The sequence below is a fragment of the Corythoichthys intestinalis genome, chromosome 14, assembly GCF_030265065.1.
Source record: "Corythoichthys intestinalis isolate RoL2023-P3 chromosome 14, ASM3026506v1, whole genome shotgun sequence".
Classification (NCBI taxonomy): Eukaryota; Metazoa; Chordata; class Actinopteri; order Syngnathiformes; family Syngnathidae; genus Corythoichthys; species Corythoichthys intestinalis.
In genome coordinates this window covers 47,531,806-47,675,984 of record NC_080408.1, presented here as the reverse complement: position 1 = coordinate 47,675,984, position 144,179 = coordinate 47,531,806, and the positions used below count along the sequence as shown (strand labels likewise).

Genomic DNA, 144,179 nt, shown 5'->3' with positions numbered 1-144,179 from the left:
TCTGTTTTTCATTTGATTCTGATTTCATTTTTCCTAGACAGTCATTCAATCACTGCCAGACCCCCACTACAAATGGATTGGGCGCCTATCGCCCTTAATCGCATTCAATGAGTTAAAATATTATTGAACTAAAACTGAGTTTTTGTTCCTTGAAATGGCAAAACATACAAATTAACAGTTTATTTGAACGTTTGCAATACATTTCCAAGCTTGATGTAGAATTAGTTCAATTGAACTATGAGTGTCATGATGAAATCAAGAGAAAGAATTATTCGTCACCTAACTGCATCCCATCCCAACACGCTCACGCTGCAGATACAATATGCCTGCGGTCAGTTTGCTTCCTCTTTTGCGTCTATAAAATCCAAAAATCTGACCAGAAGAGATCAGATCAAAAAGTCCGCTTGCTCCAAGATTATCTGAACCATCTCAAGAAACAATTATGCAATTGTGCGCAACAAAACTGGCATGCTTGGCTCTTCTCGTGGGCTACCTGGCATTGGCTGCTGCAGGCCCTGGTAAGCTGGATTCTGCTGATGACGCTTTGTTTCATATAATGCTGGAAGTGAAGTACTCTTTTTTTTTTTTTTTTTAAACATGTGAACAGGATTTAAGATCACCAGTTGCTGCACCAAGAGCACCTTGGGGCCTATACGGGCTCCTATCATTGGCTACAGGATTCAGAGGAAGAACCTTCCTTGTATCCACGCAGTTGTGTAAGAACATGAGAGTCATCAAATGTGTGTTGAAATGTGAACTGAATTAGATTTTGAGTGATTTGTTTGACTCGCCACTCAGATTTGAGACCACTGAAGGCGAAGTGTGTAGCCACTGGAAACAGGACTGGATCATTCGAAAGATCAAGGAGCTTGAGTGAGTCGGACTTTATCAACTAATCCATGTTATCATACATGTGTGAAAGTAGTGTAAGACCGAGTCGTTGTTGCTGGTCAGAAGGACTGATGGCATCAATTGGCTGCCTCGCTACTGTCAGTCTGCCCCAGGGCAGTTGTTGCTAAGGTAGTACCTTATCACAACTTAGTGTGGAATGAATAATGCAATGTAGAATGTCTTTGAGTGTCCTGTAAATCTTACTATTATACTGTATATATATACAGTATATCTACAGTATACAGTATATACAGCATATATATATATATATACAGTATATATACAGCATACAGTATATACAGTATATATATAATATACATATCATTTACTCAACATAACTCTTACGTATCTTTTACAGGCGAGCGCGGACAGCCAGAGTGAACACCAACTCCTACCCTCATGGAGAGACAAACACAACCGCTTTATATTAATTTTAAATATTTAATATGGCTTTTCTATTTATTGGCATCATGTTTATTTATATTTCTCCTATTGCATTCTCAATATTTACCTGTTCAAAATAGATATATTCTAATCAAAGATGAGATCATGAGATGTTCGTAATAAAAATATTAAACTTGAACAATAGTTTGCTATGATTTGCTCATATTCACAGCTGACATTAGAAGTGTTTCCGTTAGTTTTTCACAAAATAAAAGCAATATTTCAAAAATTGCCACTTAAGCGTCTTTCAATTGAAGGTTTATCAAAAACGCCTCAAAACTCTCGTGAAGTCGCATCCTGCGAGATTTCACTGAAAGAAGATAGTTATTTAATGTTTCCCTTTGTTATACAGTATGTATTAAAAATGTAAATACATGAAACGTAAAATAAATAAGAATATTTGCATTTGAGTTTTCAGTTCATTTTACAGTTTCGGATTATTCACACATCATTCATAGTATACAATATATGTCATATACAACCAGATACAGCATGTGTTTATACAATTAGATGTGCGAAAAGGACAGTCCAAGGAAGCAATTAACAGCTTTTAGTAGGGGCCCGGATTTCCACAAATATGACATATTTGATATGAAATTCCATAATAGTGTTATTCAAAGAATCAGCATATTAGACATACACTGCTAGGAGTTTTGAGGGTTTTGTTTTTTTCTTAAAAATGGAGATTGAGTGTGACATTTTAAGCATTTCATCAAGTTCATTTCAAATCTCTGGTCCTCTGCACACAAAGCTAAAGCTTGTACACTTTAGCTTTTTTTCCCAGTGATTTGATTTTTTTTTTCTTGGTTGTATAGTTGTGCCAAGGAGTACATATTGGGATGAGGACACCCAATTTATGGTTTAATTTATGAATGATCTGATATATTACACAAGCATTTTGGAAGTAGTTGTGCTCTTTAAGCCTCAAAAGGTGGTAGCTGTGAAAAATAATTTTAGTTGGAGCTTTGAACTCAGACCATGTTAGGGCGCGTATAATTTTTTTCTGTTGTATTTCAAGCTTTTTTAGATAAGTAGGAAATGTGTTGCACCATTTGATATTATATTATTGGAAATGTGATTCAAATAAAGATTTGTACAGAATGAGAAGTGCAGAGAGTGGGAGATAATGTTTTAATTTAAGAACAGAGCAGCATATTTTGATAGTTTAGTTGTGAGATCATCAAAATGTTTTATAAAATTAAAGTGCCTGCAACGTGATAAAAAAAATCTTAAACAGCATTATTAGGTGAATTAGAATCATATTTTGAGACGATTCGACTATATACAATTTGGCCAAGCGCAAATGATGAGAAATTAGTCTTTTAATCTGCCGTTTAGTTACGCCTGTCATTATAGCGCTCTAGCGTCCCCAGCTGGGGGATGACGTCGGCAGGGTCACGATTTCACCAGATTTAGAAATAAGCCAATTGAGAAGGAAGATTCAGAATGAGGAAAATACAACACAGAGCAGCAAAATGTCATCAATGTTTCAATCTCTCTTCTCCAATATTTTTACAGGATACTCTTTTCATCTAAGTATTTGGCATGGTCATGACAAATAACAATCTTGCGCTAAATGGAATATGAAATATTCAAAATGTGATCAGTAAAATTACTCCCTAATGGTCAAAACTATCAACTTCTTGCACCTCCCAAACGATATCTTATGCCACCGGAGTTAATCCGGCTTTTGTCATTTACCTGCCCCGGCTTTGGAGAGCATAAACAAACAAGGAGGCGGGACAGCTAGCCGACATGCAAACCGAACCGAGCCGTGTTTAAAAGTCTTATTCTCGCCTTTCGAATTGAGTAATCACGCAAAAAATACCCAGGATCATGTCACATGGTGGCGGGGTTGTCGATTGTCTTCACTAATCGGCAACTCCCCTGTCGTTCCCCTGCTACGGGCAGGAGAGCTCGTTTCTCGGGGAATCAGCTGGAGAATGACCACCGGACAAAACGGCCGACGACGCGGAGGAGCGCGTAGCTGCCCGAGCCAAACCCGAGGATAGTGGTCTATTGCTGGGCACACAAAGAGGACAGAGGGGGCTGGAAGTCTGGACGATATGGAGGACCGCGTGAGCACAAGCCGAGTATAGTGCTCGCCCGGTGGGCACGCGAAGAGGACCGAGTGGGGTGTGCGACAAGCCGCCGGTCGTCAGTTGAGTGGCATTCTCGGTGGACCAGGAGCATTATCAGCAAGAAAATGGGGGTTTTGAAACCCAAAAATCCCACACGCCTCTCCCTGGTGCAGCAACAAAACCCTGCAGCTCATTTGGCCGACGTGATGCAAAAAATAAACAAATTAATCCCAAAATCAGCTGAATCCGCAGTCCATCTGCATGCTAGTATAAAGCAATGCTGTATTATGAGATACTGACCCGGGTGACGTCACATTCGCATTCCTCCTCAAAACATTAAGTTAATCCTTTTCATGGAGCGGTATTCAAAAAATGATTGCTTCCACACACATCCAAGTGGTCCATTTCATTCAGGAGCATAAAATACAGCATGAAATATGAAATAAAAATGATTTTTGCTGTCATAGGCACTTTAAGGTACTCATCAATGTAGGTACTCATCAATTTCAATATGTTCCCCGTTTATTTTTAGGCAGGTTTGTTTAATGTCTTCGTTTCATGAGAGCGAAACACAATGTAATTTGTTTTATTGATATTTGAGAGTTTATTACATTTAAATCATGTGTATTTTCATCAACTCACTGTATATGACTTGCTCAAGTGCATTTTGATTTTCACTTTAAGGACTTGTAAAGAGGATTTGGACAACTTTTGTATCAACAATGTCTCTATACAATTAGTTGACTATCGAATTATTCTAGTCATTTGATAATAATCTATTAGTTGTGAATTATTGCCAGACATAATGAAGAAAAGCATAATTTTCATGTGGCCCGTGACAAAAAAAAAATGGGTTTGACACCCATGTGCTACTTGTATGTATCACTATGTAGTCTTTGTTACGTTTAATGCTATTGGATACAGAATGGATCTCTTTTGCCACTTAGTGTCGATTCTAAGTTACTGCAGTGGGTGACTGTTGGAAAGAGTCACCTTGCGTGACTGGAGCATCATCAAGCCCTGTGGCTTCCAGAGCAAAAAATAGCAAAGCAGACAGCCTCCTCAACACTCCCGTCATGCATTTGCATGAGCAAGGAGGCAGGACGACTCATTTAACATTAAAAGGCAGCCTCCAGCTGATGTGGCAGGTTTTCTTTTTTTCTTTTCAAATACACAAGAGGGTCCCACTCAGTCCACACACTTTGTACTGCACAAAGGTGATGTTATAAAATGCAATCTCCATTAATCGCAAAGATGCTCTGCTTAAAAGTCCTAATTATTCAACATTAAGGCTGACAGATTGACCACACAATTGACTATCATAATAATTGCATTGCAGCAAATTCTTGACCTCCAAAAGGCAATTTCGTTAATTGCACTACAAATGTTGCTAATAGGAACTTAGAGTGTTGTTTTGAAAGGTTTATGGGATACTTAGGAGAGAGCCTCTTATTGTTGTTCGGTTAAACAATTGGATGCCAAAAAGATAAAGTATATCCAGAAATGTTAAAAAGCTGTATGCCTCACTCTGAACTTTAACTCTTTGTCTTCCGTAGACGTTTGAATTTAGCGTTAGAATTTATGGAATCAGCTTCCAGCTAATATTAAAGAAGCCGAGACAGTCTGCACATTTAAGATTAGATTAAAAACGTTCCTATTCAACAAAGCTTATGATCAGGCTAGTTGAAGTCGGAGTAGACTCAAAATTTAGTCAAAGCTGCACTAGAAGCTATAAAGCTGGGGGAAGTACAGCCACTGAGTTCTATCTCCTTTTTCTCACTCTACCTACCACTTATCTTACTTTATTTCTATTTTCCAATGTTAATATCTAGTTGTCTAGTCTCTTCATCACTAGTCACCCAGTGTCCCCTTTCCCCCCTCCCCTCTGGGGAGGGGCTATTTTTCAGCTGCAGCTATCCGGATCCCCTGCTGGATGGACGTCCTTGTTGCTACCCCCGTCTCATCTGGCTAGATGGACCTCTTCTTGTTCCTTTACTCCACTGCATCTTTACGGATTGTAACTTCGCCTGCTAATTCCCATTAGCAGTGCTGGGGCTTCCTGTCTATCCGTCCTGGGAGTGGATCTCTCCTGACTGTGGTACTCCCCAAGGTTTCTCATTTTCTCCCAAAGACTCTGGAGTTTTTGGAGTTTTTCCTTGCCGACATGGAGAGTCTAAGGAGGGGGGGATACCCAGGACTTGAACTTTATTTATTCATCTTTGTTGCTTCATTTGCTGTTTCTGATTGTGTATCATATTGCCTCAGCAAAGCCCTTTGAGACAATGTTGTTGTGATCCAGAGCTATACAAATAAAATTTAATTGAATTGAGAAGATGTCCAATACATTTGAAGTGGGAGGGTGGCAGCTATTCGTTAATCCGCTGCCACCCTCCGACTTCAAATGGATTGAACGTCTTCTACTAATAAACTGTTAATTTAATTTTAATTGTTAATTTAGTTTTTAAGAGTCACATGATTGGACGTCTGTCAATCACCATCAAGATCAAATATCAGAGTATGTAAACTACAGTATACTACTTAATAACATACATTATTATATACAATGTTTATTTTTTAATTTACTGTAATTTTTGGACTGTAAGGAACACCTGACTATAAACTGCCACCCATCAAATTTGAGACGAAAACGGCAGTTGTCAAGGATAACCCACACCAGACTACAAACTACAGCTGTCCTAACTGAATTATGGGCTATTTACACCAAAAGATATTGACCAATAACACTTTATTTGACAGCGGTGTCATCAGACTGTCATTAGACTGTCATAATTATGACATGACGTTGTCATGAGCATAAATGAATGCTTATGACGGATCTCATCTAGTGTCATCCTGCACATTATCTCACTGTTGAATAGATGTAAAAGATCCGAACTGGATTTAAATGGAGTTAGTGACAAAATTTGTCTGATGACACTTAATGACATCTGTCATAACTAACTTTTAACTTCATAATTTATTTTACTGTGTTGTTTTATTGGAACCTGTTTTTAATTGGATTGTAACCTTTCTCATGTCTTGTTGTGTCTTTCTGTTACGTTACCTGCCTAGGGATTGCTGGTGTAAATTAGCATTTTCGCTATAATCTGGCATATTTACATCTTTTAGATGTGTCTAAATAGATGTTCATTAATGTGCACTGTCCGTATCAAATAAATAGATAAATAAAATAAGCATTCATTAATGCCCATAACAGTGTCATGTCATATTTATGACAGTCTTATGACAGTCTTACGCCGCTGTCAAAAAAAGTGTTACCTACAGGACGGGGCAGAGCAACTTGCTTATTTAAATTTGTCTCCCTGAAGTGATGGTTGCTCTGAGGATGGTAGGGATGGACTTATTTGAGAGGGTGGGGCTTAAAGTTTGGTTCTTAACGTACATAATTTATTTTGTGTTTATTTATCAGGAACCCAGTGAATATCATGGAGTGGATGAAGTTGGAATGCGCTATCGCTGTTGAGGAATTATTTTCAAGCGGTCGCTCAATCGTTGCAACGCAACTTGCATTCCGTAGACATTTCAATTTTTCCCCCCGTGGTGGTGTTCTTGGCCGGCAGTCGATTGTTTCAAAGGGTAAACAACTTCAGGCAAACAGGTGATATAAAGAAAAAGAAACCTGGCCTCCCACAAACAGCAAGGTCACCCCATAACATTGACGCGGTGAGACAATCTGTTTTGAGATCTCCCCGACAGTCTGCCTGCAAACACGCATCTCCTCTTGGTTTGTCTGCTCGTTCTGTGAGATGACTCCTCCATGAAGAATTGAAATTTCATCCCTACAAATTAGCTATGGTGCAGGAACTTCATCCATGTGATTTTATTGCTCACTTGAAAAAAATGCCTCAACAGCGAAAGAGCATTCCAACACGGTCCACTTGATGATGCTCCTGAAAAACAAGCACAAATAACAAATAATGCACATTAAGAACCAAAATTTAAGCCCCACCCTCTCCAATAAGTCCATCCCTATCATCCTCAGAGTAACCATTGCTTCAGGGCGCCAAATTTAAATAAGCAAGTTGCTCTGCCCCACCCTGTATTAACCCAAATTAATCAGTAAATAAGCCTCACTGGACTATAAACCGCAGGATTCAAAATTAGGGGGAAAAATAGTGGATTATAGTCCGAAAATTACGGTATATAGTGGTTTCAAACTGCACAAATTGAGTCACAAATTGTGTTGTTGCCAATCTTGGCCACCTGAAGGCAGTGTAGGACAGACAGACACAGTTACTAATATGCATAAGAACATATCTGAAATCTGTGACAGCGACGTCATGCCTCTTTATTGTGCAAGTACATGCCCACTTGGTGCTTCCTACACGCTCACCGGAAGTGACCCAAAATAAACAGGAAGTGACCCAGAAATGCCCACAAATCAACAAGATTGGACGAAAAATCAACAGGATCCGGTATTGACCCAAAATCAAGAAAGACTGACCACAATACACCCCAAAATCAACAGGATCTGACTCAACATGAACAGTAAGTCACGTAGAAATGGTTGAAAATCTACAGAATGTAACTTATTATCAGAGGTGGGTAGCGTAGCCACAAATTTTACTCAAGTAAGGGTAGTATTACTTCTAAATAATATCTCTCAAGTCAAAGCAGAAGTAGCCATCCAAAATTTTACTCAAGTACCAGTAAAAATGTATCGGTGAAAAGAATACTCAAGTCACGAGTAACATTGTGAGTACCTGCTTACAATGTCTGAGTTTTTTAAATAATGTTTTTGGTTTTTTTTACTCAGCACAACTTCATCAATATGAACTCTTATTATTATACTGTATTATAAACCTATTACATGACCAAATTAGGCCAAAAAGATGACACAAAAAGCATTGAATTCAGACCAGAACAATACTTGAAACATCACCTGTCCAAAGACCATGGGCGCCCTCTAGTGGAGAAAAAAATTGTTACCTCTGATTGCTATTATGGAGTCATGTGGTTATTGTTCCGACATCTCATTGGTGAAAGTGAGACAGCCTCTGTTGACATTTCTGGCAGAAATAAAGCCAATACGTAGAATAAATAGGTCAAATGTAACGACTGTAGTGTAGCCCAAAGCAGTGGAGTGTATGTAGTATTTCTTCTTCACAAATCAACTCCAGTAAAGGTAAAAAGTATTGTGTGGTAAAACTACTCTAAGAAGTTCATTATTCTTAAAAAAAAAAAAAAAAAAAAATAGAGTAAATGTAACGTGATACCAGATGAGTAGCCAAAAATTTTACTCAACATTGTGAGTAACTGCTCACACTTTTCTTTAAATAATGGTATTTTCTGAGCACAAAGTTGTCTATATGAACTGTTGTTATAATAATACTGTACAATAACCCATTACATAACCATATTAAGTCAGGAGGGGGGGGGGGGGGGCGGTCATTGAATTCCAACGAAAGAAAAAAAAAATACATAAATGAAGAGAATGAGTGCCCTCTGGTGTACAAAATAGTTTGAATAGTGAATACTGATACTGTATATCCCTCATAATCACTATTATGAAATTAAAAGGATCATATCTCCTTTTTTCCATGGTCAAACGGTGCAAAATACGAGGGGTATTCAAAAAGTAATGCACCCAACTTTATTATGTACAAACAAATTCTAATAGCAACATGTATTATACATCAAAAGAAAGGTACATGTGTGAGGATTACATTTTTACTCCTCCACATAGTCTCCACCGCTCTCAAGAGCTACAGTCCACCTATAAACGAGGGCATGTATACCAGTGTTGTAGAACTCAGCCGGTTGATCTCTAATCCAATTCTTGACAGCAGTTTTCACGTCATCGTCATTGCCATATCGGTTGCCCCAGAGTCCTTCTTTCATTGGACCAAAGAGGAGGTAGTCTGACGGTGCCAAATCAAGAGAGTATGGCGAATGTGGTATGACAGTCCATCCAAATGAAGTCATGACCTTCATGGTCCTGATGCTTGTGTGAGGACGTGCATTGTCATGCTGGAGGAGCACATTTGCCATGTCCAAGTTGGGCCGAACACATCGAATTCTTGCTTTGAGCTACCTTAGAGTCTAAATGTATACTGTACCTCAGAGTTAATGGTTTCCCCCTTCGGCAAAAAATCCGCAAGGATTACACCTTGAGAATCCCAAAAAACGGTGGCCATAATTTTGCTATCTTTTGGGCCTTGAACTTTTTGGTCCTTGGTGAATTTGGGTGACGCCACTCCACTGATCTCCTTTTAGATTCAGGTTCAAAATGGTATACCCATGTTTCATCTCCAGTAATGAGGGATCAGGGGTCAGAGGGGTTTCTCCCTCTCAAACAAGGAATTCGATTACAGCTCTTTGTTTCTGACGAGCTTCAAGACGGGCAGCCATTTTGGAAGCTAGTTTAAGCTTTAAAAATCTGAAAATATGAAAAACACATAACAATCGCAAAAAGGTGTGTCCAATCATGTTTGTGCCAAATATAAACAAGATTGGTAAAATTCTGTACGAGCAATGCACTTGAGTGCATTACTTTTGGAATGCCCCTCGTAAAAACTGGGAAAGAGGCTAAAATCTGAGCTTTTGAGTCATGTTGAGGGCAGCACTCTATGTCAAATATTTCATTTTTTACGGTGCTATAAAGACACCACATAATTGAACAGGCTGGCGTGAACATAGAACGGCAAGCTTGCGTCTGATTGGTATAATAGAGTCCTGTGATTATTCTTGCGACGTCTCATTAGTGAAATTGGTAGAGCTACTCTTGGCATCGCTGGCAAAAAAAAATAATAAATGTAATATGTAAAATAAAGTGAAAAAATATAACGACTCTTGTTAGGCCCAAAGTAGCGTAGTAGAGTAGTGTTTCTTCCACACAAATCTACTCAAGTAAAAGTAAAATGCATGGTTTGGTAAAACTACTCTCAAAAGTACATTTTTCTCAAAAAGCAACTCAAGTAAACGTAACAGAGCACCTGTAAAGCGTTACGACCCACCTCTGCGTGTTACTACCCACCTCTGCCAATTATTTTTTTGTATACATCTTTTTATTTGAATTTTTTAATGCAGTACATCTCAGCCAGAACAAAAATAACAGATCTATTAATCTTAGCATGGTCATCTGGTATACGAACAAAGACTGAACGTTTAGACTGACACAATTCCAGAGTTGTGATTGGCTGTTTTGTGAGCAGGTTCTTCATCTATTTTACACAGACCATGCATACATCACTAACAAAACAAAATACAGCAAGACCCACATACACACGACAACAACAACAACAAAAAAGCCCAAAACAACAAACAAAAAACAAAAAAAACAAAAAAAACAAAAAAAAACCTTAATAGTTCAACGTTACCATAGATAACATTGATATTATAATGAGCAAGAAGTAAGATGACGTATTAACTAACTAAACTACATAATTTAAACAAAATAAAAGAGGAAGGTGGGGGTGGGGGGGCAAGGCTTTTAGTTGCTTTCTTGAGAAATCGTGAGTCCATCTAAGTAGTCTTTAAAGGGCTGCCAGGTTTTTTGGAAGGTACTTCCCCTTCCAGATAGTGAGAATCTTATCTTCTCTAGCTTCAGATGAGTCAAAACCTCTTTGAGCCAACTATTGTATGATGGGGGATGTGCATGTTTCCACTTGAGTAAAATAAGCCGTCTTGCTAGTAAAGTCGTGAAGGCAATTACATGGCGTATTGGTGCTGATAAAACGGGTAATGGAGGAGGGCAACCAAAAAGTGCTATGCATGGGTCCTCCCCCAGATCTGTGCCAGATACGGTTTCCAGTGTGTTGAAGATCTGCCGCCAAAAATTAGTGAGGTTAGGACAAGACCAAAACATATGTGTGTGATCAGCGGGTGATTGTTTACATCTATTGCAGCTATCAATGATAGTGGGGTAAATTTTTGCAAGTCGAGCATTGGTGTAATGTACTCTAAAAACGATTTTGCATTGCAATAGACCATGTCTGGCACAAATGGTGGAGGAGTGGACCAGTTTACAAATCTGCTTCCAGCGACTGTCCGATATTTCAGTCCCAATCTCGTTCTCCCACTTGTGTTTTAAGGAGTGAGAATATAAGGGGCTCTGACAAACTGAGAAATTATAGATGGATGAAATGGTTTGTTTATGGGCATGGTCTAGGTTGAGCACGGAATCAATCAAGGAGGTTGGTGGCCGATTGGGAAAATTTGGATAAGTAGATTGAATGAAGTGCCTAATTTGTAAAAACCGGTAGAAATGGGATTGAGGTAGACTGAATTTCTTCGATAGCTCTTCGAAATTCATTAGGCGCCCATCAAGGTATAGGTCCTGAATATTTTTCAGGCCTCTATTGTGCCAGGTTACGAAGGTGGAGTCGAAGTTAGATGGAGGAAATAAATGATTTTTTGCTATTGGTGCAAGAATTGAAGGACCCGCTAAGCCATAGTTTTTACGAAACTGAATCCAAATTTTTAATGAATTTATGGCAACAAGGTTTTGGGAGAGATGGGCAGTCTTTAGAGGAAGCTTTGCAGTAAGAAGAGACTTCAGTGACAACCTGGAGGATCTTAACTCAAGCCTAGCCCATGAAGGGCAGAGGTCTATGTCTCCCAGTAGCCAATTATTTATTTTGACAATATTACATGCCCAGTAATAAAGAATGAAATTCGGAAGAGCGAGGCCTCCCTGGTTCTTGGGCAACCGCATAATTGTTTTATTGATCCGGGGGCGCGTATCTGGCCATAAGAAAGCAGAGATTAATTTGTCTAGATTGTGAAAAAAGGATTTCCTTAAAAAAATCGGGATGTGTTGAAACAGGTAGAGAAATTTAGGGAGTAAAACCATTTTAACCAAATTAACTCTGCCAGTCAGCGACAGTGGAAGCAGTGACCAGCGTGTCATGTCGAGCTTGCATTTATCAATTAATGGATGAAAATTACTCTTGAAAAGGTCAGCAAAGGAAGCAGGGATGAAAACACCCAGGTATCGAAACCCCTCAGCTGTAACTTTGAATGGAAAAGAGGATGCTGGTATCATTCTTGATAGGGTGTTAATTGGCAGAAGTTCACTTTTTCCAAAGTTTAATTTGTATCCGGAATATTTGCCAAACTGTGTTAAAATGTCAATGACGATCGGGATGGAAGAAACTGGGTTTGACAAATATAGTAACAAATCATCCGCATAAAGAGATAATTTATGGGTGACATCATTCCTCGTGATGCCCATTACTCGTGCTTCTTCACGAAACCACATAGCCAGTGGTTCCACTGCCAGAGTAAAAAGGAGGGGAGAAAGGGGGCAACCCTGCCTGGTGCCCCAATGAAGAGGGAATGAAGCTGACCGTACCCCGTTTGTAAGGACCTGAGCAGTTGGACACTGATAAAGCATTTTGATCCATTTAATAAAATCATCACTAAAACCAAACTTTGCTAAAATATAAAACAAATACTTCCATTCAACCCTGTCAAATGCTTTTTCAGCATCCAATGAGATCACAACTTCAGGTACCTCAGAATCAGGAGAGCCAATAATGTTAATAAGTCTCCTTGTATTAAACGACGAGTCTCGGCCGGCCATGAACCCTGTCTGGTCAGCAGCGATGAGAGTAGGGAGGGCTTGCTGTAGACGCGTTGCTAGGACCTTAGCGAGTATCTTCTGATCCACGTTTAAAAGGCTTATGGGCCTATAGCTACCACACTCAACTGGGTCTTTTCCCTTTTTTAATAGAAGAGATATGTTTGCCTCATAGAAAGTCGACGGTAGTTTACCAGTAAAAAAGGCATCGTTGTAGACCTTGACCAGTTGTGGACAAATTACATCTGAGTAGGTTTTGTAGAATTCCACCCCAAATCCATCTGGGCCAGGGGATTTCCCCTTCTGTAGTTGGCTAAGTGCATCTTGTACTTCCAGTAGTAAAATCGGCCCGCCCATTCCGCCAACCAACTCAGCATTCATTCTAGGGTAAGTAAGCCTCTCCAGCGGGTTATCCCCATCCCAGACCTCCGGTGAGTGGTCAGACGTATACAGATCTATATAAAATTTTTCAAAAGTTTTGTTCACGAGATTGGGATCTGACACTATTGACCCAGAGATTGATTTTATTCTTGGTATCAGTTTTGAAAGGGCAACTGATCTAGCTTGATGAGCAAGGAGTTTACCTGCCTTATCGCCCTGTTCGAAATAACGCTGTCTAGAGTGTAACAATTTAATTTCAACCTTTGCTGTTGACAGTAAATCATACTCAGCTTGCAATTTAAGACGTTCATCATAAAGAACATTAGTGGGGGCAACAGAATATTGTGCGTCAATTTTTAGTATCTGATTAGCAAGCCAAGTCATCCTAGCTGTGTCGGTCTTCTTCTGATAGGATGCAAATGAAATCGCTTGTCCCCTCAAATACGCCTTGCAGGCTTCCCATAGATTGCCTCTGGAGACCTCAGGAGTATCATTAATGTCAAAAAAAGTTGTAATTTCTTGCTGAAAAAATTGTTTGAATTGTGAGTTATTTAATAGAAAATAGGAAAGTTTCCATTGCGTACATGGAGGTGTGTAATTTGGCAATTATTGATGCAAAATCAACAGGAAGGGTCCGAAAATCAATAGGAACAGGACCAAAATCAGCTAGATGTGACCCGAAATATGAAGAAAGTCACCCAAAAATCACCCAAAATCAAGAGGATGCTATTCGATATTGACCCAAAATCAACAGAATGCGACCCGTGAATGCCCCAAAATCCACAGGGAGTGGATTCTCACGCAATTTCTGGTTTAATTTTTGCTAACATTGTATGAATTTATCAATCTACAGTGGTATGAAAAAGTATGTGAACCTTTTAGAACTTCCCACATTTCTAAATAAAATCGCCATCAAATGTAATCTTATCTTTGTCAAAATCACACAGATGAAAAAACAGTGTCTGCTTTAACTAAAACCACCCAAACATTTATAACTTTTAATATTTTAATGAGGATAGCGAGCAAACAATGACAGAAGTGTGAAAAATAAGTACACGAACTATCACATTTAATATTTTGTGACCCACCCCACCCCCCCTTTGGCAGCAATAACTTCAACCAGACGCTTCTTGGCCCATTCTCCTCTACAAAACTGCTGTATTTCAGTCAGATTCCTGGGATGTCTGGCATGAATCGCTGTCTTTAGGTCATGCCACAGCATCCAATGGGGTTCAAGTCTGTACTTTGACTTGGCCACTCCAGAACGTGTCTTTTGTCTATCTGAAAACATTCTGAAGTTGATTTACTTCTGTGTTTTGGATCATTATCTTGTTGCAGCATCCATCCTCTTTTTAGCTTCAACTGTCTGACGGACGGCTTCAGGTTTTCCTGCAAAACATCCTGTTAAACTTCTTAAACTTGAATTCATTCTTGAACTCATTGCAAATTTTCCAGGCCCTGAGGAAGCAAAACAGCCCCAAATCATGATGTTCCCTCCACCATAATTCACGGTGGGGATGAGGTGTTGATGTTGGTGAGCTGTTCCATTTTCCATCCACACATGACGTTGTGTGTTACTCCCACTCAATTCAACTTTGGTTTCATCGGTCCACAAAATATTTTGCCAAAACTTCTGTGGAGTGTCCACGTGCTTTTTGCGAACATTAAACAAGCAACAATGTTTTTTTGAGACAGCAGTGGCTTCTTCCGGGGAGTCCTCCCATGAACATCATTCTTGGCCATAGTTTTACATTGAGTTGATGTGTGCACAAAGACATTGGACTGTGCCAGTGATTTCTGTAAGTCTTTAGCAGGCACACTAGGGTTCTTTTTTTTTGCCTCTCTGAGCATTCTGCGCTGAACTCTTGGCGTCATCTTTGGTGGACGGCCATTCCTTGGGAGAAAAGCGACAATGTCAAACTCTTTCCATTAGTAGACAACTTCCCTGACTGTCGATTGATGAAATCCAGACTTTTAGAGATGGTTTTGTATCCTTTCCCAGTTTTATACAAATCAACAATCCTTGATCGCCGGTCTTCAGACAGCTCTTTTCACCGAGCCATGATGCACTTCAAACAATCATTGTCTTCAAGACATTTGAACCTCTCATCAGAGATTGGGCACACACCTGACTTAAAATGTTTGGTAAAAATTGGTTTCAATTGCTCTTTAAGTCTCCTAAGGCAGAAAGTTTGCTTACTTATTTTCCCCCTTCTGTGTTTGCATGCTATCCTCATTAAAATATGAAAACTTACAAATGTTTGGGTGGCTTTAGTTGAAGCGGACGCTGCATTTTCATCTGTGTGATTCTGACAAAGATCAGATCACATTCGATGGTGATTTTATGCAGAAATGTGAGAAATTCCAAAAGGTTCAGATACTTTTTCAAACCACTGTATGCATTCATAATTCATAAAAATGATAATTGATACAACTCTTTCAGTGCTGTGATTTACATCCAATCAAGTGACGTCCAATCATTCTTTTGAGAACATTCATTCCCTGCCAACCCAGCCAGTTCAAATGGATTGGAGGTTTCATGCCGTCAGCTGCAGACAATCGAGTTAACTATCACACAATGACAGCAAAAAGCTTGCTAGTTTCCACCTCTGCTGTGCCATGATGCAACCGTGCGGTGTATTTATGCCGGCTGTTCAAAGTATCACTGCATTAGTCGTCACTGATGAATTGCTTTAAGGCCACTCATTTCATTTTCCAGTGCTGCTCTCATCAATATGCACGCTTACCCGCTTCATAATCACGCGGTGAACATTTCCTCTCTTCGTTTTCTATATGTCCTGACCCCCCCACGTCTTCTGAAGTTTATGGAATATTTAGCTCACATGCATGCATAATTGCACCAATGTAATTTGTTACACATAATATTGCCTTTGTCTTGCTGTACTTTCCCCAGGGGAGGCAAGACTAATATCCACTGTCATAATTTCATGCTGTGTCTTGAAGTGCAGGTTTGGGGGCTTTACTTTACTTCATCAGCGATCATGTTTTTATTTTTTTGGGGTGATGGATTTTTTTTTTTTTTTTCATCCAAAGCTTGCCACAGCTACCCCACCCCCATCCTCTCCAACATGACCTATTTCATTCTGCTGAAATGTGATGACTTTTAAATGTAGAACATGCGTGGCATCCTTAACGACAGTGGTGCGTGTGTTTTCGAGACATGCAGTAAAATGTCATAAATATAGTTGTAGCGATGCTAATGAATACAGACATGTTTTGCAATTGCGATGCTAAGTTTGGTCAGCTGACATGCTGTTTGTAGTATGTATAGTCACACATATCTGTCCTTACTTGTTACTATCAATTTCAGGATGGAGACTCAACGGACTTTCATGTTGCACATCAATTACCACTTTTGTCATCATAACTCATTGGGATAGATTGGATGTTTTAGGTACAAGTAGTCGTCGAAGTAAGTAGTGTATATTTTGAAGAAACATAAACCTTCTATAGCGTCACAAACTATATATATATGTATTGTATGTATACAGTACATTTACATTTACAGTATATATATATATATATATATATATATATATATATATATATATATATATATATATATATATATATATATATATATATAATATATAATATATATATTAATTATATATTTATTTATATACTGTATTTATATACAGTATATATAAGAAACTCTTCCTTCACCCACCCCCTATCACCCCCTGGTAGGGTCGGTGACTGTTCATCTCAAGCTCAGTTACTCTACTAGAAGCCTGGGAGTTTGAGGGTCCCGCAGAGTATCTTAGCTGTTCCTAGGACTGCCCTTTTCTGGACAAAGATGCCTGATGTTTCTCCAATGTTTAGTTTAAAAAAAAAAAAAAAAGACTATAAAAAATTATTCACTCGCATATTTTAAACAAATTACATCAAAATGAAAAAAGTTGTGTCTGTAAATAGGTCATGGATATCTAACTCAAAACTATCACTTAATTGTATTTTTTTTTTGTTACTGTTGCGTTTTCACCGATATTTTTGATGATAAATAATCAATCCAAACATAGAAAAAAATGGGGAAAAAAACGTTTAAAAGGGTAAATATTTGAAAAAGAGAATCTCAACAACTCCTTGTTGTCTGTGACTTCTGCATCGCGACCCTTGTTATATTACTGTATTTCACCCATAAAATCCCCACAAAGTCCGGCTGTGGCCATTCCCAGCTGTGTCTTGACACTTGGTGAGACATGTTACACGGAGTTTTTGGATCGAAACAAGGAAAGTACTCGATAATATCTCGTTAAAATCTCAGTGTCTTTAATTATGCTCTCTCATGCTCTCACCTCGAGCCACAAAAAGACATATATTGCATTGGAATGTTATCATTAACTATACAGCTGACTCCCCACTTAGCCATGTTTATTTACAAAATAAAACACAGGGCTAAATTAAATCTAGATTTATTCACACAACAATTTCCTTCATGATTGTACATCCACCCACATGTCTTAGTGCATGCATATTGGTTATCAAAGACTTGAGTAGACAAAGCGGGACCATCTTGAACTGTTTGTTTTTTATTATGTACCAGGATGGATGCCCAAAACCTTTTTTTTTGAATGAGAAACTTAAAGAAAATGTCAAAGGTCTCAAAAGTGTCTATTTTTCATTCACCTGGTTTGATCTACTTTTAAGGTGTCAAAAATGCACTCCTGTTCAAAAATTTTCTTCCCCCAGAAAGTGAAGGTTTTAAGCTTTCCAATGATGTATCACACATGCATATATGACAATTTTGAAATTTGGCCAAATTGGGGATCTCAAGTCACCTGAGCATGGGTGTAGGTTTGCATAGGGACGGTAGGGACATAACACTGCAAACTTTTCAGGATGCTCAAATTGTCCCCACCAACTTTTAAGCAACCTTATTTGAATTATATAATGACTTCAGTTATATAGGTAATTTAGATTGTCTTCCTATATGCTGCAATGATAGAACTGACCCTACTATTATTACGTGAATTGTTTTCATTTCCTCAAACGCATGTTTGATGGGCTGGTGGCTTGACCCCACCCCTCCCACACACACGCACACACGCATTCACAGCTCCGACAGAAATACTGTACAACATGGCACCCTTCGAAGACGATGGATATTAGTTTTTTCCACCAGAAGCAGCAGGCACTGTAAGTAATGTAAAAAGACGTCAGTGTTGTCCATGTGGGGAACACACCACTAATTTTGCTACTGAAAGTCCGACCTGCATCAGAGTTAGCATAACATCAATCTATATACACACACACACACACACACATACCTATATACACATATATACACCCACTGTATATATATATATATATATATATATATATATATATATATATATATATATATATATATATATATATATATATATATATATATATATATATATATATATATATATATATATATATATATATATATATATATATATGTATGTATGTATGTGTGTGTGTATTTATATTAAAAAAATTGTCGTCTCGCCCACCCGGGCAGTATGGTCTCTCCTCTCAAGCTCGGGTCCTCTACCAGAGGCCTGGGAGCTTGAGGGTTCTGCGCAGGATCTTCGCTGTCCCTAGGATTGCGCTCATCGGAACGGAGATATCAGTCGTTGTTCCTGGTATTTGTTGGAGCCATGCACCAGCTTGGGGGTTACTGCCCCTAGTGTCCCAATCACTACTGGCACCACTGTTGCCCTCACTCCCCACATTTTCTCCATATCTTCCTTCAACCCTTGATATTTCTCCAGCTTTTCGTGTTTTTATATGTATGTACACATATGTACATATTATGCCGGTGGCTGACTGGTTAGCACGTTCGCCTCACAGTTCTGAGATCAAGGTTTCAGTCCCGGGCTCCGGCCTTCCTGTGTGGACTTTGCATGTTCTCCCCGTGCCTGCGTGGAATTCCGGTTTCCTCCCACATCCCAAAAACATGCGTGGTAGGTTGATTGAACACTCTAAATTGTCCATAGGTATGAGTTTGTGCGTGAATGGTTGTATGTCTCCTTGTGCCCTGTGATTGGCTGGCAACCAGTTCAGGGTCCTGCCTCCTGCCCGTAGTTAGCTCGGATAGGCTCCAGCACCTCCGCGACCCTCGTGAGGAAAAAGCGGCATGAAAAATGAATATATATATATATATATATATATATACTTTTACTATTAAATTACTAAGAAATGATAGAGGTTGGTTGTTAGCACGTTCACCTCAGTGTTCTGAGATCAAGGGTTCAATCCGGCCTTCCTCTGTGGAGTTTGTATGTTCTCTCTGTGCCTATGTGGGTTTTGTCGGGGTTCTCTGGTTTCCTCCCATATACCAAAACATGCACGGTAGGCTGACTGATCAATCCGGATTGTCCCTCATTATGAGTGTGTGCATGAATGGTTATTCGTCCTCTTGTGCCCTGTGATTGGCTGGCAACCGATTCATGGTGTAACCCACCTACTGCGCACAGTTAGCTGGGATAGGCTCTGGCACCCCCGTGACCTTTGTGAGGATAAGCGGTTCAGAAGATGAGTGAATGAAAGACTATAATATGATTCAGAGCATTCTTTTTGTGTTTAAATTAGTTAACATCAATCCCCTATTTTGTCAAAACTCAAATTATTTGTTTTCGCCACTAATGTACAATAGTTAACTTTGGACTTTATGAGTGTATGACAGGTCGGTGACTCATGCTGTTCTGTTCTAATCCGACTTAGTGCCCTGCTCTGCCCTTCCACACAGTGCCACTTGTCAACATTATAACACCCTCCTCCGTCTCCTGCCACAGTGCGGATGACGTCAGCGATGCTCGCCTCCTCTGGCCATTAGGAGGCGCCTCTTGTTTGGCCAATCCACAGCAGGGTGGTTTGAAATGTCACCTGTCATAACACTGAGGTGGGTCCATGAGATAAACTGGCATGCATACTTGCAAATGTGGGCAGCTTGTGGCTTTGCTTACCTTACACTATTTCTCTGAATGCATGGAGGATCGTTTTATGATAAAAGCATATGTTACTTGATAAGTTGTGGCAAAAACAACATTTCCAAGTTTACGCGCAGCCAATGACCCCTTCAAAATGAAGATTTTGGCAGTAATGCAAGGCCATGAAAAGACATTTACAATTACAACTCCGAGCAAAAAGTATGGAATCACCAGTCTCGGACGAGCAGTCACTCAGACATTTTATCATGTAGAAGAAATTCAGATAAAAAGCTTGAAAAAAATAATGAATTAGTTCAAAAGTGCAACTCTTTAGCATTCAGAAACACTAAAAGAAATGAATAAAAAAATGTGGTGGTCAGTAAATGTTAATTTTATAGAGCAAGTGCAGGGAAATACAGTATATATGGAACTACTCCATTCTGAGGAAAAAAATATGGAATCATGAGAAACAAACAAAGAAATGACAATCAAAACACATCCCTAGTATTTGGTAGCACCTGCTTTTATGACAGCTTGCAGTCTCTGAGGCATGGACTTGATGAGTATTATTCATCAATTTGGAGCAAACTCTCTTTGATTGCAGTTGCCAGATCATCGTTACAGGTCGGAGCCTTGCTGTGGACCTTTTTTTTTAATTAAATTTCCCTGTCCAATGCAGTTCTTGACTCTTGACAAGGTGATGATGCTGGAACTTTTGCTTGGTGCTGTTCCAGTGAGATTTACAAAGATGACTGCCTGAAGAAAACATCAAAATTCCCTCAGTCCTTGATGATATGGGGCTGCATGTCAGGCAAAGGCACTAGGGAGATGGCTGTGGTAAAATCTTCAATAAATGGACAGGTTTGAATTGAAATTTTAGACAGCTTTCTTACCCCTTCAATTGAAAATATGTTTATCGTTTTCCAAGATGACAATGCATCATGCCACAGAGCTAAAACTGTTAAAGCACTCCTTGGAGAAAGACTCATTCAGTCAATGTCATGGCCTGCAAATAGCCCAGATCTCAACCCTATTGAAAACCTGTGGTGGAAATTGAAAAAATATGGTCCACAGCAAGGCTCCTACCAGCAAGGATGATCTGGCAACTGCAATCAAAGAGAGTTGGCACCAAATTTATGAAGAGTACTCATCAAGTCCATACCTTAGAGACTGCAAGCTGTCATAAAAGCCAGAGGTGGTGCTACTAAATACTAGCGATATGTTTAGATTGTTATTTCTTTGTTTGTTTCTAATGACTCCATCTTTTTTTTCCTCAGAAGAGGAGTGAACTAATTCATAATTTTTTCAAGCTCTTTATCTAAGTATGTTCTACATGTTAAAATGTCTGAGTGAGTGCTCGTCCGAGACTGGTGATTCCATACTTTTTGCTAGGGGTTGTAAAAAATGTCAATTCCTGGAGAAATTGCAGGAGGACGCTTGCTCTTCTGGTCCGTGAACGCCCTTCTGTCACTTCCTCATAATGTCAGGGAATTTATGGGTCAATTCCTGTTGATTTTGGGGCATTTATAGGTCACGGCCATGTTTAGCCTGTTAATATTAGCACTACTGAGTATAATCTATTGCTGTATAGATTCAAAATCTCATATGTTTTGAGTCATCAAAACATTTTTTGTCCAAATGTAAGAACATAACATAAGATTGTCCTTATAGTCACTACCTGCTACTTACATCAAATAAAATGTGGTACGTATAATACTTAAGAAATGTTGGCAAAAATCAAAGTAGTCCTTTTTTCTTTTTACTCAGTGGGTGTGAAAAGCCGAGTGGGGGTTGAGTTTTTTTTAGGGGGGGTGAGGCTGAGCATAATAAGAAAGGATCACCATTGAGTTGTCCACCCACATGAAGCCCCCTCTGGTCACCTGCGTGGGCTTGTGCCAAAAGAAAGGCGAGGGTGCATGAGAACTCCCACAAAAGAAGAAACAACACCTTCTAAAATTGAATTGTGGTTTTAGAATCAGAGTTTAACTCTTTTAGTGCCGATGACGATGATAGATGTCCAATTATGTTGTGCTGTGAATTTAAATGAGTTTGTCATTAATAAATGTCCCATCCATTTGAAGTGGGAGTTAAAATACAGTTGTACAACTGGAAAATGCCCTTTCTTTTTTTTTCTCGATTTTTTTCAAAACTGTCTTGTTCAGATGCTTAGACACGGAGAATAGGAATCTGAGAAAAACGCCATCCCTGGTCAATAGTGATTTTGGGGCATTTATTGGTCACTTCTGGTCGGTGTTGTTTTTGGCAGCACTTTTAACTTTTTTTTTTTTTTTGGTCTTTGTCTTTTGGACAAAAATACTTATAGTCTCATATTTTAGTCATTTCAAAACATGTTTGTCTACGTCTCTTGTCTCTAGTTTTTCGATGAAATTTCATATAAAGTTTTAGTCCAAAAATAAATAAAGGTTTCCAATAATTTCGAATGAACATAGACGAGCACATATTGTAGGGTTTACAAGGAAAACGCCAACTTATATCAGTAAGAAAAAAACAGTACATCATTTTCAATTAAATTTAAATAATGACAATTATAAATATAAATATATAATAATAAATATGGCGGAAAAAACAGAAAAGGCTGAAAAAGCAGTTCCTGCTCTTGAACCCCTCTTTAAAATAAACTGATGTATTTTAAGCCAAAAGAACTGCTGTTTTTGATAGAACAATATGTATACAGTGTATTACAAAAGTGAGAACACCCCTCGCATTTCTGCAGATATTTAAGTGTATCTTTTCATGGGACAACACTGACAAAATGACACTTTGACACAATGAAATGTCTGTGTGCAGCTTATATGATAGAGTTCATTTATTTTCCCCTCAAAATAACTCAAAATATAGCCATTAATATCTAAAGCCCTGGCAACAAAAGTGAGTACACCCCTTTGAAAAAATATACATCCCTAAATGTCCAAATTGAGTACTGCTTGTCATTTTCCCTCCAAAATGTCATGTGACTCGTTACAGGAGTGCTGTTAGCATTGCTGCAGAGATTGAAGAGGTGGGGGTCAGCTGGTTAGTGCTCAGACCATATGCCGCACTCTACATCAAATTGATGTGCATTGCTGTCACCCCAGGAGGAAGCTCCTTCTAAAGATGGTACACAACAAAGCACGCCCGTCTCATTAGACCATAGAACATGGTTCCAGTAATCCATGTGCTTTGTTGACATGTCTTCAGCAAACTGTTTGCGGGCTTTCTTGTGTACTGTATTCAGAAGAGGTTTCCTCCTGGGGTGACACCCTTGTTATACTGTATTAACGGGTTTCACCCATAAAATCCCCAAAAAGTCCAGCTGTGGCCATTCACAGCTGTATCTTGACACTCGGTGAGACATGCTAAACAGAGTTTTTGGATGGACACAAGGTTAATATGCGATAATATCTTGTTAAAATCATGGTGTCTTTAATTATGTTCTCTCACGCTCTCACCTCGAGTTACGGTTTAGTGGTTTAAAAAAAAAAAAAACATTTAAATGCCCTTGTGTTCAAAATTTTTCTTCCTCCAGAAAATTGAGATCTTAAGCTTTCGAATGATTTATCACAAATGTATATAGGCCAATTTTAAAATTTCGCCAAATTGGATCTGTCAGAGCGCAACTTCAACTCACCTGAGTGTTTTCTACCATATACCGTATTGGCCCGAATACAAGACGAGTTTTTTTGCATTGAAATAAGACTGAAAAAGGGGGAGTGTCTTATATTCAGGGTCTACGACGCTAGATGGCGCCAGAAATCATTGAAGCGAATGCTGAACTTGAGGAGTAATGTTGTCATGACAGATCTCAGCTACTCTCAAGTTTACCCAGTTTGAATTATTTTATTGCAATATTTTTCCTTATTCAGATTTGTTTCAAGACTACAGTTACAGTTAGACCTCACTTTGATGGTTAATGCAGTTATTGCAATGTTTGTTTGTTTTATTTACATTTCAAAAACCAGAAGCCATTCATTTACGAATGTGATTGCACTTTAGTTTACATATTTAAATGTTCAGATATTAAGATTTGAAAGAGGCAAAATAACATGATTTTTCTCTCAAATATATTGTTATAATCATTTTTTCAGATGTACTATAATCTGTATAAAAATTAATTTGGTGTTCAAAAAGTATTTTTTCAAACTTGAGTCTTGAAAAAGAGGGGTCATCTTATATTCAGCGCCCTCTTATATTCGGGCCAATACGGTATATGATAATACTTTAAATTAATTGTTTTTTGTTTGTTTCTTTTTTGCTATTTGTAGTCTAAGTTGCAAGCAATCAGTATTTCGTAATAAATGCTCTTTTACCAAACAAAACAGCTGAAGTGGGCTACTAGCTAAATGCCATTTCACCAACAGGCTCTCCTTTAGACTTACTGACCAGAAAAGCCAAGAGGCTCTGCTTTAGTCTGGCCAGTGTTTTAAGAGGACGCTGGCCATTCTGAAGCTATTGCTAATGCGAATGCTATGCTAATGCACCGAGTTACATTTAGCATCTGATTATCACTCAGCGCAGAACTTTAAAGGCTAAAGCAGCATTGCATATTCTCTCTTGCCAAGATAAGAAAGCAAATCTTCTCATGTCATCAAACAAGCAAGATGGAGCGCAACCTGGCTTGAAACACATCGTAAATTTTGGTGAGGAAAGTGAGGGAGAGGCGCAGCACATCTCACATGAATGACACGACTCAAACACTGCTACGATGTGGTCTATCACTCGCCATCAGGAACATCTCATTCCAAACCTTCAAAACTCCCCTAAAGCAGTGTTTGAAAGTAAACCAGTCCTCTAACCAATAAATTTTAACTTCTTAGTAATTTATTGTACTGTGCTGTGTTTTATTGTAACCTCGTGTTCTCTTTGCAAATTAGCAATTTTGCTATAATCCTGCATATTTACATCTTTTGGATGTGTCTAAATAGACTGTAATTTGTGTGCACTGTACCTATCAAATAAACAAATAATTTTTTGACATTCACTTATTGTTTGCCTGTTGATTTTGGGACATTTCTGTCCTTTGTAAACCATCCCTACAGGACACTTGAGAAAAAGAGTAGATGAAAATCTCTCAATATGCTTTTGGCGTCTTCTCAAATGTTTTTGCGCAAATTTCTCCTGACAGTCAATCCTGCCCGACAAGCCAAACAATGTCCTCCTCAATGATTTTGATGATGTGAGGTGTAATACAGAATGACTTGATGTGGAATTGTTAGCGAGCCCAGAAGCTTGTGTCCTCTCCATCTCCTCCTACATTCCATCTGCACTGCGTGTCCATAGTGTGGGTGAGTGCAGGAGCTGCGGGGGTGATGAGGAATTGTTGTAGAAAGACGCTAAGAAAACTTGTGATGTAACAGTCTGAGTTGCACTTCTGCCGTCCGGGCCGAGACATCCAGCCAGAAGATAAGAAGGGTAGGGGGGGCATACTGTACAGTGTATTCTGTGACATCAGAAGATGCCCTTAGGTGTTTTACTCTGCTGAGGAGAGGTGAGGGGAATAGTAGAGAAGAGCACTCACGAGTATTTTTAGGGTGGCCTGTTATCTAAGGAGCCGGGTCACAACGCTGAGGGGAGAACACGGTCCAGGCTCGCCGCCAAGAAAAGAGATAAGGAATGGAACAATGAAAGCCCCCCCACATGGTTTCAACACAAAGACACACCTCACCTTCGCAGAGAATACCAAAGGCCTGTTTGCACTAAGCGCCACACTTACAGCAATGCATGTGCATCCCATACAATTTTGATGAGGGGCTGGATACTGAAATCAATTTTCACTTATCACTGTTTTGAGTCAAAATTGGTTTTACCTCCTTCCGCCGAATGCCAATGAAGCCACTCTATTTGGATCATCTAATCTCATTCTCCGTTAACCCTTGCATACTATTTGTTCTCCGTTTTGCCAGAATGCAAAATTTGGTATACGAGTGTGGCCTACATGACCCAAAATGTGATATCCTCATATGTGAATGCCAGGTCTCAACACTACTAACACAAAAGTTGATTATATTTGATTTTATGTAGTCATAGTATTTAAATCATTGCTTGCCATTAAAGGAATAGTATGTAAGATTTGCATTTCAATTATTCATGAACTGGCCCTAATAATTAAATAGACATTAAAGAAACATGTTTTTTGGAAATACTCTAACATGTTTTTTCCTCCCATTTTAAAATTTGATCAGCCCGTTTTAGTTGTTATTGTTTTGCTTCTGTTTCCCACCCTCCACCAATCAGCCAATTTTGAGATAAATTCTTTGTCTTCGTCCACATTGCCAGAGCTCAGGAGGTTTCGTAAACTAAGGACACAGAAATAAGACAAGGATAAGTTGTGCACTTGTGATTGGACTTATCTATTGTTACTGGTACTACAAGGCTTACGTGTTACAGTAAATAGTAGTATGAAAAGGTATCGGAACCTTTTGGAATTTCTCACATTTCTGCAAAAAATCACCATCAAATGTGATCGGTTCATTGTCAAAATCACACAGATGTAAAAACAGTGTCTGGTTTAACTAAAATCACCCGAATATTTATAGGTTTTCATATTTTAATGAGGATTGCATGCAAACAATGACAGAAGGGGGGAAATAAGTAAGTGAACCTTCTGCCTAAGAAGACAATTGAAGCAATTGAAACCAATTTTTACCGAACAATTTTTCAGGTGTGTGCCCAATCACTGTTGAGTGGTTTAAAGCTGCCCTGCCCACACACCTGGTAAGAATTGTCTTGATGAAAAGCATTGTCTGTCTGCATCGTAGCACGGTCAAAAGAGCTGTCTGAAGACCTGCGATCAAGGATAGTTGATTTGTATAAAGCTGGGAAAAAATACAAAACCATCTCTAAAAGTCTGGATGTTCATCAATCGACAGTCAGAGAAGTTGTCTACAAATGGAGAGATTTTGGCCTCTTTGCTTCTTTCCCAAGGAGTGGCCGTCCACCAAAGATGATGCCAAGAGTTCAGCACAAAATACTGAGAGAGGTAAAAAAAAAGAACCCTAGAGTGTCTGCTAAAGACTTACAGAAATCACTAGCACAGTCCAATATCTCTGTGCACAAACCAACTACATGTAAAACAATGGCCAAGAATGGTGTTCATGAGAGGACTCCACGGAGGAAGCCACTGCTGTCTAAAAAAACATTGTTGCTTGTTTAATTTTCACAAGAAGGCAGTTGGACACTCCACAGAAATTTGTCATGTATGGAGGAAAAATGGAACAGCTCACCAACATAAACACCTCATCCCCACCGTGAAGCATGGTGGAGGGAACATCATGATTTGGGACTTTTTTGCTGCCTGAAGATTTTTTTTCCAATTTATTAACTCCTTCGGTACACATTGCCGATGATAGACATCCAATTATTTTCTGCTGTGAATTCAAATGAGTACGTATTCGCTGCCACCCCTCCCACTTCAAATGGATAGGACGTCTATAGCCGTCAATGGCTACCAGAACTTTTCCTCACGTTAAGTGCCCCTGAATTTCCTCAAATGAATTCTAGCTGTAGGCTTCTCTTGACTTACTTTTTTTCTGAAAGAAGCCTGAAGGTTTTGTGCTAGCAGCGTGTCTCGCTACACTCTCGCTGTAAACATGTTTAGCTCCCACAGTGATGGAAGTCGAAGCGAAAAACTGAAATCACTCCAGGAATATCTTAGCAAGCCTTTGAGGGAAGCTCCTTTTCAACCGCCCAACAATCCCCGACTCCCACCAGCAGCAGCATCCGTCCTCCAGCACCACCCAATCAGCTCCACCGTGTCCCCCGTCTCTTTTTCCAGCCTCCTTTGTTGGTCTCTCGCCGCCCACACCTAGCGTCCCTCGGGCTTTTTTCACACACGTATTCACACATTTACATTTGGAAACTATTTTTTTTCCTCCTGTCCCCCATTCTTGTTGTGATCAGTATCGAAATAGACACCGGGCAATGCCGCGTGTGTCCATGTTAACATGTAAAATACACAAACACGCCATCTGTGTGAGAGCCACAATACAGATGTGTGGGCAGCAGCCATCTGGGGACCCGAATTCAACAAAAGATGCGGGTAGACCGTTTGTACGCTAACGTGCCAAGGGCCCACTGCGGAGCGCCCTTTCCTCCAGAGAGCTGAAGAATGGGGAAAAACATCCCAACAGTCATCAATCAAAACTTTGGTGACACAAATGACCAGAAACAAGGGCTCACCCGAGTACCGCCCACCCACACCACGGGACTTTCGACTTTCGCCATTGGTCCCAACCTTCCTGAGCGAAATCACGTTCCCCGCTTTACTCTAATCGGACCTTTGTCATTACGCAGTCAATCGTGGCGTCGGGGGAGAAAGAAACGTGAAAACGGTTTTATGGGCAATGGGGGAAGTTCTTTTTATCTCGCCGTCTTAAAGCGCCAGATGCTCTTCCTCGGCCTATTAAGAAGCCTAGCACGGAATCCACACAGTTTCGCCAAAATGTGAGACAAAAAGAGAGATGGAAAGCGACACTTGCATGCAAATCACAAGCAAGATTCTTAAAGAAAAAATTTGGCGTCCAGTCACCCTTCTGCTCTGAATTTAAATGAGTTTATCACGACTAGATATCCAATGATCATGTATCGCTGTCTGTGGCAGTAAATAAGTTAACTTACCAGTAATGCTGCACCGACACCAAAACTAGTAAAGGCATATATTCTTTATCCTCTGCAAAAGTTGTCTTACTGATCAGCAGTCTTGGGAATACCTCCGTTATAAATAACGCCGTTACATAACAGCGTTCTTTTTTCAGTAACGGGGTAATCTAACTAATTATTTTTTCCGCCGTTACAATGCCGTTACCGTTACTGACGGTCAAAAGCAGTGCGTTACTTACTCTGAATAAACTGAAAAAACTACCAGCCGTAGCGAGTCTACTCTGCTCTGTTTATTTGTCATCCAAGACTTGGGGCGCGTTCAGGTTCGAGAATAGCGCACGTGTTTTGTTTTGTGCTTTTTCTTAGCTATTTCTTTAATAGCACATATAACTTCAACATTAACACAAACGTACGGCTCTCGGCAGGCCGTGTCTCTAACTCACTCCCGCATCATCTGAGCAAAACAATATTGGCGCCGTGTGCACTTTAGGGTGCCTCATAAAATTCTGTATCAGAATATTACATCACGACTCCAGGCTGTTTGTCCCTGCTCATTCAAATTAGACAATGCTTTCCAAAGCTTGCTAACGTTTCTGTGTTTGCTACACATGAATGCTAGCCTCGTTCCCATCCCCCACTGTCAGCCAGCAAGAATGCTGCTTCCATCTTGAGGACGGCAGACGCTTTGAGGGTGACGGAAGGAGTAGGGGGACGAGGCTACCTGAATGCACCATCTGGATAGATGCGATGGAAGTGATTGTTATTGGTTGAGGGTTAGAGTCATGGGTCATGGTAAGCCAATCAGAGTCGGTGTTTTCACACACAAACCGGAACAGCACGAGCGGCAAACACACACACGCAAAACAAATGCAGAGGGATATGATGGCAAAGCATTATGAGGTGGAGATATAAACACTATTACAAGTCAAAATACTTGAAGTACAGTGGGCTATGTCTACTTGACCAGTTGTCTCAGCTTGTGAGAGTTAGATTTAATTGATTAAACTCACTTTATATTGTTTACTGCTGATTGTTTTTTTTTTCATATTGTTTACTGTTTATTTTTGTTGCACTTCAAGTGAAGGATAAATCTGTTGCTGGTGAGGTGCAATAAATATTACAAGGTTCTATAACACAACTACCTGTCTGTTCTTCTCTATTCAACTGACTCGAATACCGCTCAGAAAATTTCAAATTCTTTGACATACAAAAACTTATTTTTAAAGTAACGGAAATAATTAATTTCCCTGGTAACTAGTTACTTTTACTATAGAGTAATTCAGTTACTAACTCTTTTACTTTTTGGAAGAAGTAGTGAGTAACTATAACTAATTACTTTTTTAAAGTAACGTGCTCAACACTGCTGATCAGGTACTAAAATTACGTCATATCGACAAGTACTAAGAAATAATGTGCCGATGCTGTGCCATGTGTACTTTTTGAAATGTAGTTTCCAACTGCTGGTCGCCCTATCCAAGATGGCCACCAGTTACGCACGCTGCCGTAAAAAAATGGAACGCTTCTTGCCCTTCCCAAGATGACGTACAATTAGTGTTGTTTTTGTCAACGATGACGATAACGAAAATATTTCGTCAAAACTTTTTTCATGACGATGACGAGACAATAACAAACTAAAAACGTGTTTTGGGACACTAAAACATAACAAGATGAATGTCAGTTTTCGTCTGACGAGACGAGAATGACACAAAAATGCGCAATATTTTCTGTCACATGTTCAAAATGTGGGACATTTTATGCGCAGTTAGCCTGCATCATGGCAGTGTCTGGTTGTGTCACTCGTGATGTGCTGCACCCCGCCCCCTCTTCCCAACTCACCACTGTGTCGTCTCCAGTCTCCACGCAGGCTTTCACACAAGGTAGGAATCGTTTTCTTGGCCAGAGAGAATGTGCAATGTTGCTTTAGCCTTTAAAGCGCAGTGCTGAATGATCATAAGCCACTAAATGTGACTTGTAGCATTAGCCATAGACTTCAACATCAGTTGACAGCTCCCACAAACATTGCGCCATGCCTTCCCGTTGGGAGCCGACACAGGCACAGGTTTGGCTTTCACTGTGATTAACTCAAACACACGCTGCGTTCAAACTCCGGATTGAAGGATAGGTGGAAATGACGAAAATTTTACTGCATACAAGCAGGCAGGAGTGTCTCAAGAGTGATTTGGTAGAGGATTCAAGGTAATTATTATATAAAATAGCCCAATGCATGCACTTTGAAACGTTGTAAAAAAATGCATGGAGAAAAAAATAGCGTAACTTTAGCTCAAAGTATTTACGTAAAATGAATGATATAACTGTCTGTTTTTTTTTTTTTTTTTTTGCTTTTAACCAAGAATCTAGACTGTTCTATGTTCATTTCTAAAGAAATTCCGGGAAGTAGGCATTTATTTACCAGAATGTTCGACTTAAAAAGCTCTTTGTTTTGTGATGGCTGCCATGTTGTATCCATACAGAGTAGTGTAACTTTACATTCGAATGATCAAGTAATTTTCGGCCAACTGCCCATTTTTTGGCAAAACAAAGTAGTAATTTAGACATTTCTGCGTCCATACAAAAAAAAAAAATCACCTTTCACGTGTTTTATTTTATGTAACATTTCTATCTAAAAACGACGGCGTTAGCATAGCATTCGCATTAATATTAGGCTAATGCTAACGGCGAGGGTACTGTACACTTTTTTACATGCAGTTCTTGGCATTTAGGTGGCTATAATTTATAGAAACTAATGTACTGTTTTAGTTGGACGCTACCGTATGTGCTCGTCTGTCAATCTTCATTTGAAATAGTTGGAAACCTTTATTTTTGAGACGATTTTTTTTTTTTTTTTTTTTTTGTAGATTAAAACTAGACGAAATTAGTATTGAGTTTTCGTCAACAAAAACTTGATGAAGACACACACATTTTGAGTTGACTAAAATATGAATAAGACTATTATCGTCCCAAAGACTATGACTAAGACGAAAATTAAAAGGGCTGTCAAAAACAACACTGCGTCCACTGTGCCATCCAATCATCCATCTGCTGTAAATTGAAGTGTGGTTATCAGTAGACTTCCGGACATACGTGAAGATTAAGGGAGGGGCATAGAACCCCTGGTGGCCGGAAATGTCATTGCATGTAATTGCCTTTCCAATATAGGAATTTGAATTACGGTAAAATAAAAATAATAAAGTAAACAACAAAAATGACCGAAATGAACATTTTTTTTTTTTTTATAATGGGTCAAAATTATTTTTCAAACAGATCATGTGACTCGCACCTTAGAGACAGTCATTTTCTTTGCTTAGCCAAAAAAAATACCTGAGGACAAAAGAAACAAAATGGATATACGTAATTTTTTTCAGACCTAGGCTTTCAAAAGCGACAACAACTACTGAGTGAGAGCCAATGATTCAAGATGTGGACATAGCTGTCCGAAGCAGCCTAATTTAGAATTCCCCTAAAAAAAATAATGGGAAACAAAAAAACACTCATTTTCAGCATATTATTATGAATATTGCTGGCTGGAATATTCAGTCAAAAGGATGCCATCTCCTGTTTTCCCTGCCGCCATTTCCATCCCTGAAGGCCGGTTGATAGGAGCGTGGGTGGCCCGGGGGCCCACCCTGGATCCCGGGGGGGTGATGATGGCTCCTTTTCTGGGCTGCAGGAGGGGGATGGCCTGCGCTGCACACCTCGCGCCCCCTCGTTCGCCCTCCCTCCTCGGGCTGGCTGGGTGGGGGCCGTGGCCCTGGGTTGGCGCCCGGTAGCGTTTCCGCTTGTCTGCTAGCCTGTCGCGTGTTTGGTTGAGTTCTCGTGTGGCTGGTTGTGATTGAGCGCCCTCAAGTGGAGGGTCCTGGTGCCGGGATTGGCGGTGGGGCGGCGTAGGGTCGGTTGCCAACGGGCTTACACTCACAAGGGATTCACACGATTACTGGGTTCTAGATCACAGTGCTGATTTGTGGACACTTTACCCCTCCAAACCACTTAGCTTATAGTCTCCCCCATCCCTTCTTTCCCTGGACAACAGGTCCCCCCACATGGTGTCAACCGGAAATACATCTAGCTGACGATAGCACCAACATATTATTAGTTAGTGTAGACGTTCAATGTGTTTCTTGTTGTTGCTTTTCTTTCTTTCTTTTCTTGTGTTTCTTTTTTTATTGTTCCCCTATAACCCCTTACTGTTCGCTGCTTTGTCATAATAAATGAGGTATGTTGAATGATCACAATGGGAGTATGTCATACTCTCAATGTGAAATATTAAAAGTGTTCAGACCAACCGGACACTTAGACTTCCATTCTCCGCATCAAACAGCTGAACAGGACAGGTTAAAAAAAAAAAAAAAAAAAAAAATCCCATATGTTGTAAGAATAGAATTGACCCTTCCATTATTACATGAATTACTGTATTTTCATCATGTTCAGACTTATATTTACCCCTTTTCACTTGCTGAATGTGACGGTCCATTTTTTCCCCTCAAACGCACGTTTGTTGGCTGATGACTAAAACAAACAAGCAACCACACTCACAACATGCCACCTCCTCCACCCCTTTCAAAGACAAGGGATATTAATTTTTTTTTTTTTCCGGCCTCCCGCAGCAGCCGCCACTGTAAGTAGATGTCAATGTTGTGGAGGTGGGGAACACACCACTAATTTTGCTACTGAAAGTCCAACTTGCATCACAGTTAGCATAACATTATACTGTGGGAACTTGCCAACCTGCAAAACTCAATTAGGAAGCAGATTAGAGATAAATGTCCTCCTGTACTGTGTTTTCTACCGTTAACGTTAATTCAACTGTGCATTTATTGATTAATTAAAATATATTTATTTATTTATTTTCTCTATCATTTATTGAAAAATAATTTCGTTTGCAGCCTATGCAGACATTTCTTTAAAGAAAATAATTAACCTTAGTTCAACTGTGCATTTATTCATTAATTAAAATATGTTTATTTATTTTCTCCATCATTCATTGAATAATAATTTTATTTGCAGCCTATGCAGACATTTCTTTAAAAATAAATAAATAAATAAATAAATAAATAAATAAATAAATAAATAACACACACAAAAACACAACCACTGTAAATTTCCTTGATGTGAAGAAGGTGAAATTTCCCCCATGAAAATATATATATTTTTTAACTTTTTTCATTTTTACGCTGGCAACAGATCAGCATATTTCTGAGAAATGTAGCCCTGACCTCCGTTGACCCAATCTGTTTGGTCTTAATAATGTCCTGTCCCAGGCAAAAAGTATATGCAGGTTATGCTGTTATACACTGTAAAAAACAACCTATAGAATTTACTCAATAAAATTGAGGTAACAATTTACACTCAGTTTGATAGTGTAAATTTTAACCAATTTTTAAAGTAAATTGTGTAAAATTTACACTATCAAACAGCGTCCCTCCCAATGTTGAGACCAAATCTACGCCCTTGCATTGAAGCATGAATTTCCAGTTCAAACGAATTGATTGACACTTGTAAAGCCACAATGAATAACAAACAACGACAGGGGGCGCTGTAGACACGTGGACTGAGCCTACAGCATGCTTTGGATGAAACCAGTAAATCACTTTAAAACCTAAAAAATCTGAATGGGACACATTTTTCATGGTGATATAAAAAGCTTATTCGTGTGATTTTTTTTTTTTCGGGGGTTGGGGGGGGGGGTTATTTTATGGCTTCTTTTTCAAGAAACGCTACATAAAAAATAAAAGAAGTGTAAAAAAAAAATGGGGCAGATTAAATATTTATCTTGGATTTTTGCTTCAGTTTTGAATTATTTTTTTCATTATTATTTTACCAAAAATGGAGCGACAGAACTCTAATATTAGATATTTATGGCTGTTTGTCTTTATTACCTTACAAATATTTTTTTAAACTTGGAGTTTTTCTTCAAAATTTTAAAACTAGACTGGATTATTCCTTAATGTGCCACTTTAGTGCATGCGTACTGTTTGGCTCGTGCACTTTGAATGACCGTTACGAGAAGCACGCGAGTGTGAGACCGCCCCACTATCCTCTGCGCACACACGCACACCCACGGCTCCCTCATTTCCACACACTTTTCCCACCGGGATGGATCTTCCGCAGCCAGCGCGCACAGCCAGCGGCCAACACGCACGCTTGCCGTCGTCACACATGGCTGCGCATGTGGGGCGAGTTTTCACGGCGTTTTTGTGGATAATAGCGGTAGTTTCGAGTTCCAGGACGAGGATTTATCCGGCCAATGAAGGTAAGGAGTCTGCGGGACCGGGGCTGTCTTTGCGCGGCGAGGCGCTCGGTGCGCGTCCTTGGATGCTTTACGAGTAGGGGAGCACATTGGGATGTGTGCTGGATAAGGATTTTTATCTCGACTTTTTCTTTTCATGTCAAAAAGTATATAAAAATGTCACTCTTTATAAGGAAAGGGACTATATTTGGTCATGAATAAAAACTTCATATTCATCATATTTTGGGTCATTTTGGTATACAAATGTGGCCAATATGACCCAAAATGCGATAACCATATAATTCATTATTTATTACTAATCATTATTTCTATGTATTAAGACAATTACACATTTATAAAATGTTGGATAAAAAATATTATTAAAAAAAAAAAAAAAAAAAAAAAAACAGTAGCACTCTAAAGTTGATAAATAATAAAGAAAATAGCATTAAAAACAAATGGTTTTTTAAATGGTTTTTTTTCCTCCTGTTTTTTTTTTTTTTTTTTTTACTTTAAAAAAATGAACAAACCTTTTAAATAAATAGAATAATTGCAGTTTATTTTATTTAAGTTTTTTTTTTCTTTAAATACGAACTTAATATAAGAATATATGCTGTTTTTGTTTTCTTTTTAACGGGACAAAGTACGTGTTTTTTTTGTTTTTTTTTAATAAGATATAATTAAATTTTAACTCTCTGCCTGCCACTGACAACAATAGATGACCAATTCAAACTGGCCGTCAATGGCAGCCAATGAGGTAATGCTAACCCATAATTGGGAACACTATTTATTAGCTAACAAGTAGCATCTATGGGGCATTTTATATACTTTAGGCAGCACATTTGATTACAAAAAGCGCAATAGCCACAGGGATATACACTGCTGGCCAAAAGTATTGGCACCTCTGTAATTTTGTCAGAAAATGTTCAATTTATCCCAGAAAATGATTGCAATTACAAATGCTTTGGTAGCTTCTTCATTTATTTTGCTTGCAATGAAAAAAAACACAAAGAGAATGGAAAAAAAAACAACAAATTATCATTTTACACAAAACTCCAAAAAAATGAGCCAGACAAAAGTATTGGCACCCTTTGAAAAATCATGTGATGCTTCTCTAATTTGTGTAATTAACAGCAACTGTTACTTTCCTGTGGCACATAACAGGTGGTAGCAATGTCTAAATCACATTTGCATCCAGTTAAAATGGATTAAAGTTGACTCAACTTCTGTCCTGTGTCCTTGTGTGTACCACATTGAGCATAGAGAAAAGAAATAAGACCAAAGAACTGTCTGAGGACTTGAGAAGCAAAATTGTGAGGAAGCATGGGCAATCTCGAGGCTACAAGTCCATCTCCAAAGATTTGAATGTTCCTGTGTCTACCTTGCCCAGTGTCATCAATAAGTGTAAAGCCCACGGCACTGTGGCTAACCTCCCTAGATGTGGACGGAAAAGAAAAATTGACGATTTCAACTAAATATTGTGCGGATGGTGGATAAAGTACCTCGACTAACATCCAAATAAGTTCAAGGTGTCTTGCAGTCCGAGGGTACGACACTGTCAACCCGTACTATCCGTCAGCGTCTGGATGAAAAGGGACTCTACGGTAGGATACCCAGGATGACCCAGAGACATAAAATAGCCAGTTTGGAGTTTGCCAAAACTTACCTGAGAAAGCCAAAAATGTTTTTCAAGAATGTACTCTGGTCAGATGAGACAAAAGTAGAGCTTTTTGGGAAAAGGCATCAACATAGAATTTAAAGGGAAAAAAATGATGCCTTCAAAGAAAAGATCACAGTCCCCACAATCGAACATGGCGGAGGCTCCCTGATGTTTTGGGGTTGCTTTGCTGCCTCTGGCACTGGACTGCTTGAGCGCGTGCGTGGCATTATGAAGACTGAAGACTACCAACAAATTTTACAGCATAATGTAGCCCTGTGTGAGAAAGCTGGGTCTCCCTCAGAGGTCATGGGTCCAGCAGGACAATGACTAAGCACTAGAAAATGGTTTAAGAGAAAGCACTGTCCAATCTAGACCTGAATCCCATAGAATGCCTGTGGAGAGATCTGAAAATGGCAGTTTGGAGAAGGCGCCCGTCAATTCCAGCTGAGCATTGTAAAAAACTCATTGATGGATACCAGAAGCGGTTGTTCACAGTTATTTTGTCTAAAGGTTGTGCTACCAAGTATTAGGCCGTGGGTGCCAATACTTTTGTCCGGCCCATTTTTGGAGTTTTGTGTAAAATGATAATGATTTAATTTTTTTTTCATTCTCTTTTGTGTTTTTTCATCGCAAGCAAAATAAATTAAGATATTACTACCAAAGCATTTGTAATTGCAATCATTTTCGGGGAGAAATTGAGCCTTATCTGACAGAATTGCTGGTGTGCAATATTTTTGACCAGCAGTGTATTCTCTATCTCTTTTCATTCTTGTGCTGTGTTAAATGAGTTTTTCCACTAGTAGATGTCTATTTGAACTAGAAGGTTGGCAGCGCCAACCCTACCACTTCAAATGGATTGGACTTATAGCTCCATCAGATGCAGCCAATTTGTTGAAGAACACATTCCAATTTTTTTTTATTTTTTTTGAAGTTTTGAAATTTGAAGAGGATTATATGCTACATTGGAAGCTAAAACGTGTTGGTATGCCTGCTCTAACTGCACATTTGTTCCTGATTTAGTCCAAGCATTTGGCTGAACAATTTGTTTTTTTTATGTGTTGTTGCATTTTATTTTTTAAATGACGCATTGTTGACTGTGTGTGTGTCATTTTAGTGACCCTGCTGGATACCAGAACAGTGCCAGGAGAGCTGAAATGGGCAGCAAGTCCCTCTGAAGGAGGGGTGAGTGGGAGCTCTCTATTTTTCTTTTTGGTTTTGATCAGCTACCCTGTGGACAACCTGCTGTCTTTTTGGACATGAGGTCTGGAAACGAAATATTCATCCCACAGATTTGGAAAATGAGCTGTCCAACCAGCCTAAGTGCTAATACGAGCTAGTTGGCATTATACTTGGCACAGCCTGGCGGTGGGTGTCATCTCTTTAGATGTTTTCTTTTCTTTTCTTTTTTTTTTTTAAGCCTGAGTGAATCGTCAAAAAGGAAAAAAGTTCCTTTCTTTTCACCGCACGGTGACTCGCTCACCCCGTTGTTGGTTTAAGAGTTATTGGTGAACTTGACACCAGTTTCTTGGCTCTCTATACGCTCATTCTCTCACAGTTAGCTTGATTGACAGGGTCCTGGTCTGCACACACCAAGCTTTTGATTACAGGCGCCACCCTCCCCCCTAAGCCCACACTTTCTGCATCTTCTTGCTTCACATCCACATATCACAGGGGATCTTTCTGTTTCTTCCACCCCTTGGCAGCTGTGATTTTCATTCAGCCAACAAAGACTCCAAATGAGTGGAGACAAGACGGCATCACACTTCATTTTTTTTCCTATACAACCCGGCCTTCAAACACCCACACATAAAAATAAAAAACACGCATGCTACACCAGGAGCGTGCTCATGCCCTTGTTCGTGCACTGCACATTAACCCGCCGAAGCATGGCCTATCGTACACTGCTCATAAAATTTTCAGCTCTTGAAGTTCAACTCTTTATTGGACCGTTTGACGAGATAAAATACATCAAGTTTTGGGAATGTTTTCTATTGCTGATTATAACCGTTTCCGGGTTATTAACTCTTTGGCTGCCACTGGCTATGTTCACACACACACACACACACACACACACACACACACACACACACACACAATGTTTACACACACACATTTTTAGTTGATGAATTTCGTGAACTTTATTACCTGCTTTGAGGACATGTGAGGACATCTTTTTTGTGGTTTCATATTGCATTATAAATACAGTATACAGTCATGTGAAAAAATTAGGACACTCATTAAATATTCAGTTCTATGTTTAGAAATGTTCACATATCAATGTCTGATCTTGTTTTATCTTGATTTATCTCTGGAAAAGAAAGTGATTTAATTGCCAGTAAACAACAAAAAATAACATTGTTTTACTCATTAAACCCAATATTTAAAAAAAAAAAAAAAAAATGCATATTCTAACTGAGGAAAAAGTTAGGGCACTCTTCCACCTAATAGCTAGTGTTACCCCCTTTGGCTGAAATAACTTCAGTGAGATGCTTTTTTTAGCCATCTACTTGTCTTTGACATTAGTCTGAAGACGTTTGCCCCACTCCTCAACACAGATTACTTTCAACAATGACTAACTGTTGAAGTGAGAGAAAACAGCGTAAGATCAAAGGAGCTGTCTAAGGCCTTTATAAAAGAATATAAAATCCGCCATTCCACTGTCCGGAAAATAGTCTACAAGTGGAGGAAATTCAAAACAACTGCCAACATGCCCAGGTCTGACCGTCCAAGCAAGTTCACCCTGAGAGCAGACCCCATGATGCTAGAAGAAGTCTACAAAAACCCTAAAATGTCATCACAGGACCTACAGCAGGCTCTTGCTACTGTTAATGTGAAAGTGCATGCCACTACAATCAGAAAGAGACTACATACATTTACCATTCATGGGAGGTGTGCAAAGAAGAAACCTATGTTATCCAAGAAGAACATGAAGGCCAGACTGAAATTTGCCTGAGTGAAAGTAGACAAAGATCAGGACTTCTGGAATTATGTCCTTTGGACAGATTAATCTAAAATTGAATTATTTGGACACCAGAACAGAGGACATGTTTGGTGTAACAGAATACAGCATTCCAGGAAAACAACCTCATACCACCTGTGAAGCATGGAGATGAGGGTGACATGGTTTGGGGATGCTTTGCTAAAGCAGGACCTGGCCAGCTGACCATCATAGAATACACCATGAATTTGATCGTGTATCAAAGGGTGCTTGAGGAACATGTGAGATCATCTGAGAAAAAAATTAAAACTGAAGCGAAACTGGACCCTGCAACATGACAGTGACCCAAAACATACCAGTAAATCAACGAAGGACTGGCTGATAAGTCCAGGAATGGCCGAGTTAAAACCCAGATCTTAATCCATTCAGATGGTGCGGGGTGACTTGAAACGGGCTGTACATGCAAGAAACCCCTCAAACATCTCACAGCTCATAGTATTCTGCGTTGAAGAGTGGGGCAAACATTCTTCAGACCAGTGTCAAAGACTGGTAGATGGCTACAAAACGCGTCTCACTGAAGTTATTTCAGCCAAAGGGGGTAAAACTAGCTATTAGGTGGAAGGGTGTCCTAACTTTTTCCTCAGTTAGAATATGCATTTTTGTTGATATATATGTTTTAATGAGTAAAACAATGTCAATTTTTGTTGTTTACCTGCAATTAAATCACTTTCTTTTCTAGTGATAAAGAAAAACAAGATTAGACATTGATATGTGAACATTTCTTAATAAAGAACTGAATTTGTAATGGGGTGTCCTAATTTTTTCACATGACTGTATGCAGATGTACCGAAAGCAAAATCCTTGGCTGAAACAGAAAATCGAATATTGGAAACACAGAAAATCAAAAGGCCGTAAAATACACATGCATATAATTCATTTTTTATATACATATATTTCTTAAAATGTTTTATTTCATTATTTTCTGATCAATGCTTTTTGCCTCGGCATTGGTTCTAAAACCCCGCAGGCTCAATGGGAGGTGCGCTCCCGGTGGAAGTGAGCGTTTTGTGGCAAACTCTGAACGCGTCCTATGGCAGCAGGTCTGGCGTCGTCATAGCATTCTGTTCGCACACGTCACGGCCGATGAAACCACGATAAATGCGCTGTCTTGGAAGTTTGAGACACCCAAATAACGGTTCTTATGCCTCCAGTTGCTAAGCTAAATGAGATGTCGATGTATGTTTGTGTGGAACTGTAGTTCACAACAACAACAAAAAACTATTACGTTCTCGCCAAAACTATTAAAGCTCTTTACAAGGCTATTGTTACATTCTGTCCTACTCCTTTAAATAAGGAGCCGTTTACATGGCGACAGAGAAAACTGAAGGCGAAGATGTAAACTTTTAAATCCAGCCTCCAAAGTGGAACGATTCTATTGCAGGGATTGCACCGCAACCATATGCATGGAATGCTCTCGCTCCGATGATGTCAGCACTCGCACACATCACTTTGACCATGCACAGTCGCTGCTACTAAACATTCAAAACAGCAAACATGGCGAAACTTCGGCTTTAACGTATTGTTTTTATAATATTTTTAATTTAAGTATATTTTATGTTCACGTTTTACGGCCGGTATATTGTCTTCCAGGCTGAGGAGGCTGTTGTCAAGGAACTGCATCACTAGCTGCCGCTTTCATAAACTGCACTGCCCCCTAGGGCCTGGCATGAATACTACATTGTTTTCACGCGGAATTGCGACATCGTTCGAATGGAGACGGAATCATGTATATGCAAACAAGAAATATGTTGTATTTTCAAAGCATCACCATGTAAACGGCACCGAAGTTTCTGTGTTTTCTTGTGCAACAAGTGGAATTGACCGAGAGCCAGGCGAGTGGGCCGAGTTCTAGCGGCGACGAAGCCGAGCAAAGTCACTCCCAGCTGAATTAATTGGCGATTGGCAGAGAGGGTGTGGAATCTCGTGGGAAAAAAATGTGAGAAAAAGAAGAAATGGTCTTGCTATAAACATATTTGACTAAACCACAGCAAATGCATGCATCAAATACTATTTGTATACTGTTTGCTTGATTAAACGCCAATACTCACGCACGGGCTAAAATGCACTGTACTCGATCTGATGCGGTACATCAATGGAAAGCAATTTCAGAACGCATGTGTATGAGTGATACACAAATTTATTATATTTTCCTCCATTTACTAATTTATATATTTCTTTGATACCTCAAAATACTTCCAAACTGCTGAATATTGGCTGTGAGCCAGTAGTTTTGCTTCTCGCCATGTTTTTATGACGTCATCACAAGAGGACTACGGTTCTTCACACTATTCGATCGCAAAGGTTCGATCTTTTAACTAAAAATGCAATTTTGCCATTTTCGGACAAAATTTTTGGGCGTCAAATTTTTAGTCACATCTGTAAAATACAGTATTCCCTAATTTTTCGCGGTTTTTGGGAACCAGAACCCCCCACGAAAAGTGAAAAACCGCAAAGTAGGAACACCCCCCCCCCCAAAAAATTAAAAGAGTATTTATTTATATGTACTTACACATTGTATACAACACATATACTGTAAAGTACAGTATTTAAATCTATTTACAGTAATTATAGTACCTTATGCGTGGGGGGGGCACCTCTTGGATGTCGTGGATGTGCACTCGAGCGCACATAGCGGGGATATGATCCTATTTGTAGGTTAAAAAATGTTTAAATTCCCCCAGAGATATTGGAAGTTTGTAGTTGGCTTTTGGCTCTGTCAAAGCGGTTAAAAATGGTGGAAATCACCACTGGATATCCCATCGGAGGTCTTGGAGGTGTTTGGTGGAGAAAGAGTGGTCCATTCCCCTGGGAGATTTGAGTTTTGAAGCAGGGTTTGGATGCTCTAAACCAGGGTTCCCCAAATCTGGACCTCGATGCCATTTATCCTGTCGTGTTTTCTATGTCTCTCTCCCCTAACACACCTGAATCAAATGATTATGTCATCAGCAACCTCTCCAGAAGCCTGATAATGATCCTGATTATTTGATTCAGGTGTGTTGAAGGAGGGAGACATGGAAAACACGACAGGAAAAGTTGCTCGAGATCCGGATTTAGTGAACCCTGCTCTAAACACAGGTAAAAATAGGCCTCGGAGGTTCTGGAGGTGTTTGGTGAGATAGTGTGCCCTGTGTTTGGGTTTAAAAAATTTCCCCGGAGTTGTGGAGGTTTGCAGCGTGCGTTGGGTGCTCTCAAAACATGTAAAAATGGTGAAAAGTCCGGCTAAAAATTGCCCCAGGGGCTGGGTGAGGCTGCAAAGTGCGGAGCTAATCAGCTGAAGGGATGAAGCCTCTCCTATTGGCGGTCTCGTTTGGGGGAGGCTCCGATGGTGTGCTTCTTGGTGTTGCCATGTGTCAATCTCGCGCAATAAATCAATCACGTGCCTTGGATGAGTGCCTGCGTGTATGTACAAAGCCCCTGAGATATGTACAGTAGGTCTTGCTGCGAATGACGCATATTTTTTCATTTTTTTATGAATGCTTTTTAAAATCCCACAGTGCACTGAATCTGTGAAACATGAACCACAAATTAGTGAGAGATTACGCCAAGGTTGCACCGATACCAATATCGGAATCGGCTAGTACTTATAAATAACATAACCTATGCGGCGCAATATGTACTTTTCGAGATTTAGTTTCCAACTGCTGGTCGTCCTTTCTAAGATGGCGTGTCAGTTATATACAGGTACCTCTACTTAGGAAATTAATTGGTTCTAGAAGTAGTTTTGTCACTTGAAAATTTTGTAAGTAGAGACACGTGTTCCATGTAAATGCCATAATCAGTTCCAAGCCCCTGAAAATTCCAGACATAAATATTTTATAATGCGTAAAAATGCATCAAAACTGTTACAAAAACATTTTACAACTAGATTATTGCACAATAAGCATGGAGGACACAAATGCAGGGAAAACAACAGGGAGGCAAGGCAGGATGGTGATCTACTAAATAGAGATGGTTTTAATCTCAGTGATAAAACAAACAAAAGTCTAAAAAAGCAAAGCACAAACCAAATTCAAACGAAAGACTAGGTATGAAAATTACTGGGATAGAGGCACGATGAGAGCATGTACACGGACATGAGGTGAGAACAGACCTTGCAAGAAACATGAAAGCGACAATGACGTAACAAAGACTGACAGCAGAAGGGGTACTTAAATACAGAAATGTGGTAACGAGACAATGAGACACAGGTTGTTGATACAACAGGCAGCGGATTTGTCAAGGCACAAGAAAAAGGCCACAACAGGTGAAATCAATGGCAAATCACGTGACAAAACCCACTAGGGCACACACCTAACCACTCAAGGCATGACATGTGCATTATATAAAAAAGCAAAAATAGAGAAAAGAATAATAATACACTCATGTAAAGTTGCCGGAACTCGAGGGGCGAACGAGGACACTGGGATACACACATACACATACCGTAGAGGTCCCTCTTAGCCAACTGGATGCCAGGAATGCTAGGCAATAGCCAATGGCAGGGCAGCTATAAGTATGTTACGTTCAGTAAACTCTGGGAGCTGCAAGTGCCGCCCATACTGTATTTTGCCTTTTCATATCCTGAATTTTCTTTTTTAACAATAGGGAATATTGTCCCGTTGAGGCGTCTTAATCAGAAAATTTTGTATGTCAAGATGTTCATAAGTAGAGGTACTACTGTATAAGCATTGTCCGAAACGTTGCTACTTTGATACGTTTTTTGCCAACGTCTAGCGATGTTAACTTATTCCCCGCCATTGATGTTAACGTTGAATAGACTTCATAACCTATTTATATGACACGGGAAACGGGGCCGATTGATAGGTGGCCTATTTTCAAAAACTTCAAATTCAAATATTTACAAAACCAAAGCTGCTACCGACCTAAATCCAAATGAGGCACCTCCCTTAGGCATATATGAGTCTCCATGAGCAGGGGCATAAAAAAAATTCAAAGTCGTTCCCTTATAAAATCCTGATTAATTATTTTTTATATAAGTGTAATACAACTTAAAATGGCTATAAAAGTCTCAGATCATACACTAGATGCACAAAAATCACCAAATGCAGGGATAATCACCTATATTTTATCAATAGAAATAGCAATATTTAACATATCATATATGTTTTTTGAACAAAATAGCAACTTAATTTTTTCTTATTTGCTGCAAGTTTTCAACAGCTAATGAATCACTCGATTTAACATCAGAAACTTAATACTTTAGGAAAACATGCAGAATCGATTATAAATAATATGTAAACAGATTATTAATAAATTCTATATACCGTATTGGCCCGAATATAAGACGGCCCTGATTATAAGACGACCCCCTCTTTTCCAAGACTCAAGTTTGAAAAAAAACTTTTTGAACACCAAATTAATTTAATACAGGAAATAATTACAGTACATCTGAAACAAATGCTTATAACAATATATTTGAGAGAAAATGCACGTTATTTTGCGTCATTCAAATCTTAATATCTGAACATTTAAATATGTAAACTAAAGTGCAATCAAATTCGTAAATGAATGGCTTCTGGTTTTTGAAATGTAAATAAACCAATCTATTGTGATAAAACAACAAAATTGCAATAACAGCATTAACCATAAGGGGTCACTTTGGCCTGGGGAGTCAATTTCAGCATTCGCTTCAATGATATCTGGCGCCATCTAGCGTCTTGAATGGGTATAATGTCTAGACCCCGAATATAAGACGACCCCCACTTTTTCAGTCTTATTTCAATGCCAAAAGCACCGTCTTATATTCGGGCCAATACGGTACAATCACAACTTATAATAGAATAGCCCTTTATTATCACTATGCACTATATACGGTTAGCGAATGAGGCTAGTGGCTGCCTGGCATAACAGGAACTTTTCTGGCGAAAATTCTCGTGAATAAATGCTTAAATCCCCGAATTCTTCATAGATATGGACATAAAACAGTCTCGATTCTTGGTTAAAAGCAAAGAAACCATGCAGTTAGCGTTTATTTTACGTATATTGACAAAGTACAATGCTACTATGTTAGCGAATGAGGCTAGCGGCCGCCTGGCATGAACAGAGCTTTTGTGGCGAAAATTCATGTGAATAAATGCTTAAATCCTTGAATTCTTCATAGATATGGACATAAAACAGTCTCGATTCTTGGTTAAAAGCAAAGTTTGAGGCTAGTCAGTTACGAAAATTAGCCGCCTCCATGTGTAAACAAAGAAGAAAATTCCTCCAAATAAATGCTTCAATCACGCATGCATGGTACGAAAAATATAATATTTACCTTAAATCCTTGAACAAATCACTCCTGAGACGATCCTTCCTTTTTGTATGCGGTACAGCTTTCGGAGTTAAATCCAGTCGTAAGTAAATCCAAACTTCAATCCGACATGAGTGTGTGCCATCTTCGGCTATTACTAAATGAAGCTTGGCTCCCTCTGATAAGGCATCGCGCAAAGAATGACGAAGTGACACGTCAATAGTAATGATGTCTATGGTTGAACATAAACGTTCAACCAATTTGAACTGGAAGACCTTGCAGTGAATGAACATGTTTCAGCATAAGTGAAAGTTCCTCAGGTAAGAGTTTATTCATCACTCATTGTAACTTGTTGATGTGATAGATGCCCAATCATTTGGGCTGGAATGGCCGGCAGTGATCATTCAATGGCAGCGAACGAGGTAATAATTGTTTTTAACTCATTTGCTGCCAATGAAGGCAATAGGCGTCCAATCTATTCTGACTGGGAGGACTAGCAGTGATCGTTCAATGGCAGTGAATGAAGTAATGATTGCTTAAAACTCATATGCTGGCATTGAAGGTGATAGATGTCCAATCCATTCCCACTGGGAGGGGTGGCAGGGACCGGTCGATCGCTGACAGACCTCCCAGTCAAAATGAATTGGACATTTATTGCCATTATTGTAAAATGAATTGGACATTTATTGCCATCATTAGCAGAGAAACACGATCGCTCAATGTCAGCCATCCCTGTTGAAATGGACGGATGTCTATCACTGCTAATAATGGTGAATTAGTTAAATTGGCATGCAACCAATCCAGGGCGTTGCCTTCTCATGTTCGAAAACAGTTGTTGTTGTTTTTTTTTTCGTAGCATTCCCTCACCGACACATAGTCTAGTCATCAATTCACTCATAGATTTGTGGCACTAAAAGCCGTTATTAGCCAAATGAGAAGATCAGCCCAGCTGGCATATTGATGAAAGTTCATCGTACTTCCCCCTACCCAACAATTCACTATCCCATTTCATCATTCATGCATACTCCCCACCCATTGTCCCTCATTGGACATGGCACGTTTCAAGTTTGTGCGGCAGGCGGCAGATTATTATTCAGCTGCAATAAAAAGCCAATTTGGAGTTGGGAGGCTCGGCGGTCATTTGAGGGGTCGCAGTACAAGGCAAGTGGCTGCCTCTATTGAGATGGATGATGCAGTGAAGGCTGAGCCCGCTTCCCTTGCATGGAAATGGGACTGTAAAAAAACCTTGAGTGGCAACAAATGGGATACCGCTGCAGAATAGTGATACAACAATAGCTGGAGTCAATTAACCATGCGGCAAGGTTATCACTGCTCTTTATATATAAGGCTTAAATCCATAGCTTACTTTTATACGTATCGTAGCCAATGGCTGCCAATGAGTTAACTGTATGCTAAGTATTTACTCTAGTGAAACAGCCCCGGATGTTAATCTGTGTATTGTGATTACTTTGTAGTGGGAAGAAGTGAGTATCATGGACGAGAAGAACATCCCCATCAGGACATACCAAGTTTGTAACGTCTTACAACCCAATCAGAACAACTGGCTGAGGACGGACTGGATTGCCAGATCTGGTGCTCAGCGGGTTTACGTGGAGGTCAAGTTTACACTTAGAGACTGCAACAGCCTGCCTGGGGTCACCGGCACCTGCAAGGTATCAGTTTATTTTGGAGGCTTTTGGTGTCAGTGGAAAAAAATGTGTTGTTAAAACATAAAAACAAGATGTTTAACCGTTAATATTATTCATTAAAAGCAACAAAAAAATGAGTCACAGTTTATTTCTCAACAGGAAAAGACCAGAAAACGCCTCATAATCAACAAGAAGTGTCCCAAATCAATAGTTAGTCACCTTGAAATGACCCAAATTCAAAATAACTGACCTGAATATTCTCCAAAATAAAAAAAAAATTACTGACTTGAAAACGCCCCAAAATTAATAGGAAGTGACACAGAATTAACAGTCACCCGAATGTGACCCAAAATTAAAAGCAAGCGACATCTAACTGAAGCTAAATAAACAGAAAATGGCCTGTAACTGCACCAAATTTAACTGGAAGTGATCCAAAATCAACAGGAAGTGACACATAAATTCCCCCAATCAACAGGAAGTGATCCATAATCAACAGGAAGTGACACATAAATTCCCCCAAATCAACAGGAAATGAGCAAAGAATCAGGAAGTGACCCAAAATCCACAGGAAAAGACCCGAAAATGCCCCAGAATCAACAGAAAGTGGCCCAAATGAGTGGAAAGTCACCCGGAAATGACCAAGAATTAAAATAAGTGACCTGAAAATGCCTCAAAATTCGACAGGAAGTGACTCAAAATATAGTCATAGTCATAGTCACCCAGAAGTACCTGTTAATGCCCCAAATTCAACAGGATCGGACCTGGAATTAAGCTGAAATCAACAGGAAGTGCACCGTAAACCCTCCAAATTTGATAGGAAGTGATCCAAAATCAACAAAAAGTGACAGCAGAAATGGCATTTTCTACTAAATTAAGTTAATAATTAACATTTCAATTTGATTTACAAGTCTTTATTATATTACCATAATTTTCAGACTAAAAGGTGCACCTGACTATAAGCCGCTACCCACCAAATTTGACACGAAAACAGCATTTGTTCATAGATAAGTCGCACCGGACTATAGGCTGTTTTCATTTTATTATGGGATATTTACACCAAAAGAGATTAATCAGTAACCCTTCATTTGACAGCGGCATCATAAGACTGTTATAAGACCAAATGAACCACCATGAAGCTTTGAACCAATTGACTGCAAAGCATTGCTTCAATAAGCTTTATTTGGCCATCACTGCTCCCCTGGGGAGACAGTCAACCTCTGTTGCCGCCAGCTGTAAACACTGTTTTCATCCAACATGCCCCCTAGCATGCATGGCAGCGCTACAGATGTAAATAACAATCTAAATTCATGTTCTGTGCTAATTATTTATTCAGTTACTGTTTCAGTTGTTTCATTAATTGCTAGTTATGGTATCTGGTAACACTTTATTTGACAGTAGCGCGATAAGACTGTCATTAGACCATCATAATTATGACATGACACTCATCAGCAGTAATGAATTTTAATGACAGATGTCATTTTAGGTCATCAGGCAAATTTTGTCACTTTTGAATGGCTGTAAAAGATCAAAGCAGAACATAAATAGTGTTAGTGACATAATTTTCCGGATGACATTTATAGACATCTGTCATATGCATTCATTAATGCCCATGAGAGTGTCATGTCATAGTTATTACCGTCTTACGGCAGTCTTATGACGCCGCTGTCAAATAAAGTGTTACCTATTAACCCAAATACATCAACAAATAAGCCGCACCGGACTATAAGCCGCAGGATTCAAAATAAAGAAAAAAAGTAGCGGCTTATAGTCCGAAAATTACAGTATTAAAAACCAAAATGATTATGTAATAATTATTTATGATAATAACGTTTATTTAGTTGCCACAAATAGACACTTTCTCTACTAAGGTTTAAAACATGGGTAGGGCAAAATTATCCCTCCCAAAAATTCTTATTGTTGCTATACAGCATATTATACATTTTCACCTATTACAGCGATCGTATCCTTCCCTATAGATGTATGTAGGGGACTTTTTAAGGCTGCTTGATATTTATTTATTCGGCTACAGCTAGATCTCCCACCATCGCTCATTTTGGCTCATTACCATATAAAGGGGGAAAATGAGCAGGGACAGAAATAAAATACTTCTCTCTTGAAATCCCTTTTGTCTGGCAGGAGACGTTCAATCTGTACTACCACGAGTCCAACGAAGACAGGGAGAACTTCATCAAAGAGAGCAGCTTCATTAAGGTGGACACGGTGGCGGCCGATGAGAGTTTCACTCAGGTAAGCGGCCACTTCTTCATCCCGCCGCCTCCGCTCGCTTTAATTCTCTCTTATCTCCGAGAAAAGCCTCCCACGGCACTTAGCTGGAATGTTTTGATTTGCCGTACAAGCACTTTTATCTCCGACGGACCGCCGTGCAGAAATATTTCTTAGTGCTCGCTAATTACCACTCCCAAAGGGGTTTATGTTTTCATTAGTTTTGACATTATTTGTTAGTAAGCGGGAAGACGGTATTGCAGTACTTATTGAATTGAAAATCAGTTGGTCAGTAGTGACCCTTTCACACATGCCGAAATACCGGGAAAATCGCGGGATTTAAACGGGTAGCCCTTATGTGTGAAACCAATTTCCCTGGTCGACTGACACAGAGATTACGTAGACATTTCACGTATGGTGTTTTAGTATAATGTCCGGGACTTTCCCTGGAAGCGGTGTGCGTGAAAGCAGGCATTAAATACCATGGAGGGCCTATCGTCACTTCCTCTCTCTTCGCAGTAAGACAAAAAGCGGTAAACAAACATTGCAATTATCAACATAGCAAGCATAAATAGCTATATTAGGGTTTGGGTTAGAGCCAAGGAAGAGAGTTCATCGTCCATCTTTAGAAATGTGTGGTTTATTTTGTTGCCGATGTTAGGGTCCGCTACTGCGGAAACAAGGTTGTACTTCAAAGCAGAAAACAACGGAGGGAACGGTTCAAGGGTTTGTTAAATACAAACAAAACTACACGCGATCGCGGAAAAGGGGGAATAACACAGTGGGTCCATGACAGTAGAGCCGAGGAAGAGAGTCCATAGTTCACCTTTTAAATGTGTGGGGTTTTTTGTTGCCGATGTTAGGGTCCGTTACTGAGGAAACAAGGTTGTACTTCAAAGAAGTAAACAACAGAGGGATACATTCAAGGGTTTATTAAATACAAACAAAAGTACACTCGATCCCGGAAAACGGGGAATAACGCAATGCGTCCATGACAGTAGGTCGACGGGGATCAATAATACTAACTTAAGCGGTAGGCAGAAAGCAAGGCAACAAAACAAATACACTCAAATACAAGCACAACATAGGGGATTTCAAAACATGGGCGGCAGAGGTGTCAATTGGTGCCCAGCAAGTTAATATCTCGGCACCCTTTTCTTGGATCACCTGGGCTTGAATATAGTCTTGATGACCTTGAATTGGCTGCAGTTACGGCTCCTTCCGGAACATACAGGGCAAATAAGTATTTAGTCAACCACTAATTGTGCAAGTTCTCCCTCTTGAAAAATTTAGAGAGGCCTATAAATTGTCAACATGGGTGAACCTCAGCCATGAGAGACAGAATGTGGGAAAAAAAACAAGAGAAAATCACATTGTTGGTTTTTAAAGAATTTATTTGCAAATCATGGTGGAAAATAAGTATTTGGTCAATACCAAAGTTCATCTCAATACTTTGTTATTTACCATTTGTTGACAATAATGGAGGCCAAACGTTTTCTGTAACTCTTCACAAGCTTTTCACACACTGTTGCTGGTATTTTGTCCCATTCCTCCATGCAGATCTCCTCTACAGCATTGATGTTTTGGGGCTGTTGTTGGGCAACACGGACTTTCAACTCCCTCCACAGATTTTCTATGCGGTTCAGATCTGGAGACTGGCTAGGCCACTCCAGGACCTTGAAATGCTTCTTACGAATCCACTCCTTTGTTGCCCTGGCTGTGTTTTTGGGATCATTGTCATGCTGAAAGACCCAGCCACGTCTCATCTTCAATGCCCTTGCTGATGGAAGGAGATTTTCACTCAAAATCTCTCGATACATGGCCTCATTCATTCTTTCCTTCACACAGATCAGTCGTCCTGGTCCCTTTGCAGAAAAACAGCCCCAAAGCATAATGTTTCCACCCCCATGCTTTACAGTGGGTATGGTTTTCTTCAGATGCAATTCAGTATTCTTTCTCCTCCAAACACGAGAACCTGTGTTTCTGCTAAAAAGTTCTATTTTGGTTTCATCTGATCATAAAACATTCTCCCGGTCCGCTTCTGGATCATCCAAATGCTCTCTAGCGAAAAGCAGACGGGCCTGGATGTGTACTTTCTTCAGCAGGGGGACACGTCTGGCAGTGCAGGATTTGAATCCCTGGCGGCGTATTTTGTTACTGATAGTAGCCTTTGTTAATGTGGTCTCAGCTCTCTGTAGGTCATTCACTAGATCTACCCATGTGGTTCTGGGAGATTGGAGTGTTACTGACTGAGATTGTGGACATGTGTCTTTTATACCAATAATGAGTTAAAACAGGTGCCATTAATACAGCTAACAAGTGGAGCCTCGTTAGACATCATTAGAAGAAGTTAGACCTCTTTGACAGCCAGAAAGAAATCTTGCTTGTTTGTAGGTGACCAAATAGTTATTTTCCACTCTAATTTGGAAATAAATTCTTTAAAAATCAAACAATGTGATTTTCAGTTTTTTTTTTTTTTTTGTTTTATTTTCTGTCTCTCATGGTTGAGGTTTACCCATGTTGACAATTACAGGCCACTCTAATCTTTTCAAGTAGGAGAACTTACGCAACTGGTGGTTGACTAAATACTTATTTGCCCCACTGTATGTCTATTGTCACGATTACATCAGCAACTAAATTCTAATCAGAATTCTTAAAGCTTTAACAATATTAGCTGGCTCATTTACTGGTTAGGACTTCACAAATCTGAGTGAAGGCCAAAGTATGTGTGTTGGTTTGGTGATGGGGGAATCAACTAATTAGGGCTCAATGATATTGGAAAAAACTGACATTGCAACTTTTTGAGGGTTTGCGATATATTGCAATGTACATTGCGATATCAAAACTACAAGAATTTTTACCAGATGACTTGAATAGCTATGTTTGGGAAGACTGTGGTGGATCACTATGACCATGTATTCATTACACATGTCCCGATCCGATCACATGATTGGAAATCGGGCCGAACGAGCCATTTTGTCAGGGGATCGGAATCGGGTGAAAAGGATTGGGTTTTTAATTTAAGAAATCTATTTATATTTTTCTGCTTCATGCTCGTACGGTCTCTCACCCTCCCTGCTGCTAAGCAGTGCGACCAAACCGTCACCAGTGCAGCTTGCGTTTGGAACTTAAGGTCAATGATGATTGACATGTTTGTACCTTTGATCTGGCCCAAGACACCTTGGTAACTCTACGGTCAAAGGCATAAATGAGTTAATCATCGTTAAGCTTGATAGTCACAGTCTGAAGTGTGCTGTGGTAAATCATTCATTGTGTATAAGTGAGAGGCTGTTCTCCGCAGCAAGAGCATCAAAGCAAAAAAAAAAAAAAAATTCAATATCGGATAAGGGACTCAGAATTAGGTGACTCGGACACAAAACAAAAAGAAACAACAACAAAAAAAACAATCGAAAGTCCTGCGATGAGACTATTGCACATGCACACATTAAGATGGCGATGTTCAAACGATATAATGTGCTGGCCTCTAGCCAATCATGTTTGATTTCAAGTACCGTAGAAAGGGCTTTTCTGAAGTCAAAGGCAATGCTGAGGTGTGAGAGTAGGCGACAAAGAGAAAGACCAAAACTATAGGCGGAGTTTGACTTTTGGGGCAGAGTGGGCATAACATCTTGATGACCCCGAAATGCAGTGTCAGCAATAAAATTAAAGAATATTTATGATAATAAGTTGGAAATGAGCGTTTTTTTGTTTCCCATCATTTGTGAGGGGAATTCTAAATCAGGCTGCTTAGGACAGCTATACTTTTCGCCAAGATCGTCATCCAATGAATATGGTACGCCTGCCGGTGTCGTGCCAATGTACCCCCGTCAAAAATGGTATCCCCTGGGCGGAGCCACTGCGCTGCACTGATTTGCTTGATTTCAGTGTTTTGGTGATGTAGTGATCTACGAGGTTTTAAAACATGGCCCATCCATCAAAAAAAAAGAAAAAAAAAAAAAATTCTGTCGTATAACATAACATACGTACTGAACGTAAAAAACGGCAATGTTTTACTGTTTTACTCGTAGGATGACCTATAACTGTTATTACTGTAATTTAAGTCCTGTTTGGTGTCCAAAATATGTAGCTGTGGTTCTTTTCTGGCTTCAATTAATTGTTTAAGTCAACATAACTCATCACTAATGTGTGTGTGCGCGCTCCCGCAGCCAGAGGATACAATTTTTGATGGGAGTAACTACATTGGCAAGACAACGGTGGTGGCTCTGTTGTACAATTAGCGTCTTTAGTGTAGCAAATTGAAACTCTGCTCACCATATTGATTGTGCTCTCTGGCGTTTCGTAGTCCACATTTTCAATCCTTGTTTCTTGCTCAGTAGTTGTTGTCGCTTTTTAAAAGCTTAGGTTTGAAAAAATTACCGTATTGGCCCGAATATAAGACGTTTTTTTGCATTGAAATAAGACTGAAAAAGTTGGGGTCGTCTTATATTCACGGTCTAGACCTTATACCCATTCACGACGCTAGATGACGCCAGATATCATTGAAGTGAATGCTGAACTTGAGGAGTAATGTTCTGTCATGACCAGTGTTGGGCAAGTTACTTTAAAAAAGTAATTAGTTACATTACTCACTACTTCTTCCAAAAAGTAACTGAGTTAGTAACTGAATTACTCTATAGTAAAAGTAACTAGTTACCAGGGAAAGTAACTATTTCCGTTACTTTAAAAAGAACTTGTTGTATGTCAAAGAATTTGAAATTTTCTGAGCAGTATTCGAGTCACTGGAATAGGGAAGAACACACAGGTAGTTAACTTGTTAGGTGCTTCAGCAGATTTGAATTGCTTACCACAGATGTCGACAAAAGCTTTGCCCCGGGACATAAATTACACATTACATGCAGGTTCTTTCCTTTAATTTCAACAAACTTGAAATAGTGTCTATATCTCCACCTCTTAAATGACAATTTTTCTTCTGAATGCTCTGCCATCCCGACCCTGTGCATCTGTTTTGCGTGTGTGTGTTTGCCGCACGCGCTGTTCCGGTTTGCTTGTGAAATCACCGGCTCTGATTGGCTTACCATGACACATGACTCTAACCCTCAGCCAATCACAATCACTTCCATCACATCTCTCGAGGGGCTGCATTCAAGTAGGCTCGTTTCCCAACAATTCACGTCGCCTTCAAAGCGTCTGCCGTCCTCAAGATGGAAGCAGAATTATTGCTGGCTGACAGTGGGAGATGGGAACGAGGCTAGCATCAGGTGTAGCAAACACAGAAACGTTACCAAACTTTGGAAAGCATTGTCTAATTGAATGAGCAGGGACAAACAGCTTGGAGTCAGAAGTACGTGCGCTATTCTCAAACCTGAACGCACCCCAAGTCTTGGATGACAAATCAACAGAGCAGAGAGTCGACTCGACACGGCTGGTAGTTTCTTCAATTTATTCAGAGTAAGTAACGCACCGCTTTTGACCGTCAGTAATGGTAACGGCGTTGTAACGGCGGAAAAAGTAATTAGTTAGATTACCCCGTTACTGAAAAAATAACGCCGTTACGTAACGGCTTTATTTATAACGGCGTTACTCCCAACACTGGTCATGACAGATCTCAGCTACTCTCAAGTTTAACCAGTTTGCATTATTTTATTGCAATGTTTTTCCTTATTCATATTTGTTTCAAGACTACAGTTACAGTTAGACCTCACTTTGATGGTTAATGCAGTTATTGCAATTTTGTTGTTTATCACAATAGATTGGTTTATATACATTTCAAAAACCAGAAGCCATTCTTTTATGAATGTGATTGCACAGTTACATATTTAAATGTTCAGATATTAACATTTGAATGAGGCAGAATAACATTCTTTTTCTCTCAAATATATTGTTATAATCATTTGTTTAAGATGTACTGAAATTATTTTCTGTATAAAAATTAATTTGGTGTTAAAAAGTCTTTTTTCAAACTTGAGTCTTGAAAAAGACGGGATCGTCTTATAATCAGGGCCGTCTTATATTCGGGCCAATACAGTACGTATATCCATCTTGCCTCTTCGGTCCTCAGGTGGTTTTGGCTAAGCAAACCAAAAAGTCTAAGGTGCTAGTCACATGATCTGTTCGAAAAATAATTTTGACCTATTATAAAAATATCTTTTTTGTTCATTTTATATTCATTTTTGTTCTTTGTTGTATTGCTTTACAACTTTGAATAGGCAATATTTTACCGGAAAACTCTTAACTTTAAAAATCATATATAGGAAAGTCAATTACATGCAATGAAACTTTTCGGCCACCAAACTCCGCATATGACTGAGACCTCACCTGACCAGGGTTACGATCCTGAAAGCATATGATCTGCTCAGAATTGTCATGTCTTAACAAGATTAGGGGGCTCATTTATTGGTTAGGACTTTACAAATCGGAGTAAAGGCCAAGGCATGTGTTTTGTTTTGGTGATGCAGGAATAACCAATCACATTTGATTTTTTTTTCACAGGCGATGCTGAGGGTTGAGAGTGGGCGACAGAAAGAAAGAGTGAGAGGTCAACTTGCCTCTAGAGACAGTATTTTCGGTCACGCCGGCCCAAAGAGTCGGTGTTCAATTCTAGTTGTCAGGTCAAACTTAATTTTGTGCTTGAAGGGTCAAAATGGGGCACGTTGAGGCATGGTGACGAGCGCGAACCTGCCTAGCTGTTCGGCACGACCCATTGAGGTTGTTTTTGGGCATTTTTGGATGAGCATAGTACTGCACGTCGCTCTTGTAACCGCCCGACCCGAGACACACTATTTTTGGCTTTGCTCGATGTAAAATCCTGCTTCTCCAGTGAAATGTAACTTTGTGATTTTAGCCAAAATGTTGCAATTTGAGGCAGATTGACTAGCAAAACTCTCCCAGGGTGTCCTAACTGTATCATTTGCAGCTCACGTGGTAATACAAAAACATCTAAATCAAAATTCACGATGAGATTCTGAAAAGTGTACCGCAACATAGCTTCGGTCTTATGCTCCACTAGCTGTGGTCTATACAGTATTTCTGATGATGTTTGTTTTGACGGTGAAGGCTCAGTTTTAGTGCTCACGGTTCGCCTTCCTTAAACAATATCTGAATTCCTCCTAGGTGGACGTTGGAGACCGAATCATGAAACTCAATACCGAGGTCCGTGACGTAAAGGTGACAAACAGGAAAGGCTTCTACTTGGCCTTTCAGGATGTGGGCGCCTGCATCGCCTTGGTGTCCGTGCGTGTTTTCTACAAAACCTGCCCCCTGACTATTCGGAACCTGGCAACCTTCCCAGACACGGTGACAGGGGCTGACACTTCCTCCTTAGTGGAGGTCAGGGGATCCTGCGTGGACCAATCAGAAGAGAGGGAAGAGCCTAAAATGTACTGCGGTGCAGATGGAGAGTGGCTGGTTCCTATTGGTGGATGTCTTTGTAACCCGGGATACGAAGAAAAGGGAAGTTCATGCAAAGGTAAGCAGCTTGTTTGTTGTTATTATTATGGTCTGACTCATCATAGTGACAGTGATGAGGCTCAAATGGCAAACATGGCACATTAATTCTGCTGTTCTGCCCACACTGTCATTACATTGTAAACTGAAGTGAATGCTACATTGGCCAGTACAAGCTTTTTGATGACTGATAACAGACGTAAACATTACGATGTTGTGTACAAATACATGACTCCTATCTTAAAATCAAATGTTAACTTTACGCTGGTTCATAAACGACATCATAAAAAACAAACAAAACATGTATGTTGCTGGCATGACCAACACATGACCTTGTACATACTGCATGTGTCCATAACACTTGATTTTAACATACAAATGCGATATGTGACATCAATTAAATCACCGACTCTCAGCTCAATCAAGCAGACAATTTCCTGAAAAAGCTTTTTTAATTGTTCATGTCAATTAGTATTTTTACAATGTGTGCCAACGTCATGTCAACACATTTTAATTGGTCTGTAATGGGTCACTTCAGGAGGAATTCCCCGTTAATTTAAAATGTGTCTTGAGCTGAACCAGTTTGTTAAATGGTGTTCCATTTCCTCAACACTACAACTTGTTAAATCTTATTGTGACTCGCCATCTGGACAAAAAGGGTTGGGAGAAGAAAAAAAAAAAAGAAACGCCTTTCTGTCACTTCCAAGTGTGGTCCGAACTTTACAGTAGCAAATATGCAAGCTGTTCACACCTCTCCCTAACATGCTTGAGGTGTGGATGACGTGAAAAGGGATGGCATGGTGGCGAGGAGAACTCCGACTAGTCCTTGGACGATTTTTTTAAATTGCAGAAAATACAAAAAAAAATTAGTTTTTGTTTTTTGTTGTTGTTTTGTTTGCTTCAAAAGAAATCCACAGTACAAAAATATCAGGATCGTGTGAAAAATATGTCATTTCTAGTAAAAAAAAAAAAGTTTCATTGCAGTAATAATAGGACAAAATCCCTTAAAAAGTATAATTTCAGTAAAATATAAAGGTATATTTTAGACATTTTTGTATTTGTACCATTGGCATATTTTTTTCTTGTTGTAAGCAAAAAATTAGTTTGAAAAAAATTATACCAAATTTTTCGGACTGTAAGTCGCAGTTTTTTTCATAGTTTGGCTGGGGATGCGAGTATACTCTGGAGCAGGGCCGGAGTGGGACTCATTTTCGGCCCTGGAATTTCATGCCTCAGACCGGCCCACTCATTTAAAATAATGTCATTATGCATACACGTATTAAGTTCAGTGTTCTCTAAAGCCGTGTACTGTAATTCTGTGTATATAAAATGTGTATAATATGTAATATAAATGTTTATGCATATGTAAAATATGCAGGTCAATTGCATCTAACATTTATCTATCACTTTCAAATGTGTAGTTTGATTGCAATCTAACTTTTGATAAATAAATGAGCCACTATTATCATTTGGGCATAAAATATGACTATATTAGAATTGAAGCTTGCTTGTTCACACTGTTACAACGCCTCACCTGTTTTTTCAACACTGACAGCATCAATGGCAGCAATCCCATCCTCACCACTTCCCCCTGTGTCTGCCACTGACATTAAATTACGTATTAAAGAAATAGTCCATTTTGAACATAACAACAATGCATTCTGATCAATTCAAGTCAGCTTTATGGAACTTTAAAAACGCCATGTAATTGATTATATTAATTCTAATTTTCACTCACTGAACAACATGGCAATACTACCTTCCAGCTCTGCACCTGTGGTGTGTTCATTATGGCTAATGCTTGCTGCTACATGTCCTTGTGAGGTGCTACAAGAAGCCAAAGTTTCCACCATTACATATTGTCGTATCACACGGTGCAAGTTGCATTTTATTCGCCATCTGGCCTTGCCACTTTCGTTGTAATCCTCTGTAGTTTGAGGCAGCGAGGTCGTTGCATGAAAAAAATTAGCTATTTTTGCGCATTTTGCTGATTCTTTCACGAGTGCTTTTCTCTTTTTAATTTTAATTTTTTCAGCGCCACCCTTGCTCTTTTTACCCATCCGAGCACCGAGATAGCTGCTAATTTGGCTCAATACAGACTACAATTAGGGGGCGGAGCTGAATGCTGTAGTTTTCGTCTGCACACGTGAGGATGCGTCTGGGGAAAAAAAAATAAAAAAATAAATATATATAAATATATATATTAGGCCTGAACGATATTGGAAAAAACTATTGCTGCGATTTTTTTGGGGTTTGCGATATATTATATTATATATTATATTGCGATATTAAAAAAAAATGTATATATTTTTTTTTTTTCAAGAAATTTTCACAAGATGACTTAAATAGCTGTTTGGAAAGACTTTAGATGACTCACCATCACCACAGTGTACAGTCATCCCTTGTTTTATGCGGTTAATGGGGACCAGAACCCTTTTTTTTTTTGTGTGTGTGTGTGTGTGTTTTTTTTGTGCCCAATGTATTTATTCAGATTTAGCATTGGAAAGAGATACATATAAGACATGTTTTTTTCTCACTTTTCCCCCCAAAGTGATTTAAAAAATGTATGTAAATAAATGTTTTTTAAGCACTTCAAATGTCATAATTATGATAAGTTTTAAACATAACTGTCCAACCAAATCATTTTTGAACAAAAATTAAGTACTGTAGCAGATAAATGCTTGGCTTTATTAAATGCTTCTGTTTAGCTGTGACCGTTGAAGTGACATGTAGAAATTTCAAACTCCTCATGATCACTTCTGGCATTTAAATGTCTCCAACGTCCCTACAGTACACACATTCATTCCAGCGGGGCTTCCTTACAACTGTTTAACAAGTTAAACGATGATTGACAGACGCCCGTGTTAAGTCTGCTTCTTTGGCCAGATCAAAGCCATCGTTATGCCGCAGTGACTGAGAGGATCAAAAGGCTGGGAGAGGGAGGGTAGGAGGCTGTGTGCAGACCAGAAAATGAGGCGTATGTGGATCAAAAAAAAGAAAAACTATCGCACGTGCTTGCGATGGGACTATCGCGCACACGCACATCGCGATGGCGATGTTTAAACGATATATCGTTCAGGCTTAATATATATATATATATATATATATATTTTTTTTTTGTTTGTTTTTGTTTTTAATTAATTTATTTAATATTTTAAGACGGCCCACAGGGACAGCGGTAACAGAATGTAAGTTATACTCACTAACACTGTCATAAATAAATACCAAACATAAAATTATAACAGTGTAATTTTTTTTTTTTATAAAACCCGGAGCGGCTCATCTGGCCGGCCGGCCCACCGGGAATCGTCCAGAAGCTCCCGATTAGTCACTCCGGGCCTGCTCTGGAGCGATTTATGTGTAAAATTATGAACACATTATTATATCACTTCACATGTTATTTTGGTGTTTTTGGAGTGACACTGATGGTTTGCTAAACTTGTTAGCATGTCCTTTATGCTGTAGTTATCTGAATCACTCCCATCTATTTTCACCAGAGCAAGGCCCGTCGCTCCCGGCCATTTTTATGGATTTTGACTGATTTTGCAAGGCCCACAGAAAATTCTGTTCTATTGCTATATAAGCATGGAACCCACCAAAAGAAAGATTAGACTCTCTTCTTTCAGCAGAAAAAAAAGTAAGTTCATATCTTGTTCCCTTCTTTAGAAATCAGTATTAGAAAATAGCTTAGTTTGAGCAATTTTCCAATTTCTGATGAAAAAACAGAGAAAATGAGCTTTTTGTAAACGCATACATTTCAAACATAACTTTGATTTTAACAAAGCTATTTTTTGCATTAGTTACATCCCAAACATCTCAATGTTTTCCTTTCACAAAATACCATGAACAACCAGACAAATAGAGCTTTTGATAGCAAAGTAACAATTCATTTATACATGACTACTGAGAGATGACGATTTGTCACTGAGATGACGCCGTTGTCACCACGTCAGCCGTGTTAACTTTTCCCTCATTGTTGTCTGTCTCACAAAGATGGATTATTTTTGCGTCTCTGCGGGGTCTGCTCGGCGGACCGCTGCACTGGGGGTCCCACTCGTTTTGCTCGGTCGTCCAGCGCCTGGCCTCCCAGACGTCCTCTCGGTTGTTTTGTTCGGTAGGTGCGCCACCTGGCATCCTGTCGCCAGCGCTCTGACCGTGCTGCCCGGCCGTTTATTGCTGTTGAATCGGGTTGCGGATCTTACAAAATGCGCTACTGCCCTCCCGTGGCCAGTTTTATTGCTTTAAAATGGGTTTGGAGCCTTGTTTTTTGTTTGTCAGATAGATCGCAAGCTATAGATGCTTCTTGTAAAAAAAGGAAAAAAAAAAAAAACGCAAATACGGTTTTGGCACAATGTAGCATTAAAAAATAGAACGTTTCTGGGAGCAAATTAATAGCTATGTTACGTTAACATACCAGCCACGTTTGCATTTCGTTGTTCATGCATCATGAAACATTATCATACTGTACAATTATTCATGTTGTTTTCTATTGTATTTTTATTTTAATTTGCCTTTCAAGATGACATATCTGTTCTATGTGTTGGATTTTATCAAGTAAATTTCGCCCCAAAATGCGACTTATACTCCGGTGCGACTTATAGTCCAAAAAATACGGTATACTTGTTTTTGAATTGTCATTTTTTTTATCCAGTGCATGACAGTGTTGTTTTCGTCAACGATAACGATAATGAAAATATTACGTCAACGAACACTTTTTTTCATGACGGTGACGAGACGATAAGCTAAAAACCTGTTTTGGGAGATTGAAACATAATGAAATAAATGCCAGTTTTCATCTGACGAGACGAGAACGAGACACAATGCGCAATAGTTTCCGTCACACGTTAAGAAAGTGTGACATATTCATGTGTAGTTAGCCTGCATCGTAGCAGCATTTGGTTGTGTCACTCATGTGACGTACTGCGTCCCCCTGCCCCCGACTCACCAGTGTGTCGCCTCCAGTCTCCATGTAGGCTTGCACACATGGTAAGATTTGTTTTCTTATCTTGGCAAGAGTCAATATGCAATGTTGCTTTAGCCTTTAAGGTCTGTGCTAAGTGATCATCATTCACTAAATGTAACTCGTAGCGTTAGCATAGCATTTGTGTTAGCATAATGCCAATGCTAACGGCGAGTGTCCCCTAAAATCTCGGACAAGATTTCTTTTACATACAATTCGTGACGTCCAGGTGGGTGTTATGCATTGAAAATAATTACTGTTTTCCTGATGAATGTGTATAACTACCAAGTTGCCGTTGTTCTTGTAGATGTTACAATATGTCGTCTGTCAATCGAAATAGTTGGAAACCTTTATATATTTATCTATTTATTTATTCATTTTTGGGAGTAAAAATAAAATACAAAATCTATAATATAACAATATGTAATAAAATAATAATACTAATAATATAAAAATACTAGACAAAATAAGTCTTGAGTTTTCGTCAACAAAAACTAGACGAAGACAAGCATTTTGAGATGACTAAAATATGACGAAGACTAATAAGTATTATCATCCAAAAGACTAAGATGAAAATTTAAAGGGCTGCCAAAAACAAAACTGATTCCCACCATATCTTTTTTCAAATTTCACTTTTTATAACCCTTTTCAGGGCCAGTGACTATTTTTAGTAATAAAAATAAATAGCGTCATATTTTGGGTCATGTAAGCTGTCATTCATTTTACATGTTCTTTTAATGAAAAAGAAAAGAAAATCATTAATTTAAAAATGCAAATATGCTGACTGCTTTAAATCATACGTCACTTCCCCCGTAACCCATTCATTATAAAGACTGAAGTCGATGCGAACGCTTTCGCGCGAATTCTGCAAGCGTGGCAGAGCAACAAAAGAGACAAAAAGTTTTGTCTGAGGAGGAGAAAAGGCAGACTACCAAGATATACAGAATAAACGTTGGCTTTCACTCGCTGGCGTACCACCCTACCGCCCCAACCTAACTATCAGCGCTGACGAGTTGGGGTGGTGAGGGTAGTTAGCCACACCCCACAAGGTTGATAACCGTTATATGCTATTGTTTAGCCACAAAAGGATTCATTACCTTATTACTATTCATCCTTCACGCGACTGCTGGAAGCAGAAATGTTGTTTAATCCATCTACAGGTGACCGGGAGATCGATTTTTGATTGATTGATGATTTTACGGTACTGTACTGTAGAGGTGCGAATCTTTGGGCATCTAATAATTCGATCACGATTTAGAAGTTCCGATTCGATTATAAATTGATTATTGACCCCCCTCCCCTTTAATGTTTTGTACATTAGTTCCAAAATTGTTCAAAAATCCTCTCAGGCTAAACCAAACTAATATTTCAGTATCAAGTAAACAGTTAAAAACAGTAAATAAAATTTCAAGTCCCCATTCTGTATCAGCAGCTTTAAACTACATTCAATTAATTTAATGTTGTTAAAATTGCTATCGTTATTCCATAATTTCCCTTCTGTCTACTTTCGACATGTCAAAGTTTTAAAACTGTTTCATCATTTAAAGATAGATTCAAGTCAAGATTTGGCCAATCTAGGAGTATTTTAGATAAAAAGTTAATTAGGTTCGCTCCAACAGAGCCTTCTAGAGAAGTCTACTGCTTTAAAATGGCGGCTGTTTACTAATGGTTAGTTAATGGCAAGTCTGTTATTTCACATCTAGTTCTCTATACAGATGCTAACGCCGTCATCGTCTTTCATTTCGCATCTAGTTCTTCATATATGTGATATCTACCGTAGCCGTATGTGGCCATATGTTTGTAGCAACTAGCAAGTGGACGTTGTTTGAGCAGCTGTCGGCCACAGTCAGGTATTATTGTTTTTTTTATCCAGCGGCATGAGTTGAACATGATATTTACTCTTGGTCCGTTCCTCATTGCGTCCCGAAGACCGCGCCGACTTTGCTTTAGTTCTGCTTTACCTGGTATAATTCAATAATCGGAATTTGGATGTTTGAGAATCGCTCTCGAATCTTCCACGGCCGAATCGCGAATAATCTAAGAATCGGAAATTTTGCACGCCTCTACTGTACATGTGTGCGCTTGTCCTCATGGAAAACGCAGTCTTCCTTTAGGCAAAACACTACCGCTTTTGTCCACCGCCGTGGCTAAAACCGACCAAAACTGAAAAGTTACCAAGTGTTGCTTTATTAGAATTTAACTCATTGCCTTCCATTGATCGCATTAGAAGTCCAATTCATTTACACTGGGAGGACTGACTTTGAATGCTCATCTTTCAATGCCAATTAAGGTGCTAGACTTTAAATTCATTTTAACTGTAAGGGGCGAATGAACGAACGGTTATCCCCTCCACCCCCAGTAAAAATGAATTGGACGTCTAGCTTCGTCAATGGCTGCCATTGAATTCAAAGAATGCCCTATGGAAAAAAAAAAATGGGGAAAAAAATCGTAAATCAACTTTGCATGCAAGCATGAGACAAAAGTGGACGGGATTCCTCCCCCTATTCCCTCCCACACAGATGGACAGACACAGGTCCGGGAGACACGAGGGAGCCTCCATTTTTATTTATGGAGCTTATCCCAGAAGGCTAATTGTATAACAAACAGAGCCATAATTCAGAGTTGAAAAGAAGAGCGAAAGCGTAAGAGCAAAAACAAGAGAATTGCAGTCGCTGCCAGTTGGCAAAACACGAACTGGAAACTTGCATGTTTTTTTCCTCCTCTCAACAAGATGAGCAGTAGCCAAATTTCTGTGTGACAAATGTTCTTAAAGACCTTCACCCCGCTTAGCCTGTGTGAAAGGAGGAAGGAGGTTTGCAGGGTGGACCATGAGGTCTGAAAGATGTTTCTCCTAGACAAGATTTAGGAGAGCCCCTTGACTCTGATGAACCTGGAGCAGATGTGAAGTGCCATCTATCTGTCGGCCCTTCCTGCCTTTGCTGTCAGCTCGTTGGCCGGCCTCAGCTCGCCCCGCTGGAAATCCATCAAAGTGTGCGTGAATAGCAAACGACCCCGCAGCGTGGGCCTGCCACCTTCTCCCATTTTAAGTTTGCAGTGGTGCGCGGAGGGAATGAGGGGAGGGAACGACGAGAGGAGATTTAGACCTTCTTTCTTCCCACACGCCGTCAAGGTCAAAAGGTTTCTGGGTATTTTTACGCTCGAGCCTGCGTTTTGTCAGTGGGAAAAAGACACCTGCTACTTCAAGTGTACTTCTAATGGAGCGTGTTGTTGGACACATCCTCCGCGAATTCTTTCACTGCAAGGAGCTTTGTCTGAAGAAACTGAGCTGGAGTGATGAGTGGTTTGTTTTGTGGTTTTCTCCTTTTATGTAATTCACTTTTTAGCTTTTTAAAGTGTTGCTTTGACATTTTGGTGATCTTTCTTTTTCGAAAATGCTAAGTGTTGAAAAAAGTGGAAGACATCACATAGGTAATAGCTCTCATTAGTTCACAAAAATATATTTTCACAATGGAACACTGGTAATGGACCCCAACTGAATAAAAAAAAAACACTAAAAAATGTAATATATATCTATTAGGGCTGCAGCTATCGATTATTTAAGTAATCGATTATTCTATCAATTAGTTAGTTCGAATAATTGAGTAATCGCATTAGGAAATTTTGATGCGTTGCAGAATAAATTTTAGCAGATGTAAAACAAAGGCTTGCTAAGATCGCACTTTCAAAAGAGCACTGAATGCAAATACAAAATAAAATAAGAATTTGGAGAATTGCACTTTCATTTCACAAGAGCAATAATTAATATACCTGAGCTTAGCCTCAAACAGTTTTAAAAAAAATAAATAAATGAGGATCGAAATCCAATATAAGAAAAATTGGCCAACTTGCATAGGAATGTCCGCTAGCTTAAATGCTATAAAATGCAACTTTAAAAAAAAAAAAAAAAAAAAAATATGCAAACCTCTTAACAAATCGTTCAAACACATAATCCCACATAAAATTGCTAAATTTACCTCTAAACTAAATTACGAATGCATAAACAATCATATTAGATCAAACAAAAACTTACAACCCTTTGTTGGTCTTAACAGGGAGCAGCTGGATCCAGCCATGTTCGATAAGTTATGTCATTTCACCGTTGCCATTAGAGGGCAGTTTGTTCATCTAAATGAATAAAACTAAATGCAAACACATTCAAAACAAACCATTACAACACCACCAATTAAATGAATCATCGAAGCAGCTAAGCTTTTTTTCTAATCAAATTACTCGTGTTAATCAAATAATTGTTGCAGCTCTAACAGTTACAGTACAGGCCAAATGTTTGGACACACCTCATTCAATGCAACACACATATGATCCCAACCCCATTGATATAGCAATAAATTCCACTAATTAACGCTGAAACCGCATATCTGTCAAAAAACATTTTAGGTGACTTCCTCTTGAAGCTCATCAAGAGAATGGCAGGAGTGTGGAAAAAAGTAATCAGAGCAAAGGGTGGCTACTTTGCTATGTTTTTCTAAGTACATAATATCACACGTGTTCATTAATAGTTTTATTACCTTCCGTGAGCGTGTACAATTTAAATGTAAATAGTCGTGAAAAGTAAGAAAATGCACAGATGAGAAGGTGCCTCCAAACTTTTAGCCTGTACTATATACAGTATCAGAGGTGGGTAGTAACGCGTTACTTGAGTAACTTTTTAAGAAAAATGTACTTCTTAGAGTAGTTTTACCACACAATAGTTTTTACTTTTACTTGAGTAGATTTGTGAAGAAACACTATTCTTACTATACTACTCTGGGCTACAATTGAGTCGTTACACGTTTGATCTTTAGTCTACATATTGACTTTATTTTTGCCCTTGATGCCGTTAGCGGCCGTCTCAGTTTTACCAATCAGACGTCGCAACCCACAACTCCATTACACCAATCAGAGGCAAATGTTTTTTCTCCTCTAAAGGACACACGTGCTTCAGTTTTTTTCTAGTCTAAATTCAATAATTTTTGTGTCGTCTTTTTGGCTTAATATGGTCATGTAATAGGTTATAGCACTGTACATTACAATAATAACATTTCATATAGAGGAAGTTATGCTGAGAAAAAAAATATACCAATTTTTAAAAATCGGACAATGTAAGCAGTACTCACAATGTTACTCATTATTTGAGTATTCTCTTGAACAAATACTTTTTTACTTGGAAGAGTACTTTTACTTGCGTAATATTATTTAGAAGTAACGCTACTCTTACTTGAGTCAAATTTTTGGCTACTCTACCCACCTCTGTACAATATACATGCACACATATATACAATTGAAGTGTTTCTCATCGAATTCATACGTCACATGTTCACTTCACACACAATGGGTTTTCGGTATCCATCTTCCAACAGTAAAATCTCGCGGGATGAGAAAAAAAAACAGAGAAGCATTTTGAGAGAGCATAACAAGGCTCCAAACTGACATTTCTTACTAGGACCACAGTGGCCCAACACTTAAAATTTTAGAGGTGCACACTGTAACTCAACATGCAAAGTTTTCCTCTGTTTTTCACTGTGTAACCCAGGGGTCGGCAACCTTAGATACTCAAAGAGCCATTTTGACCATCTCCCCCCCAAAATAAAAATACCAGGAGCCACAATAGCCCTATGACATGTAACATTTTTTTTTAGTTTATCTATAGTTTTCTTATAGTCTGCACTATCATATTTGAATTTAGAATTAGGTTTGAGAAATGTACAATCCATTTGAAATTCAAATAAAAAACTCTGTAACTCATTGGTTGCCGTTGACTGTGATCACTGTCCAATCTCCTTGAAATGGATTCAACGTCTACTAATGATAAACTCATTTCAATTCATAGCAGAAGCATGAAGACTTTTCACGTCCAATCCATTTGATTTTCTTTGATTTAGGCAATATTTTTCTAAGCAAAGTGAACAGTAGTGGTGCTGAGATTGACTCCTGGGGAGTGCCAGAGTTCATAACCCATTCCCAGTTAAAATAGACTGGACGTCTACTAGTGATGAATTCATTAAAATTCACAGCGGAAGGATGATTGGGCGTCTAACATTGTAAATGACACTGAAAAAGTTCATTGCCATAGTCACGAAGAGCCACTGCAAAAGAGTAAAAGAACCATGTGCGGCTCTGGAGCCACATGTTGCGGACCCTGGTTTAACTGATAAATACTTTAATTAAAAATGCATAAAACTCCAAACGTATGAATCTATATTTTATTATCTATCAGTTTTGACATTAACCAGTATACTGCTTTACAATTAGGTTAACATGGGAATTTTGTTCTATTTCAGTCCCTGTCACTACAACCAATCAGCATTTACTGACCAACAAATCACCTGCGAGGACACTGGCCAACCTGGAAATTGACATGCCACAGCATATCATTTGAGCAGTGTGCGGCCAGCACATACAGTGGGGCAAATAAGTATTTAGTCAACCACTAATTGTGCAAGTTCTCCCACTTGAAAATATTAGAGAGGCCTGTAATTGTCAACATGGGTAAACCTCAACCATGATAGACAGAATGTGGGAAAAAAACAAAAACAGAAAATCACATTGTTTGATTTTTAAATAATTTATTTGCAAATCATGGTGGAAAATAAGCATTTGGTCTATACCAAAAGTTCATCTCAATACTTTGTTATGTACCCTTTGTTGGCAATAACGGAGGACAAACGTTTTATGTAACTCTTCACAAGCTTTTCACACACTGTTGCTGGTATTTTGGCCCATTCCTCCATGCAGATGTCTTCTAGAGCAGTGATGTTTTGGGGCTGTCGTTGGGCAACACGGACTTTCAACTCCCTCTTCACACCGTGGCATCAAAATGATAACAAGAACGGGGAGCAAAAATCCCAGAACCACACGGGGGGACCTAGGGAATGACCTACAGCGAGCTGGGACCACAGTAACAAACGCTACTATCAGTAACACAATTTGCCGCCAGGGACTCCTGCACTGCCAGACGTTTCCCCCTGCTGAAGAAAGCACACGTCCAGGCCCGTCTGCGGTTTGCTAGAGAGCATTCGGATGATCCAGAAGAGGACTGGGAGAATGTGTTATGGTCGGATGAAACCAAAATAGAACTTTTTGGTAGAAACACAGGTTCTCTTGTTTGGAGGAAAAAGAATACTAAGAAAAGAATACGAGGTCTAACCAGGTCTAACGAGGCTCCACTCGTTACCTGTATTAATGGCACCTGTTTTAAATCATTATCGGTATAAAAGACACCTGTCCACAACCTCAGTTAGTCACACTCCAAACTCCACTATGGCAAAGACCAAAGAGTTGTCAAAGGACACCAGAGACAAAATTGTAGACCTGCACCAGGCTGGGAAGACTGAATCTGCAATAGGTAAAACGCTTGGTGTAAAGAAATCAACTGTGGGAGCAATTATTAGAAAATGGAAGACATACGATACTACTGATAATCTCCCTCTATCTGGGGCTCCGTGCAAGATCTCACCCTGTGACGTCAAAATGATAACAAGAACGGTGAGTAAAAATCCCAGAACCACACGGGGGACCTGGTGAATGACCTACAGAGAGCTGGGACAACAGTAACAAAGGCTACTATCAGTAACACAATGCGCCGCCAGGGACTCAAATCCTGCACTGCCAGACGTGTCCCCCTGCTAAAGAAAGTACACGTCCAGGTCCGTCTGCGGTTCGCTAGAGCAGGGGTCGCCAACCTTTTTTGCACCACGGACCGGTGTGATTTGGGTCTTTTTTTCCACGGACCGGTGTCCTGTCAAATTTTGCACCCTTATAAAATATTGCTCCCAAAGCTTTTGTGGCGGTGAAAAAAGCCCTCTTTTATATTCATTTGGACTCTCAATGTTATCCAATAGTGCTAAAAAACTATTTACATCATAAACATACATGTGCAACACGGAAATGGCGTAAATTAATGCTTAACGACACGGCGAAGTCGTTGAGTGAGAGGGCAACGTGCAGTTGTTGTGTGCACCTAACATGGCAAATGTAAGTTAATATTCCTTTCTTTAAAGAAAGTTTGTAGTGTGTACTTTGGAATCGCTGCATTCGCGGTCGTTTTTCACGTTACGCGCATGCCAACTTTGTCAGAACACCGGCAATGTGCGGCAGAAAAATACAGCAAATATAAAATAGCATTTGTTTTTAGCCCCGTCATGTTAAGTGCAGGGAAAAAATACAACTCACCCGTTGAATCAGTGGGAGGCCTGAGTTTGTTTCGTTGAGACGAGATGGTCCCGACTCGAGATGGGAGAGTGAGAGAAGCTAGCATCACAAATACACGATGTTGGAAATTGTAGCACCGTTTTCAGCGCGCTCCTAGCGATGTCAGGATATTCCGAAATGACTTTAATCCAGAACTTCGGTAGAGTTGTTGTCTCAAATGTACGTTTAGGGTCGCCGTGATTTGCGATCTCTACAAGCTGATATTCCTGTACCACAGACATGCTCGAATCACTCTGTTTATTCACATACGGGTCACGAATTCACTCCTTCACAGTTCGTGGGTCTTTAGTGTTTGGGAAGTAGCATAAATTTTGTTTTCTTCGAGGTTGTAGGCACATCTTCTGGCTCGTCAGGTTCCCTTTTCCCCGTAAAAAGTCTGTCCAAAGACGTCTGTTATTCAGTCATTCTAGTGTGGGGGCTAATTATTTCCGGGAAGAAATGTGACTGGCGATGACCTGCGATATTATCGAGTCCAAGCGCGCATAGATATACAAAACGAGATTTAGTGCTAACAGCCCAATCAATGCATTTCTATGACGACCTCCTATCCTGTAGTTGTAGTTGTAGTCTAGAGTAGACAGGGATATTGGTGTGTTAAGCGGCACAGGCCAAAGTCAATTGGCCAGAATGCAGTCGTTAATAAATTATTTATTATTTCTGTGCGGCCCGGTACCAAATGCGGACCGGTACCGGTCCGCGGCCCGGTCGTTGGGGACCCCTGCTCTAGAGATCATTTGGATGATCCAGAAAAGGACTGGGAGAATGTGTTAGGGTCAGATGAAACATAAATAGAACTTTTTGGTAGAAACGCAGGTTCTCGTGTTTGGAGGAGAAAGAATACTGAATTGCATCCGAAGAACACCATACCAACTGTGAAGCATGGGGGTGGAAACATCATGCTTTGGGGCTGTTTTTCTGCAAAGGGACCAGGACGACTGATCTGTGTAAAGGAAAGACTGAATCGGGCCATGTATCGAGAGATTTTGAGTGAAAATCACCTTCCTTCAGCAAGGGAATTAATAATGTGTGAAGATGAGACGTGGCTGGGTCTTTCAGCATGACAATGATCCCAAACACACAGCCAGGGCAACAAAGGAGTGGCTTCGTAAGAAGCATTTCAAGGTCCTGGAGTGGCCTAGCCAGTCTCCAGATCTCAACCCCATAGAAAATTTGTGGAGGGAGTTGAAAGTGTAGTTAACAGTTTGGTTAACAGGGAATTAACAATGTGTGAAAAGCTTGTGAAGAGTTACAGAAAATGTTTGGCCTCCGTTATTGCCAACAAAGGATACATAACAAAATATAGCCAGTCTCCAGGTCTGAACCCCATAGAAAATCTGCGGAGGGAGTTGAAAGTCCGTGTTGCCCAACGACAGCCCCAAAACATCAGTGCTCTAGAGGAGATCTGCATGGAGGAATGGGCCAAAATATCAGCAACAGTGTGTGAAAAACTTGTGAAGAGTTACAGAAAACGTTTGGCCTCCGTTATTGCCAACAAAGGGTACATAACAAAGTATTGAGATGAACTTTTGGTATTGACCAAATACTTATTTTCCACCATGATTTTCAAATGAATTATTTAAAAATCAAACAATGTGATTTTCTGTTTTTTTTCCACATTCTGTCTCTCATGGTTGAGGTTTAACCACGTTGACAATTACAGGCCTCTCTAATATTTTCAAGTGGGAGAACTTGCACAATTAGTGGTTGACTAAATACTTATTTGCCCCACTGTACTTTATGATACGTCTCGGCATGTTTTCTGGGACATAAACTAAAAAGCAGCACTACGGGAAGTTGTTAAAGCTCAGAAATCAGAAAAACTGGAAAATTTAAAATACCCTCAAGATTCATAGCTAATCAGAGATGAGCGATGACGCACTGGCAGAGGGCACATCGCGCCCATGTGTTGGATTTCAGCTCAACGACGATTACTTTCGTATTTCGCCATTGTTCATCGCCTCCTGAGTCGGCTTCCTTTGAAACAGTGCCATCGAGTTTGTTGGAAAGACAATAGTCACTTATTGTCCTTTTCACCATTGTTTGCAAGTGCTGTCAAGTTTTCGCGCTAACCTAATTATAACCCGCTCCAAAGAGTCCACACCTCGCCTGCCTCCACCTTTTTCTTCCGTTGTATTTTCCCTTGGCAAAAAAGCTCGTTATATTACCGCCAACTAGTGGATTAAACCATGAAGAAAAAAAACCCTGCAATGTTACTGGTCGCGTATGTGCGAGTAGATGAAAAATACTCACACTGGCTCTAATTTTAGTCGCAAAATGCGACCATTTGGCCGCAGTCTGGAGCCCTGCATATTTCTGCCTAAGCAGCCAAAGTCGAAGCATCGTCATATCCTCCTCATTTCGCTCCTTGATAATTTCTCTTGTCATCATATCACCTAACCTGCAGATTTGAGTTGAATGAATAAATGAATCTCTTATCAAATTCTCACAAAATTCATTTTTTGAACCCTTTGACCCAAATGTAATCACCTTTTCAGTTTCATATCCTATACTAGTATACCTCCTTCATGTTTGATAATAATCTCTTTATTCATTCTGGACTTGAGCACTAACTTTATAACAGGCATCTGTGACCTATGATTGCATTACCCCAACATTTAATCGTCTTACATTTCATATTACAAACATATCCTGCACGTTTGATACCTTGTACATTGCTGGCCAAAATTATTGGCACCTCTGCAATTCTGTCAGATAATGCTCAATTTCTCCCAGAAAATGATTGCAGTTATAAATGCTTTGGTAGTAATATCTTCATATATTTTTCTTGCAATGAAAAAACACAAAAGAGAATGGGGGGAAAAAAATCATTATCATTTTACGCACAACTCCAAAAATGGGCCGGACAAAAGTATTGGCACCCTTTAAAAAATCAAGTGATGCTTCTCTAATTTATGTAATTAACAGCACCTGTTACTTACCTGTGGAACATAACAGGTGGTGGCAATAATTAAATCACACCTGCAGCCAGTTAAAATGGATTAAAGTTGACTCAACCTCTGTGCTGTGTCCTTGTGTGTACCACATTGAGCATGGAGAAAAGAAAGACCAAAGAACTGTCGGAGGACTTGAAAACCAAAATCGTGAGGAAGCATGGGCAATCTCAAGGCTACACCTCCAAAGACCTGAATGTTTCTGTGTCTACCGTGCGCAGTGTCATCAATTAAATTAATAAATTTTAAAATAATTAATAAATTATTGTAAAGCCCATGGCACTGTGGCTAACCTCCCTAGAAGTGGACGGGAAAAAAAATTGACGAGAGATTTCAACGAAAAATTGTGCGGATGGTGGATAAAGAGCCTCAACTAACATCCAAACAAGTTCAAGGTGTCTTGCAGTCCGAGGGTACAACAGTGTCAATCCGTACTATCCGTGGGCGTCTGGTAGGATACCCAGGAAGACCTCACTTCTGACCCAGAGACATGAAATAGCCAGGTTGGAGTTTGCCAAAACTTACCTGAGAAGGCCAGAAACATTTTGAAAGAATGTTCTCTGGTCAGATGAGACAAAAGTAGAGCTTTTTGGGAAAAGGCATCAAAATAGAGTTTACAGGGGGAAAAGACCGAAGCCTTCAAAAAAAAGATCATAGTCCCCACAGTCAAAGATGGCGGAGGTTCCCTGATGTTTTGGGGTTGCTTTATTGCCTCTGGAACTGGACTGTTTGACCGTGTTCATGGCATTATGAAGTCTGAAGACAATCAAAAAATTTTGCAGCATAATGTAGGGCCCAGTGTGAGAAAGCTGGGTCTCCCTCAGAGGTCATGGGTCTTCCAGCAGGACAATGACCCAAAACACACTTCAAACAGTTCTAGAAAATGGTTTGAGAGAAAGCACTGGAGACTTCTACAGTGGCCAGCAATGAGTCCAGACCTGAATGCTGTAGAACACCTGTGGAGAGACCTGAAAATGGCAGTTTGGAGAAGGCACCCTTCAAATCTCAGAGACCTGGAGCAGTTGGCCAAAGAAAAATGGTCTAAAATCCCAGCAGAGCATTATAAGAAACTCATTGATGCATACCGTAAGCAGGTTTTTTGTCTAAAAGTTGTGCTACCAAGTATTAGGCTGAGGGTGCCAATACTTTTGTCGGGCCCATTTTTGGAGTTTTGGATGTTACCACAATAATGATTGTCACCATAATTTAAAAAGACTGGCGAACGGCGGTCGGAGGAGGACCATCGACATTCTAGACATTCTACGGCCGTTGTTCTGCCAAAATGTCCTACGTCGGCGAAACGTCTACATGAGGCAAATTTGACAACCAAAGTGCAACCGTGCACTCTCAACTTGTTTCGTTTAGATGCATGACAGGCAGAACGTACTATAAAATGCCTTAAGAAAAGACTTAAATGTAGTTATATCAAATAAGGACAGTTTAAATATAATACATGACTAATATGGTAAATCGGTCAACACTGCTTTTCAGCTACCACAAGAAAATATAATAAAAGTATGAGAGGGAAATACATGCAAAAGGTATTTTTGAGGCAATGAAAAGGTAATTAAAAAAAACTCAATAAAAACAAAAATAGTGAGTACTCGCCGATTTTAACCGATGTTGATATGGATGCTTGCGCAAACACACTGAGCATTGTCTCGCCGTGTAGCAAGGAATTGCAGAACACCGTATTGTCAAGTCCGTTCACGGACGCGCACACTATGCTCATATTTTTGTATCCTTGCCATCTACATTTCAATGGTAAACCTCACCTTTTTCCTGGTTTTCACCACCTCCACTAACATTCTTGGAACCCATGTTGATTTCTCTCACAAGAAAATCCGCTGTGCGTCAGTCATGCGGGAAAACAAAGTAACTGCGGCGCTGTCATAAATCGTTGTATTTCGAGCCTGTCGTCAGATGCAGAAACAAATAGCAAGTCAAATTTTACGTTGGATGTCGAAAACATTGTGTCTCGAAGCGATCGTATGTCGAGGTACCACTGTACTCTTGAACACAAACAAACAGACCGACACATAGAACTGAATTAATAACCTACACTTCTTAGATTTTACCCACTGGCGGATGTAAAAAGAAAATGCTTACGTTTTTCGAAATGTTTGAAATATCGCTTTGATTGTCCGAACAATTGTAATTGGAACACAGTTTGAGTTTCAGTTCAATCCAGAGGTGATAAAACTTTCCACAAAGATAGCTGCAGAAGCCACTTTTTTATTCTGCACTAAAAGCAATCCATTGTAGGTCAAGACATACTCAGTTTTCTGCTGCAGGCCATTATTTTGTGCTTCACACCACAGCCATTATTCTTCAAATATGTACTTATGCATTTTCTGATTACTCAATAATGAATGCAAGAATAACATTTTTTCGCTTAACAGAAGTCTTTGAAGGTAAACATGATTTGGGTGTTAAAACATTGCAGAAACTACAAACGCCAATTCTAATGAAGTCGACTAAAAACAATACATTGATTTGCAAATCCTTTAACTTTTTTTTTTTCCTCGTGGGAGGTGCAACTAAGAAGCAATTGTAAAGCTGAGATAAGATGGGAAATCAATCAGTGCCATTATTTAAACATTGGCCAAAGGCAATATGATCGTTCGGATTGGATATGCCCTGAAGTTACACAAAGAGGCTTCAGAATTTATTTAGTTTTAGAAAAAATATGGATGTGGAAAGACTGACAGTGAATGATTATGTTTCAGTGCCTTTTACCTAGTGTTTCTCAATTATTTTCTGTCAGCCCCCCTGCCCAGAAAGAAGAAAATGTTTCACCTCCCACCCCCCAACTTTCCACCACCACTTTAAAAGGTATCATTTGTCTATAAAATTTTTATAAGCACACCTATGTATAACATTGTTTCCTTTTTAACATGAAAGAAAAATATAGAACAACTCACAATAAAGTATTACTTTATATATATCATTTTTGCTTGTAACAGATAAGACTTAAAGCCATGGGCCGAGTTTAACTTTTGGGGCAGAGGGGCACAACATGTTGATGACCCCGAAACGCAGTGTCAGCAGTAAAATTAACTTACAAGAATATAGAGATTATACAATATATATATACAATATACAAATTAGAGTGGAAAATAAGTATTTGGTCAAACCAGCAAGATTTTCTGGCTGTCAAAGATGTCTAACTTCTTCTAACGAGGTCTAGCGATGCTCCACTCGTTATCTGTATTAATGTCAACTGTTTTAACTCATTATCGGTAAAAAAGACACATGTCCACAACCTCAGTCAGTCACACTCCAAACTCCACTATGGCCAAGACCAAAGAGCTGTCGAAGGACACCAGAGACAAAATTGTAGGCCTGCACCAGGCTGGGAAGACTGAATCTGCAATAGGTAAAACGCTTGGTGTAAAGAAATCAACTGTGGGAGCAATTATTAGAAAATGGAAGACATACAAGACCACTGATAATCTCCCTCTATCTGGGGCTCCATGCAAGATCTCATCCCGTGGCGTTAAAATAATAACTAGAACGGTGTGCAAAAATCCCAGAACCACACGGGGGGAAAGGACCAGGACGACTTATCTGTGTAAAGGAAAGAATGAATGGGCCATGTATCGAGAGATTTTGAGTGAAAATCTCCTTCCATCAGCAGGAGCATTGAAGATGAGACGTGGATGGGTCTTTCAGTATGACAATGATCCCAAAGACACAGCCAGGGCAACAAAGGAGTGCCTTCGTAAGAAGAATTTCAAGGTCCTGGAGTGGCCTAGCCAGTCTCCAGATCTCAACCCCATAGAAAATTTGTGGAGGGAGTTGAAAGTGTAGTTAACAGTTTGGTTAACAGGGAATTAACAATGTGTGAAAAGCTTGTGAAGAGTTACAGAAAATGTTTGGCCTCCGTTATTGCCAACAAAGGATACATAACAAAATATATAGATGAACTTTTGGTATTGACCAAATACTTATTTTCCACCATGATTAGCAAATAATTCCTTTAAAAATCCACATTCTGTCTCTCATGGTTGAGGTCTAACCATGTTGACAATTACAGGCTTCTCTAATATTTTTAAGTGGGAGAACTTGCACAATTAGTGGTTGACTAAATACTTATTTGCCTCACTGTATATAATAATTAGTTGAAAACGAGCGTTCTTTGTTTTCCATCAATTTTTTAGGGGAATTCTAAATTAGGCTGCTTAAGACAGCTATATTTTTTGCCAAGATCCTCATCCATTGAATATGGTACGCCCACCGGTGGTGGCTCTGTTGTACAATTAGCGTCTTTAGTAAATTGAAATTCATCATTTTGGCGTTGCTCTCTGGCGTTTCATGCTTCACAATTTTAATCCTTGGTTCTTGCTCAGTAGTTGTTGTCGCTTTTGAAAGCTTAGGTTTGAAAAAATTACGTATATCAATCTTGCCTCTTCGGTCTTTGGTGGTTTTGCCAAACCATTGCCAAAGCAAATGACCGTCTAAGGTGCTAGTCACATGATCTGTTCGAAAAATAATTTTGACACTTTATAAAAATATTGATTTTTGATCATTTCATTCGTTTTTGTTGTTTGTTTTTTGCTTTACAACTTTTATAGACAATATTTTACCGAAACTCAATTACATGCAATGAGACTTTTCGGCCTCTGGGGGGGAAAGCACATCAATTTGCCTAAAAAAATAATAATAATAAAATCAATAAATGATAATGAAATTCAAAATGATTAGCAAAATTAAAATCAGTGGTTAGATTTTGTTTCTGTTACAGAGTCGGCAGTGATGGCATTCCCATCATCGCACCTGCGGCTAATTCCAGCAAATCAACATTAGTATCTAACGGCGGCGATCCAAGCCAACGTTGCCGAGATATTTGCTTCCTGTTCACCATTCGATTCCAGTACTTTCAAAGCTCGTTGGATTTGCTAGTTTATGCATCAGCTGTTTTTTCGTTTGGTGATTCCTCTACCATGTGCAGGTATTGAGTATGATTATTTTTGTTATCTTATTGGCTCGCTGCCCACCACTTAGTTTTAGTGTTATTCGATCCCCGTAAAACAAAACAAAAATTAATAAACAAAAACGAGTGTCAGTGGACAGAGGGACAGTTTTTACTTTTGGAGCACTTGTATTTTCCTGCATGACCGAGACCATGTCTAAATGCTGCAGGCAGCATCAGCTCCTCTGCTATGGAATGTTTTTTTTCTTGGTATGCCACCATGTATGATACTAACAGTGCTCGCGAGTTTACTGATGTACACCATTCATAAAGGTTAAAAAATGATGATTTTTCCCACATAACTTTATGACAGCCGCTCGTAGGGGAACGAAATTCAAGACACGTCTACCGTCCGGACACCTGTAACGGACACACGCACAACGTTGTAATGGATGCTGCCTGTGACTGAGTGAGCGATTTTAAAGACTGGTGAATAAATTTGTGTATGAGACAGGCAGGTACAGAAGCGACCGCAGTTATTTTTTTTAGAGCGAGAGGGGAAGAGAGATAGTTCGTTGCTCATTGTCTTTCAGATGTCCTGATGTAGTTTCAAGTCATGTCAATTGAAAAATGTTCTGAGTGTGTTGCTAAGACCCACGTGCGTCCATAAGAGATGATTACACGAACCCTCTTGTACTGTTTAGCGTTTATTGTTTTTGTTTTTGAGGTGTTAATAGTTAGCTAATAAAAAAAAAAAAAAATAGTGCGGAGCGCTAAGCTAATTAGCTAATTCGCTAACGTGTATTTCATATGCAGAATGTGTAAAACCATGATTAAGTACAGCGGTAACACTACAAACATGCGAAATATTACAGAAATCTGTAAAAACAAAGTACACTGGTTAAAAGAAGTCTTATTTCTAAAGACACTTTGTTTCCAGAAAATGTGGAATTCATTCCACATGTGTAAATTTTATTGTGCTGTTGAGAGAAATAAGTACTCCCTTTAAAATGGTTAATGTTTTGGCGCTTTCTTGTAAAACTAAATAAATAAAAAAGCAGCTTAAGGGCAGCTTTTTGTTGTATGGGCATGTTTCCATCGTTCCTGTTGAATCATTTCGGGATATTTTAATAATAACTGACAAAAATTGGTTTGTCTACTTTATTAATTAGTAATGTACAATGCATCGATAATCGTAATAACCGTGATCATCGTCAATATCGTGATCATTGTTCAAGAATTTAATCGTAGCCCCCTGAATCGTAATCGAATTGAATCTTGGGGTACCTAAGATGGCACACCACTATTGTATTGGTCTCGGTGATTTCTTGCCTCAAGCATTTTTTGGTCTCTCATTTTGTGGTCTTGAGCACAACACTAACTAAATACAGGTAGACCCGGGTTACGACGTACCTGACTTACGTGGTTTCGACTTCACGACGGTGGAGTCTTGCCCTCCATTTTGTCTCCAGTCTTTTTTTTTTTTAATAATCTTAACAATTGTTTTGTGATGCATGCTTTTATTTTGGCACAGGAAGCATAAAGCAGGTAGTACATTCACACACGCGTAAGAGCGCATGTACACACGAAGAAGAATGTATCTGCACGCACGAAAAAGTCGCACAGCCGAGCGAGAGAGGGTAAAGATTACAGCCGCAAATATGCGCACACATGTGTTGTTGGTGAAGCATGCCCTGAGGCAAAACCTGTATATAACACCTTTTGTACTGTGTATTGTGCGTTTTCAATTGTGGTGAAATACTTGGGGCGAGTTTTTGTGATTGTTTTTGATGATGTGCGGACGATTGCTGTACCAGCAGCTAGTTATAAATGCAAATTTGAAATATTGTTGTTGAAGATGAGACTGATTTAATCTCGTTTTTATTTTACTTTCATTCTGCAAGTGTTGATCTCATGAGCAGCTGAATAATGTCAGCAAACCACACGGACGTCTGACATCGTAATTTCGGAGCTTAGCTCGCTGTCGAGCTCAGACTTAGCTCCAACGTCTTGGCGAGAGTGGTACATTGACGTATAAAACATGTTTTGCGATAGTTATTTTGAGATTTGGGAGGTATTTAGGCGTACTTAAAGAGTTAATTCAGACTTTCGCGGAAATTCGGGTTTCCTCACCAGCGTAGGAATGGAACTCATTCGTAACCCGGGGACTACCTGTATTGTGTCTTATAAGTCAATAATTTTAACTCTTATCTGCCCTAGCGAATGCATGTATTCATGCCTACTGCAGATTTTCGTTAAATCAATTAGACAACAGTCCAACGTTCTATACTAACAGGTTAAGCAAACAAAGAGCCATGGAGTAGTAATCAAGCTTGAATACCTGATGGAATGTATATACTTTCCTTCCTATGTTTATGATAATCCCAGCAGCAATTCCAACCCTTCTATACCCAGACTGCTTCTGATTGCTGAAACAAGAGGAGACTCAACCAGCATGGTGAAATGCTAAACGCTTGTTTTCACTGTTGATGCAGAGTGACGTGGATAATAAGAGAAGCTGTGGAAAGGAAGAAGGGATTAGATGTTGAATAGTGAGATAGGACTTTTGAATAAGGGCCGGTGACAGCAGAAGGCAGAGCCGCCCCTCCCCCTTCAGAGGGGGTCGTCATCCAGCGCAAAGGGGACGAGTGAAGAAACACTAGAGTGCAGGAACTCCCCCTCTTTTTTACACCCCTGGTTAAGATCGAGGTCACGACGGATCCCGATGAAGACGTCAAACGCTCTTGACTGACAGCCGTGCACACACTCCCATACAGGCGAAGCACGGGGTCACGACCGGGCGAGATGAAGTCGTCAAAAGTTTGACAGCTGCGATCCGTCTGGAAAGATCGGAAACCGGCGCGGGTTAAACAACAGAGGGAATTGGAAATGGCTAAAGAATGAATTCGGTGCCTCCTGTTTTTTTTTCACTCTTGTGCGTCCCCCTCAGCCCACCAGACCTCCCCTTCTCCTCGCTTTTGGCTTTCTGCTGCTGCCCGGGGCCGCTCACTGCCTGGGAGGCCTGGAATGCCTCTTTGTGTACAGTCTCTGCATTCCCAATCCCCACCATCCAGACAGATTTCATGCTTGTGCTTCTTTCCTGCGCACCTGCGGTGTCTCATCGACAGCAGAGAGAAAATAGAGTCAGGTGACAGAAAGACAGACAGAAAAAAAGAGGCTTCTCACAAAGTAGCCGCATCACTTTGCCGAAACGAAAGCGACAATAAGCCAGCTTTTTGCTTATTACGCAGAATGCGCTGCCAGTTTTGCCTTTTCAGACTGATACAACTTCATTTAGCATTAGGCCCACGTTGCAGTCCATTCGCAAAGGTTTATTTCCGAGACAACGTTTTGTCCAGAGTGAAATGGTGTTTGAGATAGGGCTCAAAATGCTGCAACAAATGTGCAACTTTCCGGAAGCGATGACGTGGTCGTTCTGCCACAAAAGACTGGCAACATCAAAAACCGATCTTGGTTCAATGCTTTGTTTTTCTTGCTCACTTGATGTATTTTCATTGCACATGTTTTTGTAGTCATTTCCTATGGTATGGATACAGCGCCACATCAGGCTATGCATCTATACTACTATGCTTTAGCACCTTGTAATGGTTACAGCCAGATCCATGTAGGAAGAGAGTTGTGACACTCTTTAGGCTAAGTCTACACTAGGACGGATTATGGTCTTAAACGAATAATTAGTTAGACTATACAGCATGTCGGCTACACTAATCTGCCTCTTATCCATGCAAGAATTTACACAGATAATTTAGTGGCAAATATTACCCGCCACTTAATATAGACTAGTGTGTGCGTACAACAATCGGATACTAAGAATGTGACGTCATGCCGTCGCCATTTTTTGTGCGGCATGACGGCATTGTAAACAATGGATGTGGACGATAATGATGTGGCATTCATGCTCCCCTTTTCTTTTCCACACATTTGTCTTGAACCTTCAAACTACGTCGCAATAATATGCTTCAATTCAGTGCCAATTTGTGGTCCTCCCACCCCGGATGACATGGAACTGAGCATTTTCTTACAGAGCTCATCTCCCGCGTTAAGTCTCCGATCAGCCAGCTGCAGGGCTGGACCCTCCCAACTTAATGCCGACCGAACATGAGTATATAAAAAGCGTAAAGGAAAATTAAACCCTGAAAAGTGACTTACGTGGTACCCCCAGTCAAAGAGGCTTGCGATCAGTTTTTTTCATGACATTTATGCCTGTCAAAACTGTCGCCACTTCAAGGATCGTCACTGTTATGCACAAGCACTCCTGGTTGCTGCTTCCAGGAAATATATGTAGCGCCACACCATATGTTTTTATGTTATTTTCCAAATGGTGAGAGTGCAACTGAGCATCGATTGTAACATCCCAAGTAATGATGTCAGGCTTTCATTGTTTTTTAAAGATTTATTTCAATCACCGCTCGGCGACTGCTCGTAAAAGCCGAGTGTGCTCCCCCTTCACTCTCGCTTCCGCGTGATGTGTTCACGAAAAAAACAGTGATCACAAAACGGAGTTCCCGACTCCTGGTCTAGAACATGTAGTAATTTCAAAATTTCCCGCCCGCATGTAATGAGTTTCTGGTTCAAATGTAAACTAAACGTGCGATGACGTAACATATGAGGCTGCTCCTTTCTACGCATGTGTAGTTTGCGCAACTGCAGGCGTACCTTGCAGAAGCAGGGGGGCCTTAAACGCACCTTAAACGTAAGTGCGGACAGGTGTAAAAATAGTCAGCAAAATACCCTGGAGAAAATTACCTCTCCTAGTATAGTAATCTCGCTGTGGGTGGTCACTTGGTTCACTTAGGCCTGTATAGTTCCAAGCACAAGCAGCGCTGTAATGGTTTTCAATGGAACTGACAGCGGTAATTGCAACATTTATGGTAAAAATTACGTATCTAAATACTTGTTTGATTACTCATTGGGGTCCACCCTCGTCAAAGCGAACTATTCGAGGGTCCGTTACCCGGAAGTACCCGAAGTAAAATCGTGTCATGGATCCATATAGGAGTGTCGCAACTCTCTTTCTACATGGCTCTGGTCACAGACATTTTTCTGAACGTTCTGTGTTTATCAGAACTTTTCGAAAACCAAATAAGAAATATTTAACCCTGCTGATGTATGATATGATTTAACGAGTGGTAAGTTAACGCAGATTTAACGATTTTTAAAAAAATGAAACATTTTAATCACGGGTTGTGTTTCAATCACAGAACATTTAAACAACACAAAAGCATAGTCAGTGCACGATATTCTGGTACACCGATTTAACTAGCGTGTGCATTAGCTAAGATGACAGCAACTGAAATAGAGAAATACAATTAAATTAGCACATTTCAGCTATAAAAAAGATACAGTTCGTTGAAGAGGAACATCAAAATTGGTCTGTAATTGAAGTCCATCCAGGGTGAAATAAACCAGGTTGGGGACCACCTGAAGTCTGAAATAAATTTTTCTAAGCTGATTTGGCGTTTTAGGCTATTTATAGAAGAAAGATATGCACTGGCTCTATTATTTTCTGTCTTCTTGTGACCATTCAAATGTCTTAAAATGACACTCAAACTTCAGTTTAGTGGCAAATATTAATATTATTAATATTTAATATTATTAAATATTGTAATTACTTAGTAATTATTTCCCCAGTGTTTCATATTGAAATGCAATTACAGTAATTATGGGTGTCCACATTGTATTATGTGATAGATACAGAAAAAGACATGCAGCTCATTAGTCTGTTACAATTGGAAATAAGCCCCAGGCTAAATTAAGTGGCGCCCAATAGTCTGAACATTACAGTAACTGCATACTAAAATGCTTTTTGAGATGCTATGTGAAAAAATAAATAAATAAATGAAAAAAAATAAAGAATTCATTACAAATCTTCTAAGTGAATAAATATTTTTTTAATCAGGTCCCACAGCGAATTTTTACATTAATAAATATAAGTATAAATAAAACAAATATTAATTAAAACAAAATGAATTTTAATTTTTTTTAAAAAGACAAAAATACACTGATGGCTGCCAAAAACAATTTTTTTTTTTCCCCCCCCACCCATTTCATAGTGTTTAACTCATTGCCTGCCATTCACAGTGATCAATCCATTTGAACTGGGAGGACTGACTGTGAATGTTTAAATTTCAGTGCAATTAAAGGTGCTAGACATCTAATCAATCAATTCATTCATTTGCTCCTTTCCGGTCCAAATGCTAGCTAGTTAGTCTGAAATGCATTGGTTGGAAGGTCCTGGTTGTTTATAGAGTTAAGTGTGCACTCTTTTTATCACTATCTTTGGGGTGACTTCCTTCTGGAGTATCAGCTGTGTTTCTCACTTTACACATGGATGAGTACAGGAGCTGAGCTCATTCACCTATGATTATCATCAGTGGATAGTCATGATAATACACCAAATAATATTTACTTGACCACCTTTATTGACCTGTAGGAGTCAGAGCAGAGTGACAGGCCTATTTGCCACCCTTAAAAACAGACGGCATTCTTTGATGCTTCCATCTACTAAGTAACTTTGCCATTGATACCATTTCCCCCCTGTTGTTCTACTGTATAAAAAATAAACAAACAAAAATGATAATAATAACGAATATATGATTCGTCTTTGTCATCTGTGAAGTTTTGTGCTTGTACGCTACGTTCACTTACAGTACTGTGCAAAAGTTTTAGGCAGGACACCTGCCTAAGACTTTTGCACAGTACTGTATATATATTTTCTTAACTATTAAATTTATTAGGATCATGGAAGCTTCCACTTGGGGAAAATATATGCATACAGTATATCCTGTATATAAATAATATAATAAAAATATACAGTACTGTGCATCTCCGGGGGGGCTGAGCCTAGTGACGCCCCTGCAATACAACATATCGGTATCAGTTTAATATAGGTATCGGATTTTTGGAATTGGACAATATTGAAATATATCGGTTATCAGTTAAAAAGTCATTATCGGACAACTTTGGATTGGACAACTAAAGCCGTCATTGGCAGCCAAAAAGTTAAAAATGGAATAAGGAAAGGTTTGCTCTGCAGATACATGAAATATTTTGATATTGATTTTTTAGCACACCCTAAAAACACCAGATCTTTCATTGCAGCTTGGAGGCGCCTATTTTGTGATATCTGCGAGTAGGCTACTGTAAAAGCTGCTTGAACGAACAACAGAAATCTGTATTGAGTGTTCCCATTTAATTATCGTGTCGCATTTTGGTCCAAAAAAATGCTTTTTGGATTGCTGATTTGGTGTCTGGAGCACTGCCCAGCAATGCCTACACAAGTGCGTGTGTGTGTATGTGTGTAGGAGGAGGAGAATGCATTTTGTTGGCATGTGTATGTGTGGGCATTCAGTATGGTAGGTGCCAAAAACCGGAAAAGAAGCGAGGATGGCACAAGTGATTGTTTACACAGGCGGGATAAGAGTTTTTATTCTCCGTCACAATCAAAATGTGCGTTTGAACTCGTGTCCCTCTTGCAGGTTAACGTCAAGGGTTTCACTGCCACAAGCTGCACTCTCACTGTCTCTATCCTTTCTTTCTTTTTCCCAACTCCCTCATCCATGGTCATGGGGGGTGACGGGTGCTACTGAAGGGTTGATCTTTGTGTGTCGAAGAGGAGGGAGGCTGGGGTCATTGTAGTAGAGCCCCCCTTTCATATGCTAATGTTGGCACTGTTGGCTTTGGCCAGTGCATGCATTTCTCATCACAATACTCGTTTTTTTTGTTGTTTTTTTTTTGTTTTTTTTATTTAGCTAACTCACAGTTTGGGTTCACCGGCAAGCGGTGTAGGAGTATCACAATTTTAGACAGTGATGCCACAGTTAAAAGTACAAAGTAACATGATACTCTAATAGCGCCACATTTTTCAATAACAAGTAAGCTAACACGTTACTATTTCTAAGTCATTAGTTAGTTAGTTATTAGTTGTCATCGAGTATATAACTTTTTTCTCACAGAACACACCTTCACACATCTAAAGATTACACAACAAAAGCATGCACATACTGTAAGCATAGACAAACATAGAACAAGATCATAGGAAACAATATATCAACAAGCAAAGAGAATAGAGATGTACCGAAAGCAAAATTTGGGGCCGAAACTGAAAACTGAATATTGGAGACATTTGGCCGAAATACCAAAATGCCTAAAAACACATATGCATATAATTCATTTTTTATTCCTTTTTTTGATTTTTTTTTACCGATTAATGCCCTTTGCCTTAGCATTGGTTTTACAACCATGGAGGATGGAGACATTTAGTTTGAAAGGTGCCGATTCTAAAAACGTATGGGATGGTGCGTTCCCGGTGTTCTGTCTGATTTAGGACACTCGAAAAATGGGTCTCATGCCTCCAATAGCGTACCGCACGAAACATGTCACCTTTGGTCATTAATATTCATGACGCTAGCAACTGTTACCGGGGGGGGGGGGGGTTAAACTTGTGTTTGTCCCTCATGCTAAATGCATGTAAATAGTGTACGAACGAGATGTTTACTGAGCTAAACCTACCATTTCTATCCAAAAATGATGTCTCTGGTGCCAAATTCACTGGTAAAGATGTTGAAGAACATACAAATGTTCAGTTAAAGAGATGGCTTGAGTGTCGAGGGCTGAAAAACACGGGGAAAAGAGCCCTATTCTCCTGTTTCAACAAGCTATCCTTTACGACCATATGCCCTGTCTTTCTTATATATTATATCCTCTGGTTGTCTTACGTCTCTGACCGTTCTTGGGGGTACTTTTTATTGCTATTTTTGTGTAGCGATCTCAAATGCTACTCAGTGACAGCCAACAAACACTTTTAATTTTACAAATCTTAATTCTATTAATTTATTTTCACTTCCCCCTTACTAAAGTTATTTCTTTACAACAGAAAAGGTAACAATAGCGGCAGTCAGATATTATTTTAATTTTTTTCAGGTCATTCATTGTCAGACAGAAGCAGCACGGCAAAACACCACGCTAAAAAATAAGTAAAATGGCTTACCTCTTCGGGGCAGGCTATGGCAGGCAATGGATCAGAATAGTCATCTGTAGGACCATGGCCCCCAACAAAATGTTAACTGCATATGAAGGTGTATGGCTTCACCTTGCTGGCGTTAAACTGGTCTTTTAGATGTCCGTACAAGTGGATCTATTGTTCAGATTTTTGGCTTTGGAGTTTTTGGCTTCGGGAAACGTATGAAGAAAACATCCTTCATATGTAATAATGTCTCGAGTCATTTCTACAAGTTCCATAGCAGCAGTGCTTACTCGGCATGTTCTTTTTTAAAGTTTACTGGCAGAAAACAAGCAGTACTAGCATGGGTTGTATGCGTGCATCTATGGTGACCCCCTTCCGGTTTACGATGTATGCAGCCTTGTGGTCTAAAAATAGCATTCGTGCGGTACGCTATTGCTAAGCTAAATGAGATCTCGTACTTTTGTGTGCAACTTTAGTTTACAACGACAAAAAGCTATTTCGTATTCGCCGAAACTAGTAAAGCTCTTCACAAGGCTATTACAATCTCTCCTACTCCTTAAACACTCAGCGTTTTCTTCTGCAACAAGTGGAATCGATCGAGAGCCAGGCGAGTGGGCCGAGTTCTAGCAGCGATGAAGCCGAGTGAAGTCGCTCCTAGCCGGATTAATCAGCAACTGGCAGAGGGGGGTGTGGAAGTCGCGGAGAAAAAGTTGACAAAAATAGGAAGTGGTTGTGGTATAAATGTTGTACTAAACCACCGAAAATGCACATGTATTCATTTAATTAAACTTTAATCAAGCGAACAGGATACCAATGAACTCCAAACTACTCACGCACGGGCTCAAATGCACTGTACTCGATGTGACATCAATGATAAGCAACTTCAGAACGAGCGTTTAGCAGCGATGAAGCAAATTTATTTTATTTTCATTCATTTAATAATTGATATATTTCTTGGATACCTCAAAATACTGACAAGTTGGGAGTGAGCCAGAAGTATTAGCTCACCATGTTTTGATGACGTCATCACAATAGGACTAAGGTTCTTCTCACTTTTCAGTGGTAAACTTTCGGCCTTTTAACCGAAAATGCCATTTCCAAATGTTTTCGGCCCCACATTTTCGGTCACATCTCTAAAAGAGAGAGATCTGAATTCTCAAGGTGGAAATATAGTGATACCTCAAAATACGAAATTATTTTTTTCCGGCGTGCCTTTTGTATCATGATTTTTTTCGTAAAATGAATTGCGTTTAAAATGTAAATCGCTTAATTCGTTCCGACCACACTAAAACACAACATTAAATTTGCTGTCCTGTCTGTCTTTATTTGAAATGCCTTGTCACCCCTAGTGGTGCTTAAGTGTAACTAGTTTGTTACGTTCCAGCACATTCTACAGACGTTATCACATGACTACACAAGCTCAGAGCAAGAAAAAGAGTGCTAAAGACGAGCTAACTTCGGCATCCTTTGCCTGCGATTTCATCTTGCTGTTTGTGCCTTGATAAAGCATCGCTTTTCAGTGATAGTTTTATTTTGTTTCATATACTGTACATAGGCATTGTGGTGTGTATATTCTGTTTGTTTACATTTATAGTCAAACCATTCACTTCCCTAACTATTACAAACTCTGTAAATACTACACAATTACCTGAGCTGGCAGTGAATACGTTAAATGAAGTCATCTACTGCTTCCTCCTGCATTTTGTAGGTTGTAATTAACAGGGCATGACCCCTATGATTAGCAGTGAGGGTCTATCAGTCCATCCATCCATCCATCACTCTGTCCCTCCCTCTTTTCATCCATCCATCACACAGACAGGTGTCAGGCACATAACAGCATGGAGTACTTCCTGCTCCTAAATTGTCCGCTGGGTGGGAACAAGGGTGTGTTGATGGATGATATGTGTTGAAGAGGAACGCACACACACACGCATGCATTCACGCATACAGTGTTCCGACAAGCCCCTTAGTTGGACTCGCAATGAGCCAAATTTGCATTTTAGAAGGAAGAAGAATGCATATGCAAATGTCGACAATGCTGATAGTAATCAAAGGGCACCTTCTCGTACATGTCTTCATCCTTCTACTCCTTCCCCCATTTCGGTCTTTTCCCCCAGTTTTTTTTATCCGGGAAATCTTCTCCTAGTTCTTTATTTTCTCAGAACAAAGTTCCCCACTCTGTAGACATCTTTGCCATATTCTCACACTTGTCTAAAGCACTGTTGGATTCATGTGTACCCAAAATGAAGAGTTTATTCACATCACTGCTTAGTGAATGTTTTGCTAAATAGATTTCAATGGGAAGATTAAAAAAAGGTCAATTAATTTTTACTGTGTTCTGCTGCAACAATAAAGGTTAGAAGGACACTTTTTTTTTCACTGCTTACTGACACAAATTTTTCAACAAAGCCTGAAATGATCACTGCTAGCTCTCTCAGTTCAAATAACTTTTATCAACATCACTCATTGTCAATGACAGTGAATGAGTTAGTACTCAGGGTTTTCCCCGTGCTTTATAAGCCTGGCGGGCCATTAGGCTTTTCTGTGGGACTGTAATTCTATTTTTATTTATTTTAATTGTAATGATTTTGTGTTTATTAACATTTTATTGTTTTATTTTTTTTTTTTCATTGAAACATACATAAAATAATGATTAATGATAGAACTACATTTACAGTATAACTATGTATACGACCTGGCATCTACATGTCAACATCACATTTTTGGTGATGTAGGTGACACTTGTACATACTTGTACAAGATTGTCACATTTTGGATCATGTAGGCCACACTTGTTCATCAAATGCAGTATTAAGATTTATCCCGACATGACGCAAAATGTGATGTTCATTTTTTAATGTTATTTGATTTTTTTTTTTATAAATAATAATTACCAAAAATATTCACTTGATAGGTTCAAATAAGGCAGTACTTCTCAAATAGTGGGACGCGCCCCCCCAAGGGGGCACAGAGCGATGCAGGGGGTGGCGCATGTGACCTCGGGGAACATACGTTTTTTTTTGTTTTTTTTCATTTTGCTGCACTAGAATTAAGTGTGCTTGCACATCCACTCAGTGGGTGGCAGTGGCGCTCTCATTTTCAGAGTGTGCGCAGTACTTTTTTTAACCAAACAAGAGCACAAGGTAAAAAGATATTTGAAACGCTGTGCCCCGTTTTCCGTGAGCCACTGTCATCTCTGGTTCTCACGTGTCTGCCAGAGAAGCACCGTGTTCAGCATGGGAGGGTCACGACGACCGCCCTCACCTCCGATTCTCCCCTGGCCGCCGAGAACATGCCGTTTTCGGGCCGTTTGGCTTTTGGCTTTGACTTTTAATACAGTGGGAGACGAGGAAAGACCAGTCTGTTTAATGTGTCTAAAAATGTTTGTAGCGGACAGCGGGCCAATCAATTAAGACGTCACTTAAAGTGAACGTCTAATCCCCAATCTCACTGATATGCCGCTTGATTATTTTTCAGCGAAAACGTGTCGAATATTGCCAACAATTGTCTCACTTTGTCTGTGTTATATCAGTTAACTCTGTGCTAAATAACCCCACGTTGCAAAGGAGCTGATACTGTGAGTAGCAAAATAAAAACTGTCCTTCTGACTGTCCAATGACATTGACATTTTTGTTCTATTCATTTTTGTTTTGTCGGTCAAATTGTTTGGCATTTTGTCTTCATGAGTTAATAATAAATTCAAATTGATTAGCAACATTATTTAATGATTTTTTTATAGTTTTATATTTTAGTATCAAATAGTCAAAAAATGTACCTTGAGTGTATTATTACAGTTTGGATGTGATTTTTTTTTTTTTTTTTTTTTTTTTAATTCAGGCAAATTGATGCGCTCTCAGTCTTTTCTGTATATACATATACAGATATATCTCTACATAAAACAATGTTAATAAAGTTATACTTCATTGTAAGTTGATCTATGTGTTACGGGTTCCAAAACGTGGAATCCCGGCTAACAAAAAGGTTTGGCTGCTGTGTCTGGAAAACACAGGCAAGGCAGTTAAGGAATGTAGACACGAACTTGTCTCTTGTCATCCCAAATTTCCTCTGAAGGGAGGGGCTGAGCGAGCGAAACTGGGAGCAACCTCCTTCTGACTTTTGTTCCTATCTTGTTTTTTTCTTCTTAAATTGGATTTCAAGGTGGAATTCTCAGACAATTATTTGTATTCAATTTTTCTACAAATACTACCAAAAAATATTAATCACAATATATGTGACTTATAATAATAATTTTACAGACAAATGATACTACCGTAATTTTCCGAATATAAGTCGCACCCGTGTATAATGCACAACCCAAATTTACTTGTAAAATCTAAGGAAAATTATTGTATCCGTTTATAACGCGCACCCTAATTTTAGCACCAATAAACAGAAGAATACAAGAAAATAGAGCTCGTGTACAGATACAGAAATGTCATTTTACTGACTGGTGAAACACAGCGCAAGCATAGCATATTGGCAGTTCAAAACATTACCATAAACTGACAATATTTACGGTAATAAGATGATTTGACAACTTCTCCAACTTACCAGAATCTAGGAGAAAACAAAACAGATGTGACTTTTCTTTTAAAGGCTGCTGTATAACTTGCTCGTTTCATCATGATGAATAAATGTTTCTTCCATGGATTGATACGGTAAAATGAAAGTGAGAACGTAAGTCGGAAATCCGAGAGAGCTCATCGCTGTCGACACGACAGTAACAATAGGAACTATTGTTATTTGGGTTTGAGTTTCCCGAGGGACAGATATAGTTGAAGGACATACACAGGAAGTCTGTGTTGTTACGTTTGTTATGGTACGAGTTGCGGAGCTGCAATAAACGTTGACTCAAATGAGTTCAAGAAACGGCCGATCAGAGTGAAGTATTACCACAACAAAATGTTGACGTCACGCACCGTAATGGTCGGCAACGGATCTCCGCATACGTTTCTTCAACACAACGTTGCCGTGTCAATAAAAAAAAAATAAAATCGGTTTATATGTATATATATATGATATGTAGATATACCGGTCTCCATCCATGTACCCGTTTATCATGCACAACATGATTTTACAAGTTGATTTTGGGGAAAAAAAGTGTGTGTTATATTCGGGAAATTACGGTATTTACTGTGGCAGCAGAGAGTTGGGGGGGGGGGGGGCATTTACGTCTTCCTGGGGGGGCGTAACAGAAAATAATGGAGAAGAGGCACTGAAATAAGGCCATAACTAAATAAGTCATTCGACGTACAATTTGTGACTTGTTTCAGGATCTTAAGCAGTGTTCCAAACACAAAAACAAATTTAAAACCAGCTTTGCCTTCAGGGACACATTTATTGGCGCAGAGGATTATGTGTACTGCTTAGACAAACGTTTTGGAGCACAGTTCTTAATCAATCAGTAAGAGTTTAAGATAGATTCTTTATTCGACCCCAATTCCTTTTCAGTACCAAATGTTCTTCTAGTACAAAAAAAAAAAAAAAAACATCCACAAACACGCGGCAACAAAGTCAGTCTTCCAGGAAGTGTGTTAGCTCTGAAGCTGTAGCAGCAATATCATCTTCTATTTTGAGCTGGATAACAACCATCTGTTCGAGTTGCTTCTGTCCCAGGTTTTTAAGATGTCTATGGTCTATTTAGTGTATGCTTCCAAGTGTTGAGTCTACAAAAGCAGTTCTTGGTGATATGCCCTAACATGCCTAATTGAACAAAGATATACTTTGTGTTGACTGTGCATCAGTCTTGCGTGCAAGAGGGTTCACTTTGGGTTAACTCTATCAGAGCCATTGACGATGTTAGACGTCCAATTATATGACTCTTATTATCCTTCTGTTGTGAATTTAAATGAGTTTGTCACTTGTGGACTCACTTTTTACTCAAGTAAGAGTAGTGTTAATTCCAAATAATATTACTAAAGTAAAAGTAGTCATCCAAAAATTTACTCAAGTACAAGGAAAAAGTATTCGTTGAAAAGAATACTCAAGTAATGAGTAACACTGTGAGTAACTGCTTACAATGTCTGATTTTTAAAATTTTTTTTATTCTGGTGTATTTTTTTTTCTCAGCACAACTTAATCTACAGTATATATGAATTGTTATTGTTAATCTGCACTATAGCCCAATGGTCCACAACCTTTTATGCACCACGGACCGGTGTTATGTGGGCCTTTTTTTCATGGAGCGGCAAAGTGTGTCAGAAAAATTACAGCAAATATAATATAACTAAAAATGAACATTAAGTGCAGCGGAAAATGTAACTCACAATACGCTGAATCAACCTTTTTTGACCACGGCCTCTCCTAAAACTGCAAATATCCTCAATCGCAGGCATGATGAGTTCTTCTCCAGTCGTAAAAGGTTTCTTTGCTCTAGCAACACGGTGCGCCACAAGGCATGATGCTTTCAGTGTATTCGCTTTTGTTGCTTTGTTTGCTAGCTTTTAGCCACATGTTATGCAGAATAAACTTGTTGTAGGCTCCTCTTCTGACTGAGCAGGTGGCCTTTTCCCCGTGAAAAAGCTGTCCAAAGATGTCGCCGCCCGCAGCACACAGCCAACAGCAGGTAACATTACTGTATACATTGACTGATGCTGGGCTGCTGTAGTGTGCAAATACCCCAGTAATGGCGGCCAACCACTAGAGGGCGATGTGCGCAAGTCTCTATACAGATTAGTCAAGAGGCACAGGCCAGATTGCCGTCGTTAACAAATTCTTTGGTTTTTTTCTGAGGCCCGGTAGAAGCGTGTGCCACGGACTGGTACCGGTCCTCGGCCCAATGGTTGGGGACCCTGCGGAGTTGCCGAGCTTATTACTTGACCATATTATTCCATTGAGATGACACAACAGTCATCAAATTTAGACCACAATACTATGACTCATTACCCATCCAAAGAACATAAGTGCCCTGTAGTGGAGAAAAAACATTGTTACCTCTGAATGGTATAATGTAGTCATGTGTTTATTGTTGCGACATCTCATTGGTGAAACAGGTAGAGCTACTGTCGGCATCTCTGGCGTAATCAAGTCAATATGTAGAATAAAGAGGAAAAATGTAACGACTCTTGCGTAGCCCAAAGTAGTGGACTAAGAGTAGTGTTTCTTCTTCAAATCTACTCAAGTGAATGTAAAAATATTCCGTGGTAAAACTTCTCTCAGAAGTACATTTTTCTGAAAAAGTTACTCAAGTAAATGTACTGGAGTAAATGTAACGCATTACTACCCACCTGTCCTCGGCCCAATGGTTGGGGACCCTGCGGAGTTGCCGAGCTTATTACTTGACCATATTATTCCATTGAGATGACACAACAGTCATCAAATTTAGACCACAATACTATGACTCATTACCCATCCAAAGAACATAAGTGCCCTGTAGTGGAGAAAAAACATTGTTACCTCTGAATGGTATAATGTAGTCATGTGTTTATTGTTGCGACATCTCATTGGTGAAACAGGTAGAGCTACTGTCGGCATCTCTGGCGTAATCAAGTCAATATGTAGAATAAAGAGGAAAAATGTAACGACTCTTGCGTAGCCCAAAGTAGTGGACTAAGAGTAGTGTTTCTTCTTCAAATCTACTCAAGTGAATGTAAAAATATTCCGTGGTAAAACTTCTCTCAGAAGTACATTTTTCTGAAAAAGTTACTCAAGTAAATGTACTGGAGTAAATGTAACGCATTACTACCCACCTCTGCTTGCGGACGTCAAATCCATTCGAAGATTTGTTCATTTGCTGCCACCCCTCCCACTATCCCTGTAAATGGCAGCCAGTGTGTTAATGCTAACCCATAATTGGAAAGTCCATTGACAGGCTAACAAGTATTATCTTTGTAACATTATTTTTTTATGCTTTAAGCAACATATTTCACTGCAAACAGTGCAATACCTACAGGTATATATTCTTTATCCTCTGCAAAAAAGTTGTAGGTTTCTTTTTTAATACTGTCCCAAGTAGCCAAATTGTGCACAACATAGTAGATGGAATTAATTAACCCCTTTAGTGAAATAAATAAACTAAAAATCTGTTAATCTTAAATAAAAAAAACATGAAGCTACAAAGAAACTGATTAGATGTAGAAAATTAATTAATATTAAAATTTTAAATAAATAAAAAAGAAGGAATTCATGAATAAAGTCCTCTTTTTTTATTGATTTAACCCCCCCAAAAAATAAATCAATTGGATTTTTTTATTTATTCTTTTTGTATGAGAAAAAAAGCAATTGATCTTCTATTTTTTATTTTATTTCTTATTCTTTTGTATTTTTTAGGATTTTCTATTTTTTAGCTTTATTATTTCAATTTAATTTTATGTTTAATACTCTTGTATTAAAACTATTTCTATGTACTTTTGTATTCCACTAATCTTTTATATGTATTTGTTAAATGTAAATTCAGGCATAAAGGGGTTAATAGAATATATGTATATATATATATATATTTTTATATATAATATATATATATATATATATTTATATATAATATTAATTTTAAAAATCACCCTTCTACTGTGAATTTAAATGAGTTCAGCACACTAGTAGAGTTCTTATTGCAGGTCACGCCCCCTCCTGCACTCCCTTCAAACACTTTAAAACTGCCGCAAAAGCCCCAAAAAACCCTAGAAACAACAGACGGAAAGGGAACCGAGAGACTGAAAGAAGTTTATGGCTTCAGATGCTTTCTTTTCTTCCTCATTCTGACCTCAGCATATGCGCTCGGGTCGGACATAGACAAAGACGCCGCGCTACCCTTCCGGCAAAGCCTCGTTTATCCCTGTAATCAACCATCAAGTTCTCGGAAGCCTCTCCTCTCTTTTCCCTCATTGCGCTGTTTACTCACTAGCCCTGTATTTTATCTTTATTGTTTTATTGGATTTATGTTAATGAATTTACAAAACAGCTTTGCATGCAGGCTAGCTTAAATTGGCATCAATAAGCTATAAAAATTGGCTTTCTGGAGTTTTCTGCAGTTCATTGTTGTGTGTAGGAAATGAATATTGTCAACAAATTTACGATGGAGACGTCCAATCATGTGGCTCTTACAATTAAATTAAAACTATGTTAAATTAGTTTATCACTTAAAAGACGCCCAATCCATTTGAAGTGAGGGGATTGGCAGTGATTCATTCATTCGCTGCCAACCCTTCCACTTCAAATGGATTGTAGGTCTTGCATCATCAATGGCAGCTACTGAGTTAACAAAGAAAACACTAAAACATACCCGACAGTGGTACTTGGAGATACGAAAGCTTTGGTACACAAAAAAGTCCATTTTACAAAAACTTTTTTGAAGCTTTTTGCTTCATGTATATAAAAAAATGTTCATCATACGATAGATAATACGTACTGTAATAGATAATAACTGTTTGAATCAATGCAATAATGTAACTACGTTTGACAATAAATGTAAAAAAATAAAATATACTCACAACAATGTGCTACACAATGCTCATATATATGAAACAAAAGAATATAAATTACAAGCGATTCTTTATCATGGCACAAACAGCAAGATGAAGTATCAAGTAATGGTTTGAATTAGCTTGTCTTTAGCACTCCGTGTTTGCTATGAACTGATGTAGTCATGTGATAACGTCTGTAGACTGAGCCTAACAAACTACTGGTCACAGTTAAGCACTACTAGCAGGCGACAAAGCATTAAAAATAAAGACCAGCAATCAGAGGATATGCAAGCAAATTTAATGTGGTTTTAATATAGCTTGGAACAAATTAGGCAATTTACATGTAAAGCACGATTCATTATACAAAAAAAATCATGATACGAAAGCTATTTCAGAATGAACAACAAATTTCTGAACAAATAACTTTATCTATACTTTTGCAATCAAATATGTTATCTGTGTCTATATTGCATATCGATACATAGATTGTTTTTGATCATTTTGAAAACCCAAATGGAGCTTTCCACCTCCTTGAAGTTGGCCCCCATCAGATGCAAATGTATTTAAAAATAATGTCAATCGTTTGTGCTATATTTGTGCTGTAAAACGCGAGTCACATCATCACGCCAAATCTTATCTCTCAAGCCCCCAATTTAATGCAAATTGGACTGCTATTTGTTTGTGCTATGTTTGCGCTAGTTGTTGGGAAACCCCTTTTGCTATTTAGAGAGTTGGTACGCCCCGTCAGCCGTGGGAAGTGTTGTCACAGATTTCTTGAAAAAGTAATTTAATTACTGATTATGCCTCAAAAAAGTAATGTAGTTACTTTACTTATTACTCTATTATCAAAGTAACTAAGTAACCAAACGAAATTAACAAGAATCCTTCAAAGTATGTCATAATCGGTCCAAATTATTTTTCGAACAGTTCTTGTGACTAGCACCTTAGAGACGGTCCTTTGCTTTGCTTAGCCAAAACTACACCAGAGGAGGCAAGATGGATATTTAGAATATCTTTAAACAACTGAGCTTGAACCGAGTCAAGATGTATATACTGTGTATTGTGTACAGGCCAAAAGTTTGGACACACCTTATTAAATGCAATACAAATGATGGGCCCAACACCTTTGAAAAGGCAACAAATTCCACTTATTAACCCTGATAAGGCATACCTGTGCACTGTGAAGTTAGAACTTTTTCAGGTGTCTTCATCTTGTCGCTCATTGAAAGAGTGTCAAAATTGTGCGAAAAAGTAATAAGAGTAATAAGGGTGGGTACTGTGAAGAAAGTAGAATGTAAAACCTGTTTTCAGTTATTTCACTTGTTCTTGCCAAGTACATAGTTCCACATGTCCATTCAAAGTTTTGATATATTCAGTGAGAATTTACAATGTAAATAGATAAAACACAAACATGACGAGGTGTGTCCATCAACATGTTTTGCCCCCCCACAAATCTCAAACTCTGCCTATGATTACAAACTGTAACTATAAAATGTACGTGGCTGGTTTCAAACTGTAGAAGTGCTCTCGTTACCTTTAGGCTTTGCTTCGAGTTTAACAGCGCTGTGCTGTAATTCCAAGCGGTTCCTTGAATTGAATGGTAGTTTTTAGCGGTCGACAGTGTTTTTGAGCCAGCGCAATGAGAAATTTTTGGCATTTTTACTGGACAGAAATGTGAAGTAATGGCTGTATTTCCAGTGAGCAAATGCAGCTGTTTGTGGTATTTCTCCTGCCTCTTTCATTGATTGTTCACGTCCTGATGAGGTAGCTAGGCTAAGTCGTTATGGCCGGAGACCCTCAGCGCTCACGGCATGGTAATACACGTGACCCATTTTTTTTGTCCTCTGTTGGGAAAACGTGACATGTGATGTCCCTCCTAAAATCAAGAGCAACATGCTCTTTGTACATGACAACAGTCCAGACCTTCATTCTACATACATTATGAGGCATTCACAAAATAGTAACACAAAGACACAAAGGAAATTAAATTTAATCAGATTAATGGTTTCAAAAATGAACTCGTTAGATTGCTTGTTACTGAAAGAAAGTAATCATGAATGATTACAGTAACGTGTTAACGTGTTACTGAAAACCAGTGTTGTTAATAACGGCGTTACAATATAACGGCGTTACTAACGGCGTTATTTTTTTCAGTAGTGAGTAATCTAATTAATTACTTTTCTCATCTTGGCAACGCCGTTACTGTTACTGAGGCGGGAAAGGCGTGCGTTACTATGCGTTACTAAGTTGGTTAAATAAAAAAAGTCTGAGAGACGGACTAACGGAGACGAGAGAGCAGAGCAGCAGTGGGGAAGACGCCGTTGCAAACGCGATGCTAGGTGGCTCCAATAATACCTGACTGTAGCCTACAAACTCCGCCCACACAATACGGTAGATATCACATATTATAGAACTAGATGCAAATGATAGACACGGCTGCATTGGCAACATGTTTTAAGGACTACATGCGTTGGTAAACAGCCGCCATCTTAAAGCAGTAGACCTCTCAGGAAGGCTCTGGATCCTTCCTAGCGAACCTACTTTTTTTTTTTTTTTTTTAAATCTAAAATGGTCCTAAATCGGCAAAATCTTGACTTAAATCTATCTTTAAATGATGAAACAGTTTTAAAACTTACACATGTTGAAAGTAGACAGAAGGGAACTAATGCAATAGCGGGAGCAATTGTACAACTTTAACGGTTGATTCACAACTTTAAATGACTTCCACACATAGCAAAGGTTACTATCTAGTTATCGCAATACCCTTGTGTCTAGTTAAGTGGAGGGTAAAGAATTGGGAATTGGGCTGGGGCCAATTGTCCCAAAAACCCTTTAAACTTCACATTGTGTGACCTTTTTTTTTTTTTTTTTTTTTCTTTTTTTTTTTTTTTTTTTTTTTTTTTTTTTTTGAGAAAAAAAAAAACAAAACATAAAAATGATCACTAGTTACTTTGCCAAGTAACTAATTACTCTTAAATTCAGGTAACTGAGTTACTAACGCAATTACTTTTTGGGAGAAGTAATTTGTAACTGTAATTAATTACTTTTTTAAAGTAAAATTAACAACACCGCTGAAAACACTGGCCGTAGGAGTTGGTTACGATAAAGAGTGACGTCATTCCTCAATATTAATATCTCAATAACTATAAAACGATAGCAGCACAAAGGTAGCATAAACGAATGGCACCATTTCAGGTCCATTTTGCAATAAATGGGGGGCTGTGTGATATCATCACTGGAAATTAGTATCTCAATATCTCAAAAACCATACCAACACAAATGAAGCATAAACTATTGACACTATTTTTAGCCATTTTAAATCAAAATGGGGGGTTGGTTGACCTCAGATTGACCTATAAAAGAATTGTAAATATCTTAAAAATGATGGCAGCACAAACAAAACTTTTTACAGCACAAACGTAGCACAAACGATTGACATCATTTTAATACAAATTTGCATCTGATAGAGACCAACTTCACGGAGGTGAGCTTTCCTCCCTCTCATCTGCTCTTGAGAGTCATAAAGCACTCTGACACAATCTCTTCTCGCTACAACTGGGATGTCTCCACGTCTTTGGAATCGTGGGAGAGTTGAGCACCAGAATGATGAATATGGTTTGATGATCAAAAAGGTGAATGATTGCTATGGAGGCAAATTGAGGAGTTTCCCTCAGGAATTTCAAAGGAAAATCTCATCGGTTTCACCGATGGCAGTGAAGATGGGTAATTACCTTCTCATTTACTGCATTGTTGGACTGTCAATTCGCAAACCTCTCAGTGCACAGCAGGGAAAGACACTCCTCTCTTTATGCAGCTTTTCACTGCTGTAAATCTCACTTACGCTTGGGAATGAACAGAACTGCATTTAATTGGAGGTTTCAAAGTTAAATTGTGACCAGCCACAGCAAAATGATTCAGAGGGAACCATATATGGACAGTAAAGAAAATAAGTATTTGCACACCCTGCTATTTTGCAAGTTCTCCCACTCAGAAATCATGGCGGGGTCTGACATTTTCATCATGGGTGCATGTCCATTGTGAGAGGGATAATTTACAAAGAAAAATCCAGAAACCACAATGCATGATTTTTTTTTAAACAATTTATTCTTGTGATACAGCTGCAAATAAAGTAAGTATTTGAACACCTGAGAAAATGAATGGTAAAATTTGGTACAGTAGAGTATACAGTGATACCTCAGCTCACGAACATAATTGGTTCCCAGAAAGTGTGTGTAAGGCGAAAAGTTCGTCTTCCGAACATTTATTTCCCATAAGAAACCATTAAAATGAGAATAATCCGTTCCCAGGTCCCCATAAAACAAAATTTTCTACTAAATAAGCCTTAAAACTACACAAAAATATACCTTATTTTCTTTAATGTCTTCTTAGGCTTAACACTAGCCTGTAGTGGGGTCTTTTTCGGTCCCATAATAGCAAAAGTACACTCAATATGGTCCAAAATGTCTATCAAACACAAACCACGTCCGCACTAAATGAAAGGGAGGGGACGAACTCGGACGCCGTGAGTATGCGTCAGCTTCTCGTGGCGTTGTTCGACCGCGTGGTTTGGTTCGTCTGCCGAAAAGTAGTTCGTCAGCAGAGACTATATGCTCGCGAATTTAATGTTCTTGAGGCGAAAAGTTCGTGGGCTTAAGCGTTCGTGAGCTGAGGTATCACTGTATTTGCAATTACAGAGGTCAAACGTTTCCTGTGGTTTTTCACCAGGTTTGCAAACATTGTAGGAGGGATCTCGGCCTACCCATCAGTTAGGTTTGTGGGCTGTCACTGAGAAACACAGAGTTTGAGCTCCCTCAAATGGTTTTCCATTGGGTTAAGGTCTAGAGACCAGCTAGGCCTGCTAGAACCTTGTTATACTTCTTATGGAGCCACTCCTTGGTTTTCCTGGCTTCGTGCTTTGGGTCATTGTCCTGTTGGAAGACCCAGGCACGAGCCATCTTCAATGCTCTGACTGAAGGAAAGAGGTTGTTCCCCAAAATCTCACAATACAGGGTCCCAGTCATCCTCTGTTTAATACAGTGCACTTGTACTGTCTCATGCGCAGAAAAACACCCCCAAAGCATGATGCTACCACCCCCATGCTTCACAGTAGGGATGGTGTTCTTGAGATAGTACTCACCATTGTTCTTCGTCAAAACACGGTTAGCGGAATTATAACCAAAACGTTTCAATTTTACTCTCATCTGACCACAAAACTTGCTCCCATGGCTCCTCTGCATCATCCAAAAGGTCATAGACAAAATCAGGGCTAAAAACACATTTTGTTTAGCACTGCATATCTATAACTGTCTATATATTTCAATCTACTTGCTTTCTATTCCTCTTGTGCTTATCTCCATTGCTGATTTCAATTATTATTAGTAGTAGTTTTTGTTTTATTTATTTATTTATTTATTTATTTTAATCTATTTGTTATTAAATGCGATTTTTATGTATAATTTTATTTCTGATTTTGATTGTCTTGGTTTTTACGTTGTATTGATTTAAATGTGATTTTTATGATCTTCATGTGATGTTAAGCACTTTGAATTGCCTTGTGTTGAATTGTGCTATATAAATAAATTTGCCTTGCCTTGCCTTGCCTTGCCTTGCCTTGCCTTGCCTTGCCTTGCCTTGCCTTGCCTTGCCTTGCCTTGCCTTGCCTTGCCTTGCATTGCCTTGCATTGCCTTGCATTGCCTTGCCTTGATAGACAGATGTTCAAATACGTATTTGCGGCTGTATCACACAAATAAATAGTTAAAAAACCGTGCTTTGTGATATCTGGAGTTTTCTTTTTATATCCCTCTTACAGTGGAGAGCACTGATGATGAAAATTTCTGACTCCTCCATTGTCTTCTAAGTGGGAGAACTTGCAAAATAGCAGTGTGTTCAAATACCTATTTTCTTCACTGTTTTTAAGACCGGTTCAGTCCACTGCTGTCCATATGTGGCACCATCTACCTTTTTAACCTTCAACAACTTCTGTCTTCTTCCAAAGAGGCATTCAATCTTGTAAATCAGTCTTTTTTTTTTTTTTTTTTTTTTTAAATCTATGGGATATAGTGGTACCTCTACATACGAATTTATTTTTGATCACTTGAATACACCGCCCATTTTATTAAAGCTCAATTGAATAACTTGTTTAGTAGTCAAGAAGTGACTTCAAAACGCTATTATGACTTTGATAAAGCACTTACCATAAAAACTTCAGTAAGCTGAGATGACGTGACCTGTGTCCTGCGTGGTCTCCTGTTTAGTGTTGCAGTTGATGCCCGCCTTCAGGGTGCGTGCTGTTGTGACATCACACGTTGACCGTTGAATTTCAGATTTTTAGTGTGTCCAGTTTGAACGGTTCGCCCCAGATCAGTGCTTAACCTATCATTTGGACTGTCAGATTGATGATCCCAGCCGCATCTGGCGCACTTAGGCGTTCAGCAGACGTGATTGCTATGTGAACTTGGCGAGCAGACGCTGGTTCCGGTGCACAGTCACCTGCAATTGGGGAATGTATGTACAAAATTGTTTGTCGATGAGCATCACAGCAGTGCGCATGAACAACAGACCAATCAGAGGCCGATATAACCTGGAAGCAGTGGTGTTGCTAGGGTATCTTGTGACTCCAAGCAAGACTCCCACATCAACTGAACACACAGCAAAAATGTTTTTTTTCACACATAAATGTACAATAAATAAGTAAACAATGTATAAGGCCACATTAAAAGAAATATAAAGTTGGCAGACAATATATCTGAAACGTTTTAATAGTGTTAGTTAAATAAATAAATGGTAAATAAATTTACACACTTAAATTGATACACGTACTGTAAGTTTTTACTTTTCGCATTTGCATGCTCAGCAACGTGACAAAGTTTGATTTGATTTGGTGTGAAATATGCGGGGTCCAATGAGTGTCAAGGTAAGGTTGCTAAGGCAAATGGGATTGACCCCCACGAGGGGGGTTTGCTACTGCGGTGTCATTTCAAATGGTCAATTCTTGTTGTGCCAGTGGAGTACATTTTGGCAGCCCTGAGGGGCCCCCTTTATTTTTCGGAGCCCCAAGTGACTGCCTGTCCACTAACCTCACTTTTGTTTTGAAGTAGACCAAACTAGACCAATCTTCCCCCAGAAAATGGTAAAAGTACAAATTTATGCTGGAATTACTAAAATTATAACTTAAGCATACAGAAATATAGTTGTTTGTATTCAGCCATACAAAGACTCTTCTTTGTGACAATTATCTCATTGTCTGGCCTTTCTGGTCAACATGGTGGAAACAGGCAAGTGAATAACCAGTGAAGGTTCACTTGTGATTATATTGCTTGCAGGGTGGGCAACACTAGCGATATTTTAAATGTGTCGTTTGGAGTCTTTCTCTCAAGGGCAAAGACAAACCAAACTGAATGTTGGGTTACCTCAGGTCTACCTTTGTCAGTCGTCCAAACGTTTCTCTGGAACACTGCAAAAATCAGCATTTTCTTTGGAACTGAAGGGAATAGTAAATTTCTATTTCACACATCACTGAGAGATGTAATGTATAGCTAACAGAATTACAGCAGATATGGATTGAACTCGGAGAACTGGCAGTGAATGATAATTTTTCAGTGCTATTGACAGCGATAGATGTCCAATCCATTTGAGCTGGTTGGGAAAAAAAAACAAAAATAAACTGTAAAGTACCACAAGCTTTACCGCAACATACATATGCCTTATTTTTACATAACAAAATAGGATTTATAACAACACCCAGCCGACACTAGGAATTTCCTCAGTTTTCATTTTTTACCATTTCTGAATTTACAGAGTGAGCAAGTAGCTCGCTGAATGTCTTCTTTCTCAGCTTGATTTAGCTGCCTTTCCTCGTGTATTAACGGCTTCACTGATGATCAGTGATGATTAGCTGCAGGAAAGTGCTGGCACATCAGTGCTGCTTCAACTCGGGATGCGGGCGAAATGCCACACTGGTGACCAAAGCCTCCGCGATACACATGACCTTTTTACCTGTGTAATTTGGTCATTAACTTTTGATTATCTGCATTATTTTTGTAGCAGACTTAACTAAAAAAACATGGGAATGGATTTAAACTTTGCTGTGAGTTCAGGTCAAGCTAATTTCATTTGAATGTGATGAACATGTTACTTTTGTGTCTCTTTGCAGCGTGTCCTGCTGGTTTCTACAAGTCAAGGTCATCTGATGCAGGATGCTCCAAGTGTCCTCCACACAGCTATTCACTTCGAGAAGGGTTGACGGTTTGTGACTGCCATTCCGGATACTTCCGAGCTGATGGCGACCCTCCCTCCATGGCTTGTTCCCGTAAGAACTACAGACAGAAAAAAAAAAAAAAATACTAAGCCTTGCTGATGTCACCCGTGGCTTAAGTGCTCTCCATTTGCTCCCCACTTTTCTCTATTTAGCGTGGTGCCTCGACAGAAACCATGTTTTCCATTCGCGTTAGCCCATATATGGGGCTTTTGGGTGGTACAATGTCATCTGAACACTTGCATTCAGAACGTGAATGGTAGTATTAAAAAAATGCCAATAGCACACATTTTTGAGGAATCGTGTGTTCATCTGATTAACATTAAAAATATACCTGGCAGACTCCCACCCAAGTATATATCGGCTTTTTTATTGTAATATTGAAAAAAGAGTCAATTTATCGGCCTGATATATCAGCTGGATGATATATTGGTTGGTCTCTATATAGAATATGAAGATGACTCATTTCCAAAGGTGTTACACGCTCAGATCTACGATTTGTAGTCAAACAAGAATAGCGCTTCTCAGTCTAAGACTGTGCTTCTCAATTATTTTCTTTTGCACCCCCCCGTCCAACACACACACACAGTAAGATGTAAAACGTTTTGCACCCCCCCAACTCTCTGCCATCACAGTAAATAGCATCATTTGTCTATAAAATGATTATTATAAGTACACCTCTGCATAACATTGTGTAATTTTTAATATTAAAGAAAATAAGAAATATAATTCAACTTACAATAAAGTATACCCATAGACTTAATAATGATACTGACGGGACATGGGACGCGGGGCCGATTAATAGGGGGCCTTCATTGTTGGCGTGCCGTCAAAGCTGACCGAGTGGAATCACAGACAAAGAACTTTTTTTGTTGAAAATTCTTGTGAAAAAATGCTTAAATCCCTGAATTCTTTCTAGATATGGATATAAAACAGTCTCGATACTTGGTTAAAAGCAAAAAAACTTGCAGTTAGCATTTATTTTACGTAAATATGTCAAAGTTCGATGCTAGTCTGTCAGTCAATGTGTGGCCGCTATATGTAAACAGAGCTTTTCCCGGTGAAAATTCTTGTGAATAAATGCTTAAATCCCTGAATTCGTTATCGATATGGACGTAAAACAGTCTCGATTCTTGGTTTAAAGAAAAAAAAAAGGGGAAGTTAGCATTTATTTCACCTAAATATGTTGAAGAATGATGCTAGTCTGTTAGAGAATGTGGTGACAGCCTTACAACAAAGAGCGTTCTACGTTGAAAATTCCTGGAAAAAACAAAAAATATAATAATTACCTTGAATCCTCGAACAAATCACTCCTGAGACAATTCCTTCTGCTTGTATGCGGTACAGATTTAGTACTTTTTCAACATAAATCCAGCGTTGGATCGCTGCATGTGTCGATGTAACCGACTGCGGATAACTGAAATGAATTGTGCGATGGCCCCCTACTTGAAGGCATGGCGCAGTGAGGGTCGAATCTGACCCGTCAATATCATTATGAAGTCTAAGGTATACCTTTATTAACATAGTTAATACAGAACAAACTGTACAGAACAAAACAGAAAAAAACTTAAAGCGCATCAATTTACCTAAATTAAAAAAAAAAAAGAAAAAAAATGAAGTCACATCCAAACTGAAAAAATACACTCATGCTACATTTCTTCACCATTTGATACAGAAAAATAAAATTAAATAACATCAATAAATAATAATACATTCAAATTGATTAGAAACATTTACTAATGAGGACAATATGCCAAACAATTTAACTTAAAAAACAAAAATTAATAGAAAAAAAACAACAGTGTCATTGGACGGAGGTATTTTTTATTTTTGGTGCAGGCAGTATCAGCTCCTTTGCTATGGTGTGGGGTTATTTGCACTGAGCAACTTGGTATGCCACCCTATATGATCCTGACAGTGCTCGCTGATTTACTGATGTAACACTGAAAAAGCGGGACAATTGTTGTCAATATTCAGCACGTGTTCGCTGAAAAAAAAATCAAGTGGCTTATCAATATGGTTGGGGTCTAATGTCTTTAAGTGACGTCTTCATTGATTTGTCTTCCTGCTGTCCGCTGCAAACATTTTTAGACACAGAAAGCATACTGGTCTTTCCTTGACTGCCACTTTATTAAAAGTTTAAGCTAAACGCCAAATGCTACATACGCTTTGTCATATTTGCTTGTCTTTGTTCTTCATGTCTCCAGTGCTCTTTGCTGTGTGTTCTTGTTTGGTTAAAAAATACTGCGCACACTCTGAAAATGAGAGTGCCACTGCCTCCCACTGAGTGGATGTGCAATTACACTTCATTCTAGTACGGTAAAAAAAGTATGTTCCCACTGGTCGCATATGTCTCCCCACGGCATCGCTTGCGGCCCCCTGGGGGGTGCACCCCACTATTTGAAGAGTACTGGTCTAAGATAACATCACAATTTATATAATAATAAAACCTTAATAGTTCACACTAGTTTGCTTCGATGGCACTTGTATTTACCAACAAGCAAAAAAAATGTTTCCTCCACTAATTCAAGAGCTTTACCTTAAACTACACTACACGTTAGATGGCCGAAAAGTGCTGATGTTGGACAAATGAGTCTTAAAATGCATGTGAGTAGTTAGTTTTTCAAATTCATCCACCGTACGGTTATCATGAAGCAATCATGTTGCCATACAGACCAAATTCAAAGTTTGTACCATTCTGTAAATAGAATAGTAGTACCGCTACTTAAAAAATTTATTGGTTCTGGAAGTAGTTTCGTAAACTGAAAATTCTGTAAATTGAGACGCGTTTTCCATGTAAATGCTCCAAAATTCAGAATAAATCTTTTATACACACATACAGTATAGGTCCCTCTTAGCCAGTTGGATGCCTGGAAGATGCAAGTCTTCCAGTGGCAAATAAGTGTGTTACGTTGAGTAAACTCTGGGAGCTGCGAGTAGCAGCCCATACTGTATTTTTGCCTTTGTATCCTGAAATGTCTTTCATAACAAGAGGCAACATTTTCCCGTTGAGGCGTGTCATAACCTGAAAATTCCTTATGTACAGACGTTCATAAGTAGGGCTACCACTGCATTATTTTGATGTTGAAATCAAACATTTTTACATGTAAATGATTCTGTTTTGAAACCAACCTCCAGTGGCAAACTCCGGTACTGCAGGGGTTTTATATCACTCATTTTCCCATTTAGGTAAGAACGCGTAATTTCTTCACTAATTGTAATCATAGAAAACATGTCAAAACAATGCGTTATCGTCCAAAACAGACGCGCCTTGCACATAGCAGCAAACTCGACGCATCCTCTTTCTCTCACCCCGACCCAACAGAGTTAGACATGCACTTGTCTAAATAGAACTCTTGTTTAGTGATCCTATTACTTATGACTAAACCACCATCCACATCCTGTTAGGCCACTCCAACTCGGACGTGAATAAACGCTCTCTTTCTCCTTGTGTATCTAAACTTCTCAGTGAAGCCCTGGCTTTGAGACCTCCGCTGTTAAACTTAATTATGTCTATATGGAGCATGTGGTCTTGTGGTGGGAATGGAAAAAAGGAAGGTACTACATCATAAAAAAAAGATCTATCTATAAACAGTATGTGAGTGGTCATGTTTCAGTGCCATTGACGGGGAAAGACGTCCAATCCATATGTACTGGGAGGCTTGCCAGCCATCCAAGTCCAAATGCATTGGACATCTGTTGCCTTCTGAATGTGTTAAAGTGGCAAAACATAGAGAATACTGAAAATTTCAACAATACAATAGCAATAAAATAGAATAAATTCTAATGTATTATACTGTGCGTGGTTACCAGGGTAACCAGCTGCTAATACTATGATATTTTTGTTCATCTTTGGAAGGTAGGTATAACTTTAAGAATCAAACATTTGTGTCAATTACTTTTGGGGAAAAAAATATTTCACATTTCTGTGGCAACTAGTAATTGTCATGTTTTGTGTGTGTTCTCATTCCTTTTTTTTTTCATTCAATACCTGATTGAAAAAAAGGGAACTGAGAACTCACACAAAACATGACAGTAATGTCCAATCACATGCTGTCAATAGCATGAAAAGAGTAGGGCACAATTTAAAAATTATTTCGATCAATAAATGTTCTCTTTAGTAGGGTATGCCAAATTTCAGAAGAAAAAAAAAACATTTATTATGTCATAGCACAATTTGGATATAATATCATTTCAAGGTTACCTGAAAAATCATTTTTTCGAAAAAGGAATTTTAACCATTTAGAAGTAAAAACTAAAAATGACATTCAAAATTTTTAATCAATTGTTGGTTCAGTGCCCCGTGCAAATTAGTTTTTTGAAGATAAAAAAAAAAGAAACTTTAATTTTGTTAATATTTCACGCAATTTCTAAAGAAATTGTGTGAGAATGCTCTCGTGGCTGTCGGTCAACTCCCATAGGTCATTCCCTATTGATTTGGGTCACTTCCCGTTGATTTATTGACTATATAATGATAAAAACAGAAATAAATTATGGTTATGCCCTCCATAACACTCTAAGGTTGTCATACTGTTTCAGTGAGTGCCCTATTAAAGGTTAATAAGAAAGTTGTGTGGGAGAGCGCGGTTGCAAATGTACTGTGGCTAATGTGTGAAAAGAAGCAAGTCTTGAGGTTGTAGCGCAAATCTACAGATTCCAACATAAACAATGAACAATGGCGAAGAGGATTAAGTGCTAACATTCCTCCCACGATTAACCAGAGGAGACAAGCTGTATAACTTCTTTGTTATGTTTGTGTAGCGTATACATTTATTTAAAACATTGTACAACCTGTGGAACTTTTGACTCAAATCTGTTTTTCTCTTCTTCAGAGCCTCCATCAGCTCCGCAGCAACTGATCTCGGTAGTGAACGAGACCTCCGTGGTTTTGGAGTGGAGCCCCCCTCGCCGATTAGGTGGTCGTAGCGACATCAGCTACAGCCTGGAGTGTCTCGTTTGTCAAAGCGGAGGCTATCCTCAGATGGGTGACGGGAATCGTAGCGCTTCCCAAACTGACGTTTTACCTGGTGGCCAAGGGATGCAGTCGGACCAGGGGATTGTGGGACATGAAGTCCAGGCGGGCAGAGGCGTCTATCAAAGAGATTCCGGCAGAGTGGCCTCAGGCGCTCAGCTGTGCCAGCCCTGCAGCTCAGACGTGCTCTTCTCTCCAGACCAGACGGGCCTGAGGGGTACCCGAGTGGTTGTGAGCGAGCTCAGAGCTCATACTCACTACACGTTCATCGTGCAGGCACGCAACGGGGTCTCCCAGGGTGCTGCTGCTGGGGCAGCCCAGAGCGTGTCTGTCTCTGTAACCACCAATCAAGCTGGTAAGAACAGTTCAATCTCATGCTACCATGCACTGCAAAAAAAAGCATGGTGTATTTACATTAAAATACCGGCAGCTGTGTTTGCCAGAATTTTACTGTTAAAACATTCATTCATTCATTTCTTCAGCCGCTTATCCTCACGAGGGTCGCGGGGTGCTGGAGCCAATCCCAGCTAACTGTGGGCAGTAGGCGTGGTACACCCTAAATCGGTTGCCAGCCAATTGCTGGGCACAAGTAGACGGACAACTATTTGCACGCACACTCATACCTAGGGACAATTTAGAGTGTTTGATTAGCGTACCATGGATGTTTTTGGGATGTGGGGGGGAAACCGGAGCACCCAGAGAAAACCCACGCATGCATGAGGAGAACATACAAACTCCACACAAGAAGGCCGAAACCCAGGATTGAAGTGTTGATCTCAGAACTGTGAGGCCGACGTGCTAACCACACTACTACCGTGCCGCTTATTTATATATGTATATATATATATATATATATATATATGTATATATGTATTTTAAATATATATCTATTTTTTTTTACCCAAAGAGCTACATACTTGGATGTGAAATCATTGCTATCATGGCTTTGTCGGGCTGCTGTTTACCTTTGCGAAGCAGGAAAAAGACTAATACAAAGTGAATCCAGTAGAACTTTTCATTGCATGCCTGGTATGGGTGACAATAATTGAATAATCTTTTTGCTCTCCAAAGCCAAAATAGTGCTGAATTCGTTAAATTAAAACATGTAAAAACACTAGCCCAACAGTAAGAATGTAAAAATACATACATAATAACTCTGAATGAACTTTTTTAAACCTCTCAAAACTTTCATGAAATTCTAAGTAATAATCAGTATTGTTAATAACGGGCGTTAGAATATAACGAAGTTACTAACGGCGTTCTTTTTTTCAGTAATGAGTAATCTAATTAATTACTTTTCTTATCTTGGCAACGCCGTTACTGTTACTGAGGTGGGAAAGGCGTGCGTTACTATGCGTTACTAAGTTGGTTGAATAAAAAAAAGTCTGAGAGAGATGGACTCACGGAGACGAGAGAGCAGAGCAGGAGTGGGGAAGACGCTGTTGCAAACGCGATGCTAGGTTTCTCCAATAATACCTGACTGTAGCCATAGCCTACAAACTACGCCCACGTGATACAGTAGATATCACATATTATAGAATTAGATGCATTGACAGACACGGCTGCATTGGCAACATGTTTTAAGGACTACATGCGTTAGTAAACAGCCGCCATCTTAAAGCAGTAGACCTCTCAGGAAGGCTCTGATGTAGAGAACCTTCCTAGCAAAGCTAAGTAACATTTTATCTAAAATGCTCCTAAATCGGCAAAATCTTGACTTAAATCTATCTTTAAATGATGAAAGTTTTAAAACTTACACATGTTGAATGTAGACAGAAGGGAACTAATGCAATAACGGGAGCAATTTTAAAAACTTTAACGGTTGATTCACAATTTTAAATGACTTCCACACATAGCTAAGGTTATCTATCTAGTTATCGCAATACCCTTGTGTCTAGTTAAGTGGAGGGTAAAGAATTGGGCTATGGCCAATTGTCCCCAAAACCCTTTAAACTTCACATTGTGTGACCTGTTTTATTTTGTTTTGGGGTTTTTTTGAGAAAAAAAAAACATGAAAATTATCACTAGCTACTTTGCCAAGTAACTAATTACTCTTACATTCAGGTAACTGAGTTACTAACGCAATTGCTTTTTGGGAGAAGTAATTTGTAACTGTAATTAATTACTTTTTTAATTTTAAAATTTTAGCTTTTTTAAAATTAACAACACTGGTAATAATAATAATAATAATTGGCCACAACATCCTGTCTCTCTATTAGCCTCCCTCTTTGTGCACCAGAACCAACATAACTCAACTCCGTCTATAGCAATGCACAAATGCAAACAACGCACACATGCACACTTAGACACTTAGCTTAGCATACTTTGCTTCCTTCTACAGGACTTTTGAAACAAGTCTCAAATTACTGCGGCATTTCTTTCAGTAAAAGACAAGAAAAGTAAAGTACCTTTGACTTCGGGATGCTCTAGTTGAGCAGCAATAGCTTGGCCGGTGTGTGTGATCCCGTGAATTTATTCGCATGAAGTACGACGCTGTACAGTTGGCTGTCAAGCTAAGCAGGGAAAGTTTGGAAACTTGGCTGCAGGTTACAGACAACAGTCATTTCGGTGATATTTTTTCGGACATCTGTCTTGCTGCCTCACTCTTCTCGTCCTACTGTTCATGATCCCCAGCCAATGTACTCGACGCTGTAATATTCCGAAACCGCCGACATTTTCCTCTCCTTGTTTGTTTTTCCTCCAAATGAAAAAGCTGCCCGGCATTGGTTAAGAGCAACTATTGGCCCACTCTCATTGGTCTGGAGCAGGTCAATAGCGATAGCTGCTTGGCATGCAAAGTAATCATGTGTGATTATACAAAACAGAGTGTAGTGAGTGTCAGGAGAAAAAAAAGATGCGTTCAGTGTTACCGGACCGGTAAATGGTATGGGCGCCCTGTATGTTGGTACTCGCTGATACCGATACCACCATTTCAGGCCGGATCACCCCCCCCCCCCCCCCCCCCCCGCCGATACTGGTATCGGTATCGATGTATGAATAATGTGAACACCACATTTTGAGTCATGTTGTCCAAAATATTAGCACTTGGTGAACAAGTTTGGCCTACTTGACCCAAAATGTGATTTCCACAATTGAGCCATCAATGACAGCCAATGAGTTCAATCAATGCTCTAGTTCTAAATTCTGTTAATTTATGAAAGAAATATACATTTTCCTTAGCCAGAAAACTCAATCAGTTGCTAACATTTTCTCATAGATGAAGCTTTAATGTAAACTTAATCACATAGTTGCCATAGTTATTATGCTGTCCTCCCACACTAAACAATAGCTGAATTAATTATAGGGGTCTTCTTAAGTGAATGTGCGATAGCAAGAGGAATTCATGAATAAATATGATTACGACTTCGTATGTTCTTTGTTAACCATTAAAAAAAGGCATTCAGATTTTATGGCGTGTTTCGTTATAGTTATAGGGTGTTGGATGAGATTGGGCTGTTTCCCACAGATGCCCTCCATTATTTTTATTTCTTTACTAATCATCTCAACTGTCTTGGCTTTTCAAACTTTGCGCTGGCATTTTGAAAAGTGGCACACCTGCTAAGTTTGAGACACCCCGGGGAAATAAGTTAGCCGGGAGTGCACAACATGAGCGTGTGCCTGGGATGTGTCAGCCTCAACCTGCACAACCATATGGCTCCACGTCACAACTCACAGCCGAAGGCAGCCTAGGAAAATGGAGCGAAGGGAGCTACAGTGTGAGCCAAGTGTTTTGCCCCACTGGAATAGGACGGAATAAGATATAGGTTAGATCTCTTGAGCATTGGGTCAATGGGGTTGTCGAGAAATGTTCACTGTGACGTTATTATGCAGTGAAATCAACTTTAACGCAATGGCTGCCCCCCTTCAGTCAAAATGGATTGGACGTATTGCACCGTCAGTGGCACTGAAACATGAGCATTTATAGCTAGTTCTCCCAGTTTAAATAAATTTTCTAAACCATGTCCTGTTCAACTGCTTGACACAGAGAATGGGAATCTGAGTGTCCTATTGGTCTGAACAGTTTTAATGTATCACATGGGAGTATTATATGCAGTACTTCCATTGTGATTATTCATTGTGTTTCGTCTATTAGGAAATAGAAAAGGAGAGGGAGACAGAAGAGAAAAACAAACAACAACAAGAAATACATCCGACGCCTAAACTAACTATGAATATTGTAGTGGTATGTGGGGGGCCTGATGACCGAGGAGAAATGGGGGGTCAGAAAGAGATGTGATTAGGTGGGATGGAGCGGAAATAAATCAGCAATGTGAGGTACAGAACCCAGTGTTATGTGAATCGCTTGTAAGTGTGGATATGTTGACATTCTATTCTATGCTGCCTGATCGCTAATCCTCTCTCTACTTGAGTGTCAGTAATTGCACCCAGTCAATCGGGGGGGGGGGGGGGGGGGGGGAATTTGGACATCTGTCAGTGGCAGGCAATGAGTTAATAAATCTTAATGCTTGAATTTATATTTAGCAAATATAAAAAGCAATTGGGGAATACATAAGTACACAGTGATTTTTTTTTTTTTTTTGTGAAATACCAAATTAGAGAAAAGTATTTTTCACAAATAGAAAAAATGGGTGCATTTCTATTTATTCATTTTCTTTATATTGTGTTTGTGAACTTTTTATGAATTCTTTTATATTAAAAAAAATAATACAGTAACGAATAATAAATCATTTAAAAATATTAATAATTACTGTATATATGTATATACAGTGGTACTTCTACTTATGATATTATTTGTCTCGTAACCCAAAAATTTCGTAAATAGAGACACGTTTTCCATTTAAATGCCCTAATCTGTTCCAAACACTACTGACACACCACATTACATTTTATAATTTGGGTAAAAATAGAAGATGTATGCAATGGAACAAAATCCAAAGAAAAAAATATAGCTTACATTTCGGGTGAGGCAATGTCCTCTTTCACGAGATCGATGGTGACTATCGCCTATCTCACTCTTCATGACAAAAAAACATGGAGACCAACTGTATACTCTAATGTGCTACTAATGTAATGAACTGACAAAAACGTGAGACTTCCAGTCTTTTGGCTCAGACGTCGAACCGAGATAACAACTCCTGTCGCACCAGTACTGCAACACACAAATTGAAATGTCATCAACAATACGCCAATAGGAGAGCAGGAGGATATGATGGGAAATATTATGACCAACATGGCTGCAGGATCTTATGGTGTGACATTTAAAAGATGAAAGCAGGAAGTAAATACATCTCCTTTACGGTATTGTATTTTTTGCTTCTCGTAACCTGAATTTTTTTTCTTAACAAGAGGCAATATTTTCCCGTTTAAACGTTTCATAACGTTTGTAGAGATGTTCATAAGTAGAGGTACCACTGTATAAAAAAACCTCTTCCATCACACCCCCTATCTGCCCTGGTAGGGTGGGTGGCTGTTCATCTCAAGCTCGGGTCCTCTACCAGAGGCCAGGGAGCTTGATGGTCCTGCGCAGTAGGTTTGCTGTTCCTTGGACTTCACTCTTCTGCACGCATTGCCCAATTAAGTGTGGAAATGCAGGCCTTAATTTGAGGATTGAGTTTATAAAGTTTGTATAGTATGCTTCACTTTTTTTAAGGAACCAAAAGTAATTGGACATGCTCAATTGGATTCATGTCAGGGGATTTGTCTATAGCATCTAATTCCTTTTCTTTGCCACAAAAACAAAATGGATTGCATGTCTAATGCCATCATTTGGCAGCCAATGAGTGAAATGACGACCTTATAAAGGGTTAAAACCCATCTTGTCTCATTCTCGCGACCCAAATTTACTGTATATTCTAACAGTATGTAATTTTTCCCAACGTCATTGTTTTCGATCTTTCTGTGTCTTTCAGCTCCCTCCCCTGTGTCATCCATTCACGTCACCGACGTGACGAGGCATACACTGTCATTGTCATGGCAACAGCCAGATCAACCCAATGGGGTCATCCTAGAATATGAGGTCAAGTTTTATGAGAAGGTGAACGTCCCACTGGTTAATGGAGCCCAGTCTGGAATGCCAATATTTTGTTAGACAGACTTGTTGTCAAGCATACTCAAAGGACGCTGCTTCTGTCATCAGGATCAGAGGGAGAGGTCGTACCGCATAATGAGGACGTTTTCCCGAAGCGTGGAAGTCACGGGACTCAACCCGCTCACCGTCTACGTGTTTCACGTGCGGGCTCGCACCGCCGCCGGATATGGAGAGTTTAGTACTCCGTTTGAATTTGCCACCAATTCAGGTACACTAAAATGAAGTTCTGTTGGTATGTTTTGTTTGTGTTTTGAGTGAGGAATCATGCATTATGTTATATGTTTCCTGTTAGATCCCTTCCCTCTGATTGGAGAAGGCGTCAACTCTGCCTTCCTCTTGCTGTCCGTGAGCGGTGTTGGAATTCTTTTGCTTATATCTGCAGCCATTTTCATTATTAGTCGCAGGTAATTACGCACACAAACATCCGTACACACTACATGCAGCATGAATTTTACCTCTGTACTGTATACTCACCTGCCACAATGTTGTACAGAATATACGAGATCCCATATAAGGACAAAATATTACAGACAGCTTATACTTTTTGTAATATTTTGTTCTTGGATTCAAAATATTACAAACAGATTATACTTCTAGGGCTGTTCGGTCCCTGTACGACCGGTGTCAGAGTTTGGTTCACATTGCCGGTAGTAAGTCGAATTCGTTCCCAGTGAGGGTTGGACACTGCCAAGGTTGCCCGTTGTCACCAATTCTGTTCATAACTTTTATGGACAGGATTTCTAGGTGCAGCCGAGGCATTGAGGGGGTCCGGTTTGGTGGCCTCTGGCATTGCATGTCTGCTTTTTGCAGATGATGTGGTGCTGTTGGATTAATCAAGCTGTGATCTCCAACTGCTCTCACTTGAGCAGTTTGCAGCAGAGTGTGATGCGTTTGGGATGAAGATCAGCACCTCTAAATCAGAGAGCATGGTCCTCAGTCGGAAAGAGGTGGTGTGCCCTCGGGGATGAAAGGTCTTGTTCACGAGTGATGGTAGGAGGGAGCGGGAGATCAACAGGCGGATTAGTGCAGCGTTTGCAGTGATGCGAACTCTGTACCGGTCCGTTGTGGTGAAAACGGAGCTAAGCCGAAAGGGGCAGCGCTCAATTTACCATTCAATCTACGTTCCTACCCTCACCAAGCTGTGGGTCGTGACCGAAAGAACAAGATCCCGGATACAAGCCGCCGAAATGAGTTTCCTGCGCAGGCTGTCTGTGCTCTCTCTAAGAGATAGGGTGAGAGGCTCGGTCATCCGGGAGGGACTCAGGGTTGGATGGATGGATGGATGGATGGATGGATGGATGGATGGATGGATGGATGGATGGATGGATGGATGGATGGATGGATGGATGGATGGATGGATGGATGGATGGATGGATGGATGGATGGATGGATGGATGGATGGATGGATGGATGGATGGATGGATGGATGGATGGATGGATAGGTGGGTGGGGGCGTGGATGGATGGATGGATGGATGGATGGATGGATGGATGGATGGATGGATAGGTGGGTGGGGGCGTGGATGGATGGATGGATGGATGGATGGATGGATGGATGGATGGATGGATGGATGGATGGATGGATGGATAGGTGGGTGGGGGCGTGGGTGGGTGGTGGGATGGATGGATGGATGGATGGATGGATGGATGGATGGATGGATGGATGGATGGATGGATGGATGGATGGATGGATGGATGGATGGATGGATGGATGGATGGATGGATGGATGGATGGATGGATGGATGGATGGATGGATGGATGGATGGATGGATGGATGGATGGATGGATGGATGGATGGATGGGCTTATATTTCTAGTCATGCTTCAGTTTCACAATCAACATTCCCTGGTTAGCAACATCTTGGATGATCTAGCTATCTATCAATCTAGCTAGACAGCCATCTAGCTAGCTAGTAGACATGTCCTAAAACAGATTTCCTACCCTTACTTCTGTTGTGAGTGAGTTTATCACTAGGGGACCTCGAATCCATTTGAAGTGGAAGGGTGGAAGCGAATGAATATTCATTCGTTCATCTATCGCCCTCAATAGAAGCCGATTAGTTAATTTGATTTAATTAATTTGTTGATTTGTTTCCGGACTTTCATTGCTGGAAATACTAATATACCAATGTTACTGTATGGTTAATGTAAAAACAGCTCATTTTTAAAGCAACCCTGGCTCGTCTATCACTACCGGCTATTAATGGCAGTTAATTATCCCTAAAAATAAAAATGCCACATTTTCCTTGCAAAGGCCAGCTTTTTAAATCAAATCTGGACATCTCATCAAATGATGCAGGTGTGCCTAATGAAGCGCCTATTGAGCGTATACTTAATGCATAATGCATTTGCCTTAAAGACAGCCACCATCATTAAGAGAGATGCCCACGGTAGCAGCACTACGTCTGTGTGTGTGTTACCTGCATCTTTTTAAAGGGGATTAGAGTGGAGACAGTGCTAATCCCTTTGTCCCTGACTTGTCATCACTGTCTCTTCCACTGTGTGTGTTCGTCCCTCACACGCACATGCACACAAAGCAGTAGCAGGTGCGCACAGATGCACATTAGACACACCTGTTCCTGTTCATCCACAAAGGTTTTTTGGACACTTTCTTTGTCTAGTGGAAAACACCTTTTATCTCACTCTACCTGATGTCAACCCCCCTCATCGCCATTCTCCTCCCACTAGTTCACAAAAGCTTTCATGTGCTCACACCACATCCTTTCTCCTTTTTTTCTCATTGTCATCACTTTTAGGTACAGGTATATACATGCAGGAAGGATAATGTTTTCAATGTGCTGTGTTAAATATAATTATCTTTTGTGGTCAGGAGGAACAAGTACAGTAAAACCAAGCAAGACTCAGAGGAGGAGAAACATCTTAATCCGGGTAGGCTTCACACACAACTTAATGCAGATTGATACTAGCTAATAGACTGGCAAGCCAGCCTGACTTTTGCTTGGTAAAATATACACAGCAAGTCAGCCTTTTCTTCTGTGGTTTGGGTTGAATTTAAAATGTATCTTTGGTGTGGCTAAAAAGCATAAACTGAATCTGAAAGACGCACAGAAGCACAGATGTGACGTAAACAATTCGACTCACGCTGTCGATTCTGGTCAATTTGGTGTTCTCAAACAATCATAGTATGCAATCACGATACGCTTTTGTGTGAAAAATCTAATCTGTTTTGAAGAGAAAAAATGCCAAAAGTCTGTTGGAAAGATTCACAGACTTCAATGCAAATTCAAACAATGACAGAACGGGGGAAAATAAGTGAGTGAACCTTCTGCCTACGGAGACTTAAAGAGGAATTGAAATCAATTTTTACCAAACATTTTAAGTCAGTCGTGTGCCCAATCACTGATTAGTGTTCTAAAGCTGCCCTGCCCTGCCTATAAAACACACACCTGGAAAGAAATGTTTTGATGAGAGGCATTGTCTGATGTGCATCATGGCTCGGTCAAAAGAGCTGTCTGAAGACCTGCGATCAAGGATTGTTGATTTGTATAAAACTGGGAAAGGATACAAAACCATCTCTAAAAGTCTGGATGTTCATCAATCAACAGTCAGAGAAGTTGGCTACAAATGGAGAGAGTTTGCCACTGTTGCTTCTCTCACCAAAGATGACGTCAAGAGTTCAGCGCAGAATACTCAAAGAGGTAAAAAAGAAGAGTGTCTGCTAAAGACTTACAGAAATCACTGACACAGTCCAATATCGCTGTGCACACATCAACTATATGTAAAACTATGGCCAAGAATGGTGTTCATGGGAGGACTTCACGGAGGAAGCCACTGCTGTCTAAAAAAACAAAAAAATGTGTTTAATGTTCGTAAAAAGGCACTTGGAAACTCCACAACCAAAGTTGAATTGTTTGGGAGTAACACACATTGTCATGTATGGAGGCAAAATGGAACAGCTCACCAACATCAACCACCGTGAAGCATGGTGGAGGGAGCATTATGATTTGTGGCTGTTTTGTTGCCTCAGGGCCTGGACAACTTTATTAGAATCATTATTAGAAGAATGAATTCAAATGTTTATCAGGATGTTTTGCAGGAAAACCATAATCCATTCGTCAGACAGTTGAAGCTCAAAAGAGGATGGATGCTGCAACAAGACAATGATCCAAAACACAGAAGTAAATCAACTTAAAAATTATTTCAGAAGAACAAAACTAACGTTCTGGAGTGGCCATGTCAAAGTCTAGACATGAACCCCATTGAGATGCTGTAGCATGACCTAAAGACAGTGATTCATGCTAGACATTAGTGGTGTCAACAATAATCGATGCGGCGATGCATCCCGATGCGGGGCATGGACGATTCGATTCGATGCGGGCAACAAGCCAAATCGATTCAGCGCATTTTAAAATATATAAGTACGTTCAAAAATCTTCCCTGTGCAATTCCGGTGATGCAATGGATTTGGTTTCCCCATTTGTATTATTATTGTCATGTTTCATTTTTTACACACTGCATAACTCTGGTCAAGTTTCCCACCAACCTCATAGAAGCCAAAATGTCTCCAGATGTCAGCTTTCAATGTCTTAGGTGCATTAAGAATCTTTCTTGCTCCCTCTTTCTCCGCTTCAGCCATTGTTATGTTATGTCCTATCTCTTAGAGGTTAGAGCTTGTGCCCGATTTCGGGTTCGGGCCCAAAATGTTAAGCATTCACGTTCGGGTCGGGTCGGGCCGCCCTGCGCCGGACTAATAAAAAAAAAAATGGGATAAAACCAAGAGCAGGCTGTCTGTATTGTGCATTTGCTTGTGCACTCACAAGAAGCAGTGGCGCTGCCCGTTTTTTCTTCTCCTCCGCTGTGGCGCTTGCGATTCGTTACGAAAGACACTTTTATTTATGCACACAAAGGCAACACAAATGTGATCCTTTTAAATCCTCTCCTCTGCATGTCTGCAAACTCGTTTTTTTTTTTTTTTTTTTTTTTATATTAAACTTTCCCAACGTTATTTCGTTGTGAAAATTATTTTATAATTATCACAAAAATATGTAGACTATTTAAACATTAAGAAAACTTGCGTTTTTTTTCTGCCAACTGAGAATTCGTTACGACTTTTATTTATGCACACAAAGGCAACACAAATATGATCCTTTTGAATCCTCTCCTCTGTGTGTCTGCAAACTCCTTTTTTTTTTTTTTTATTTTATATTAAACTTTCCCAACGTTATTTCGTTGTGTAAATGATTTTATAATTATCACAAAAATATGTAGACTATTTAAACATTAAGAAAACTTGCGTTTTTTTTTTTTCTGCCAACTGAGAATTCGTTACGAAAGACACTTTTTTATGCACACAAAGGCAACACAAATGTGATCCTTTTGAATCCTCTCCTCTGTGTGTTTGCAAAATCGGATGTTTTTTTTTTAATATTAAACTTTCCCAGCGTTATTTCGTTAACGCGTTGCTTCTATAATGATCACAAAAATATGTAGAGTATTTAAACATTAAGAAACATGCGTTTTTTCTGCCATCTCGAAGAAATGAAAATAAATTGCTGCTGCTGCGTTTTTGTTTTTTTTTCGCGTCACTCCAAGCCGGGTCGGGCTTCAGTACCAGCGGGCCGTGTCGGGTCGGGCTGGATTTTTTAGGCCCCATCTAACGTCTACTATCTCTCTGCTCTCTCAATTGCAAAAAAATGATATTTCCTCATGTTGAAACAGATTGTTATGGCTGCTAAAATGCTGCTGCACTTCATTTTAATTCATTATTTTTTATTGTTATGTGGTACTTACTAATTGCATTTCTAAGTTGATTGCACATATTTAGTGGGCTAGGCCTACATTTTACTTTTGTTCTACATTGCAATTTAGTTGGATGTTTTGTTTGCAACTGAACTGATCCCTGGATTGATATTGCGATAAAGATGCTGCTGCACTACAATATCTTCTTTGTCGCTTTCTTTAATATTTACGTGAATATTTTTATCGATGGATGGTTGTGACTAAAATACAGTGACTGCTATTACTGATTTTGCACAGGAGTTCAGATGTTGCATTGTGTGAAAGGCTGCTACTGTGTGTAAAAAAAAGAGAAAGCCCTGGTCTCATTCAAATCACCAATTAAATGCTGTGATCAGTTTTTTGTTTTTTTAAAAGAAATATATATCTAAAAGTATTTTCATTTGACTTCAACCAGGAGTGACACAAGAGCCAACAAAAAGTTGTTTAATGTCTGACCGCTTGTGTTGCCTCATGATTCACGAAAAATATGCTTTGCTTTAGAATTTTAATGCATCCCAGGCTTTAAGGCATCACAATGCATTGCCGAATCGAACCGAATCGAATCGTGACCCTCTTAATCGAATCGAATCGAATTGAATCGAATCGTGGCCCTCCGAATCGTAATCAAATTGAATCGTGAGGGCAGTACCGATGCACACCTCTACTAGACATCCCAAGAATCTGACTGAACTACAGCAGCTTTGTAGAGAAGAATGGGCCAAGATTAGTCCTGATCGATGTGCCAGACTAATCTGCAACTACAGGAAGCGTCTGATTGAAGTTGTTGCTGCCAAAGGGGGGGGGCACAAAATATTAAATGTGAAGGTTCACTTACTTATTTTTCCCCCTTCTGTCATTGTTTGCATACTATCCTCATTAAAGTATGATAATCTATAAATATCTGGGTGGTTTTAGTTAAAGTAGACACTGTTTTTTCATCTGTGTAATTTTGACAAAGATCAGATCACATTTGATTGATGGCGATTTTATGCAGAAATGTGAGAAATTCCAAAAGGTTCAGATACTTTTTCATACCACTGTAGTAGAGGGTAAGCCTAGTCCGCTTTCTTGCAGCTGACAGTGTTAAAAAAAAAAAAAAAAAAAAAAAAACGTAAGTCACAGGTCAAAACAATGAAAAATAGTACTTCATATAGTCTGGAAAATACAGTGCGGTGGTACCTCGGCATTCGATCCTTTCGACATCCGACGTGAAGTTTGACTCGACATATGACGACATGCTCAAAATACGATGATTTATGACAGTGTTGCAATTTCATTGTTTTTCCCCATTGGCGCACGGGGGATTTTTTTGTGAGAGCACTAAAACATGGGTCCCAAGAAGGTTAGAGCAGGTGGTGAAAACAGGAAAGGGGTGATGCTTACCTTTGAAATTAAGATGGAAATGATAGAAAAACATGAGCGCTGTGTGTGCGTCAGTGAAGTGGCTCGACAGTACTGCCAGAATATGTCTACAATCTCGATGGTCCTCCTCCGATCTCCGTTCGCCAGTCTTTATAAGTTAAGGTGACAATTATTATTATTTTGACATGGACAAGTAAGTCGCCAGGTTCGTCTTCTATTTAATCATTTATTTCAGGACCTGTGCAACACAACACAGCTATTGTCCGCCGTAGCCGACCACAACAACAACAGGAAAAGAGAAAGTAAACACTCTTCCGCACCTCTCTCACTTTGTCGTCAGTCACACGGTACGTTCAGGGACAACATGCAAAATACAACCGCCACATTAGAACCCGATTCGTTACATAATAATAATTATTATTATTATTAATCCAATTTGTATTTATAATATATTTGTTTTACAACGTGTAATTGCTATTTGTAATTGTACCAGCAGTGTTTATTAAGGATTTAGCGTAGGTTGTAAGGAATTAATTGAATTGTAATCTATTCTTATGGTAAAATCCCGCTCGACATACGACCATTTCCACTTACAAACCAGGTCTGTAATGAATTAAATTCCTATGTATAGGTACCACTGTACTTCAAACTGTTATCCTACCAACACATTTACATAATATGTAGCTGTTACACAACTCTTATCACTCATCCTCCTCTGCATCTCTTCGAGGGTTGAAAAATTCTGCCAGTTCTAAGACCGGTCTTGGCAGTTACAGCACTGGGGAAGGAAAAAAAAACCAAAAAAAAAACAATAGAACTAGAGGACCACACTAAGACAGTAGACCTACACCAAAAATTCCTTTTCTGACCTTTGACCCCATGGCCCAAAAATAATAATCACCTCATCCATTTCATTTTAAAAATATTATCCTACATGTTTGACAGAAATCCCTTTATGCGTTCTTGAGTTATCTAGAACACAAACATAATACGTAGGTTTCCACTACAGGTCCAGGAATATTGAGATGCACATTTACAAAACCATGGAGATTCCAGGAGAGTGGTCTATTTGGAATAGATGTTGAGACAACAAAAAGTTCATATTTTTGCTTAAATTTGTTTGGTTTTTTTTTTTACACTCAAGTTAATGTCTAAACCCTTCCTCCCTAATCCTAGGAGTAAAGATCTACGTGGACCCGTTCACCTACGAGGACCCCGATCAAGCCATCCATGAGTTTGCCAAGGAGATTGACGTGAGCTGCATTCACATCGAGAGAGTAATCGGCATGGGTGAGCCCTCTAATACTCAGCGTCCACCTGCATACCTGGCACTGACCTTGCCGTTTGTCGTGCAGGAGAGTTTGGCGAGGTGTGCAGCGGCCGCTTACGTGTGCAGGGGAAGCGAGAAGTCTACGTTGCCATTAAAAGCCTGAAGGCAGGATATTCGGACAAACAGAGGCGGGACTTCTTGTCCGAGGCGTCCATCATGGGGCAGTTTGACCACCCCAATATCATTAGGCTGGAGGGGGTTGTTACCAGATGTGAGTTAATAATTTGGAGATGAACAAAAATTTTAAGAAATTGGCCACCGTTGACAGTGATAGATGTCCTATTCATTTGGACTGGAAGGGTTGGCAGCAATCAAACGACCTTGGCAGGAAATGAGTCAATTCCACCACTGTAGTTATCAGAGCTTAAACATGCATCGATTCCCATTTCATTTTTCATCAATTTTTCTAGATCAGAATCAACTTGTTTCTACCAATGTGTCCAATTTGTATTTCCCAAAACATGTATGTACTTGTTGAATAATCCATTTTAAGATGTAATCATCATTACTAGTTTTACTGAGACCATTACAAATACCAATTCCATCAGTCGGATGTGTGGTGTCTGCAATGCCGATACTTGCCGATATCACTTTTGTTGTTGTTGTTGTTTTCAAATGGTCTATAGCTGGTTTATTTATTTATTTATTTATTTATTTATTTATTTTAAACCTGTCCTGTTCACTGCTTACCACGGAGAATGGAGATCTGAGTGTCTGATTGGTCTGAACAGTTTCAATGTATCACATGGGAGTATGACATACATCCATTGTGATCATTCAACGTACCTCGTTTATTAGGAGAAAGCAACGAAGAGTAAGGGATTATGGAAGAGCAAAAGAATAGAGGGAGAGAGAGAGAGATACAGAAAAAGCATAAACAACAACAAGAAATACATTAAACGCCTACTCTAATTAGCTATGAATATGTTAGAGCTATTGTTAGCTAGTTGGATTTCTGGTTGCCACTAAGTGGGAGGCCTGATAATCAAGGAAGGGGGGGGGGGGGTCTGGGAGATAAGTGATTGGGAGGGGTGAAGAGTACGTAAATCAGCCATGTGATCTAGAACCCAGTACTTGTGTGAGTCCCTTGCTAATGTGAGTATGTTGGCATCCTATTCTATGCTGTCTCATCACTAATCCTGACACTATAGCTGGTTTAGCTCAGACCAACCAATCAGAGGCAGAATCTCAAATCTGATTGGTTCAAATCTGATGGTTTTAGGTAGGATAAAATGACATATACTGGAATGTGGTTGGACAGAAAACAAAACTGTCACCCACATGCATGCTGCCAAGAGAAATGCTATGAAAGAAAATGTAATTTTAATAATCAAGGTCTACCAATGACTTCTTTTGTGTTCAGGTAAACCACTGATGATCATAACGGAATACATGGAGAATGGATCACTGGACGCTTTTCTTCGGGTACATCTTACTCTCTTGATGTGGTCCTTCTGTTAATTTGCTCTTGAAATCTTGATCCTGATTGGTTCCTGTCATGGTTTAGAAACATGACGGCCAGTTCACTGTTATCCAGCTGGTGGGAATGTTGCGTGGCATCGCCTCAGGCATGAAGTACCTGTCAGACATGAGCTACGTTCACCGTGACCTCGCGGCTCGAAACATCCTGGTCAACAGCAACCTTGTGTGTAAGGTGTCCGACTTCGGTCTGAGTCGGGTTCTGGAGGATGACCCGGAAGCCGCGTACACCTCAAGGGTAAGACTGTGTACTTGTCACCTTTGGGAAATTTAGAGTCTTAACTATAATCAGAGCGCATGTTTTTGTAAGCAAAAACTTTTTATCACCTGCAGATTACTGCATAATTTCTCCGGATGTATATTTATTTCTGCACCCCGCTTCGTGAAATTTGGCAATAAAAAAATCAGTCCTGCTGAAATCTGCTTGAGACTTATGTTGGCATCACACACTGAGTTTCTTGGAGGAAGGCAAAAAACCACGCCAAATATGCAAGGAGGAAGAAACGCGAGCCAGAAGACGTATTTGAATTATGCTCAAAGATTGACTGTAAAAACCATGTTGTAGCGCCATTGATGGGGATAGGCGTCCAATCCATTTGGACTGGGAGTGCTGCCGATGATTGTTGCAGTTGTCAATTTATTAAATAGACATCAACCCCTTGATGCTTTAATTTACATTGAACAAATATACATCAAAAAGCATTGCAGGAATGAAAACAATAACTCATATATGGATATACAGTAGATATCCATATCAATATATATACAAATATAGATATGGAGAATGAAATTGAAAAAATAAAAAATATAGCTAAAAATGAAAAAGTGAAAATATTTTTTTATGTATAATAAATATATATATAAAAATATATAGAAGAAAGACTCATTAAAAAGATTCATAGTTAAATATATTATATGATTAAAACAAATAACAGGAATTTAACAATTAATTCTTTAGATTTTTAAATGTTTTATTTTGAAATATAATTTATAATTTTAAATATATATTTTGAAATTTATACATTTTTTATATTTTATAAATTTTTAGTTCTATGTTTCATTTTATTTAATTAATTATTTAATTAATTTCTTAATATTAGGGACCCAATCACGTGATTGGCAATCGGGCCGATCGTTATTTTTAAGAGGATCTGAATCGGGTGAAAAGGATTGAGTTTTTAATTTAAAAAATGTATTTGCTTTTCTGCTTCATGCTCGAACAGTTGCTCACTGTTAGAGTCCGCTTATGCGGAAACAAAGTTAGACCTCTAAACAGACTACAAACAAACTGAAGGATGTGTTCAGGGGTTTATTAATAAAGTGTATTACAACACCTGGGGAAATGCTAATATTCCATCATTTATTTATAAACGCATGCCTTTTGGATTCATATCATGCCACTTCGTGTAATTACACACATCGCAACACCAAGAAAATGATAGAAATTTGGATCGATTGTCAAGCTAAAACGACCGGCGCCCGAGATCCCGGGAAATCTAGTATATTGTGTGCGTGACGTCACAACTAGGAAACACCCGGCTCAGTGCTTAGTACTGAATGGCACTGATGATGGTGGACAATTTTGTTTCTAGTTGCAGCGACAAATCTGACGTAACGAACGTTCTACTAATGGTGACGAGGAGAGTTATGAACCTTTCTTTGGTGTTTTGGGTTATCAATTTGAGCCCAAACGAAAGCCAATGCAGCCTAATGAAACGATCATTGAGGGGAGCAATCACACTGGTGAAACACCGGCAACAGATCGTGTGGGAAACACTGAATGGTTTGTTTGGCATTTCTTTTTGTGAAGCTGATACATCTTGACCGCAAAATAAAGTAACGTATAGAATAATTATCATTTATTGTGCTATCATAGGTTTTCGCTCTGCCAACAGACATAAATATGAATGGGATTAGAGGATTTGTTGTATATATTTTATGAGCGATAATCTATACATGTATCCAGTCCTATATCCAATGCGTGATATGTTTTTTTTTATTATAAAAGAATACTCACTCTGGCCATTTCGAGCTTGGCTCATTGTCCTCTTTCTTGTTATCTCGGGACATTTAGGTGACTGCGCGTGTATGGTGGGCACCGCATCTGCTTTCAGCAGCAATTTCATAGCAAAACCTGATTTCATTTGTCCATAGTTTGAATAGCTTTCAGTTGTAAAATGCGCACCACACAAAACCGTGCCGGAGGCTGCAAAATTAGCCCTCTTTGCAAGGACGAACTTTACTCATTGTCTGGGTAGTCCAGCTCTTTTTCTCGCGTTCGAGAACTCATGGGTACTACATTGCGACAAATGGCTGTTTGTACACCACATAGCATGACAGGTTTGAACCATTTTAGCGATTTTTTTGCTAAAACACGAACACAACTCTCTCGTTGATAAACAACGATGGCACCTGCCTCGAAAAAAGCCCCATTCGGCTGTTTCCCGAATACTTTCGGAAATCTTCGTAATTTTCGATCTATTTTCGATAATTGCTCATGAATGTGATTTTTTTTTTTTTGTTAACTTTATTAATATTTGTTATCTTGCAACATAACAGTTCTATTGATATCTCACAGCCCCTTAGTATTATAATTCTCTTTAAATACAAAACAAACACGCGATCGCAGAATAGGGGAAATAACAAAACGGGTCCGTGACAGAAGGTCGACGGGGATAATTACTATGAATGTAAGGGTAAACCAAGGTGGTTGGCAGAAAGCCAATAAAACAACTAAAAATACACTCAAATACCTGCACAAGGTAGAGGAATTCAAAACGAAAACCGAAAGCGAAATTACAAAATGCAATGCGACTCGAAAGTACAAGGTGTTGAATGGTGTCCATCATGTTCATATCTCAGCAACCTTTACTTGAATCACTTATATTATCTTGTTCTATATTTTATTTCTATATCTAGTATTACTGTTTTAATACTATTTTCATTTACTTATGTATTCCTCCAATGCTTCATATATACAGTATTTGTTAAATGTACATTCAGACAGTAGGAAGGCTATTGATGTGTTTTCTTAGTTTGAGTATTTTAATTGCTAATATGCCAAATTTACTGTGTGGTTAATGTGAAAACAGTTCATTTTTAGAGTCTGTCAAGTAATTGGCAGGAAAATGAGTTAAAAGACTGAATTCCATTGAACCTGTATGATTTTGATGATTCCAGGAAACCCTTGGTACTTACCTTTCCCCTGGCGGGAAGATCCCCATCAGGTGGACGGCTCCAGAAGCCATCGCCTACAGAAAGTTCACCACAGCCAGTGACGTGTGGAGTTACGGCATTGTCATGTGGGAGGTGATTTCTTATGGCGAGAGGCCCTACTGGGACATGAACAACCAGGATGTGAGTATTTTTATCACCGCCGGGCTAAAAATATTATCGTACTATCACTATAACTTGTGAAAACCTTGAAACTGTAAACCTCACGGACATAAATATGTTATGTAACTATTCAAACAGTGGTTCCTTGAGATATGAGATCTTTTTTTAATTTGCGATATGGTCACTTTACAGTGGAGGAGAGCTCAACTCTTCAAAAAAGAAGATGGCATATAGTGAAAAGTTGTAAAAGTCTTACGAGGAGATGACTGTACAGTATTATTAAGTTCTATTTTCCAGATTGTAGAACACACCACAAAAAAACATTTTAACTCTTTCAGTGCCATTGATGATGATAGACATCCAATCATGTGGCTGTTTTTATCCTTCTGTTGTGAATTTCAACAAGTTTATCAGTAGTAGACGTCCAATCCAGTTGAACTGGGAGGGTTGGCAGCAGATAAACGAATGTGCATAATGCACTTGTAATGCTACTAGGTAGCATATTCTGTATAGTAGGATAGACCATTGACTTCATAATTATATTGACGGGACACTGGGTGCGGCGCCGATTAGTAGGGGGGCTATCTCCGTCAAAGCTGACTGAGAGGAGACATAAAGAGCTTTCTACGTTAAAAATTCTTTTGAATAAATGCGTAAATCCCTCAATTCTTTATATATATGGACGTAAAACAGTCTTGATTCTTTGTTAAGAGAGCAAAGAACCGGGTAGTTACCATTTATTTTATGTAAATATGTCGAATGTGCTGCTAGTCTTTTAGCCACTGTAGCGCCGTCTTATCATCACAAAGAGCTTTTTCCGTTACAAATTCTTGTGAATAAATGCTTAAATCCTTGAATTCTTTATAGATATGGATGTAAAAAAGTCTCGATTCTTTTCAAAAGAGCAAAGAACCGGGCAGTTAGCATTTATTTTACGTAAATATGTAGAATGAGCTGCGGCAGCTTTATGAAAACAAAGAGCTTTTTCCGTTGAAAATTCTTGTGAATAAATGCTTAAATCCCTGAATTCTTTATAGATATGGACGTAAAACAGTCTCGATTCATGGTTAAAAGCAAAAAAAGGTACTGTTTGCATTTGTTTTACTTAAATATTGTTGACTATGATGCCAATGCTGTAGCGGCTAATTTCTTCCATTGATTTTTTTTTTTTCACAACGTTTCAAAATGCATGCAAGGTACAAAAAATATAATAATTACCTTGAATCCTCCAACAAATCATTCCTGAGACAATCCTTCCTGTTTGTATGCCGTACAATTTTCGTACTTTTCAACCTAAATCTGGCGTTAGATTGCTGCATGTGTGTGTTTGAGAATAACTCCTCTTGATGTGGGCAGGCCCCCTGCTTGAAGGCAAGGCGCAGTGTATGATGGCTGTGACCCATCAATATCATTATGAAGTCTATGGATAGAGATTAATATTTTGTACAAGTAGCACACTCTAATTGAGCCTAAAAAGGCAAAAAAAATTTACATCAAGATGAATGCCGATAATCCATACAGTATAACTTTTTATATGCCATTGACAGCAATAGACATCCGATCCATTTGAATGGTAAATGGTGGGAGGGTTGCCAACAGATGGGACGTCTATTAGTAAAAAAACACATTTAAATTCCCAATAAAAGAATGACTGGACACCACACAATCATAACTTCGCCCGCATGCACGCAGTCACGTTTTAGCAGCCGAGCGCATTGAAATGCTCCCACAAAACCCGATTCGTGTTCGACTGATTTCTGGTCAAACGTTTATTCCTGTCGAGACCAATTACACCGATTTCAATGAGATCCATTGATGTAGACGAATACATGAAACAGGCTCGGCGTCTCTGATATTTCACAAGAGGACTTCTGAAGGCAAACAAAGCCCAGTGTGTGTTTAACCTTTGCCCCGTGGCTGAGATTTTCTTGCTTTTACTTTCAAATCGGGGAGGCCAATCAATCCTGACAGCCTGCGGGCACGCAACCATAATTCAAATGGAAACTTTTTTAGGACACGGTATAAGTTTAGATGGGTCATTTTCTTGCAAGTAACTGACGTGCCCCCCAAAAAATGTTTAGACTGTCATCCTACTTTTTCAAAACTAATAAACAAATCATATGACAGTATACAAGGATAATCCTGTCAAATATTGACATTATTCAGCTAAATTGTCACGTTCTTTAAGAGTAAAAAGAAGGAATGTAAAACATTGGGACATTAACCCATTGATGACTGCATTTACATTTTGTTAGCCTAATAGCATAACCAGAGGTGGGTAGTACCGCATTACATTTACTCCGTTCATAGACTTTATAATGTATTGACGGGACACGGGGCTCAGCGCCGATTCATAGGGCATAGACTTCATAACCTATTGACATGAGCGGCGGCATCAAAAAATTCAAAGTCGTTCCCTTATAAAAACCTGATTAATTATTTTTTTAATATAAGAATAACACAACTTAAAATGGCTATAAAAGTCTCAGATTTTACACTACATGCACAAAAATCACCAAATGCAGAGATAATCACCTATATTTTCAGGATCAATAGCAATATTTAACATATCATATAAGTTTTTGACCAAAATAGCAACTTTTTTTTTTTATTTACTGCAAGTTTTCAACAGCTAATAAATCTCTCATTTTAACATCAGAAACTTAATACTTGAGGAAAACATGCAGAATCCATTATAAATAATATGTAAATAGAATATTAATAAATTCTATAAACAATCACAACTTATTATAGAATAGACCTTAACCCATTATTATCATTATACAACTATATATTGTTAGCGAATGAGGCTAGCGGCCGCCTGGCGTAATAGGAGCTTTTCTGGTGAAAATTCTTGTGAATAAATGCTAAAATCCCCAAATTCTTCATAGATATGGATGTAAAACAGTCTCGATTCTTGGTTAAAAGCAAAGAAACCGTGCAGTTCGCGTTTATTTTACGTATATTGACAAAGTACAGTGCTATGCTTGGCGTAAACAGAGCTTTTGTAGCAAAAATTCATGTGAATAAATGCTTAAATCCCTGAATTCTTTATAGATATGGACGTAGAACAGTTTCGATTCTTGGTTAAAAGTAAACTATGAGGCTAGTCAGTTACGAAAATTAGCCGCCTCCATGTGTAAACTAAGAAGAAAATTCCTGCGAATAAATGTTTCAATCACGCATGCATGATATGAAAAATAAAATATTTACCTTGAATCCTAGAACAAATCACTCCTGAAACAATCCTTCCTGTTTGTATGCGGGACAGCTTTCGTAGTTTAATCCAATCATAAGTAAATCCAAGCTTAAATCTGACCATGAGCGGGCCGTCTTCGGCTATTACTAAATGAAGCTCGGCCCCCTCTGAAAAGGCGTTGTGCAAAGAATGACGAAGTAACACGTCAATAGTGATGTTGTCTATGCATAGGGGGCTTATCTCCGTCAAAGCTGACTGAGTGGAAACACAGACAAAGAGGTTTTTCCGTTGAAAATTCCTGTGAATAATGCTTAAATCCCTTAATTCTTTATAGATACGGATGTAAAACAATCTCGATTTTTGGTTAAAAGCAAAAGAAACATGCAGGTAGCTTTTATTTTACGAAATTATAGCGAACTATGAGGCTAGTCAGTAAGAAAATTAGCGGCCGCCATATGTAAACAGAGAGCTTGTTCCATTGAAAATTATTGTGAATAATTGCTTAAATCCCTGAATTCTTTATAGATAGATAGATAGATAGATAGATAGATAGATAGATAGATAGATAGATAGATAGATAGATAGATAGATAGATAGATAGATAGATAGATAGATAGATAGATAGATAGATAGATAGATAGATAGATAGATAGATAGATAGATAGATAGATAGATAGATAGATAGATTTTTATTAACAGACTCAAGGTCCAACACCACAACACAATAGATGTAAACTGTCTCGATTCAAGGTTAAAAGCAAAAATACCGTGGAGGTAGCAGTTATTTTAAGTAAATAATGGCAAGTATTATGCCAATGCTGTAGCGGCTAATTTCTTCCATTGATTTTTTTCACGTTTCAAAAATACAAGCATGGTACAAAAAGTATAATAATTACATTGAAATCTCAAAAAGTCAGTCCTGAGACAATCCTTCCTGTTTGTATGCAATACAGCTTTCATACTTTTTCTACCTAAATCTGGCATTGGAACGCTGCATGTGTTGACTAACTGCGACCGACTGCGAATAACTGAAGCGGACTGTAGGATGGCCCCCTACTTGAAGGCGTTAGGCAGTGGCTGACTGATGTGTCCATGAGCAACATTTTTAAAAATGTACTACTAAGAGTAGTTTTACAAAGCCATACTTTTTTTCATGAGTAGATTTGTGAAGAAGAAACACTATGATGATTGCAAGTTATTTCTCAATACTCCCGATACCGATGACGTTATTTTAGTGTAGTATCATCAATACCGCTCCTTATTTTCAACCTCCAACTATCTTGTTGGGTCAGGTGATCAAAGCAATTGATGAGGGCTACCGCCTGCCTGCTCCCATGGACTGCCCTGTGGTTCTGCACCAGCTAATGTTGGATTGCTGGGAACGAGACCGAGCTGAAAGACCCACTTTTAGCCAGATTCTCAACATGCTGGATAAGCTAATTCGGAACCCCGGGACTCTGCGCAGAACTGGAGTGGAAAGGTACGTTTTCATACAATAGAAGGGCTGCCACGATAGTTTATTTTGATAGGCGACTAATTAATGTAAAGCAAGGAAATTTAAATAAACAATATGTGCAGAGTTTATTTTTGTATTTAGGTTTTGAAAAATGTACTTATAAATGAATACATCAATATTAGGAGGGTTTATGCGGGTCATTAAAAAGCATTAAAAGTCATTTCATGGATTTTGTCAAAATTCAGGCCTTAAAAGGCATTAGACTAAATGTTCTAGGTATTGAAAATGATATAAGCTTGATGGTTAAAAAAAAAAAAAAAAACTTTTATTTTACATACTTCATTAGAGTTGTCAGATATTATCGGTATCGGCTGTTGAAAGCATTTTAAAATGATATCAGATAATATTGACATCGGTTTTGGGCCAATATGCATGTTGCCTTCGAGGTGAATGTTTAATCCTTGTGCAACAGCTGGTCACAGTTTAGCACAGCAGTAATGCTTATTGACCATTAGATGTCTTCAAACTAAGATACTTGGGATTTGTTATGTCAGCAGACCATTTGCATTCCTGGTGCAACAATTAAATGAACAATAAATTATTAAATATAATGAATTATAAACTTATTACATACTTAATTCACTGTGCGGTACTGAAGCTGTGTGCCTTTGTTGGTATTTTGAGCCAGAAGCACTGTGTGAGCCATATGTGATATGGTAGTGCCTTGATGGCATTTTGCACTTAAACTTGATTGAAAAAGCTAATGTTTGCACTATTTTGCACATTGCACATTTTTCGGTTGGTTTGTATGCTATGGACACCATGTGTGATTCCTAAATAAAGATCACATCTAAATTAAAAAAATTTAAAAAAAAGTATGTATATGTATGTATGTATATGGCGTAAAACACTCAGGTGACTTGAAGTTCCGCTCTGAGACCCCCAATTTGGCCAAATGTCAAAATTGTCCGATATGAATGTGTGATACATCATTGGAAAGCTTAAAATATCAATTTTGTGGGTGAAGAACATTTTTGAATCTGCTATGGCAGCATATAGACATATTGTTCTATCAAACACAGCAGTTATTTTGGCTTAAGATAAAGCAGAATTAAATAGGAGTGCAAGAGAAGAAACTGCTTTTTCAGTCTTGTCTGTGTTTTCCACCAAATATATATATATATATATACACACACACACACACACTCACATATATATATATTTTTTCTTTCAACGACATATTGATGCAATATAGGCACTTTTTTTCCCCATAACTTCAGTAGAAGTTGTTTTGTTATTTTTCACAGAATGTTTATTGGAATACCTTTAAGTTGTTACATTTATCATTATTAAAGTATCCAGTGCAGCATCACAATACAATCAGCCATAATATGTAAAGTCCACAACCGCATACATACATTTTGGAGTTAGATAATATCGGGATATCGGTTATTGGTTAAAAAGTCCTCATCGAACAACTCTATTTATAATTTATGTATGTGAAATTGCAATTGGGTATGACCATTAAATTAGTTTAAAGTGGCATTAAAAAGCATTGAATGAGATTTGCTGATACCTTTAGAGACCCTGACTAATTTGTGTGCTTCCAGACCTGCAGTGCTGGAATCTGGTGTGTGTCCGGAAGTGTGCGTGTCGGTTCTACCAGAGGTGTGTGTTCCCAAGTGGTCGCTCTGTGAGTGGCTGCAGTCCATTGGCTTGGAGAGGTACGCCGAGACGCTACTGGCGGGAGGATACTCCAGCCTTGACAACCTACTGGCACTCACACACCAGTAAGTACAATTTATATAAGCATTCTAGTAGGTTTTCATACATTAAATTCCGTGAATGATCAAGTTTCATTGAGAGTGGCAGCGATTGACGTTCAATCTATTTTGACTCGGAGGAGCTGGACATCCATCGCTAGTTCTTTTCCTAATCTGGACATTGAAGTTAACTGCCTTTCGACTCAACCGTAAATTTGCCGGACTTGTCGCAGTGGCGATTAAAAGTCCATTCCAAATATTCCTTTGGTCCGTGTTTGGGTTCCAAACAGGCCTTTAGCGTCTAAACAAGGCTTTAGTTTTAATTAAGTTTCGTCTTTGTTTGTTTTCCGGTCATTTAATTCATTTTCTGTGAAGTCGAAAGTTTGGGGGGTCCAAATCATTTTAGTTTGTGGGAAGCTACACTCCTTATTGACTGAAAATACCAATCACAACTTTCATGACGATTACTGTAATTTTCGGACTATAAGCTGCTACTTTTTTCCCTCATTTCGAATCCTGCAACATAAAGTCCAGTGCGGCATATTTGTGGATTTATTTGGGTTAATAGGTAACTCTTTATTTGACAGCGGCGTCATAAGACTTTTATAAGACCGTCATAATTATGACATGACACTATCATGGGCATTGCTGAATGCTTATGACAGATGTCATTAAGTGTCATTCGGCAAATTATCTCACTAACCCCATTTATGTCCAGCTCGGATCGTTTACATCCATTCAAAAGTGAGATAATTTGCTGGATGAGACTAAATGACAGCTGTTATAAGCATTCATTAATGCTCATGCAGTGTCATGTCATAATTATGATTGTCTTATGACAGTCTTTTGGCACCACTGTCTAATAAATTGTTACCAAATACCATAACTAGCAATTAATGAAACAAACCTGAACAGTAATTGAAGAAAGAATTAGCACCGAACATAAATTTTGATTTTTCACATCTGCAGCGCTGCAGTGTATGCTAGGAGGCATGTTAGATGACGACAGTGTTGACAGCAGGTGGCAGCAGAGGTTGACTGTCTCCCTCAAGGGAACAGTAATGCCAAATGAAGCCTCTTGAAGCAATGAGCCAATTGGTTCAAAGCTTCATGGTGGTTCATTTGGTCTTACGATTGTCTTATGATGCCACTGTCAAATAAAGTGTTACCGGTTAATATCTTGGTGTAAACATCCCATAATACAGTGAGGACAGCTGCAGTTTAGAGTCCAGTGTGGCATATCTATGAACAAATGTCGTTTTTGTGTGAAATTTGGTGGGTGGCGGCTTATAGTCGGGTGCGCCTTATAGCCAGAAAAATAAGGTATATGATATCGGTTCTTTGGACGATATTTTGGCGTTATTACAAAGTCTTCCATCATTCGATTCAATTCAAAGTTCTTGCATCCATTTAACACAGTCAGTTACATTTCACCTAAAGAAGTGGTTCTCAAAGTGTTCTATGAGGACAACCAGTGGTACGCCGGCTCCCTCTTGCGGCACGCAAAATATTGCCAGAATTAAATGTTGAAACGATCTGTTTTTAATCCATAACGGTGCCTTCATCAAGTACAGTTCACCACACTGCTCTACAACACTAACATATTTTTATTGTTGGCCCTATGGTAGTACTTGGAGAGCCAAGCATTCTTTGATGTAGTACTGTCTGTAAAATGTTTGCAAACCACTGACCTTAATGTATAAAAAAATCTAAAGCTGCTTTGGTATTTTTGCTGGTAAAACAATTCAGATATTTGAATGTAAACAAGTCTTTTGAACAAAGCGGCATACCCAAAAAAATAACGATGTTGACTGATTGTTTTGAGATTATATCGATTTTATTGAATTGTTCCTTACAAATAAATGTATCCATTTGGATTGATGTTTAAAAAATGTAACTTCAGAGCTTGTTTTATTTGTATATGAAACTAGAGGGGCACTTTGAGAGGGCAGACCTTTGACCCATTCTCCACTCATTATATCACCTTCTCTGCAAGCTAAATAGGCTATCGCAAAATTCCTTTTCTGACCTCTGTGACCTTTGACCTCATTACCCCAAATTTTAATCCTGTTTTGTATGTTCTATCTCTATATTTTATAATTCTATACTTCTATTACAATTGATATCCATCCCTTTATTAGTTCTTGAGTTATCATGAACACAAACATGCAAATAGACAGAGGAAGCCGAATGCACAACTTCTACTTTCCCTAGGTAGGTAACTAAATAGTGAACAATATTAGAGGTGTGCGAAATTTCCGATTCTTAGATAATTCGCGATTCGGCTGTGGAAAATTCGAGAATGATTCACAAACATCCAATTACAATTATTGAAATATGACAAGTAAAGCGGAAAGAAAACACAGTCAGCGCGGTCTTCGGGACGCAATGAGGAGTGGACCGAGAGTAACATCATGCTAAATCATCAACAATAACAATAATACCTGACTGCGGCCGACAGCTGCTACAAACTACGCCCATGTAATGCTACGGTAGATATCACATGTATATAGAACTAGATGCGAAATGACAGACTCTGCGGCGATAGCACATGTATAGAAAACTAGATGCTAAATGACAGACTCGCCGGCGTTAGTAAACAGCCGCCATCTTAAAGCGGTAGACTTCTCTGGAAGGCTATTGTAGCGACCTTTCCGAGCGAACCTACCATAATTTTCGCACTATAAGGCGCACCTGACTATAAGCTGCCACCAAGTTTGGCACGAAAATGGCATTTGTTGAATGATAAGCCGCACTGGACTATAAGCCGCAGCTATACTCACTGTATTATGGGATATTTACACCAAAAGATATTAACCGGAAACACTTTATTTGACAGCAGCATCATAGTGTTGAATGAACTACCATGAAGCTTTGAACAATTAGATGCACTGTTGTTGTCCAACATGCTTCCTAGCATGCATTGCAGCGCTACAGACGTAAATAATAATCAAAATTCATGTTCTGTGCTAATTATTTCTTCAGTTACTGTTCCAGTTGTTTCATTAATTGCTGCTTATGGTATTTGGTCACACTTTATTTGACAGTGGCGCCATAAGACTGTCATTGGACAATCATAATTATGACATGACACGGTCATGACCATTAATGAATGTTTGTAACAGATGTCATTTAGTGTTAAGCGGCAACTTATCCCACTTTTTGAATGGATGTAAAAGATCCAAGCTGGACATAAATGGAGTTAGTGACATAATTTGCCAGATGACACTTAAGACACTTAATGACATCTGTCATAAGCATTCAGTATTGCCCATGACAGTGTCATGTCATAATTATGACGGTGTAATGACAGTCTTATGATGACGCTGTCAAATAAAGTGTTACCTGTTAACCCAAATGAATCAACAAATACCCGCAGGATTCAAAATGAAGGAAAGTAGCGGCTTGTAGTCCGAAAATTACGGTAATTAACTTTTTATCTAAAATACTCCTAAATCGGCAAAATTTTGACTTGAATCTATCTTTAAATTATGAAATGGTTTTAAAACTTTCACATGTCGAACGTAGACAGAAGGGAAATTATTGAATAACGGGAGCAATTTTAAAAACTTTTTTTTAACAACAGTTGTTTCACAACATTACCTTAATTCAGGGGTGGGCAAACTATTTCACAAAGGGCCGCAGTGGGTGCAGGTTTTTGTTCATACCCATCATGAGGACAGCCTTTCACCAATCCGGTTTCTTACAAGTGCAATCAGTAGATTTCAGTCAGGTGCTTCTTGTTTCCACTGATACCTCATTGGCTAAACTGTCTGTGCTGAATAAGTTTGAACAAAGACCAGGGCCCACTGCGGCCCTCGAGGACCGGTTTGCCCACCCCTGACTTAATTGAATGTAGTTTGAACTGTTAACTTCATACTGAAACAGTAGTTTATTTAAGCCTGAGAGGATTTTTGTACATTTTTTGCAACTAATGTATGAAATATTAAAAGCAGCTAATACCTTGGGGGCATCAATAATCGATTTATAATCAAATCGTAACCTCTGAATCGTAATCGAATCGTTAGGTGCCCCAAGATTCCCACCTCTGAACAATATTATCATATAATACATACAGAGGTGAAATAAATGGAAAATAAGATTCAAAACAAACATGGACAGAGCAAGTTGAGCAACTGCTGCGGGTCAGATTTTAACCACCTGGCAGGCCAGTTTCGGACGGCCCTCCAGTTTGACACCTTGAACCCAAGTGATCCATTTATTTCTAAAATATTTTGCGTTTTGTTTTATCCACTCTGTGTCCACAGGGAGATGGACAGACTTGGAATCCTCAGCCCATCACACCAGGACATACTAGTCGCCAGTATACAGCAAGAAATGTTGTCTCAAATGCAGCACATGCAACACACGATGGTTCCCGTGTGAGTCACTGCATGGACAAAATTCCATTTACCTCATCCATGCACTTTAGGGCGACTTTTCACTACGAGGATGTGAGAAGTGAGAAAGCAGCACTTTTTGTCAACTTCCATCCGCTCGGAGTTTTGGGAAAAACCCAATATGGACGTGGCCGCAGATTGCTACGGAGACTTAAGCCCCTTCCTTTAATTCACTCCGATTTTGTATTATTTTATTATCTGTTTTGTGAAAGCTGACATAAAAGCAGACTGGCTTCCAGTTTTTAAGTTGGCCTTTTTTGCTGCTTTGGGCTTGACTTGAAGAAAAGTTTGTGTGTGTGTAATGTAAATTCACACATAGTTGATGCTCCCGTGTTATACGTCTTTGAACGATATGCAAAGCGAAATTGGGAGGAGAGGGGACAAATGTGTCATCACTAGTTACATACTAACTGTCTGAATGTTTCATTTCTTTTTGTGTGTGTGTGTGTGTGTGTGTTCTCTTGTTTAAAGTGTATTAACTCCTTGGTGGCGAAAGACAGTCGTTCGTTCGTTGCCGACCCTCTCCCTCAAAATGGATTGGACGTCTATCGCCATCAATGGCAGCCAAGGAGTTAATTAGACTATCTTTAGCGTCATATTTTATTTATGTTTTTTTTTTTATGTAGTTTCTACTGTATATTGTAAATTAGAAGCGCTGAAGAAAACTGAATTGATTGCCATATTGCATTACAATAAATGACTAAATGCACCATGTACATGAATGTACATTTTTGACTGTTTATCATCTTTTCATTGTGGGTATACTTTGTAAAACAAAGGGTTAAGGTTAGGACTTGGGTTAGGTTTAGGTAGTGAGCTAGTGTTAGGTAAATTAGGTTTAATGTTTGGGCATAGAGATAGGTAAGTGCTTCTCGATTATTTTCTGCTAAGATCCCCCAAGAAGACGTAACCGGTTCGTGCACCCCAACTTTGTGTTGTTTGTAACAGAAAAGACTTGAAGCCCATCAATTTTCCTTAATTAAAAAAAAAAAAAAAATCCTATCCAAACTGTAATAATACCATCAAGGTACATTTTTAATAATATAATAATGAAAAATTAAATTTAACAAAAAGAATAAATAATAAATAAATTCAAATTGATCGGCAATATTAACTCATGAGGACAATATGCCAAACAATTTGACCGAAAAAAAACAAAAATTAATAGAACAAAAACAACAGTCTCATTGGACAGAGGGACAGTTTTTATTTTCGACGCAGGCAGTATCATCTCCTTTGCGATAATGTGGGGTTATTTTGCACTGAGTAATTTGGTGTGCCTTCTTATATGATGCTAACAGTGCTCGCTGGTTTTCTGATGTAACACTGACAAAGCGGGATGATTGTTGGCAATATTCTGCACGTTGCACTGATTAAATATCAAGTGACTTATCAATGTAATTGTGGTGTAAAGTATTTAAGTCAGTGGTCCCCAACATTTTTACACTCAGTAAATAGACTAGTCTTTCCTCGTCTCCCACTGTTTTAAAAGTCAAAGCCACATGCCAAACGACATACACCATACATCATACCGTAATTTCCCGAATATAAGGCGCAGTTTTTTTCCCCAAAATCAACTTGTAAAATCATGGTGCGCATTATAAACGGGTACATGGATGGAGACAGAAATATACATATATATATATATATATATACAGTGCTGCTCAAAAGTTTGTGAACCCCCTCAACATTTTGGAATTTTCTATTATTTCAACCTGATTTCCTAATCAATCAATTCAGTAGTTTTTTTTTTTTTTTTTTTTAACAGTTGTGTTGTCGAGACTAAATTAAAAAGAGTTTTCATCAACTGATGTAGGTGCAAAATTGAACTGTTTGGTCACAACCAAAACCGCCATGTCTGGCGAAAAGTCAACACTGCATACCACCAAAAGAACCTTCTCCCAACAGTGAAGCATGGAGGTGGGAATGTCAAGATCTGGGCTTGCTTTTCATCCTCAGGACCTGGACAACTCCACATAGTCCAGGGAATCATGAATTCTGAGGAATATTGTCAAATCCTAGAACATAACCTGACGCCATCTGTTTTGAAGTTAAAGCTTGGCAGAAGGTGGATCATGCAACATGATAATGATCCAAAGCATTCCAGCAATACAACCAAGGAATGGCTGAAAAAGAAGAAGATTCGTGTTCTGGACTGGCCCAGTCAAAGTCCTGACCTAAATCCCATTGAAATGCTGTGGCGGGACCTGAAGCGAGCAGTTCATGCCAGACGCCCATCAAACCTCTCTCAACTGACTGCGTTCTGCAAGGAAGAATGGGCAAAAATCCCCCAAAGTAGATGTGAGAGGCTGATTAGTCACTACAGAAACCGTTTGGTTGAGGTAATCTCTGCAAAAGGAGGCGCAATATCCTATTAACTGAAGGGGTTCACATACTTTTGCACACATGATATCAGAGTTTTTCTTAAATCAACCACTTTTGTTAAATAAAGAATGACAATAGAACTATTTCTTTTGTTTCAGTCCATTATTTGGAATGTCAGTATTGTGGATTTGGGTATAACTTAACATTTAATAAGGTTATTTTAGTTTTTTTTACAAAAAATCTGACCATCGCTGTGGGGTTCACAAACTTTCGAGCAGCACTGTATATATATACTACATATATATAAATATATAAATCATTTTTTTTTTTTTATTGACACGGCCACGTTGTGTTGAAGAAAGGTTTGCGGCGACCCGTTGCCGACCATTACGGTACGTGACATCACCATTTTGTTTCGGTAATACTTCACTCTAATCGGCCGAATGATTTCGTCTGTGTTAAATTCTGCTTTTTTCACTCTTCATAAAGCACTCAACTTTTGACTTTTGACTCAACTTTTATTGCAGCTCCGCAACTCGGACCATAACAAACGTAAGCACACAGACTTCCTGTGTCCGTCAACTATATCTGTCCCTCGGGAAACTCAAACCCAAATAACAATAGTTCCTATTGTTACTGTCGTGTTGAGAGCGATGAGCTCTCACGGATTTCCGACGTTCTCACTTTCATTTTACCGTATCAATCCATGGAAGAAACATTTATTCATCATGATGAAACAAGCAAGTTATACAGCAGCCTTTAAAAGAAAAGTCACATCTGTTTTGTTTTCTCCTAGATTCTGGTAAGTTGGAGAAGTTGTCAAATCATATTATTACCGTAAATATTGTCAGTTTATGGTAATGTTTTGAATTACCAATGTGCTATGCTTGTGCTGTGTTTCACCAGTCAGTAAAATGACATTTCTGTATCTGTACACAAGCTCTGTTTTCTTGTATTCTTCTATTTATTGGTGCTAAAATTAGGGTGCGCATTATAAACGGGTACAATAATTTTTCCTAGATTTTACAAGTAAATTTGGGATGCGCATTATACACGGGTGCACCTTATATTCGGGAAATTACGGTATTTCCTTGTCTTCCTTTCATATCGCCAGTGCTCTTTGCTGTGTGCTCTTGTTTGGTTAAAAAAATACTGCACACACTCTGAAAATGAGAGTGCCACTGCCACCCACTAAGTGGATATGCAATTACACTTTATTCTAGTACAGCAAAAAAGTATGTTGCCTGAAGTCGCATGCGCCACCCCAGGCATCACTCGGCACCCTCCTGTGAGGGAAGTGCCCCACTATTTGAGAATTACTAGGTTAGAGCTAGTGCTGAGGTTCGGTTTATGGTTAATCTGTCAATTCCAATGACTGATAAATCCATCAATTCTAAATGATCACTATAACCTTCAATTTCAATGACGATACATCCGTCAATTCCAATAACGTCTATATCAGGGCTCACCAAATCCGGACATCAATGCCACCTATCCTGTCGTGTTCTCCATCTCTCTGCCTTAACACACCTGAATCCAATGATTATGTCATCAGCGAGCTCTCCCGACACCTGATGTTGATCCTGATAATTTGATTCAGGTGTGTTGGAGCAGGAAAGCATGGAAAACACGACAGGAAAAGTGGCCCCGAGGTCCGGATTTGGTGAGCCCCTGGTCTATATCCTTCAACTCCAATGATGGTTATCTTTCAATTTCAATTAGATCTATATCCATCAATTCAAATGATATCTATGTCAGTCAATTTCAGTGACGGCTATGTGAATTCCAGTGACCTTTATATCAATCAATTCACATGATGGCTATGTCAGTCAATTCCTAAGAAAGATAA

General features: G+C 39.1%; 2 protein-coding genes across 2 annotated transcripts; both read left to right on the top strand.

Moving 5' to 3' along the window:
• Positions 1-413: 413 nt before the first annotated feature.
• Positions 414-1,668, top strand: LOC130930279 (C-C motif chemokine 4-like). Its single transcript, XM_057858131.1, has 4 exons — positions 414-518; positions 608-716; positions 799-873; positions 1,250-1,668. Exons 1-4 carry the CDS (start codon positions 443-445, stop codon positions 1,320-1,322), a joined length of 333 nt encoding a protein of 110 aa, XP_057714114.1. The 5' UTR covers positions 414-442; the 3' UTR covers positions 1,323-1,668.
• A 33,254-nt stretch (positions 1,669-34,922) lies between these two features.
• Positions 34,923-141,805, top strand: LOC130929510 (ephrin type-A receptor 4-A-like). Its single transcript, XM_057856679.1, has 19 exons — positions 34,923-35,106; positions 37,857-37,924; positions 47,448-47,645; positions 49,758-49,868; positions 56,916-57,270; positions 104,820-104,975; positions 109,754-110,248; positions 115,764-115,888; positions 115,991-116,150; positions 116,235-116,346; positions 118,772-118,830; positions 124,219-124,332; positions 124,398-124,583; positions 125,736-125,797; positions 125,880-126,089; positions 129,032-129,208; positions 133,679-133,866; positions 135,453-135,632; positions 139,874-141,805. Exons 1-19 carry the CDS (start codon positions 34,950-34,952, stop codon positions 139,989-139,991), a joined length of 3,231 nt encoding a protein of 1,076 aa, XP_057712662.1. The 5' UTR covers positions 34,923-34,949; the 3' UTR covers positions 139,992-141,805.
• Positions 141,806-144,179: the final 2,374 nt, after the last annotated feature.

What these genes read in the sequence shown, in the direction of transcription:
- LOC130930279 (XM_057858131.1), top strand. Translation starts at nt 443, where the DNA reads ATGCAATTGTGCGCAACAAAACTGGCATGCTTGGCTCTTCTCGTGGGC. An exon ending in ATTGGCTGCTGCAGGCCCTG is followed by an intron (nt 519 to 607) that starts GTAAGCTGGATT and finishes ACATGTGAACAG; the next exon opens with GATTTAAGATCACCAGTTGC. An exon ending in CGAAAGATCAAGGAGCTTGA is followed by an intron (nt 874 to 1,249) that starts GTGAGTCGGACT and finishes TATCTTTTACAG; the next exon opens with GCGAGCGCGGACAGCCAGAG.
- LOC130929510 (XM_057856679.1), top strand. Translation starts at nt 34,950, where the DNA reads ATGGATCTTCCGCAGCCAGCGCGCACAGCCAGCGGCCAACACGCACGC. An exon ending in TGAATTTGCCACCAATTCAG is followed by an intron (nt 116,151 to 116,234) that starts GTACACTAAAAT and finishes GTTTCCTGTTAG; the next exon opens with ATCCCTTCCCTCTGATTGGA. An exon ending in GGAGAAACATCTTAATCCGG is followed by an intron (nt 118,831 to 124,218) that starts GTAGGCTTCACA and finishes CCCTAATCCTAG; the next exon opens with GAGTAAAGATCTACGTGGAC.